The sequence below is a fragment of the Coenobita brevimanus genome, chromosome 44 (genome assembly GCF_032717465.1).
Source record: "Coenobita brevimanus isolate Jiangsu-jjx chromosome 44, ASM3271746v2, whole genome shotgun sequence".
NCBI lineage: Eukaryota > Metazoa > Arthropoda > Malacostraca > Decapoda > Coenobitidae > Coenobita > Coenobita brevimanus.
The window spans coordinates 48,567,272-48,706,523 of NC_136997.1; the positions used below are offsets into that span (position 1 = coordinate 48,567,272).

The following is a 139,252-nucleotide window of genomic DNA, read 5'->3' on the forward strand; positions in this document are numbered from 1 at the left end:
TAGCACAGTCACAGGGTTTAACACTGGAAACCCTTGAAATATGTCAACCAACCTCCAAACTTTTAGGAAAATACTCCTACCCCCACCCCCCTGAAGATTTCCCCTCAGGTCATCCCATAATTAAGCTCTGCCACTCCTTTGCCACCCTTTTTAAAAATCGTATCTACACTTCCGCAAAGAGGGTCTGTAGCAATAACAGTAGTCGTAACCCCAGGCTCATCTGAAACAAACCTACTGGACTGCAGGTGGAAAATGCCCTTCTGCACTCCACATCTTCCTGGGGGGGGATAGGGAAGTAGCTGAAGGACATTTGTATAACCAAACAGTCAGGCCACCCAGTTATATCAGTGCCACCACAATAAAGTGTCCTATCCAGCATCTGAGAGAGGTCTATGAAAGTTGAAGTAACATCCCTGGTTCAAAGTTTCTCCTTAAACGAATAATTGTCTAGAGACAGCAAAAATAAATACATAACACATCATCAGAGTGAAGTGGCTAACTCCTTGGCCCTGACGACACCCTACTTACTTTGTTCAAGCTGACGTTAGTGTTTCGTTCAGGCAAGGAATTCTGCCCCTCCATGCTTGAGGTGAAAGGATTTTCTTGGATGATGTGACTTTTTCATTTTATTTTTGCTATCTCCAGACCATTTCATTCAACTCTGAGGAGACTTTTTTACAGTAGATATAGCCTTAGCAAACCCCTTTAGTAGTACTGATATTTCCTATGTTGAATAAAATCATCTGGTATTAGTAAACAAACTAATACAATGTCCCTAGGCTGAAAGGGTTAACTATTTCACTATGAGGATCTTTTTCTTACTTTATTCATGTTACTTTCCAAGACTTTTGCTCAGCTCTGGAGACTTTCAACTGGAGGAGTCAGCTATAGCCTTCATTAACCCATTCATCCCCTATGATCTTTATGGGGCAGAAATGGATTAAATGATTGATGGATGGATGAGCTCCTTCACTACTAGAGGCCCCTCCGAGTTGAATAAAAATCATCTGGTATTACACAAATAAAATAAATTGCACAAATAAATAAATAATACGTCATCTCAATTCATCGAGATAATGAAGGTTCTGGAGGGGTCAAATAATCTTCATTATCCCTTTAACAGATGAAATTAAGACTGACATTTGAGACTGGAGGGTTCACATATAGCCTTCACTATCCCTCTGACTAGGAGAGGTGTTTCCAAAGCTGAATAAAACCATCTGGTGATAGCAAGAATAAAAGATGTACATCATTGGACTGAATGGATTTACAGATACTATAGTGGTGCAAATGCTGCAAACTTAGGTTCAAAATGTAGTTTTTGTATAACTAAGAGTTACTGATGGGGGCATTACAAACACGGAATAGACTAGAAATAAATTCTTCCACTAAATTTAGTCTGGCTAGCCTTCTTCATGGGACTGTGACTATGAATGATGATGATGATGATGATGATGATGATGATGATGATGATGATGAAGATGAAGATGAAGATGAAGATGATGACGATGATGACAACGGCGACAATGAGGATTACGATGCAATGTCGCATCCAGTTTACACACACCCAACGTGGTGAATGACTAGTCCATACAGCATGTCCTTGTTATATGCCATAACTTTATTTCATACAAATGTTACTGTAAATCTGGGGAAGCTGGCAAATCAGATATATGGTGTACTGGTGATGTGTATCAAAATACCGCAACTTTTTCCTTAAATCTTGTGCTGCAAATCTGGGGAAAAGGCCGAGCAGCTTTATAGGTACCAATAAAACTTTATGTGGCAGTATTTCTGTATTTTACTGAGGAATAAGCAGCAAAAATGAACAGCAAGAAGTAGCTGCTGCTGCAACCCCAGGGTCTTCTGGAGGTGAACCCAGTGGACTGCAGGCTGAAGTAGCCCTCGTCATGCAGTCCATCCTCCTCCTATGGGGAAGGACTTCAGGGATGTTTGTATAACCAGGCAGCAGAGCCACCCAGTTATATTGGTGTCACCACATGAAGGTCTCCCTCTAAAAACATACAACAAGGACTTCCTGTAAACATTCACACTGTTCTTTACAGGTCAAGGAGGACAACTGATGCATACATTACAAAACTGGACAATCATAAGGTTTTGATTGCACTTATACAACAAGTTTTATATATAAGGTAATAAAACATTAATAAAATTAACCCCTTGAACCCAGTTATATATTTATTTTATTAGTTAATTCTTACTACCTCCTGATTACATTTATTCAACCTTGGAGAAACCATGTATAGTGAAGGGTGAATACGGCTATATCTAACCCCTCCAGCTGAAAAAGACTAAGCTTAATAAATCTACCAGGAGGTAGCATGAATACACTAAAATAAGACATCCTCAGGCTGATGGGATTGCAAGACCATACAGTTACTGCTACAAAAGTGCCTGTAGTATATGCAGAAATAAATCTTTTATACACAGCCTAAAAAAAGAAAAGAAAAAAAAGGTGGACCATATAGACAGATACAAGCCATAGCTTCTGTTCTCCCTCTACCCCTGCCCCTAGCTGACAAGCCATAAACGGTACTTCACTCCAAAGACCTATTGTTGATGGCTGAGGGCTCTTTCTGGACTGCTTGAGTAACAGTACCATCATAACTTGTTCCTCACCCAATCTAGGGAAGCTTCAAACCACCACCCTGACACTGGTAAACAGGTCTTCGTTCAGTGTGGAATCCTGGTTAGCAACTTCATCCATCCAGGGACAGAATTAAGAGCTAAGAAAAAACTATGGCTCACCACTGTACCTGGTAGTAGTAGCAGCAGTTATAGCTCAAGGTTCATCTGTAACATGAACCCAGTGGACTACAGGCTGAAGCTGCCCTTATTCCACTGTCCACCATCCTCTTCAGGGACGGGGAGGGAACTGAGGGATGCTTGTGTAACACCAGGCTATATCGTTGCCACCATGGGAAGTCATCCCTCTACAACATCACTATACCAGGTAAACTATTCATTCAAAAACAGACAGCATTCACTCATGACCTCACTGCTCATTTACCATTCCAGTTGAAAAATATATTGTAAACTTGCACCTATCCTTAACATCTGCTTTGGTATAATTTTACTGACTCAGAATTCTGTTCCATTAGGTGTTGACATTTTGCACAGCTAAAAATTTAGTTATTAGCCAGCTGGGTATAGAGATGTCAGTTTTATTTTATTCTAGCCATCTCCTCACAACTTTATTCAATTTAGGTTACACTTTTTGAACAGAGGAGTTAGATCCAGCCTTAACAAACCCTTTCAATTAGAGATAACTTTACTAAGTAGAATAAAATTTCCTGATATCAGCAAGAACAAATCAAAAGGGACATTACCTAGATTAAGGGCCTTGAAAAAGAAATATTTGTCAACAAGTTATGGCTTCACCTCATGACATTATCACAGAAAATGCAGGAGCTGATAATTTCTTGTAAGCTGCTAAGTATTTGGTTATTTTACAAAATTTCTAAACACTGGTGTGTGTGTGTGTGTGTGTAGAAGGCCCTGTTTTTCATATTAACCCCTTCAACCCTAGGATGGCATTTTTACACTATTCTTGCTACACCAGATGATATTTCACTTAAAGGGGACTTCTAGATGTGGCAGAGTAAATGAAGGCTATATCTAAACCCTCCAGTCTGAAAAGTCTCTCGTAAGCTGAATAGGTTTGGATATAGCAAGAAAAAGACAAATCATACATCACCAGACTGATGGGGCTACAAGTAAATAAGGCTCTTTACAATTTACGAACTATCACAATCAGAGGTTTGTCAGTCATTCCCTGCCAGGATTGTGTTCTGCTTTCCTTGTTTCTCAGTCCTCCCTGAATATCAGAGAGTACAGAGAGTCCTCGTTCCATCAGGGATGTGTTCCAAAATCATACAGCTTTTTCCACAGATCTGGTACAGTAAATTTAGGAAATTGGAAAATTAGCTTTTTTGTTGCAATGGAGATTTTAAGTGGCAATTTCTGTTCTTTACAGAGGAATTCACTGCATACAAGAAAACAAAAATGGCAACATATAATCAGCATTTGCCTTATTCTTCCGTCTTATACTCTTGTGTGGTGTGCTCCATACTGCTGATAAATATTTCATGAAACACCATCCACTGAAACTGCCAGTCTGGAAGTGCTGACAAATTTTTTATTGTGAGAGCACATTATAGGATATTTCATACCCAAAGCCTTACTATGTAAAAGGTTTACTTCACTCAATATGAGCAAATAAATGCTTAATTGGCCCACAGTGATGTCAAATGACAATCCATTAATCTGAAGACAGTGATATATCTGTAACAGGTATTCACATATAAAACTCAACAGCCATGAAAGCCTAGGGGAGGAAGTCATATACATATTTACCATCAACTCCAGGTCATAACCATAATTTGCTTTAGCAGGAAGGACAAGGAGAATGCAAAATCTCCTCGTATCTCCTGTCCTTCATGCATAAAAAAACAGGAAGAAAATATAGGAGAAATGAAGAATCTTGCCATGTATCTACTCATTTCTGAAAAACAAATATTAGTAATGGCTGGGAAATGACGGAAAATATATTCATGAATTCCATACCAAAATGTGGGATGATCAAAACAAACCCATGACCAAGAACTATTTGGAGTACAGTAAAGTCCTCATTATTACTCATTCTTTAAGTTCTTTTTTACCTTTAAATCCACAGTAAATCAGAAAAAGCCTGCTAATTAACTTTCTCATGTCTAGGTCAACTCTACTGCTGCATAGTTTTATTCTGCTGAGTTAGTCATGGGAGCCTGAGTGTTGATACAGGAACCATTAACCCTCTCATGGTAGGGACAATTCTACTGTTCTACTCCAGATGATGCTAGACAATTTCATTCATCTGAGTCACAGGAGACATATGGTTCCACTGTTACCTCTCCAGCTGATTTGCCTGTACCTCCCAAACTTACAGCACCAGTTGTATAGGTAGGTTGTTTAGTTCTCCTGTCTTGTCTTCTTTTTCCTTGTCCTCTGAACCCTGCCTCACCCCATTCTTTGGTGGGGAAAAAAGGTGAGGATGATTATGAGTTGCACAGAAGTACCAGGTGTTGGAGCAGGGCATCTTCACAGAATGGTAACAATATAACCTGGCCAGTTTTGCAAGTGTCCCTCAGCTCCCCTCTATCCCCCCAAAATCAGGACGGTATATAGCAGAAGGGCATCTTCTGCCACCAAATGAGCCTCGGGCCACAACAACAACAACAAGGAATAAGTTGTGATATTCTGACTTACAATGAGGACTAACTGTATCCACCAAAATCTCAGGGGAAAGTGAGGCTGGTCACCCTTGCTTCAAATACCGAGACTGAACAGCCCCGCCCTGGGCCCCCAACATTTCTGATGGGGAAGGGGAACAGATGCTAGATGGATGAATAATTGTAACCCCTTGTAAATGATGCTGCACTTAACATTTTATTTTCTTTGTCTTTGTACAATTATTCAGCTTTAGAGAGACTTCCTAAACTGGATGGAATCAATACAACCGTTATTGAGTCCTTCAGTACAATAACATCCTTTTACAGTTATTCTCACTCCCACCACTTTACAATATTCAGCTTACATAGGATCTCTCGTACTGAACAGGTTAATGATGGCCGTACTTAACTCCTCTAGTTTAGAAAGCTCCTCCTGAGCTAAATACAATCATCTATAGGTAGCAAAACTATAATGAGAAGTACATTACCAGACTAATGCAGTTATTCTCTCATCGTCATCATCTAATCCTGCGTTGCCCCATGATGAGTGAAGGAACCCCGGGCCAGGCAAGATGGTCCTGACGTTTAAGATGAGAGTGACCAGCCTCACTCATCCCTGGGTGACATTATGTGAGCAATAAACCCCAACCACCCCTTGGATATAAACCGAGACAGGCTCAATCTGGTTGGAGTGCCTTAATTACTCACTAAACCACCAGGCACAAGAGTTTCGTTATATGGCTACTCCACTCCAAAAAAATCTAATACAATAATAAAAACTGTCAGGTAGCAGCACGAGTAAAATGTATACAGTATTATGTACTGCACTTGGGTTGAAGGAGTTAAGTAATGACTGCAATGCTGAAATCAACATATCAAAACAAGAAACTACTAAGAAAGTGTAATTACAGAATAATAATACATTAAAAAAAGAAATCAGAAGCTCATCATAGAAACTTGATAAAAATGTATACCTCCAAAAGTGCCCATTTTTCAAACTGAATAGAAAGATGAGTATGAGATTTTTAAAAAGTCATATTAGCCCCTTCAGTTCTGTGACACTTCATTCTTGCTCTCTTCAGGCAGTTTCATTCATCTTGAGACTGACTTCTGAACAGGAGGGGGTCAGATACAGCCTTCATTAACTTCTCCATTAGGGGACTCTCCTAAACTACATCAAGTCATCTGGCAGCAGCAACAGTAAATGAAAAAAGACATTACTAAATAGAAAGGGATCAGGAATGCCTCTGACCATAAATTTACAGCATATTTATTTCACAAGTTTAACCCCTTGATTCACATGACGTCCCTTTCATTTTGCTTTTGCCATCACTAAACGAGTTTATTCAGCATTTGGACAAACAGAATTTGGTTGTATTCTGAAGGGTAGGTTGGTTAGTATGGAGATTATGTGAACCCTGTGTTAATGTGTTTGACTGCTAACACTCATATGGATGTGAAGCCTGGTCAGCAGTGACAGAACTTTTTATAGTACAAGTTAAAATTACCTTTTCAGAAGAGCTGTAAGCACAGGCACAATGGATGGTGTATGAGAAAAAAAAAAAAAAAAGTGAAAGGAATGAAACATGAATTAGTGACTGAATAAAATGAAGTACAATGAGATGATATGGACATAAACATAGAATGCAAACTGATATGATGCCAGAGAATGTCTTTGAATGTGAGATTAAAGGAATGTTGGAAGATGCAAACTGTATGTCATATGGCAAAGAGGAGGAGTAGTATAAAGGTGAGCGAGAAGGAAGTGGAGGAGGAATGTTTGAGAAGGGGAGAGTAAACATAAACAATGTAGCTTGGAAGTGATTCTGTCATATTCATCTCTTGTCAGGAGGTTCCCAGGGAAGAGCAAGGCGTGAAAGATGACGATGACAATTAATGGCTGACAACTGATGATAACGATGACAAGACTTAAAACTGGTGAAGTTGGATACAGCCCTCATTTATCCCTTCAGTTCAAGAAAGAAAAAAGAAAACGGTAGCAGCAAGAGCAAATGGAAATTGATGTCCTCGTGCTGAGGGACTTAATGATCTCATGGTAAATTAAAAGAAAGGCTCACAGAAATACTCTCCATACTGAAACCAAAAGGGAGTACTGCAACAAGAGAAAAACGGCCTTTGACGTATAGGGACTCCAAGGCCAGGCAACCACAGTGCAGTATATTCAACCCCTCCAGTACACTTGAAATCCTTTATAAATATTTCTTAGTGTTTCCAGATGACTTTTGTACTGAAGGGGTTTATTAAGGCTTTAAGTATCCCCTACAGTTAGGAAGTCCCACTGGTGTTGAATAAAACTGTCAGGAAATACCAAGAATAATATACAAACTATGTCATAATGTTGAAGGAGTAATAAGTAGATGACCAGCCTTCCCCAGTGGTAGTATTACAGGACTGAAAAACTTAAACAAGGCAGCCACTGACTGGGACGACCTGACCATCAGACCATTAGGTGTTCATTTAAAGACAGTAAACTTCATGCCAATAATTCGTTCTTGCTAACTCCAGATGATTTTATTCAGTTTTAGAAAAGCATCGCACACTGAAGGGGTTAAAGAAAGCTATATTGAATTGCAACACTTCAGAAAGTCTGTAGACAGAATAAAACTAGATAATTTTATTTAGCAACGTTGGGTCTGGTTAGTACTTGGATGGGTGACCGCCTGGGAACACTAGATGCTGTTGGCATAACGTTCTCCCTACGTGTCAAGTGGGGTTGGTGGGGGATTAGTGCCCCTCCCTGTAAAACAATTAACTCTAAGCCCTCGGCCACCCCGTTTGGGATACATGGCGTCTGGCAATGAATGAAAAAAAATTATCTCATGTAGTGGAGGGTTAATGAAGGCTGTACCTAACCCCTCTAGTTCAAATACCTCAAACTCAATAAAACCAGATGATTTTACCCCGCATGACAGATGTCTTTGATGGTGGAAGTTTAATGATGGCGAAATCTAACCCTTAGTTCAAAATGTCTCTTTTTAAACAGAATAAAATTGTCTGAAGGTAAAAAAAAAAAAAAAGAGAGAGAGAGAGAGGTCTACGGTTGAAAGGATTAAAAAACTACCTGACTTTCCTTCTAAACATGTAAAGTGATATGAAAAATATTGCTTCATCAAAAAAGTAGCAATGATGGCCGATACAAAGACACTACAATGAACTATCAAATCTACACAAAAGGAGTACAAACTAATATTTTCCTAATAATGCCAATAATAAATCAAAGCTAAACCTTCATGGACACATAAGAGCTGCATTCTTGGGGGCATAGTAGGATTCTTAACACCTCTTCCTTAGCAATTTGTTTTGCATATTACACCTTAATGTCTCGTGTAATAGCATTTATACTAATCTAATACGAGATGGAGGAATGGAATACAGACATAGGAGGGAGGGGGAGAAGAGCTGGAGGAAGGGCAACCAAATGACAGAGGACAGAGCGATGCTGGGACTATCTGTTTGTAGTTAACTCATGGAATTAAAATGTCAGGCAATACATAAATAGTATGGATAGAGCTTGCATCAATAAAATAAAAGACAATGAGGTGTAGTGCATGGAATAAATCACGAAGAAAAAGGTGTTACAAAACCTCCCAAGCCACTCAGAATATGACCTTAAGTTAGTTTACTCTGGCTACCAACAGACAATTTTATTCAGCTCAGGAATTTCAGTGGTCAAAGGGTTTCAGGCATATCAATTAACCCCTCCAATCCAGTGACTTGCTTTTATACTTTCACGATCCCCAGATAACTTATGGGGAGAGGGATGCCAAGGAATATACGGAAACAGCGTGGAGAGGTATATGGGAGAGGGAGGATGTGAGTTAAAAGAGAGGGCAGCCAGATGGCAAAAGGATGTGGTGACAGAGGCAATTTGTTTGCAGCCACCCCTTATGGGATTATGGCATCTGGCGGTATATAGACTCATAGAGACAGACCTCTACTAACGAAAGAGTAACTGAATGTCTTATCTAACCCCTCTGGTTCTAAAGAATCATTTCTAAGCAGAATAAACTGATATGGTGACAGCTAAGCATAAAACGAAAAAAATACGACAATTGGACAAAAGAGATTAACTTTTAGACAGCTAGAAATTCCCACAGCTAAATAAAGTAGTCTGGATTTAGCTTGAGTAATATACCCAAATGCATCCATGGTGGTTATGGGTTAAACAGAGGATGGACCAAACCAAGTCTTGCTTCAGCACCACGAGAAAAACGGACTCTTCTCCTGGAATGACTGTGTGAATGTGTCGCTGAAAGAACGGAAGCGTGCCGTCGTACCAACACGACCCTTGGATCTGAAAATGGACAAATGCTAAGGAGAGTAATAATAATAATAATATAAAAAAAAACTTTTAACACCTGTCGATATGTAACTCTTTTCTCAAACATGGATGGCGTGAGGTTGGGTCCAGAGGGCAGAAAACAAAAAAATGAAAACTACTAACAGCATGCCACACTCTCAGTCACTCAAAATTAATGTCTCCAGAATCCTGAATCCATCTCACACATCATCCTGAGCTTTTTTCCCACTTATGGATGGGGTGAGGTGGGGCCCACAAAACATGAAAGGGAAACATGCAAGCGGGAGACCAATCATCACTACAAACGAATGCGGGCCCCTAGTGTCCTCTAATATGCTTCACTGATACGCTGATGGACTGATTTTACTTGCGTAATGACTTGTACACTACAAAAATCCCAACACCTCTTGCACCACGGATGTCACGTTTGGCTGGCATGCTGTAGCCAAGGAGTTAATGGCTTGAAAAATAACGTGTAGCCCACTGAACCAAGCATGGAGTTAATTTCCCTATTTTAATGTTTTCCTGCTTCTGTTAATCTATCCTAACCACCTTAATTTACATTTTCAGGGTTAGTAAGTTTTTTGGATAGTATTGATGTGAATTTTCAGTGACAACTTCCAGTAATTTTTTTTTTTTTTTTCTACTTATTACAAGCAGGCTTCTACCAGGTAAATAAATAAATCATCATCATCTATGATACCCTGCTTTCCCAAAAAACCTAACAATGCACAGCTGTTAAGTGGAAAACTTCTTTGGCATATCTTACATGAAGAGACTGCAGCAGGAAATCAAATACTTGAATGTGAAAAGGGGAAAATACTAGTTTACACTGTCCACTTTAACTTGGACTAATATTATACATCTCTCCATCTTCAAAGCTCAGCTGTAACAAGAGCAACATTAATAAATGCTAAAAGTTGTTTCATATTAGATGCTGATGAAACACCTTTTTATCAATTACAGCTGCTTATGGATAATTCATTATAAAGTTGTGTTGGAATAGCCCTTCCCCTCCCATCATGAACTAGAAGCACGTCTCACATTAAGTTGTTCTGCATGAAGCAGCATTTTGACTGAACACACCCTAGACTAGGCGAGGAATGATTGCATATACATCTATCTATATACCATTTAATCCTTTCCTGTCAGGAGCATGGCAGGGGTCTGGGACTAGGCCCCTTACTCCAGAATTTTAAGATAAGAGAATGACCAATAACTCATCTCAATGCCATTATACAAGCAATAAACCCTAACTACCATTGAAATGTAAACACTAATGAGCCACATCCAGCTGGAATACCTTACTTGCTAGACTTCCAGGTATCCATATGGTTTTAAGGTACCAGGTAACTAATTAACATGTATAAAACAATATTAGCTCTCTAAAGGTCAGGACAACACTGATAAGCAGTACGGGCATACCCTGCTACACAATCCGCAATACGATACCCCGCCATAACGATGTAAGAAAATTAACAACCTTCCCCACCTATTGATGGTCAGTCCCCGGTTATCTGATTCCCCCCCCCCCGTTCCTTTTTTAAACAATTTTGATGATATTTCAGAGTTAAATTTTGTGTTTAGGTTGATTTATGAACTGTTTTTTACACTTAGATTAATGTGTTTTAGTCATAGGTGGGGTGAACACTGTCATTTTGGGGTAAAGTTTACTAAGTAAGATTTTTTTCCAGACTTACTTTTGATGATTTTCAGATTATTTTTGGGTTTAGGTGGATTATGAACTGATTTCAGGCTTAGTTTAGCTTGTTTTAAAGCTATTCTGGGGTTTAGGAGAACTAGAAACTAGTTTTTGGATTCATTTGGGTGGGTTTTGGACTTGGTTGAGGGGGGTCTCCCAAGGCTCTCCAACGCATCCCTATACATTCTATGTTATAGTGTCCCCGATTAATGATACCCCAGCTCAATGATGGGTTTTCTCATAGCATCCCACCATTACAATTAGGATGGCCTGTACATGGACATGTACCTCTCAACAATAACAGCAGGCATCTGGACGAGCTGCACGGGACTCTTGCCATCCCTCAGTGCCTGGGTTAAGTTCAGTATCTGGCCTCGCATCACAGACATCTGACGTTCAAAGATGTGACGGTCAAAACCTTTATCTGTCTGTAGGCAAGAAGAAAAAACACAGAGTGTTATACATATCAAGGTGATAAAACAGTTTAACCAATCCCACTTTAGCTCCTTCAAAATGTAGAGGTAGGAGGCTAGGTTACTATACATCAGTCCAATAAATTTAAGGGTAGACGACCAACATACTTCTCTCGTTGGAATCACAAGATCAAAATGCATTCAGCCACCTATCTAGGATCATACCTACAACATCCATCCATCCATCCATCATCCAATCCTAACGTTGCCCCACTAGCAGCATTGAAGCCCGAGGCAAGGCAAGTTGGTCCTGACAGTAAGATTAGAGTGAAAACCTACAACAAATTTACTATACATTTCATCTGTCCATACCCAACAACAGAAAAACACTCAGCAAATCAATGAACTGTGAGAACTTGCTGTAAATTTCTTCCTACCTGAAAAAGATTATACATATCATCACAGAGTTCTTGGACAAAATTCATGTCAGAGAGCAGAGGCAGAACGAGGTCCCTGGTCTCCGTACTGAAGGGTGTCTTGGCCCAGGGTAACCAAGCCCAGTGGTAAGGGTAAGCGCGCCACGAGTCGGGGTGCTTGAACGGGAATGCCAAACCATTGTCGATGGCCGCTACTCTCACCTCCGGGGGCTTTACCAGTGACCAGTCCTGAGAAATAGAGATGTTAATGTATTAGGGTTTATTTTCTGTTAATATCTAGAGTTCATTATTAACATTATCTGTCTTTGGGTGTATTGTCACCATCATCACTGCCACTGTATCACTGTCTTCCTCCTCCTCCTCCAATCATCATCAGTGTTAGGATTCACTATTATTGTCATGCTTCTCCCTCTCTCTCTCTAACCAGCCCCACCTCTCCACCCTCGCCATCATCTGCCAGTTCAGGTTTGTCGTATTTGATGAGCCAGTTGTCGTTGCCTCGGTCAGTGTTGCGGATGATGTAGTCGAGGATTACCAGACGTTCAAACTGGAGCTGAAACTGCCGTCCAGTGGTTTCCCCAAGTGGTTCCGCTTCAAATCTCCGCAGCCAGTAGTCTGCATCCTTGTAGCCCTGGGAGAAAACGGCAGATATACTCTTTTCACATTACTTGACCAACAACTGCCTTATAATTTAATGTTCAGCTGTAACATTAAAAAAAAAAAGAAAAACAAAATTACCACCTAAAGATGGCGTGAAGCAGAATCCTGAAAAAAAAGGCTTACGAAAATATGAAACTGAGGAAGTGAATCATCAGTAACATATCCAGTTAAATGGGTCACACAATCATCCACATGGTCATTCAACGCCCTGAGTCCTAGCTCCTCCTCACTCTAACTCATATATTGCAAATTTAAAAAAAACTTGGGTCTGATATCATCGCTGCTGAATATGATCTTTGAGCCACGTGTGCTTATACAGTAAAGCCAAAGAGAAAAAAATTATATTGGTAAGGTTGTGAAGGGGTAAATATGAGTATAGGCCATAAGGAAGTGACAGGAGGTGTAGTAAGCCTCAAAGATATAAAAAATAAGTGAGACTGACTAGGAGAGTATATGAGTGAGGTGGAGGAGGGGAGAGGGTGGGGGAGGCCGAGGATGAGATGGTGGGATCGAGTGGAGAGGTATATGAGAGTCGGGGGTGTAGGCTGGGAGCAGGGCAGTGAAATGCCGGGGGACAGGGCAACATGGAGGCGATTTGTTTTTGGACATCTCTAACGGGATTAAGGCATCTGACAATAGATACACAGAATATGTAAGTGCAGTACAGAAGTTAAGAAAGCTATGGAATTGAAAAGGGATAAAAGCAGATGGCTAAATATGTAAAGAAAAGGGTATTAAAAAAGTGTGACACACCTTTTCTGGCTTGGGAGTTGACAGAATGACTCCAGCTGACAGATATATGGTATGTAAAGTGGAGAGAGAGAGAGAGAAAAAAAAAAGGGGGGGGGGGAGGAAGGGGGGAGGAGGCAGCTGATGGTCCTGCTTCTTTGGCCGAGCAACAATTCTAAAAGCTTGAATGATGCTTGAATGACTGTGTGTTGGCAACCCATCCGACATCCTCCCACTTATTTGCCTTCTCCATTTGTTTGTTTCCTACATCCTTCCTCACCCTATCTTTCAGGTGAGAATTAGGTATGGACTGAGGATGATACGTTGTTATCACCATCATCATCATCATCGTCCATACCTCTTCTCCCACCTTATGATGGAAAAAGACAACAACAATATAAGAATAAGAAATAACCAAAAGTCTGCCCCTTAACTGAAAGGGCAACTCCCTCATTCTCACACCATTCATGGCCCCAGTCATGACTCCACCTCACTGGCATGAATAAATTATAGGGAAAAAAGTTACATGGTACATTATAAAAAATAGTTACAGTAGTTTTTTTTTTTTTTTTTTTAACCTCTTGCCATCTTACCTCTACAAATACTTGAAAAGATCCTACTTTAGGAGGGAGTCCAATCCTGTGAAAATGTCGCCCCACCTTTGGGAACCTCTCAGACACCATCTTCTTGGCACGCGATTTTTCTCTGTCTATTCGCGTGTAATTGAAAGTTTCACTAGCTAACTTCACTACCTGAAAAGCAATAGAGAAAACAGTAATATTACAGGGGCTCTGTCAAATTCCATACAAAACTCATACATTATAGAAGAAATTATTTACCTTTAGTACACTCCAAATAATTAATCAAAGACTAATAAATGAACAAAAAATATCCTGCTTATGAAACTAACAGGCAGAACAATAGTAGCATGCAGCCATTATCTGATATCTCACTATCTGATATAGCTACCCCCAAATCTTACAAAATAAAATTTCAGCAGATTCATTTTTCTCACATATGTATTTACAAAATCAGCCATCCTCACACAAAAGTACTTGCCATATTCTAAATTAGGAATTATATTTTTGCTAAATTTTCCTGTACCGTATTCTTTGTTCTTTTAACTGCAGTGCAGTGACCACTTCAGTTTTGACACATTCAATACAGTGGTCAACATATTATTATAAATACCCATTATTATCATCATCATTACCACAATTTTATTCAGCTCAGGAGAAACTTTTCAAACTGGAGGGCTTAGATACAGACTTCATTTCTTAACAACATTACCAAGGTCCCATCTTAAGCAGCTAAATCATTTGGTGACATAAAAATAACCATGTGCCATCGCAATGAAGGGGAAGAGATGTTATGAAGTCTCCAAAGCCACTCAGAATGCAACCCAGTGACTCAGAAACTTACCCTAGTCTTAGGAACTACATTGAGCTGGAGTTTCTGGTCTACAAGGGAGGCCCCTGCTTCAGAGAGGTAACCCTGGTTGGGCACAAGGCAGGACCGGCCAAAGCAGCACGGGCAGCAGACTTTATGTAGCCATTTGGTCCACTTGGGGTTTAGCCGCCCATATGGCTCCTCGTCCTTTGGTTTGAATACTGCCACCACTTGCTACAGGAAAAATTAAATAAACAGGTGGCTACACAAATAAATAAAGAGTCCAGAACTTTTTACAATCTCTGGCTCCTATGTACATGGATAAAAACAGTAAAGTATACCAGTACACATTGTAGTTTCACTGATTCTAACACTCTACCATTATTACTACCTTACATCCCTCAATAATTATTACCTTACACTCGCATCTTTTGTGAACTACTATCATGTACCGGTACTGCAAAGATGTGGAGTAAGGATGTTTGTTGTTAGCTGGGTAGAAAGGTGAACGCTTAGATGGTATATATGTTCATATGAAGACTCTGGATACAGTATACAAGTCTTTGCTCTGTCACTTCATTCTACATACTCTTCTGATATGGTATGGTATTATTCCCACAGCAAACTACAGAAATATTACCTATTAAAGTTCCATTGCTATAGCTATCTATCTATCTATCTATTGCCAGACACCTCAATCCCGTTCGGGGTGGCCACAAACAAATCGCCTCCACGTCGCCCTGTTCCCCACCATTTCACTGCCCCGCTCCCAACTCCTGGCAAATTTACCATATCTCCAACTTGATTGCTAAGTTGTAATAACAGGTCAATGCTACAATTTGATGTTCATCGAAAGAAGTGCCATAGAATGGTAGTACAATGGTACTATAGTCTTTTTCTGCCACCTAGCTTCTTGAAATAAGATGCAAAAGGACGAAAATCTAGTTTCAGATGAAAGAGGTATACTGAACCAATAAAACACTTCTGCTAGTTTTCCTTAATTTACAGTATCAATTGTATGGAAAAAGGTGACAGTTTGGAACAAATATCTGACTTACAATGAGGGATCCCTTTACAAGATAAGATTAAGAATAAGGAAATATGTTGATAGCCTGGTAGACAATTGTACACTTACATGATGTGATAATATGGAGAAAAAGGATGAGATACAGTGATTAAGCAGATACAAGAGATTGGTGGTCTGAGGAAGTATGGTAGGTCAAGAAGGTGGAAGGATATGGTAAATGAATGTGTGAGTGAGTGAGGTTTGTGTGGTATAGAAGCTGATGAAACTTGTAAAATGACAGAATTAAGATGACTGGATTTGTACAAGCAGCACAAGACAAGGGTGTCACACCTGGTTTTAACTTGACAGCAGAGCTAATGCAAGTATGTTCTGATTACATGTAGCAGTATTGTTTGACCATGTGGAGAGAATGGAAAAGGATACTGACAAGGATAGTGTGAGTGAAGTGGAAAGGAAGAGGGAAGGGGAAGACAGAGGATAAAATACAGGAATGTGGTGGAGAGGTATACGTGTGAGTGTGGTGCAAGTTCGAAAGATGGCAGCCTGATGGCAGTGGACAGGCCAACATGAAGGCAATTGGTTTGTGGCCTGCCCTTCTGGGATTAAGGCATCTGACAACAAACATAGATAAATAGTTATATAGACAGACATTTAGACTAATATATTATTCTTGAAAATATACTGTTTATCTACAGGTTACAAAACTCTCATCCTTACCGCATTACTATTTTTAACAAAGTAGCTTCCACTGGATCCTTGGTATATTCTCTCAGGGTAGATGCCACTCTCTATGGAAGTCTCAGCTTGTCTAACCAGATCTGTGAAGTGTGGGTCATCTGAAAAGAAAAGTATATACCGTATTAAAAACTGCAAAACTGTATGGTATTAGCTGAAAACTTTCCAAACCAGGTTTTAAGTTAATATCTATCTATCTATCTATAGCCCGACACCCTAATCCCGAAAAGGGTGGCTGCAGACAAAACGCCTCCAAGTCGCTCTGTCACCCACCATTTGACTACCCTCCCCCCAACTCACCCCCCCCCTCCCTCATATACCTCTCAACTCCATCCCTCCACCTCAACCTCAGTCTACCCCTCCCTCTCCCTTCCTCCACCTCACCTACATACACCCTCTTAGTCAGTCTTTCATTCTCCATTCTCTCCACATGTCCAAACCACCTCAGTGGTTCATGAAATACTATTAAAAAAAATAATAATAATAATAATAATTACTATTACTATTATTATAAATCATTCTGTCTATAAAGCATAAAAAGGTACTTGTCTAAAGGTACTTGTCTACTTTTTTCATTTACTGTACAGTACCTACAAGTATTTGAGTTTTCTGCAAAATGAAACTATAGAAGATTACCTGCATTAAGGCCACTGTATACAATATTTCTGGTAAACTGCTCATTGCATAATTAAAAATTTCAATGCTATCTATAAATCTCATTTACTACCAAACTTTCCTGATGGGGTATGCCATCAGAACATGCATCTGTCTCAAGGATGCCAAAAGTCCCTACCCTGTCTAACACCTTGGGAGAGGTGTAGCACCTGTTTGACCATCAAAAATAGTATGTGAATGGTTACCACCGTTCCAGGAGGTGCTACCATGCAAGTGACGTGGATTCAAGGCCTGACATCAGATGTACAAAGTTTCTCCGAGCAGAAAGTTCTCCTTCACCCGAGCGTGCATATGCAAACAGTTTGTGCAAGTGCAGTAACTGCTGCCAGTGCATTGGTACATACAATAAAATTCTCCTACAGGCAACCTAATGATCAGGAAAAAGCTAAACTAACCTAACCTAGTTTTTCCTAACTGGAGGCTTTACCCCCCCACAATCCCCATTCTGATTTTAACCACCTAAGAGAACTTTCTGCACAGAACTTCGTGCATATATCATCGGCACCTAACCTTAAAAACACTTCCAGGCAGGGTACTCAACCATATTAACCAAGCAGTCAAAGTCCAGGCTGAGATTACTTATACATATCTCCTATACACAGCTCATCCTCTCGGTAGCATTCTCCTTTTCCCTGCATCTCACCATGTGGAAGGACCCTGTTTCAATTCTGGGGATGTGCTGGCTGCCACAGGAAGGCAGCTTCTTGCCTAGCCTATGTTCAATGGGTCTGCTCAGCCAGGGAGAGTAGGGTAGAGCAACAACTACTTTCCTTACTGAAAGCCATACCAGCTGTATAAAATGGTTGTGATATTTCATACTGCTTCTCTGACTTACAATGGAGACTGTAACATATAAACAAAACTTGAGGGACTGATCAATCTGATTCTGAAACTGACAAACAAAAGTATCTTCTAATCAAAAGAACAGGGATGCTAGCATTTTTTTGCTACCATGGTCTTTGCCTGCCTCATGCACCCTTTAAACAGTATTGTTATGAAAATTTGTTAAGTAGGGCATTTTGCAATTATGGTATCTGGCTATAATTATAAGTTATTCTTTCACTGTTTGGACTCTACCTTGCCCATCCTTAGGTGGGGTGAGGTTGGTCATGATTAGGCGTGTGAAATTTTGCATTTCCATTTCCCACTACAGGAACTTATCCAATTGGAAGAATTATACCCACGTAAAGTTTGTCTTCGCTATTGGGAATTTCTGTAAGTTACTGAAATTTTGTTTACTGTGAAGGCTAAGTTATTGCACCTGGCCAATGGTTGAAATCGTCAGCCTCGTGTCTAGCGCCTAGGAGGGGCTGGCTCTCCCTGTTGCTCCTGGGTGAGCCCATGCTCGTGTGTGTGCCTGGTCCAAAGGTTACGTCGGGCAATAACGCCGTGGCAGAATCCTCAGAGGCCTCAGACGCAGTAGACAAGGAGCGAATTCTGTCGTCCACTACTGCGGCAGCTGTCTCGGCCGCGACTGGGCTTATTTCTTCGGTATCTGACGTCATTTAGCACATTTATCCCACTTTACTTATGTCCTTCCTCCCACTAGCAAGGATTATTCCATGAGAGTTAATTCATAGTTTACACTGAGTCAGCTGACGCGCCACCAAAACATTGTACCCTCAGTCGCCATGATACTCTGCTGTTTACGTCACTCAAGTTCAGGGTTACCAATTGAGCTGTCACATGAGAGGTCGCTAATGAGCATTGATGAGCAAGAAAAACCTTTAAATCCATGGAAATAATATTAAGAGCTCTTCAATATCATTAAAATATGGATGAAATCGATGATGGCTGTCACAACTAAGCGCACTGAATCAAAAACGCTAAATTGGCATATTTGGTTATCAATTAAAAATTCGCCAATATTCTTTTCAGTTAAGGCTAGAACATCGTTCACTGCAGAAAAGCTCCAAAAAGTGGCCAGAAGAGTTTATAATTCTCCAGAATACCTTCGAACCTTTATAAATAACACTAAGCTAGCTCTACCAGACGCTAAATACAAGAAAGTCTAAAACGTCGCAAGAAACTCGCTAAAACTTTATAGAAAACTCAAGAATACAATCAATCAATCAATAAATATCAAAAAGTTTCTAGGTGGTATATGACAAAAATTGTGGTTAACTGGAAGTAAACATTAAATCTAGCAGAGAAAAACGCTAAGCTGATAATCCTGCTTCATATCGAAACAAGAGACGAAAGCTCGGGCGAACACCATTTCATTATATTAAATACTGTTAGCTTCCACTTGCGTACTTTTTCTTTTCTTGACTCTCAATTTTGCCTCATCCTATCCTTAGGTGGGAAAAGGGGTCAGGGAGGAGATGATGTGTTAGTTATCAAGCGCCGTTTCCTAAGTGACTATTTTGCGTATTACACTTTGATATTCTCTAGTTATTCAGACTGTTTTTAACATCGACTTGCTTAAGAGAAAATACAATAGCATATCACACCGTAAGCAGAAATATACAGGGCTCTTATTACAGCACCCGGAAAATATTACTCAAGATATATCAATGCAAATTTACTGTAGGTTTATCATCAAACTGCACATATAATATTGCAAAAAGTCTCCCGCTCTGAAACACTAGCTGGCATGAATAATGATAGGATGGCTACTCTTCAACAAAAGGAATGAGGCGTGACCAGGCTGGGCGCTTGTCATACTCACACGATCAAAGAGGGATCATGTGATAGTGATGTAACGTTAGGGTTATGGGCCGATAACTTGCCTGGGAGACCGTAGCACCTTTTCCTCAGCTATTTACTTTGCCTGTTTACACTTTAATATTCTCTAGTATGATGCTAAACAGTCGTTATTAAAATGATATGAAATTCAGTTTATGAGTCACGAATGCGTCTCCTTGGTTTCTAGTCAAATGAACCCTCTATTCTGGCTAACACTACAATGCAAAAAGCTTTTCATAACCATAATATAATTTGAGAAAAAAAAATCGTCCCATCGTGGTCATGAGGAAATACCATAGTGATTGAGAGAGAGAGAGAGAGAGAGAGAGAGTGTGAGCCTTTTTCCATGTCCATCCTATAAAAAAAAAATAACGACCGTCATTTAATCATGTTCGCTTATGCATTTCAATCCCACAAACTTATTATCAAACCTCCCTCGTGAGTTTATTTTTTATTCATTTTTTTTTTTTTTTCAGGAAGAAAAAAGATATAGGAAGATTCTGCTCATCCTCTTCCTGACTGTTCTTGCAATTAAAAAACAAAAAAATCACAGTACAAGAATGAATAGCACATTTACAGTCATCACGTAATATATTTTTTTCCCCATGATGAACAAGAAAACTTGGAAAATTCTTCTTACAGTACTATTTTCTTTCCCTTCCTAAACAAACAAATCAATTACCTAACACCTCTTCCTTAGCGATTTATTTTTTGGATATACTCTGGTTACTATCATTCTTTGGGTTATGAGTACGGCGATACTGGAAGGATTTACGTAACGGAAGGAGACAGTAAGGTGTAATAAACAAAATAAACCGCTTAAGAAAAAATGTTAGGGAGCATCCTTAACCGATGAGAACTCGGGCCATGGGAAGTTTCTGTGATAATAAGCAAAATAAATCGCTTGGAGACAGGTGTTTGGGAGCTTCCATAACCGAAGAGAATGCGGGCTACGGTAATTTTTTGTGGCGATTAGCAAAATAAATCGCTTAGGGAGAGGTGTTAGGGATCTCCCATAACCTACAAGAATGAGGGCCATGGTTTTTCTGTGCCCTACCTTCCTTGTTTTCCCTACACAATCATCGTTACATCAAGGTCCCTAAATTCGTTCCGTGTAGTGGTGATTCATCCTTGACTCAGCGGATCACTTTCACTTCTCCTCACTTTCCGGGGAACTTTCGGGCCTCCGTAACACCTCTTCCTTAGCGATTTATTCTGCACATTGATTTCTGGGTAATTTCGGTAATTTTAGCAAAGTGTATAATATAGTCCCTTGGCTCCTTGTTTGCCGTATCTCTATGGGCACGGGTTCGATTCCCGGCTGGGGCAGGGAGCAGTTTAAAGGATTTGAATTTCGCTTAATTATACTTACCTACCATACAGAGAGAGAGAGAGAGAGAGAGAGAGAGAGAGGGAGGGAGGGAGGGAGAGAGAGAGAGAGAGAGAGAGAGAGAGAGAGAGAAAATGACACAGTATCGAAAAAGTGGAGCTACAATAATCTGGGAATATGTAGTAAAAATACCTCTGATAATACCACTACACCAGTCCTGGATGAAAAAGCCCTAGCATGTATTCAGTATGGACGGTGGGTGTTAGCGCCGAAGTGGTGACATGTGGAGGTGTGTGGCACGTAGGAGGAATGACAGACCTCAGGAAACGGGACATTTAAGTCTATGTTCAGAATCGGACACATGAAAAATGACTACTAACATCCTATCCATGTAAAGTCTTCGTGTCTGGCACCCTATTCTAGTGTTAATCTAAAGTTACAGCCAAATATTCAAGACAGATGATACGCCAAGATAAAGTGAACAGAGTAGAGAAAAAAAATAAATATAAGAACAGCATTAAAGATATAAATAGAGATGAGTGACTGAAAGATTTATTTTTATCGAAGTTTACAAAATACTCTCTCTTTTTTCTACAGTCATTTCATCTTAACTTGGCCCAGGTTTTCGTCCTTTTGCAGGTTATTTTGCGTAGATCAGCGGCAGAATAAGATTATACTAAGGCGATATATTCCTTACACAGCACTTCCTCGTGACTAGCTTCATATTCTAGCGTTAATCTCTTGCAACTCTGTATACAAGATGGCGAGATGGTCATTTTTGGCCAAGTTAGAGGAAAAGGGGTATAGTGTGTGTGTGTGTGTGTGTGTGTGTGTGTGTGTGTGTGTGTGTGTGTGTGTGTGTGTAATAATTAGGTCAGTCCATCAATTAATAAAAAAAAAAAACTTACATTCCAATTTTCTTTATCAGTACTTGCATTAACATCAATATTCACGATTAATGATGCTATACTCCTTTTACATTAACTTGACCCAGACTTTCGTAATTTTGGAGCTTATTTCACACAGCTCAGTGGCAGGAAAAGAAAATACTAAGGCTCTACATCCCTCCACAGCACTTATTCGTGACTAGCATCCTAGTTTAGTGCCAATCTATTGCTACAACTCAGCAGTCATGATGGAGAGATGGTAGTTTTTGGCCATGTTAGAGTAAAAAGGGTGTGGAACCAACACACACACCCACACCCACACCCACACACACACACACACACACACACCAAATGACATCGTGTAGTGAAGAAAATAACACACACACACACACACACACACACACACACACACACACACACACACACACACGACATCCTTATAGTGAAGAGAATAATACCAGGTTTATGTGAGTCGTTCTGGCTATCTTCCGTTTATCAGATAAGTTCTTGGATTAAGTTTATAGCGCTTGAGAGAGAGAGAGAGAGAGAGAGAGAGAGAGAGAGAGAGAGAGAGAGAGAGAGAGAGAGAAAGAGAGAGAGAGAGAGAGAGAGAGAGAGAGAAAGAGAGAGAGAGAGAGAGAGAGAGAGAGAGAGAGAGAGAGAGAGAGAGAGAGAGACGCCTTCACGTGGTGGCACTGATATAACTGGGTAGCTCCACTGCCTGATTATACAAACTTCTCTATTCTCTCCCTATCCCCCAAAGAGGTGATCAATTTAAGCCTTCAGTCCACAGGGATCACGTTTCAAATGAACCTGGAGCTACAAACACCGTACTACATTAGTTTTCTTATTAAGTTTTAGTGCTAGAGGAACGCCTTCATGTGGTGGCATCAATGTTACGAGGCGGGAATGCTGACCGGTTATACAAACGTCCCTCAACTCCCTCCCTATCCCCCAAAAGGAGAACGGTGGCCTACAGAAGGGTAACTAGGGCCATAACTAGCCTTGATGATGCCTACGTAGCCCCAGACAACCCAAGAGAGCCCTATATAGTCCTAGATAGCCCAAAATAACCCTAAATAGCCATAGATAGCATGGCTGAATTTAGCGACTCCCTCCCTTTACGGCCTGACTTCCACAGACTTATCATTCTTCCCATTTTTTTCCCCTAATTTAACCTATCCTAACTTAACCTAATAGATTAACATAACAAACTAACCTAACCTGATACTAAATAAACCTAACCTAACGTAGCCTTGCCTGGATCAGAAAAAGTTGAAAAAGTGTACGCCAAGCGGAAATCAGCAGCCGGGTATGCCAATGGAAGATGTCACGTAAGTTAGACTATTTATGTGTGATGGTAATAATGACGTACACATCAAAGCAGAGGAGGAAGGAAGTGTGGAGGGGGGGGGGGGATGAGGAATATGAAAGGCAATATGATGGAGGTAAAGGTATGAGAAGGAAAAATGCTCTGTTGATTGGGGCGGGAGAAGAAACGGCTATGGATGACATGATGAAACGCAAAAACAGTGAGAATTTTGGTTACCATGCTACACATAAGTAAGATTTTGTGTGATCGTGCTACACGGAAATACAAAGACTCTAAAAATATTCTCCAAACATCTGTGAAGTGTTCGGCATGGTACGACTCGATCTCTAGCAATTACGGGCCATAAAGAACAGATAAGTGGGTGCAAATAACTACAGATTCGTGAGTTTTTGACACGTGGCCGACACGGGGAAGAAGGAGGGTGAATCATCAAGTAGTTAAAACCATCAAGTAATTTCTGGTTAATGAAGAAGTTAATGAGGGTAATTAGGGAAGCCTCTGCCTTAGGGGTGGCCACGAATAGATCCCCTCCATTAATCCTGCCCAGGGAAAGACACAATGGTAAAATAGAGACTGACAAGGAGAGTTCATGTGAGATGGAGACTGCCCGATGAGAGACTGACATGGAGTTTTTGTGAGGTGGAGGTATGATCGAAGGTAATATATTATGTGGGTGACGTGGAGATGACTCAAGGGTACAGAATGAGAGACTGACTAGGAGAGTTTACGTGAGGTGGAGAGACAATCGGAGGGTAAAATACAGAATGAAAGACTGACTACGAGTGTGAGTATCGTGGAGGGGAAGATGGGGAGAGGGAGACCAAGGATGAGATGTAGGGATGGACTGGTGATACAAAGGATAGGAGGTGTGAGCTGGAAGAAGGGCACCCAAATGACGGAGGACAGGGAGACATGGAGATGAGTTTGTGGCCTCCCCTTGCAGGATTAATGCGTCTGGCAATAGATAGACAGACAGACAGATAGACAGATAGATAAATATAGATAGACAATAGTTACCTTTCTTACTATCGCCTACGTAGAGCCAACTGCGGGAGTTAGTGAAGGTTAAAATCTTGCCAACTTCAATTCGGTAAGTTAATAAATATCTTTAACCTAATTAATACTCCAGGTAGCCTAATTTCAATCACACCTCTGGTAGTGAAGGTGTTAATTAAGGCTATACCTGACTCCTCCAGTGTGAAAAGTCTCCAGGTATGAAATCCTGGGAGGAAAGCAAGAACAAAATCGACTGAACAAGAAAAATAGTCACCTTTCGTGTTATTACTTGTGCTCAGGTAGCGGAGTAGCGGTTTGAAAGCGGGAGGGAAAGCCTGACATTACCGCTACTTTCTATCTAAACTAATAACAAACACCCAAAAAGCATCACAGTGGAAAACCAAAAGCATACACATACACCCAATAACATATACAAATGCTCCAGTGTATTTAGATATGAGTATTGATGTGAAAATGCAAAAATCGATGAAGGCAAAGGACGTGAATTACAAAACACGACCTCTGGCAACTCCCACTCTCTCTGCCTCCTCACGTGCCAAATGTGTGAGTGTCTGCATCTCGCCTTATAAAACGCCGGTGTGTGTTCGTAATCTTGTTCAACGGGGTATCCTGCTCTGCATATGCACATTTCGGTGAGTTAACCCTTCAGTCTGTCTGCTATGGGATCGGTGTAGCGCTAAGGAGAGGATTGGCGAGGGGAAGACCGTAGTGTTGTGATTTCAGGGTCAATGTTTCTGTCTATGGTTGTCTAAAATTTAATTGTTATATAGCTTCTCTGTTTTCGTGGAGGGAGGATATGAAGAGGGGAACGCCGCGTCGTTAACGGGTCAATGTCGTGTCTCCAGTCTGTGCTTATCCTCAAATTCAGTCAATAGTTACGGATTTCCCAGTGAGGTATATATAATGCATCAAACAATATTGGACATCCTGACTATATGTAACTATAAATACTTCAATCAGTCTATATTTGCTGAAGGTGTGTGGCAAGATACCCCTTCCCCATTTTTTTATTATATTTTTGCAACAATACATATTTCTATCGTGTTTATGCAGTATATGTAAACATCTGATATTGGAATGTTTATAGCTGTGAAAATATAGAGTACTAAAGGTGGTGATGGGGCTTGCCACATACTTCCAAATTCCTCTTCCCCAAACCATAAACATGTTACGTATTTCTTGTCATGGTGGTAGGTGGTGGCAACCTTCATCCACACACCTGACGAAGTGCTGCGTACGCCTTCCTTCACCTTTATCACTTTTTTTATATCTTCCCTCCTGTCTTCCTATTTCTCCCATCTTTCCTGTCACTTTTTATTACTCTTCATTCCTTTCCAGGTGGCTTTACACTGCGTGACAAGCCTAATGGTTTCCTGTAAGCTAGGAAACCATTTACAACGCTGGGTGGTAACCATATAACCAACCCACACGTGTTCCCTACGTGTCAACAAGCAGGTTGGCGGGTTAGTGCCCCTCCTCGTAAAACCACTAACAAAAACAAACGGCCACCCCTTATGGGATTATGGCGTCTAGCTAGAGATAACAGCAAGATTTCCTGTCACGTGAAAACACCGTAATTCTTTCTTTCTTTTTTTTTTTTAAACCTATATGCAGTTACCTTTCCCTATAATTTGTATTTTTCCCTTTTTTTTTTTTTTTTTTTTTTGCCTTCAGTGTCTGAAGCACCCCTTCTTCACAGTATTTCAAATGTCCACTAATATTTTAAATGTCCACTTATATTTAATGTCCACTAATAAAATGTCCACTTATATTAAATGTCCACATATTAAATGATCACTTATAAAATGTAGTTATATTAAATGTCCACTGATAAAATGTCCACTTATTTTAAATGTCCACTTATAAAATATCCACTTACAAATGAAGTTAAGATGATGCAGTAGTCTTTAAAGTACGACCGAATGAGCCGCTATCCTTAATTTGAAATCATATCAGTACCAACGAAATCGCACTCCAGTTTCTACATGTAAACTTGGCCTAGATTTTCGCCCTCTTGTAGCTTATGTTACGCGGACAGCGGCAGAAAAAGACAATGCTACTCCACTAATGCTTGTCACGGCGCTTCTTCATGACTAGTACATATTCCAATGCTATTCGATTGTAATAACACAGCAATCAAGCTAGAGAGATGGTAAATTTAAGCCAGGTTAGCGCAGAAAGAGTATAGCAATAATCAGCGAAATCAGACAGTTTGAAATTTATTAATGAACTGAAATGTTTTCTGTTGTAAATGAATACGGTATATAATAACTACGAGTATATAGCAAAAGGTGGTAATGAGTCTTGACACACACCTTCAACAAACAGCTACATACTTAACCTCTTTCTTAAAACTAATCCTTCTGGTTATTCTTACAACTAATCCTTCTGCTTACTCCAGTAATCTTTTCTCTCCGTTCGACTCCTCCAATCACAACCTTATCTTAACCTGTCCTGTCACTCCAGTAAGGCCTGAGGACCCTCCCAGGAAGCGTCGGCTGTGGCAATTTGGAGCTGCTGACTGGGAGGCCCTCAGGCAGTACCGGTACTCCTTTGAGTTTCCCTAAAATGATTATTGCATCCATGGCCCAGTTATCTGAGAGCGCACCGAGCATTACAGACATAATTTTCTCGGGCATGTCGACTTGTAACTTTCCCTCTTGCTGGAAGTTTACTCTCATTCAGCCTGTCTCGAAGACGGGTGACAATTCCCAGCCCTCCAGCTATCGCCCAATTGCTTCAACATCCTGTTTCTAAAGTTTTTGAATCTATTCTGAAAAAAAAAAAAAAAAAAAAATCACAACCATTCCGATCATCAGTGTGGGTTCACCCAGGGACGCTCCACTGGCAATCTTCTCATATTCCTTTCAGACTCCTGGTCATCCTTCTTTAGGGATTTTGGCGAAAGCTTTGCCACTGCATTTGACATCTCAAAGGCTTTCGATCGAGTCTGGCATAAATCTTTAATGTCCAAACTGCCCTCCTACAGTTTCTATCCTGTCTATGCCTTTATCGCCAGCTTCTTTTCTGCTCGTTCTGTAGCTGCTGTTGCAGACTGCCACTGTTCTTCTCCTAGATCTATCAGTAATGGTGTTCCTCAGGGCTCTGTCCTATCACCAACTCTCTTTCTTTATTCATCAATGACCTTCTAAGCTGTACATCTAACCCTATCCACTCATACGCTGAGGATTCCACCCTTCACCTTTCCATTCGGTATCCGCAGCGTCCATCTCAGCAGTTACTTCAACAAACAGAGGATTAGGCTATGGCACACCTATTATCTGACTTGGCTTATATTTCTGATTGGGGTAAAAGTGATCTTTTGTTTTTAATGCATCAAAAACTCAGTTCTTACATCTTTCGGCCCGTCTAAATCATCCTCAGGAGTATCCTTTAATTTTCAGCAATATCCAAATAATCCTGCATCATCTTTGAACATACCTGAGGCTTCATTCTCCCGGGATTTATCTTGGAAAGGTCATTTTACCTCCCGTAAAATCTGTTTCCAAGAGATTAATTGCGCTAAGCCGACCCCGTGTCTTCTTGACCCCTGCACAGTTGTTGACTTTATACAGGGGTTTTATTCGCCCCTGTGCAGAGTACAACACTCACGTGCCAAGAAGCTCCCACATAAAGCTCTTTTCAACAAGGTGGAGTCAAAGGCATCTCGTGTCATTAACTTTCCCCCTCTTACTGGCTCCCTTCAACCTCTTGGCAGAACTGTTGCACCTTTATCTCTTTTCTATCGCTACAACAAGCGACTGGCCCTCCTCTGAACTGTCTGCTTGCATCCCTCCACCACTATGGCGGGCACACAGCACGCGTCTGGCAACAAACTTTCATCCTTTTCTGTCCAGGTCTCTAATGCAAAAGTTTACTGTTATTCCCAGTCCTTCATGTATGCAACAGGTCAACTCTGGAACTGCCTTCCTCTGTCTGTATTTCTTACTGCCTATGACCTCTAGTCTTTAAAAGGCAGTGTGTCCAGGCATCTCCATACGAACGGACCTTGAATTTAGCTTTCTGTTATATTGTTTTTACTCTTTCTTGGAGGGAACGATTGTTGTGGGCCTCTGACAGTTGGTTCCTTCTTCCTTGTACAAAAAAAAAAAAATAAATAAATAAAATACAACAAAAGGAGGTGGTGATTCTTGCCAAACACTCCCTTCAGCAAAGACAGAAATACCGACAAACGTAATTAATACGGTACAGCTTTACTGAGAATATAATTAACACGCTATTTAACAATAAGTAATTTTTGGATACGTGCAATCATACGGGTAATGAATATATATACGGCTGTCTAGAATCTTGGTGCAAATTCAGGATATTCACGAAGCATATCATTTTTTCATTAATTAACCACGAAATTTCATCAGTCAGCGTACTATGTTATGGATTCCTGTATTTAGGGAAAAAAAAAAAGGGGGGGGGACAGTTCTATAATATAATGTGATTATGTTTGTGATGATGGCGCCCTCAAAACTCCTAATCTGTGTGGGACTCGAATCCACCTCAGCACTGCAGGTCTAAAAGATGTGGGAACGTAAGAGAGAGAGTGAGAGAGAGAGAGAGAGAATTACCTGACAATTCAACCTGTCGTTTATACAGATACATTAATATTCATAACCAAGTCTCACTCTCATAATAAGCTTTTAAAAAATCCATCTCTTTGACCATAAGTTTACCTGAGTATTAAGACATTGATATATTAAAAAAAAAAAAAAAAAGTAATTTCTCTCTCTATACATATTTTTTAGTACAATATGACTTTCTGCCCATCAATGAAGTTGCAAGAGATGACATGAATAGTTTAATTACATGTACACGTAACTGCTGTACTAATTACGTTTCTCAGTACATATTTTATCTGTATTTTGGTGTAACAGAAATAGCCACTGACGAATTCACTTAGGCTACTTAATTCAGCTACTCAAGGCACGGTAAGAATAGGCACCAGAAAGAATTTGCGAGAAGGTGAAAGAGACCGGAGTGAAAAGGAGGTGAAGGTGTGCAGGTCAGGTGTGTAGGGCAGGTGTGTAGGGCTGGTGTGTAGGGCAGGTGTGTGGGTCAGGTGTTCGGGGCAGGTGTGTGGGGCAGGTGTGTAAGGCAGGTGTGAAGGGCAGGTGTGTAAGGCAGGTGTGAAGGGCAGGTGTGTAAGGCGGGTGTGTAGGGCAGGTGTGTAGGGCAGGTGTGTTCGTACTCCTATACCGTACTTCAATGATATTCTATTGCTCATTACTATATAAGTGAAATGTGGATCCCTTACCATTTTGTAATATATGTACTTTGTGCTAAATGTACAGTATGTTTGCTACTACATCTACACATGCTGCGAGTACATGACAACACCCACCACCATTTGTAGTACCGTACTGTAGGCACTCTGTAGTCAATGATCGAATGTAACTACAGTATATATATTTGGAGTGTGTGTAGCAAGACCCACTACCTTTTGTTGTATATGTAGCCTACTCTATGCATTTTTACAGCATTCAACATTTCAATAAATCTTTCGTACACACACACACACACACACACACACACACACACACACACACACACACAAAATTGATCAATGGAATGCACTACCGAATGAAACTGTGTGTGCCAAAACAATTCACAAATTTAAGGATATGTACGATAAATATGGTTTAAGACGCGGGACAGTGCGAGCTGGACTTTCCTGTAAAGATACAATTAGGTAAGAACAATTAGGTAAGAACACACACACACACATGAAAATATTAACGCAAATGTAGTCAATACCTCTACAAAAACCAAGCTATAATTTTTTTTGTTTTTCCACTCACCATTGAAGCTGTTAGCGATGATGTAGTGATCTTGTAGTACGTCTTGATCCAACAAACCGCTCGCTAAATCCGCCGTCATTTTCATCACCAGCGAAATCGGACACAGACTTGCTCCAGACGCCTGTGTCCGTTGGCCTGCCTGATCTCACACACACACCAAGTTCGTAGTTTTGTTTCCTTTATTCCTAGACGGATGACGCCATGCTTGCGTTATGCTTTTCATACGCTTATTTCCATGCTAATCTTTGCTCATTCAGTGTTCTATGCATCTGTAAACAACGCTGATGAAAACAAAAAACGTTTAAAAATTAGGGTACACTTAATGATATTTTGGTACTGGATATCACGTATACGTATAAATTTTCCTACGCTTACTTCCATATATATATTTTTTCCAGTCATTGGCCTATGCGTCTGTAGTGAAGGCTAATGGAAGAAAATGTATATCGCTACCAATGTATCTGTTTTGCATATTAACTGGTAGAAATCATGCTTCCTCTATACTCATTTCACCTTAACTTGGGCCAGATTTTCGTCCTTTTGCATCTTATTTCACGTAGCTTAGTGAAAAGGACAATAGCTACGGTTCTACAGCCTTTCCACAGCACTTCTTCGTGACTGGTATCAATCTAACCCTAATGTTTTGTTACAACTCAGCTTTCAAGATATACATTATTGCAATTTTAGGCCAATATTGCAATTTTAGGCCAAGTCAGAGTAAAAGGAGTATAGCTGCCTTTGTGATAATATAGCTAAGTTATTTTCACGTTAGTTTAGGCTATTTATTTACTATGCATCTATAAGGAACGGTGACCCCCCAAAATCGAAATTTGATTATTTTTATCAATAATTCGGCATTTTAATGGGTATATATATATTACTTTTTCTGGTTCCCCACGTGTATGTCCTCCTGTTTTTTTTTTTCTTTTTTTTTCATGTCGCTCTGTTGTCATTCACTCTTTTATGCATCTCTGTTGAATGGTAATGAAAGGGGAATGTATTATGGTTCTTCGATTCAGTGTATTCATGGGTATTCTTGGCTGTGTGTGTGTGTGTGTGTGTGTGTGTGTGTGTGTGTGTGTGTGTGTGTGTGTGTGTGTGTGTGTGTGTGTGTGAATCCTACAGTTGTGTGTGAGAGAACGGATGTCTGGCTCGTATTCACATAATTAATGATGATATGGACAACATGATCCTACGTCGAAACCTGTATACTAAAACAAAACACACACACACACACACACACACACACACACACACACACAGGCAGCCAAACAAGTGTTCCCGGGAAATGGAGTTATAATGACGACTATAAATAACCCACATACATGCAACCCAAAAAAAAAAAAAAAAAATCAAGAACTTTCGTTTATTCCAATTTAAGGGGTTAAATGGCACTCTAACCCCTACATGAGGAGGATGTAGTCTTGTCAATTTTATCACAGTATAGGGGACACTGAAAAAAAATCGTCCCTTGCAATTCAGCCTAAAACAGTTATGCAATAGGAGTGTTGGGTTCATGTTGCAATGAGATGGTGTGGGTTTATGTTGCAATGAGATGTTGTGGGTTTATGTTGCAATGAGATGTTGTGGGTTTATGTTGCAGTGAGATGTTGTGGGTTTATGTTGCAGTGAGATGTTGTGGGTTTATGTTGCAGTGAGATGTTGTGGGTTTATGTTGCAATGAGATGTGGGTTTATGTTGCAATGAGATGATGTGGGTTTATGTTGCAATGAGATGATGTGGGTTTATGTTGCAGTGAGATGTTGTGGGTTTATGTTGCAATGAGATGTTGTGGGTTTATGTTGCAGTGAGATGTTGTGGGTTTATATTGCAATGAGATGAGTTTATGTTGCAGTGAGATGTTGTGGGTTTATGTTGCAGTGAGATGTTGTGGGTTTATGTTGCAATGAGATGATGTGGGTTTATGTTGCAGTGAGATGTTGTGGGTTTATGTTGCAATGAGATGATGTGGGTTTATGTTGCAGTGAGATGTTGTGGGTCTATGTTGCAATGAGATGATGTGGGTTATTATCGTGGGGTGTTTGTTGCAGAGAATTACTATCTTTATAATATTTAAATGAATATGGTAAAAATCTCATATATTTCTATCTCTATCTTTTGCCAGACGCCTTACGCCAGCGAGGGGTGGCCACAAACAAATCGCCTCCATGTCCCCATGTCCCCTGCTATTTCGCTGCCCTTCCCCCAGCTCACACCCCTCTTTCATATGCCTCTACACTCCATCCCTCCATCTCATATATATTTAAACCCGTAAATTCCCACTGAACATAAACAGTCCCGTACAATATAAACATTCTCAACATCCACTCAATACAGTATATTTATTTATTTATTTATTTTATTTATATATGGCTTTGATATTGCCAACTTAATCTCTTGATTCTGATGGCTTATTCTCTCTCTTCTTGTCCTACCAGACGATTTTATTCAGCTTTAGAGAGGTTTACTGAACTGGAGGGGTTTCATAGAGCCTTCATTACGTCTTTCCTACTTCATACATGCTATCTCCAGACGATTTTACTCAGCTTGGGGTATTATTTTCGACTGGAGGGGTTAGAGACAGCCTTCATCAACCCCCCTTCACAACAAGAGCTGAAGGAAATCGTCTGTGGGAGCAAGAAGGAAGGGTTTTTGCTCCCCGTCCCCCACTTCCTCTGCTTGGCTTTGACGTGATATGTTTTTGTGGGTTGTTGATTCTCTCTCTCTCTCTCTCTCTCTCTCTCTCTCTCTCTCTCTCATTATCTAGTTGTCTTTGAATATGCCTCAGATCTGCTACCCTTTCTTTACCTAATTAAATCTCTCTCTCTCTCTCTCTCTCTCTCTCTCTCTCTCTCTCTCTCCTAATGTATTTCCTCTGCAACATACTCCTGAGTACCTATCTCACCCATATCTACCTACATCTATCTACCTACATCTATCTATCTATCTATCTATCGTCCTGTTTATATGCCCTCCTTTCTGTTCCACCCAATTATAAATAAATAAAATAAATATATATACAGTATACAGATTTATCTATCTCGTACTCCTCCATCAATCTATCGTTCTATCTATCTGTCTTTCTATCTATCTAGGTATCTATCTATCTATGCTATAATATTCTGAATTATCTACAGCTACAGTATATGGTACCGTAATGTATTGCCTCTCCAACATACATACCTGATATATAACTACCCGCTGTCTCTCTCTCTCTCTCTCTCAGATTTGCTCCATGCACCCAAAAGCCAAGTTCAAGCCACAGTTCCCCCCACTAACAAGTTCTCTCTCTCCCCCTCTCTCTCTCTCTCTCTCTAATTACTCCAAAAGCCAAGTCTCCGCACTAACAACCACACAAACATCGCCTCACAAATTATTACGCCATTGTGGACCACTTAGCAATGGCTCTCTCTCTCTCTCTCTCTCTCTCACACACACACACACACACACACACACACACACACACACACACACACACACACACCATCCTAATCGCAGTTTCTCACCATAACTCTCTCTCTCTCTCTCTGGAATGCTGAAACTGTAGCAATAGATGAACACTATGGTGCTAGTCACGAAGAAGTGCTATGGGAACGATACAAGGTGAAATGTTACCCTATCTCGCCCTGACATTCATGATAATATTTTAAAGTGATAACATTCCATCCCACACAGAATACTTTGCCTTTGAAAAAAAATACAAACTAAATCGCTAATGAAGAGGTGTTAGGATGCTTAATATATCACCTGTATGCGGTACTTTTAAATCCAGTACTATCTAGGCTGCCTTACTTACAAAATGGTGTAATATGTAAAATAGATCGCTGAGTAAAAGGTGTTAAGGGCCCCGAACCTAAGTCACAGCCGACCAAACGGACACTGATGCTGATTACCACACACACACACACACACACACACACACTAATGCATACACGAATAAACACACACACACACACACACACACACACACACAGAACAGAGAGAGAGAGAGAGATGTACAAAGTTTCTAGGGTATAATTGAGTGTGTGTGTGTGTGTGTGTGTGTGTGTGTGTGTGTGTGTGTGTGTGTGTGTGTGCAGGAGGACAGAGAGGTCAGTGAAGGGGAAAGGAAGGAGTGTTAGAATACAAAACTATCCAGGTTAATTTTTTTACCTGGTTTGTAACTTCATATCAAGCATATTTTTTTTTACCCTCTCATGATCGTGCCAACTCTACCATAATCCATCTACCCCCAGGGGAATTAATTCAGGAGTGGGTTATAGGAGCAAGAATTTATATATCCCTATGCTCTACGTGCCCTGAGCCTGAGAGTGTCAATAGTGGAACATTCTTTCACCCGTCCTCACCTATGTGTTGTGTGCTATCCTGCCTCTTATCTCTAGACGTGGGTGATAAGGCAGCTTTGTAATTCTAATCTCTTTCAGGATATTACACGGGAGCGAGCACACACACACACACACACACACACACACACACACACACACACACACACACACACACATTAGAAACTCCATGCACTAGTTTCTCTCTCTCTCTCTCTACTAAATTCATTGACTAATTTATACGTACCTGTTATAGTCCAAATCTGTGCATTAATTCTCAGTCTTTCAGCACAATGACTGTTCATCTTTTCACCCATTCAATAAGTATCTATTTATCTGTATTTTCACCCCCACGTACCCCTGCCCCATGCTATATCGCTGCCCTCCCTCCAACTCACACACCCATATATGTTTCTCCACTCCATTAGCCTACACATATATGATTACCTACATGCATATCCCCAATTTTATAAGGAGAGTGTTTGTCGTTCACTGTTTATTTATGCACTGTTTCTTCCACTTAAATCACAATACACAAGTGTCTAATAATGTGTGTGTGTGTGTGTGTGTGTGTGTGTGTGTGTGTGTGTGTGTGTTTAATCCACGTATATTCTTAATCTGCATTCATTTAGTCTTGTTTCTTTTTAATGTGACTACCGTATAAATCCCACGTAAATGTTAAACTGGTGCTGACGGAGGAACAGCTGTGTGTATACATGTGGGTAATTGTGTATGTATGTATCTTCGTATGTATGTGTTTGTATGTATGTATGTATGGATAGATGGATGGATAGATGGATAAATGTATATACTGTATGTAAGGGTGGTTGGATGGAAAGCTGTGTGTATATATGTGTATGCACGTATATGTATGTATGGATGGATTGATGGATGGATGTGTAGAGTGATGATGCGTATGGATCACGTATAATTTTTTAGTTCGTGCCCATTTTCCTCTGTATACATAACATTCTTTAAGCACATCAGTTTTCAATCCAACGTGAATAAAATATGATAAATACACACATTTTCCATCCAGTTCTTTTCGATTTATATTTCTGCCCGACAAGAATCGAATATTACGAAGAAAAATAATCACTGAAGGAAATACAAGCAGCAATTATATCCGTGACGTCACCTGAGACTCACAACACCTGCTAAGCCAACTGAGTCATTCGGAGCAGCTTACGACTCTCTCCGCATTTACAAAACTTACGATCTTTCCTCTGTCGTAAGTTAAGATTTTGACTTACAGGAAGAAGGAGGTTACATAGGAAGTTTTTGCACAGTTTCCTTGCCTATCCTGGAAAAGCAATTCACAGCTACGATAGAAATTGGTTTGCATTCCCGTATTCACAAGTTTACGAATTTTTTTTTCCAGGGTGGATTACTTTAGAGGCTTGACATTTTTCCTGCCTTGTAGTCTTCCTGCCAAAACACATCTTAGTTACGAGAGGCATATGGTCGTAAGTCTTTGTGAATCCCGTGGCAACGTTTCGCAAGTGTGGAGAAAGCGTGAGCAGAAAACTTAAGGATTCGTCTAGGTCACATCCAGTATGCATTATAATCTTAAATTTCTTGTATGTGGGCAATCAACTTGGCTTTTCGGTATGGGTTATGCACTCGTGAGTCACTTCATCATTAGGGAAATTCACGGAAACAGGTAACGAATGCATGACCAAAACATCATTGCCTGTTTGCTTCCAGCTGGCCTAAAACCACTTCAAGTTAGACACGCACCACAGCCACGACTGAGATCATCCGTGTTGGGGATTATAACAGAGAGATTATATTAAACTCTACACACACACACACATTAGCTTAGGACGGTTAATTTCCAACGCCAACCTTCCACGCGGCCAGTCAACGTCAACTGAGTGGAGACAGTGTGTGTGTGTGTGTGTGTGTGTAGCCCCCCTCCCCCGATACGGCCGCGTTGTGTTGGCGGAGGTTTGAATTTCGCGTTCTGTAAACCCTCCCACGTAATCCTCCCCGTTTAAAGAAGAACTGCATGGCTAATCCTCTACTTCATAGGTTTATATAGATATTTGGGATATTTTGAGGGGATTAGGGGTTAATGAGCGTATGGGTGCTAAATATAATAGTGGTAAATCTTACATTGATATCTTCTCACCTGCGATCCGAATCATGTGGAAGGGGATGAGGGAGGGATTGGGGGAGAGATGATAACATTTTCACATAATTCTCTTGTATCTTGTGACAGGAAATGGTTATAGCGTCGATAATCCCGCCTTTAGTTATACTCCACGTGAAGTTATATATGTGTACCTGTATCCTGAACCCCTAAAGAAGCTTGTGTAAGTGAGCGAAGTATTGTGGAAGACGGGTCCATGCTTTACGGAAACAAAAACGTTACTCTTCGCTCTCTTGTGACTCCCTCTCCCCCTGTACCTAACTTTACCTACACCACACGCACGTTTATGGCACGACAAATGTTCATTACAAATAACTACTGTAATTATAGAAAACAAGCGTCATATGTAAACAAACTTGCGCGTCTAAGAACAAGTAAAAAAAAGCGTCGGTGTAACAGAGGTCGAAAGTTCCGCTCACCTATCAGGCCCCGGAAGTGAGCGAAGCCTTGGGAGATATTCCGGAAGCCCCTTCATGCACGCGTCATTAGTAGTGAGGTCCTGCTCTATTCCTGCCAGTTTTAACATGACGTGCACTGTAATGGCGTGGCATGTTTACAAAGGACTGATATGACGTGTGTTGTGAAGGCGCAGGAGGCCACAGACCAAGATGATGTGCACGGTAGGAAATGAGCCACACTTGTGACGCTTGAGTTACTACCTTGAAGGTTACCGTACCCGGCAAGGATACATTCTTTATATCTACCTATATAGATAGATAGATTAATGTATTAAGTGGTGGATCATGTATTCGTGTGGGCCCAACCTACCAGCTCCACGACCCCGTCACCTGTCTGTGAATTCATTAACTTGTGCATTCGTCGTCACACGCTAAAGTGCTAATAAGCAGGACTTTAAAACTTCATGTCAAACTTGATATATATACGGCATATACATATAAATATACGGTAGATATATATATATAAGAAAAATGTACTGCCACAATCGACCTTACAGACATGTAGGTTAAGGTCAAGCAAGTTCGCTGACGGGCAGCTTCAAGATAGTGCCCAACTCTGTCTCTGGGTCAAAGCAGTTATGGTCGATGTGCGCGTGGCTGCCGGCTGGAATCTGATCCTTATGGCGGAACGGGTCGACGGGGAAGTGAATAATATAGAGGAAGTTGGGCTGGGGTGAGGGAGGAAGGAAGAGAGGGAGGATGAGGGAGGAAGGAAGACAGGGAGGACGAGGGAGGAAGGGAGACAGGGAGGAAGGGTGAGGTACGGAAAGGGAGGGAGGGAGGATGAATGGCAATAAACGAGGTAGGGTGAGGGAGTAAATTAAAGAGAGGGTGAAGAAGAGGAGCAGATGAAGGGAAGGAGGGAGGGAAGGGGAAGGGCATAGAAAGGGAGAAGGAAGGTGGGAGAAAAAAAGGGAGAAAGGAGGGCGAGAATGGTAAGGAAAGAGGGAGGGTAGGGAAATGAGGGAGTGAGAGTGAGGGAGGAAGGCAGGGAGGGAGGGAGGTAGGAAAACTGGGAGAGAGGGAGGAAAGGAGGAAGGGTGACGGAGGAAGAGTGACAGAGCGAGACTAATGGAGGATCGGAGAGGTAGAGTATGGGAGGAAAGGAGAAGGAGAGAGAGAGAGAGAGAGAGAGAGAATGAGTTTTTTTTTTTTAAAGCTTACCCAAGGCCTCAAAGTGAACAGGTAAAAAAAAAAAAAAATAGGGTCACAGAGAAGGTTCATTAACTCCTACTCACCTAAGACTATTTTTTCCACACAACATTAAAAAACTAAAAAAAAAATCATGGTGTCCCGTGAGATTTTTGAAAAACTTAGGGAGTTTTTTATAGGAGTAATTTTGAGCCTTTAAAAATTCTAAATGATTGTGGACCCAAATCTTAACCTTTTCGAAATTACATGTACTGATGAACTTATGGGCGAAATTAGAGTCCCTTATATTTTACCCATAAGGTTATCAATAATTATAGCTCCGTTTTGGTTAAAGTAGAGAAAGACATCACCAAAATAAATCAATTACGGGATGACGTTTCGTAATGGAAGGCGTTAGATATTGCCTTCATTAACCCCTTCACTCCAAAAGGTATGTTCTGAAATTAATAGAGTCTGTTGGTAGGAAGGATAAAAATAATGATAGTTACCATTGCACCGGGTTCAGGTGAAACGCGAACCGGGTGACCTAGTGCTCACCTGTGTGTTAATTATATGCGTGACATTTAACTGAGAGAGAGAGAGAGAGAGTTACAGCAGCCTGCGTCCTAATACGAGAGGCATTGAGTGTATATATATTTTCTTATACAAGGAAAAACAAACCAAAGGCCAGGAGTCTGCAAAACTGTTCCCTGAAAGAAAAATGAAAAACGCAATAACAGAGCCAAATTCAAGACCCGTTCATTTCGAGATGCCCGGACACACAATGACTGGAGATAATAGGCGGTGGGATATACAGACAGAGGGAGACAGTTCCAGAGTTGACCTCGTATGATTCAGGTGAGGGTGGATTATAGGAGCCAGTGTGTTGATATTATGAGTGTTGAATGAGACAGTAAAGGTGAGGAGAGAGACTGAAAGAACTTAGGGACCTAAAGGGGATGGAGGCCAGTGAGTGAGAAGGTGTGAATGAGAGAGAGAGAGAGAGAGAGAGAGAGAGAGAGAGAGAGAGAGAGAGAGAGAGAGAATGTGGGTGAGGGCAAAATTTAGTGAAATACAAAAGTGAATGACAGGATCAATGGCAGAAAAAGAGTAAGAAAATGAAAGTGAGAGGATGAAAATGAGAAAGAGCAAAACTGAGAAAAAAATAGAGAGAGAGTGAGTGGCATAAAAACAAAAAAGTGCGTGAGGATGAAAGAGACAGAACGAGAGAAAGCAAAATTCACTGAGAGAGAGAGAGAGAGAGAGAGAGAGAGAGAGAGAGAGAGAGAGAGAGAATGACAAAAAAATGATATAAAGTATGACTGAAGAAGGGACTGAGACTGACTGAAAGGAAGAAGGAGTGAAACTAAATATAGATAACACAGAGATGATATTTCCTCTGTATTTCGCCAACTGTAAATAATCTTCAGAAAACAATTACAGTCTCCCTAACTTTCGTCCTTTTGCAGCTTATTTCACGTAGCTCAGCGGCAGAAAAGTTACCTCCTTTGACAGCACTTCTTCGTGACTAGCATCATATCCAAGTGTAAATCTAGTGTTACATCTCTCCATTCACTGCTGGAGAGATGGCAATTTTAGACCAAGTTAGAGTGAAGAGAGCATTATAAGATAATTCTGTTCCACCGACTCTACCTATCGCGATACCGTTAGATAAGAGAGCTTCCTAACACCTTTTCCTAAGCGATTTATCTGGTTTATTTCACCTTACCTTTCTCTTTTCTTAAATAAATTCTTCCAGAATTGCCATACTCTGCACAGACAGCGTACAAAAGGATTTTTACCAGCCATATCCCAAAACAAATCGCTGAGGAGGAGGCATTAGGGAGCTTCCTTAACCGCTGAGAATACGAGTCTATGGCACGAGATGTAGGGCCGTGTTCTAGATGGCGTGGCAGGCCTCGTAGCGCTTCTTCCTTAGCGATTTATTTTGCATGTTATACCTTAACACTTACTCGCTATTTTTTTTTTTTTTTTTTTACGTCTCGACAAGTAGGCCTAGTGGAGAGGGGCGCCTTCACTCGGGGGCACTGATATATCCGGCCGGCTACGTTGCCCGGCTATACAAACGTCCTCCAGTTTCTTCTCTGTCCCCTGAAAGGATGATGGTAAATTGCAGAAGGGCACTTTTAGCCTGCAGTCTACCGGGTTCACGTTCAGATAAGCCCGGGACCAGAAGAGCAAATTTTACAACATTCAACCTTTCAATTTACAACATTCAACCTTTCAATCAACAACAGCAGATAGACACAGTTTACATTGAACAAGAGGATATCGAGGAGCAATGTGGAGAATAAATCGCTAAGGAAAAAGTGTTACGGCATCTCCAAAGCCAAATAACACACGATTCAAACAGGCGATACAGCTAGGAAGTCAAGGAATCGGACGAGTTTCACCACAATGACGCGGAAAATTCTCTTGACTATGATGCAAGCCGACGCCAGCTGTCACGCATCCTAAAGTGTGATGCTGGAGAGAGAGACGCCTTCGTGTGGTGACGCAGATATAACCACGCGGCTCCACTACCCTCCAACTCCCTCCCCATACCCCAAAAGGAGGATGGTGGACTGCGGGAGGAGGGTAACTTCAGCCTGCAGTCCACCGGGTTCACGTTTCATATGAACCTGGGACCACACCAACAGGGACAGCTACACTCAGGTATTAACTTTTTACCTGGTGTTAACTGGAATAAAATACTAGAGTTATCCCGGCCATGAGAGGGTTAAAAGTCTCCAAAGATGTCGATGAACAATAGAGAGTGAAAGTTCAATGGGTAAGGTGACCTCGGGACCTAGAAGTAAACACTGGATGGAGATGAAAAGGCCAATGGATGGGAGGGAAGGTAGGATGGAGCTTGATGAATGGAGAAAGAGATGGGAGGAAGAGAGGTGGAGGGAAGGAGGGAAGGAAGAAGGGAAAGGGATGGAGAAAAATGAGGGAGGGGGAGGGGTTGACAGAAGGGAGGAGGGAATGAGGGAAAGGGAGGGAGTGAAGAAAGGAGGGAGGAGGGGAAGATGAGTGGGAGGGAGGGAAACAGAGGAGAGAGAGGGATGGAAGGAAGAATAGGAGGGAAGGAAGGGGAGTAGGATGAAATCAAACTGAGGAGGAAGAATGATGGATGGAAGGAAGGAAATCGGAATAAGGGACTGCAAGGGAGAGAAAACAAAGAAGGAAGAGGATTGGAGGGAATGAAGGTGAAGAAAGAGAAGAAGACAAAGAGACGGGAGAGGAATGGAAGGCAGGAAGGAGGAAACACTATCTCAGACTGCCCTTACACAATACACAATACTTTCACTACTCTTACACACTTTATCAACACTACACACACTCGCTCACATCCCTGCACACTATTACTCATCCCATCAGAATTCTTTCATTTCCCGAACTGCACCTCTTTGGAAATCGCATCCCCTGATTAGTTTCCTCCCCACCTTCAACGATTACATATTCTTTTTATGAATGAAGGACACCTGTAATCTGGTAAATGGATTATTATTTTTTTTATTTGTTTCCCTTCCTCTGTTCATCTTCTGTATTAAAAAAAAAAACTGACACGTGCCTCAACATATATACTGTAATTACGGAAGTTTTCGGGGGATTATTTCTGTGTTAATCGCCCCCATTTGTGTGTGTGTGTGTGTGTGTGTGTGTGTGTGTGTGTGTGTGCGATTTAACTCACACAGTCGTAACCAGGATTCTGTGTGTGTGTGTGTGTGTGTGTGTGTGTGTGTGTGTGTGTGTGTGTGTGTGTGTGTGCGCGCGCGCGCGCCATACCTTTACATCCCTTCTCATTCTTGCGAAACAAAACAACTTACGCCATTATTCTCTCGTAACTAAGATTATTTTTAGCAAGAACAGCAAGACACATGGAAGATTCTGTACCTTCCTTGTCCTTCGCTCGAAAACTAATCAAAATTACGATTGAGAATCCTTAAATTTCTTTGTAAATCCGGAACATAAAACATAAGACACTTCATCGAGCAATTTTTTTTTTTTTCCAGGATTACCGTACTGATCTGACTGCCTAATCTAATTCACCTTCACTGCGACCTTCCTGTTAAAGTGTTCATCGGGACTTGTGTTCAGAGATCCGTTTTAGAACCACTCAGAAAATATCGATAAATTTTTTGTTTTCATTTAGCGTTCATCAATATAACTGACTATTCATCTATGGGTTTTCCTTTGTAAATTGGTACAGTGTTAAAAATCCGGAGACCTGGGGGGGGGGAGATTCGCCCCCTCCCAGTTAGACATCACTTGCGATAGGAAAGAATGCCGAAATCTCTCTCTCTCTCTCTCTCTCTCTCTCTCTCTCTCTCTCTCTCACACACACACACACACACACACACACACACACACACACACAAATGTATCGGAAAAGAACAAACTTTATTGTAAAAGCGACTGAGCGAACTTTTATATCGTTATCCAGAATTTGCTTGCCCCTTTCCTGTTATTTTTTGGAAATGCTGTTCGGGTTAGAGAGGGTTATACTGTAGCCTATATAACATTTATGAACACCTGTTTAACTGAAGTTTTACCTGAGTTTAGGGAAGTCGTCCTGATAACAAAAATAAGCTAAAGAAAAACGTTCTCCGGCCGATCAGGTATTTATCAAAGCACTTCATAAAAACAAATTACCTCACCTTGGCAATCTTCCTCTTCGCAGTACGTGAGATACATCCTTTTTCACGGCTTTTCCTCAGTAAACTGCACACGAAAAGCTTCACTGATATTCCACAACTGTACTTGCTTCTTTTCTAATGAGAGGCAAGAAGGGATAACCACAATATCCAGAAGATACAGTATGATGCTCTCCTTGTAAACAAACCACCTGAGAGGAGTGTTTTGCCTGGCAGCGTTCGAGTATAAATTAATCGTCTTTTTGATGTCACGGTTTTCATTTAACTACATTTATTTTTTATTTGTCAGAGGTGTAATTTAACCATATGTACTTTTTCTTATTTACATCTTTAATCACAACGATTAAAAACATCATCTTCATTCTAAAATCATCTTATGCTTTACACTTATTAACCCTCTGTCCAACTACATTAAATCAATTAAATAATAAATAATGATACTGAAATCTTCATATTGATTCTGAATAAACAAAGACGGTGGTAGTTAGGGAGGTCATACAAAGGGGTTATCCCTCAAAAAATCGTTTTCTCTGAGAAATGCATTCAAAGAAAATTTCAGGGATTTAGAATTTTGTGGTAACTATTATATTTCCATGTCAATAGTATTTCCTCTCTCTCTCTCTCTCTCTCTCTCTCTCTCTCTCTCTCTCTCTCTCTCTCTCTCTCTCTTTCTCTCTCTCTCTCTCGCACCCCACCCTAGGATGCGAAAGGAGGTCTGGATGAAAATGATGAATATTTATAAAGATTGTACAGTGATTGCGGAATCAGTATTGCCTAATATTCTTGTATTATCACGATGAGTTAAACACAAATATCTAAAGTATTCACTAATGCGCAGCTACATCTTTGCGAGAGCGAGATTTGATGGAGAGCGAGAGACTGACGAGGAGAGTGTATGTGAGTGAGGTGGAGGGGGGGAGAGGGAGGGAGAGGCCAAGGATGAGATGGAGGGATGGAATGGAGAAGTACTGTATATGAGAGAGGGGGGTGTGAGCTGGGAGCAGGGCAATGAAATGGCGGGGGACAGGGCGACATGGAGCCGATTTGTTTGTGGCCGCCCCTTACGGGATTAAGGCGTCTGGGAATGGGTAGATACATAGATATAACTTTGCAGCAACCCGGCTTTATCATCACCAAAAATTTTAAGCGCCCATATTTAAAGTTAGGTTACTATCTTTAATAACTCTACATCTGAAAAATGAAGGAATTTATAATCTAACTGTAGTTTTAAAAATGGACTGAGTGAAGGAAGGAATCGTGTATCAAGTGTCATAGATCAATGTCAGTGAGGCAAAAATGTGAGAAAAATATAAGAAAATAGTAAGAAAAAGAAAATATTCGTATACAATCACGTATCCATCCTACTAGCATTTCTAAACTGTAAAATCTTCACTAAAACAATCAGGATGACAGGATTAGTAATAAAGGTATGCAAGCAGTTCAAAGACAACACCTTTACACTTAAAAAAATGAAAAATAAATAAAAACTTTGGCTTCGATAACTTTGAAAACTGATCGAAAAAAAATATAACACGAAATTTTCAGTCATAGAGTGAAAAATAAGGTTTGCTTTACTTGATCCCTAAAAACGTCCAAAATTATAAACATCCACCCATCCAAATCCTACGTTGCCTCATGAGGAGCGTAGAAGCCCAGGGTTAGGCAAGTTGGTCCTGACATTTAATATGAGAGTGACCAGCCTCACTCATCCCCGAGTGGCATTACCTGAGCAATAAACTCCAGCCATCCCTTGGATATAAACCTTCACCGGCTCTGTCCGATTGGAGCGCCGTAATTACCCACTAAACCACCAGGCGCGAAAATTTGGCTATATGGTTACCATTCAGCGTAGTAAATGGTTTCCTTGTGTACAGGAAACCATTTGGCTTGTCACTCAGTGTAGAGTCACCCACAGGCAGAAGGAAAAAGAAAGAATGAAGGAACGAAAGACAGAAGAGGGAATGTAAAGTCACCCGTAGGCAGAAGGACGAGGAAAGAAGGAAGGAAAGACAGAGGAGGATGGAAGGGAAGAAGGATGGAGGAGAGGAAAGGGCAGACACCGGAGAGCAGCATTACATCGAGTGAGTGGATGGTGAGCGCCCCCACCTACCACAGCATTAGCATAAATTTTTCAGTCATATTGAGTGAAAAAATAGTTTGCTCTACGTCACCCCTTATTATTTCGAAGGTAAACACACAAACCTCCAATTTCTGGCGGTCATTTAAGGAGTAATTATGAGTGATTATGATTATTATCTTTCATCCCACATTACGTAGTGCAATCAGGAACGTTTTATCTTCATGTGTTTTGAAATTTATTAAAAAAATCGGGGTTTGGCTGTATCGCTCCGTCGATGTTGTTATTGATACGAATTTTGGGGGAAGTTCTTTATGTATGGTTAGAGGGGGACGTAAAGTGAGCAGGGGGGCTCTAGGCTGTCTTAAATTGGACGAGAGAGAGAGAGAGAGAGAGAGAGAGAGAGAGAGGGAGGGAGAGGGGGAGGAGCTCTGGAAAAACAGTGCATGTGCAGCAAGGAGAGAGGATGCGAGACCAAGGTGGAAAAAAAAAAATGCAAGTCAAGGAGAGGGGGAGGGGGAACAAAGGAAGAGCTGCAAGGAGAGAGAATGCAAGAACGTACGTCAAGGAGAGAGAGAGAGAGAGAAAGCGCCCTGGAGAGAAAGCCAGAGCGAGGAAGGAGACGGAGGTTACACAAACAATGCATGACTCATCGCTCCATTCTCCAGCCAGCCCCAAGCACACGTCACCAGCAGAAACTGCAATCCATATCAGCACCACTCGCTCGTCTAATCAAATTCTGTTGTCTTCTGGCCTTTGGTTCCTTCTTCCTTGCATTAAAAAAAAAAAAATCATCATCATCATCATCATCATCCGGACCTCCTTTCCCATCCTAGGGCAGAGTGAGTAGTAGCAATGTCCAGACAGCCCAAATTTGCCCAGCAATGTCCAGACAGCCCAAATTTGCCCAGTCCAATGGGCCACGCTTCCATTCACATCATTCAAGCCCCCGGAATCCTGGCTCCGTCGGATACGCCAAAAACATTCACCACGTTCTGTAGCTTCACAAAAACGTATCCGATAGTCAATCCGGACGCTGTCACGTTAAAAAGGGATGCTAAATCCCTGATCATGCACTTCTCACAACATTCATCCAGCCAGCTCGATCTCTTGTCAGGCCCCTAGCCTCACTGACTTCCAGACCTCTCTTCCTCACACACTCATCCACCATATCTCTCCACCTTCTCCTTGGCCTACCTCGCCTCCTCCCTCCTTCAGATTCGCTCAGATATACCTTTTTCACCACTCTATTGTTACCCATTCTCTCCACATGACCATGTCATCTCAGTAGACTCTCTTCGATTCTGGTGTCCACAGACTTCCTCACTCGACATCTTTCACGAATCACATTATTTCATATCCTATCCACCCTCTGTACTCCACATACATTCCTCAGCAGTCCCATCTCCACTGTTCTTACTCTTGACTTTTCATATTCATGCCACACCATAGTCTCACATCCATTTGTTGAAGTTGGCACTAACACTCCTTCATATAAGCCTCGTGCAGCTGCAACACTCAAGCCTCTGTTTCTTATCAAGGCCTTCATTGCACCAGCTACTTTTCTTCCTTGTGTCACTCTACTTTCCACTTCTTTTGCACATCATCCTCTCTTCTCTATCACATCTAACCTAACCTAACCTATCCTAACAATCTCTTAAATCCGATTACGTTTTTTTTATATATATTTTTTTGCTCCCTACTGAAGATGGTCCTTTCTTCCTTACATTTAAAAAAAAAAATCTAATTTACCCTAACAACGTCCTCAAAACTATAACTTTTTTTTTTTTTAACTCTTGCTCCCAACTTATGAATTTCGCGACTATGAGCCAGTAGGCGGAGGGCGGTACCTTAATAATTATCCTTCCATCAACACCCTATCCGTAGCAAGCCCTGGGAGTCAGTGATTTTTTACGCCTTAACATATTTTTGTGTGCTGTTTATTTCCTTTTAATATCGATAGTTTGCATCAGTGACACAGAGGATTTTAAGGTGCCATGTACAGAATAAATCGCTAAGGAAGAGGTGTCAAGAAATCGCCAGATCCATTTAGACTAGACCAGCGATTTCCTCTCAGTGTGACTAGAACTATTGACTCGTACATGGAGAGAGAGAGAGAGAGAGAGAGAGAGAGAGAATAATTATCTCTCAGCCAGTTGGGTCACGCTACACACCATTAATTCATTCAGCCAGAGGACCATTAATCTTATTAGGGGGAAAGAGGATGATGATGATGATGATGATGATGATGAGGAGGAGGAGAAGGAGGTATAGGAGGGGAAGAAGAAAGAGGAGATTGTGGTAGTGGTGGTGATGGTGGTGAAAATGATGATTATAAACAACGATTATTATTATTATTATTATTATTATTATTATTATTATTATTATTATTATTATTATCATCATTATTCACCGAGACAGCCTTTGACCTTATTGTGAAAGTTATGAAAAAGGTGATGATGATGATGATGATGACGACAATAATAATAATAATAATAATAATAATAATAATAATAATGATAAGCGTTTCCCGTGCACCCATAAGTAAAATTAGGGACCGGGCTGGTGCTCTGACGACTATGGGTGAGTGCTAGGAGAAGAATTAGACTTAGAAAAATTGCCTTAACCCTCTCACGATAAGGGCAACTTTAGTATTTATTCCTTATGTTAGACAATTTTGAGTCAGAAAACGGAGACAGCTACAAAAACACTTCTTCGTGACTAGCAAACCTTATCTCAATTGCCTGGGTGTAACTCTCGTATCTGCGGGCGTGAGATACAAAACAAAGGCTTAACAGTAGCTGATAACACTGATAAAGAGGCGTATTTCTCCCAAACAAGATTTCTTAGCGCATCCCATCTTTCGACTTATTTTGTATCTCACTGTTCAATATTCCCTCGTACGGAGTTCATATCTCTTAAATATCGACATACTCTGAGTTACTACTACTATTATTATTATTATTATTATTATTATTATTATTATTATTACTACTACTACTGCTACTATTACTACTATTATTATTATTATTATTATTATTATTATTAAATCGTAATACTCAAATAAGTCGTATGGTAATTTTAGAGCTTCTGAGGAAAATTAATAAACCGCTAAAATTATATAATATTTTCTGTCATTAAAATATGTAAAAAAATGAGTAGAGGTATGGGGCGTATTCAAAGCGGCCTTGTAGATTTCGCAACACCCCTTCCGTAGCGATTTGTCCTTCAATATTTCCTTGCATGCTATTACTGGAACGTATGACGATATTTGAGCTACATAAATAACATCTAAGAGAATAGTAAGTGTAATATACGAAATAAATCGCTAAATAAGAGGTGCGACGAAGCTTCCTGTACCAGCAAAAAACGAGAATTAATACTGGCTAATTAAAAAAAAATCTATAAATTGCTAGAAATAATATAAAAAATACTAAGAATAAAAAGAAGAATTAAATTTATAGTAATCAGCACACAGAGGTAAGCATTTCTTCAGCTGATGACGAAGGCGTTCATTTGGCATCCTTTCAAAATAATTTAAACACACCTTACCTTTAATGCTTTCGTTCCAGGCTCCCTCATTTTCTATATCCTCCTCCAATACTTTAGGTTGTGGTTCTTGGGCTTCTGACATTATGCCGAGAATCGTGAGTAAGCGACCTTGATTTAAACTCCAAAGACAAAAACGGCAATTTCAGTCGTGCAGTTTTTGCATTCGTCGTCCAGTGTTATTTAAAATCACATCGTAACTATTAGATCACTTTTTAAAATTATCATTATTATTTCACTTGCTTTTCGTATGATTTGGGTCTGATAAAGCTTGAAGTTCTGTTTTTCTAGTAGCGTGTAGGTGTTTTTTTGCGACTGTAATTCCTCACGTACACAGAAAAATCGACGAACATATATTTAATTCCCAGTCGTAACTATGATCTGTTTTTGCCAGAGGGATGATGGAGGGAAAGTGAAGTCCTCCAGTGTCTCTTTCTCTTAGTTACGAGAGGAAAACCATCGTAGGGGTTAGGTTTTCGACAGGGTAAAAGAAAAGGAAAGGCAGGACAGAATCTTCCCGTCTCTAGCTCCTGCAAAACCAAATCTAACTTACGACAGGGAATTTATCGTAAGTGTGTTTGTGAATCCGGCCACAGATTGGTATATACGAGTCTTTTTTCCTTTTTTTCAAGGTGGTTCACGACCTTCACAGACTACACAGCCACGAAAAAAACATCAAAACAGCAAATCAAAACACAGCGAGTGGACGTAGCCAGCTCAACCCATGCACTGCTTAGATAATACTGTCATGCTCTGCTGCTACCTTCACGTTCGCAAGACTGAGCCCAGATATTCACGAAAAAACTTTACAATCGCTTCCATCTTGCAATTCAGATTTCTTTTTAACTTAGATTTCTTTAAACAGGATGAACAAGACATGTGTACCTGTATTTTCATTGGTTAAGGACCGTATCACCTCTTCCTTAGCGAGTTATTTTTGGATATTACTAGTTAATATCTTTTTGTGCGTTACTTTTGTAGAGTATGGCGATATTGAAAGGATTTATGTAACAGGACAGTGAGGTGTAATAAACAAAATAAATCGCTAAGGAAGAGGTGTTAGGGAGCCCTAGTGTAGTTCCATTACATCTCGAGACAGCAGGTAGGTTAAAATACGAGTGGGGTCAGGTAACTCTCTCTCTCTCTCTCTCTCTCTCTCTCTCTCTCTCTCTCTCTCTCTCTCTCTCTCTCACACACACACACACACACACACACACACACACACACACAGAAAGAGAGAGAGAGAGACTTTAATGCCTTCTTACTCTCTTCAAGGATTATGCTTCCATTTTCTTTGCTCAATAAATTGCACTTTATAAATCGTGCAAATTAACAAGGGGAAACATATACAAACTTCACAAACAGTCAAAACTCTAAATATAATACAATAGTTTCAAAATATTCTCTTCATGAATGGTAATAATTTTTTTTCTATCTTTTTTCTTTTTATAGGTCCATGATGAGTTGCTCAGTGCTACATCACGTTGAAATCTGCGTAAAGGAGGAGACAAAACTAATCACCAAACTAACGAAAGGCTTTGGGTTCCGTCCATTCGCTTGCCGCATCACTCCCCAGGCTTGTAGATGGGCATTAAGAAGCGGCCACTCTGTTTTTATCATTACCAGGAGAAATAATGAGGCCATTAATGAAAACTGCCTAAGTAAATGGGCTCGGAATGAAGACAGAGGCGACAAGACGCATGAAAGTTCTCAAATTACAAATGACGAGTCTTGTAAGATCAATAACAAAGGCTTAGATATTCCAAGTACTGAATCTTCTAAGGGTACTGACAAAGGTTCTGATATTGCATACACAAAGTCTTCCAAAAGTACTCCTTGTAATGGAAAGAACTGTAACATCATCCATGAGGAAAATGCCAGCTTATGCCAGAAATTATGTACAAAAACAGAAAGCGCTGTTTGTACAGGAAGTTCGCCTGGACAGCTTGAACGTGAACAAACTGAACTCGAACACTGGACCGTTTTTTGCTGCTGGAAGGAAGGTAGACACAATATTGACTCGGTATTCAACGTGGCTCTGGTGGTGAAGGATGTCGATGAGGTTACACGCAGAGTGAGATCCAGAGGCGGGACTGTGCTTAGAGAACCATCTGACATTAAAGACAGATTTGGAAAAGTGAGATATGCCATCGTAACCTCTTGTTGTGGAAATGTTGTCCATACTTTAATTGACAAAAGGCACTACAGGGGGGATTTTCTTCCTGGATATGAGGAGTACGCGGGAAATTTGAATGGTAGTGTAGGAGGAATTGAGTGCCATGTTGACATCGCTAAGAAAATGGAGAACAAGATAGAGCACATCGTCTCACCCTCAAAATCTGACTTCAAAACATCACCCCAAGGATCTGGATTATCAAATGGAGTGGCAGAACATATAATACCTACTCATAATCCCGATAAACCATGGATCACTGTAAATAATGAAGACTTGTGGCCCGAGGAAGCGCCGATTTCTACCTTCATGGATCACATAACGTACGTGTGTAACGAGGGAACATCGAAGGACGTGATTGACTGGTATGAGCACTGTTTGGGGATGAAGAGATTTAAGACTAACAGGTAAGCCAACACGATATACTGTATATAAAAACTGTACATGTGGAGCTTTACATCGGAGAAAATAATTTACCACTTAAAAACTATATAAGTGGACCTTGATATAAAGTAGCATTATTATAGCATGTCTGTTTATGTTTGAAGGAATTGAGTCTCACTTCTATTACTTAAATATCCTACCCTACCAGTTCTCAACCTTTTTATTTATTTATTCTTTTTTTTTGGGGGGGGGAGGGAGTTCGCCCCCCTTAGCCTTGGTTCACATATTCACGTCCCCCCAACCTTGGTCGAAATATCCTCCCTCCACCCCCACTTCCTGCCACCCTCTAACTTAAAAATTTATCCCAGAATTATTAATATTTTTGCGGCAGGTTCAAATGCACGTTGATTCAGTTGCACGCAGGTTGCATTAGCCTTTCTGCAGTTCACTATTTCCCTTGTCGAGGCACAGAGGGGAAGGTGAAGGACGTGTATTATTGTATATTTTAACTGGCATGCGATCTGTCTTGCATCATCAAACTACTGCTCTCTTCTCTCTCTCTCTCTCTCTCTCTCTCTCTCTCTCTCTCTCTCTCTCTCTCTCTCTCTCTCTCGAAACGACCAGATTAAACAGACATGAAATACAGAAACCAACTTATTACAAGGTACAAAGAAAAATGTGCTTTGAAAACTGAAACAGAATACTGAATACAAATCAATGGTTCTTACACACACACACACACACGCACACACACCTTGGAAAGTGCTTACACCCCCCAGGTTGAGAACCACTGCAGTAACCAAAGTGGCAGTGAATGGATGGTGACGCAAATGAAGCATCTACAAAGGAACCAAGCCTTCAAGCTAATCCCCGTGCCTCGCTTTGGCAAGGGGCTGTCTGCCGCATGGAAACTTTAATTCACTGCAAGGCAATGTCCTGCAGGGGGTTGATAGGTCTGCCCATTCAGACAGACTGGGTGACACAACAAAAACAGCTGGTGATGGTAAACTGTATATATTATTTCCTAACCTGGATGAAATGTAACTGGTTAAGAGGAATTAACGAAAGAAGGACGTCACCAGAAATCAGGATGACAGCGAAGAAAACGATTTCATGACAGGAGGAACGTAGGCTTATATATCAGGGTACTTCTCTTATGCATTCTAACACATCCACAACACCGCCAGACTCCTTCACGTCCTCTTACATTACTTTTATATTTACAGAGATGACAGCGAAGAAGATGGTTTCGTGGTGGGGGGAAACGTCGGCATAAGACTGAAGGCGCTGGAGTACTGGCGCTGCGCTGAAGTGGGTCTGGTCGCGAATTCGTCTGATGCTGGAGACTGCTCTTTCAAGTTGGTCCTCGGCGAAGCTCTCCCCGGCGTTGGTGAGACAGACAGATAGATAGATGGATAGATAGATAGATGGATGGATGGATGGACATATAAATGGATAAATTGGGGCAGGGCTAAAGACACTTAAAGAAACGGGAAGGGAAGAGAAACATTTGAAAATGGAGAGAGAGAGAGAGAGAGAGAGAGAGAGAGAGAGAGAAACTGAAACTAGAAACTGTATAATGTCCAGTCTCATAAAATCACCTTCTTTCACCCTCAGATCAGAGCCAAATAATCTACCTCGAGCGGTCTAATGGGGGCTGGGCATTTAACACATAATCTCTAGAGTCATAATTAACATCTACACAGGCTCTGATTCCTTTCTTTTGCCCTCAGATCAAAGCCAAGTGAACCATTTCCTAAAAGCTCATGGGGGCCCAGGCGTTCAGCACATAGGCCTACACACCTCTACGATGGTCGCCACTGTACATTATATGGCACAGCGCGGGGTGGAATTCTGTCAGCCTCCTCCCGTCTATTATCACGAGGTCAGCTTGTGTCCTGTTTCTGCCTACAGGGAAGTTGAAAGTGGTAGAACGTGTGTGTGTGTGTGTGTGTGTGTGTGTGTGTGTGTGTGAACAAAATGACTAAAACTATTGACCTGATTTGGACGAAACATGGCGGAAGTGTTAAAGGTCGGCCAAGATGCTGTCCTGTCGTTTTTTAAATCAATATATCATTGGTCACAGGGCAAGGTCAACTTACAGTTGTTATCATATTTAGCCCATATTTTGTGAAAATCTCGGAAATAATACAAAATTTACAGGATTCAAGTTACATCAAGTCAAAAATCAAGGTTGCAGGACAAGTTAGTGGTTTAATCCAGTAATTTCGGTATGATTCAATCTCAAACAAACTGTGTGGAAGGAATGACGGTAGGCCAAGAATGACGTTAGATTCGATTCTGAGAACACTGCGTTAATAGTCAAGGTCAAAGGGCAACGTCAACTCAAATTCAATTAATTCTGACCATAGTAGTGTGGAAAGGTTGAGGGTTAGGCAGTTAACTCAAGAACAATCAAAGGGTAGGGCCATAGGGAAAAGTCAAATGTTCACATCAGTGCTAAGGCACGTGTACTGAGAAAGGTCTGGAAACAGCGATCTCGGAAGAGTGATGGGAACCAGTATAATAAGATAATTTGGTCATGTTAAGAGGAGAGAAAAGAGTAACTAATTGAGGAAAGTCGCTGGTAAGAATATGGAGGGAGGAATGCCCTGAAGCAAAGTGAAGGGGATGTGCAATTAAATTAACTTAGGGATTTCATTTTGCTGGTAATTCTCTACACAAGGTTGTTTTTTCAGGGCATCAAACTGGAGGAAATTCAAGAGGCTGGGCATGGATCTGAAGTGGAGAAATTCCAGGAGCTGGGGATCTTACTTGATACTGAAGCGGATGTTTTTACGGATGTCCAGGATCCCAACGACAGCAAGAGGTCAGTGATAATTCTAGAATATTTATATGATACACTGAAAAAATTGAAACATTATATATTTCATGGTTTGTGTTGCCCAGGAAATAATTTACTATGTTGGGTAATATGTAAAGCATTAAATGAATGCCTGATGATCTATTAGATTGAAACTCCAAATGGATGTGGCTTTTCCCACGAGCTAGACCTGGATAGATTATATAGCCCTGCTAGGGTTACAGGAGAACGCTACCCCTCCCAGCAAATGTAGCTACCCAGGTGGGGCACAAACTCTCAACCTCGTGATCTCAAATCACATGCTGTACCACTGAGCCACCTCGCTCCCCACTGGATGTGTTCACTAAGGGTTTACATCCATGGAGTGGTTGGGGCTTATTACTCACATAATACCTCTCAGAGATGAACAACTGGCTACTGTCATCTTAAATGTCTGGATTAAGTAGCCTAAACCAAATTTAAGTCCTCACTGTGCCTTGAGAATAGGGTACACCCTCTCTTGGTGATGAACAGGTCAAAAGTCTAATAGGAGCAGCTATTAATTAAGCACTTTGTTTCTTCTAGGTATCTCATGCAAGTATTCACAACACCCATCTTTGCAAAGGATACGTTCTTCTTGGAGGTAATTCAGCGGTGTGGAGCTCGAGGTTTTGGTGCCGGTAATATTACTGCACTGGCCAAGTCCATCATACTATACAAACAGCAGTTGGAAAGAGGTACAATACTAGCTGACTGACCCCTCCAACCTGTGGAAGGGTACTAGACAGCTGTGGTTCTCAAACTTTTTGGCCTGTGATCCCCCGGCCTTCCCCCAGGCATTTCCACACACACGTACGCGTGCACACGTAAGTGCTGGCACTGCCTGCGTGCATATTTACGTAACTTTTTTTTTTTTTGAAGAAAAAGGTACAAGGAATATTGTACCACGACTCTTTATCAGGGAAACTGTATTTGGGGTTGTTTATCTATGGCTGGATGGCTATACATAAAAGTGTATACAGTTTTATAGAGGTTGCAACCCCCATAGAGGGGTTAGGGGGTTAGTACAGCTTTATCTGTCAAAACACACCATCTACAGGACCCTGGGTGAATTAAGATGGATAAATGGGGGGATTCCCATACACTACCTGAAAAATTTTTTATCTTAATACTGCACTGTATTTTGAAACATAACAAAGTGTTTAAAAGTACTGTAATCTGCAGTAACATTTCATGAATGTGTATGCATGCTCTCTTTATCACAACTGCATAAAGAATGAACTTATAATACATATAAAATACAGTATCAATTCAGAAATATCTGCCTTAAGAAGAAACATGAAGAGTAACAACACTCATCGTGAAACTATCGATCCCCTGATTTTACATACTTTTTAGAGCAAATATACAGTACACTGCATAATTCACTGATACCAATTATGTGTTAAACAGTATTAGAAGGGTTAGTGATATTTATTGATTCTGATAGGGTTAAGAAACACAGTAACATATTTATGAGAAGTAATTAATACATAATTTGGTTCTTTTCAAAGTATGATAATTATGATGTTCTTAAAATCATGCAATACATACAGTAAAAATACAGTATGGTATTATAGGCCTCCAAACTGAAATATCTAAATTCAGCACACTGATTACTGCTTATAAATATTCTTGTCGTGTCACCTTCAGATGATTCTACACTGTGTGACATGCCAAATAGTTCTTGTAGCCCAGAAAATGATTTACTGCATCAGATGGTAACTACTGTGTGGCAAAGTGGATGCCTGGTGGTCTAGTGGGCAAAGGCAGTCCGACTGAATGTGGCCCATAAGACTTTATGCAAGGGTAGTTGGGGTTCATTGCTCACATACTGCCACTCAAGGATCAGGAACTGGTCACTCACACTCTTTCGATAAATGTTAGGACTAAATCTGCCTAGCCCCAGACCTCTGTGCTGCAGTTGGAGCAATAAAAGATTGGATAATGTGCCTTGTTACTTGATTAAATTGTCTAGGCAGAACTGAAATGTGAATTGCATGATTTAGTGAACAGGTCTGGAAGTGTGTGTAAGGAACTAAATTAGAATGTGATTGTCACCAAGGAGGGATAACTCTTCATTATACTGGTTTTACTTTATCGATATAGTTATCCATAGCCAGATTCTATAATTCCATATGGGGTGGCTGTTTGTCTTTCAGTTAGTTGTATTAAGTGGAGGGGCACTAACCCTCTGCAACCCACTCGCTGACACGTAAGGAACACATAATGGGTTGGTTATATGGTTACCACCCAGCATTGTAAATGGTTTCCTGACTTACAGGAAACCATTAGACTTGTCACTCAATGTAAAGTCACCTGAAAAGGAAAGAAGAGTACTAGTTTGTGACAGGCACTTGGCCTAAAATTTCCATCTCTTCATTTTGAGTGCTGAGTTGTAAAAATAAATTTACACTAGTATATTTTGATAGTCACGAAGAAGTACTGTGCTGTGGAAAGGATGGTGACTTGACGAACTGACCATTTCTGCCACTGAGCTATGAGAACTAAACCACTAGAGAAGAAGACCAAGATGAATTAAAAACACTTAAGTCAGCAACAGGCCTCATAATCCTGTTCTCTTGTACCCAGTCATACTTGGTATAAGAACTGAAATAATTACCTTTTAACCATACAGAGGTGGAAAGAGTATATCTACATAATACTGTACAGTTGATGATACCTGAATACATAATTCAGTCTAAATAACTTGGCACACTGAAGCTGTACTCTGAATATTTCCTCTGACAAATTTCTGCATGTCTTCTGATATATACTGTTTGGTTCAGCTGTGGTTTACCTCAGTGATTTTTCATTATGTGGGCTGCAGGTATCACGTTATTATCTCACATGTTGTTACTAGTACAGCATTATTTCACACATGTTAATATAGTTTAACTTTTTACAATATTATTATTATTCTATCTATCTATCTATTGCCAGACGCCTCAATCCCGTTCGGGGTGGCCACACACAAATTGCCTCCACGTCGCCCTGTCCTCCGCCATTTCACTGCCCTGCTTCCAACTCACCCCCTCCTCTCTCATATACCTCTCCACCCCATCCCTCCATCTCATCCTCAGCCTCCCCCTCCCTCTTCCCCCCTCCACCTCACTCACATACACACTCTTCGTCAGTCTTTCACCCTCCATCCTCTCCACATGGCCAAACCACCTCAGTGTATTCCTCCTAACGCTTCCTATCACATCCACATCCATACCACAACGCTCCTTTATATTCTCATTTGTCAGCCTGTCCCTCCTCTTAAATAACTCATTACAGCACTATTATTATTTTGGGTAGGTGGGGGAGCTCATCATCCACTCACTTGATGTAATGCTGCTTTGGGTGTCTGCCCTTTCCTCTCATCCTTCCTTCCACTTCTGTCTTTCTTTCCTTCATTCTTTCCTCTTTCTTCTGCCCTCAGGTGATGTTACACTCCCTCTTCTGTCTTTCTTTCTTTCACTCTTTCCTCTTCCTTCTGCCAATGGGTGACTGTACACTGAGTGACAAACGAAATGGTTTCCTGTTCACCAGAAAACCATTTACTATGCTTGGTGGTAAGCATATACTGTAACCAATTATGGCGCCTAGTGGTTTAGTGGGTAGTTAAGGCGCTTCAGTCGGCTTGAGCCGGTGCAGGTTTATAATCAAGGGATGGTTGGGGTTTGTTGCTCATCTAATGCCACTCAGGGATGAGTGGGGTTGGTCACTCTCATCTTAAATGTCAAGAACAACTTGCCTAGCCCCGAGCTTCTACGCTCCTCATGGGGCAACATGAGATTGGATGATGGATGGATGGATTATTTTGGGCTACAGGTATCTGACACGTATTATTTCGCACAGTAATACATTACTTATATTATTATTATTATTATAGATTACATGTGTTATAGTATTAATTCAGACATTATTATTAATACAGTATTATTTCACATATATTATCACAGTATTACTTTTCATATCATCTTTACCCATGATTATTATTTTTAATAAAGTATACGTATAATTGTTATTAGTCATTTCTTTTCCATTTCGAAGGTTTTGTACATGATTTCATGTCTGCATTGTGCATTGTTCATCTGATCATGGCTGTCTATGCTATATGACCTTTGGTAGTATCTATATTTAATCCCTTATCACTGTTACCCAAATCATTGCTTTATAATCACTAAAACATGCTTGCATGCATCAGCCTTTGTTACCTAATGGTGACTTTCCATACTCCTTGATCTCCAGCAGCCTCTGTACAGCCCCTAAACCCTGAGGCCACCCACTATCACCTCATCCTCAGTCTTTTTCAGTCTGCCTCTCGCAATTCCATCCTAATATTCAAACCTCTCACTTTCCACACCCAGTTGTCATCCTCCATCCTCTCCCCATGCCAAAATCATCTCAATCTATCCTTTCTCATTGCAGCACTAATGCATTCAAGTCCCATCCTTCCTCTCCACTCTTCATTCACAATCCTAACCCCCCCCAGGTCTGCCATTCAAGGACGCACAACACATCCATTTCATTACTGTCATTTCTGTATGTCTGAGTCTATAAATATTCTCTTCCTTTACTGCCCAAGTCCCACTACAATTCAGCATTAAATATGTAACAAATGCTGCATACAAGGGCCACTTAGCAGGGAGGGAGAGGTCTCCCAATGGCAGGAGGGGCAGCAACTCACTACTCTTCTTCCAGCCACTTCTTGCCCTCACTGTTGAGTTAGCTCCAACTCAATCTCCAGCACATATCATGTCCCTCATAACAAACTCCACACACTCAAGAATCTCCAGCAAGCTTAATCGTTTCCTGCCTCTCTGCTTCTGTGTACTCTCCTTTACATACTGCACATTCATATCAGCATTATTTAGCAGCCTACCTCTAATACCACTGCATCTCTTAAACACCCACTTTTCACAAACACTGCATGAAATTATTATTAATAAAATCATTATTAACAGTAACAACCAGCTGCATACCCTCTTCAAGCATAGAGGGTCACAGTACTGAATGAGATGTGATTATTGCAAAGCTGGGTCCGGAATAAAGTTTTCTATGCTTAGTACTATAGTTATACGGTAGTTATTTGGCAAAAAGTGAATACAGAAGATTATATTATTGCAGGGGGAAAAGATAACAAGTATTATCTATCATTTGATTTATAGTGGCAATACACTTCAGTAAAAGAAAACTGTTTCATAAATTACAAGCCATGTATATATTTATCACTACTGTGCATTTGTCTTATCCTGATGAAGATCCCTAAATCCTTTGGGTTCAGTTGATGACTAAGTGTAGTCCAAGTGAAGGGCTGATCTCGGTTGATCTCAATACAGTAGTAACCAAAGACTCATTCCTACCTCATTACTAAGGCTCATCTAATTTCATACAACCACGACTCAGTATTCACATTGTGGTAGCAGCCCAACTTTGTCAGGTGAATATAAATGAAAAATAGCAGCTGTAATTTGCTGGCATTAGGAAGCCTACTAACATCTTTTCCTTCATATGGCATGTTTAATATTCTCATGTATGCTACTTTCACAACCTGTGCCAGATATCAAACAAGTAAAATAAAAGAGAAATTGGTGTAATGTGCAAAGTAAATCACTAAGGAAGAGGAACTAGAAAGCCTCCTACTCTTACAAGAACATGAAGAACTTCATGGAATAAAGCCAAACATGACAAAACTGAAACCAAGATAATGGAGGAAAGAATATATTAATTCTGGTCAAGTGGCACCTCCATGGACTGCCTCATTTTATTTTTATGATAATACTCTGTGGTGGAACTCCAATGGCAAAAAATCCAATTTAAACTCCATTTTCCTCAGAGTTTCAGTTATGGCTCATTCATTGCTAACCAAAGGAGAGTTTCATATGACCCTAGATATAAAATGAACTAAACTACATTACAGAGGAAAAACTTCATGTGGTGGCACCATTATAATCACGCACTGGATACCAACATCCCTCAACTCCCTTCTTATCCCCTGAAAGGATGCTGGTATACTGTGGAAGGGAAACTTAATCTGCAGTCCACCAGCTTCACATTTCAGGAGGGCCTAAGGCCACAGCAACTGCAACAAGCCCTCTATAAACAGATTAAGTTATTTTGCACAGGTTGCACATGACAATCTTTTTCAGCTGAAGGTAAGTCTAAAGCATGTTACTTAACTGACAGAGCCTTAACCCCCCCCAGCTTGGTTGGTGGCCAAGTGGACTTAGATTGGGGGGGCCAATTTAAATAAAAACTAGGGAGACTCATTCCTGTCTCCTACAGCTCATTGATTTCCATTTAACAACTTGGTAATGATGCTTTGACAGTGATTCAGTTACCTCAGACAATAAACAAACTGACCATAATAATTAAACTGCTGAAAATTACTTTGATCAGCCCCCTGAACTGCATGAAATTCTCTCAGCTGGATAAAAGTCTAGATTTAGCCTGATTAAAATGCCAAGTGATTCCAAGGCAGCTTCTGGTTGTTGACTTTGTGGTCCGAGCTTCTATGTGAACCTGGTGGACTGCAGGCGGACATCCCTTGTATTTTATTCTTCCTGTTATTAAACTATTTTATTCAACTTCAGAAGAGCCTGCAGTAGTGTGGGGAATAATGAAGGTTATATCTAATATCTCAAGTTTGAAAGACTCCTCCAAACCAAATAAAATCATCAGGAGGTAGCAAGAATAAAATGAAGAAGACGCCCCCACACTTCATGGATTAGGCTGTCATTCTTCTTCAGTCCATCATCCACTTCAGGGGATAGAGAAGTAGCTGGGCGATGATTGTATTACCAGGCAACTGAACTCCCTGGCTGTATCAGTGTCACCACATGAAGGCATCTCTTTCAACAAAAGGGTTGTCACACATAAAAGATGCAAAGATCATTAACAACTTATTTTTTAGGTGGATAAAATGTACCACATGAACCCTATACTTTATTTAAATATTTTGTACATGAAATTATGTGTCATGTCTGTATTTTATGTGGCTCTTGGGATTTCATAACACTTTTGCCTTCACATATATTTTGCATATCAGTTTAGTGGGTAATTACAGCGCTCCAATCAGACTGAGCCGGTGAAGGTTTATATCCAAGGGGTGGTAGGGGTTACTGCTCATGTAATACCACTCAGGGATGAGTGAGGCTGGTCACTCTCATCTTAAATGTCAGGACTAAACTCCCTAGCCCCAAGCTTCTACTTTCCTCATGGGGCAAAGTAGAATTGGATGATGGATGGATGGAGAATTTAATACCTGTACTGTCTTGTATGTTCTGAATGTAAATATATCAATACTGAAAAGATGTAATGTATAAGAGAATGTTAAGGTGTAATATGCAAAAACAAATCGCTAACGAAGAAGTGCTATGAAGCCTATGTCACCTAGAATACAACTTTACATCAGCACACAAAATTATCACAGTTACAGCTCATGTCAGGCTGGCCTCTGCTGCAGCCACCCATCAATGACAAAATTCTGAAAGTAATACATGTCCATTAATCAACTTAAATTTTTTATAATCATCCAATGACTCTACACTGAGTGACACACCAAATGGTTTCTTGTAATCCAGGAAACCATTTATGACACTGGGTGGTGATTACAGTATATAACCAAATGATACCTGGTGGTCTAGTGACTTAAGGCCCTCCAACCAGATGAGGCCCACTGAGGTTTACATCCATGGGTTGGCTGGGGTTTATTACTCTCATAATGCCACTCAGGGGTCACTGAGGCTGGTCACCCTTGCCTTAAATGTCAGGACTAAATAGCCTAGCCTCGGGTCCCTATGCTCTTGACTGGTGCAAAAGAGAACTGGATGGTGGATGGGGATAATGAGTAAATTCCTAATACCTTAAATCTGATGGGATAATTTTTTAGTTTACTCTTGCTACCTCTGCACTATTTCATTCAGCCTAGAGAAGACCACTTGCAGTGAAGGTATACATAAATGACAAACTCCTAAATGCATTATTTGTACATCAGTCACAACTCCCTACATCCTTAAACCTACAGTCAGACTGATTGATAGGTATGGTAGGAAGGTAGGAAGACAGATAGACAGAAAGACAGCTAAATAAACAGACAGACACAGGCAGACAGAAAAACTTCCTCACACTCACCTATTTGCTGTATATCATGCACATCACTTGGGCAGCTTCTTGACGTGCCTGAGTTCGTGTGTGAGCCAGATGGCGAAGGAGAGGGTGAGGAGAGAGCCAGACTGATGCATGGCTGCCAGGGCCGTGGGTACATACAGCAGCAGAGTTGAAATACCCAAGCCAACCTGAAACATTTTAATCCCATTAGTCTGAGGATTCTCTCTCTCTCTCTCTCGCTCTATTACCTGATGATTTATTTGACATTTAAAAGACCTGGCACTGAAGTTGTTATGGAAGGCCACTCCTCCAATTCAAACAGTCTCTCCTAGACTGAATAAAATCATGTAAATATACCAAGACTAAAATAAAAAATGTTATCAGACTGAAGGCGTAAAACTGCAACAAAAAATAAATTAATAACAAATAAATAAATAGAAGCCAATTCCATCTTTCACCCTCAAGGTAAAGGGGCCCAAAGTTAGGCTACTGCAGACTTGTACATTTTGGAGTATAAAACCTGATTACTTCCCTGGATGGCAGTATATGACCAAGAAATCTCCAATTACCCCTCAGGTAGCCAGTCTTATGCAGTAATAAGAAAATGTAATAGTCAGTCCAATACAGTAAGTCCCTGTCATAAGTTTCCTTTGTTTATGTTCTAATTCATAATGGTTTCTGCCTGAATGGCGGCTGGGGTTTACTGTTCACATAAACTGTTCACATAATGTCACTCAAGACAAGTATGGCTGGTCACCCTTGCCTTGAATATTAGGACTGAGTAGCCTAGCCCTGAACCCCTACGCTCCTCCATCCATCCATCATCCAATCCTATGTTACCCCATGAGATGTGCAGGAGCCTGGGGATAGGCAAGCTGGTCCTGGCATTTAAGATGAGAATGACCAGCCTCACTCATCCCAGAGTGGCATTATGTGAGCAATAAACCCTAATCACCCCTTGGATATACACTTACACAGGCTCAATCCAATTGAAGAAAAAAGGATTGAATGATGGATGGATGAATGGTGATAACAGTGTTGAGTTTACCTGTGTCCAGGCCATGGCCCCTAGAGCAGTGGCGGCGGTGTAGGCTCTGGGTGGCAGCTTTACACCGCGACGTGACCATACTGTCACAGCTGTTGCCATGCACAGTGCTACTGTACCCTGGGGGGGGGGGGAATCATCAATTCTTCTTCATCATCATCATCCAGACCACTATTCCCAATAAAGGAAGGGGTGAGCGAGGGTCCAGAGGGCATGGAGAATAACTTGATAGACTGAGACCTAACCAAAGTCTGCCCAGTTAAACTTTAAACTAAATAACAAAAACATGTAATTGGATTGCAGATGTTAAATATTATGCTTATGGTTCAATTACCTCAACTTGGTCTACATTTTTGTCCTTTTGCATCTTATTTCATGTGTAGCTCAATGGAAAAACAAGACAATGTTATGACTCTACATTCTTTCCACGGCACTTTTTCATGACTGGTACCATATTCCAGTGTTCATCTTTTACTTCAACTTTGCATTTAAGATGGAGAGATGGTACTTTTAGGGCAAGTTAAAGGGAAAGCTGCCAATGAATATATTTCTAAGAGTCAATCGTTTTCGTTTTCGTTTTTAAAGGCTCCAACATGCTTGCATGTGTCGGCCTTGGTCACCTAATGGCGGCTCTCCATGCTGCACGATCCATTGCAGCCTCCCTGTTCAGTCCCTTAACCCTAAGGTCACACTTAATGACCTCGTCCCATGTCTTTCTCGGTCTACCCCTCATAACCCCACCCCCAATATTAACACTTCTCACCTTCCTCACCCAACTATCATCCCCCATCCTCTCCACATGTCCAAACCACCTCAATCTACCTCTCCTCATCACAACACCAATACACTCCAGTCCCATCCTACCTCTCAACTCTTCCATTGTAAACCCAGCCCCTCCAGGCCTTTGACACAGGGACGCACTGCACATCCACCTAATCATTGTCATTTCTGTACGTCTGAGCCGGCGAATGTCTTCCTCCTTCACTGCCCAGGTCTCACTGCCATACAGCATTACACTCCTAACACACGCTGCATACAAAGACCCCTTAGCACGTAGGGAGAGCCCCCTCAATGTCAGGAGAGGCAAGAGCTCCCTGAACTTCTTCCAACCACTTCTCACCCTAGCCACAGAGCTAGCTCCAGCCCCACCTCCAGCACACAACATGTCTCCTAAATAACAAAACTCTTCCACACACTCAAGAGATTCACCAGCAAGTTCAATTCTTTCACGTCTGACGATCTCCACCTGCTCACCCCGGCACGCCGTACACATAAAATCAGCATTATCTCGCAGTCTACCTCTGATACCACTACATCTCTTATGCACCCATTTATCACACACACCGCACAAGATGGAATTACTTCCCACGCCCTTGTGGCAAACTGCACATGGCCACTTTCCCTCGTCTTTGACAGTACCGCCACCAACCCTAGATATCATCACTTTTGTTTTATCTGCATTTACCCTTAAACCCTTTTGCCCCATACCATCTCTCCACTTCCTAAACCTTTCCTCCGCCTCCCTTTCATTCTCTGCAATCAACACCAAATCATCAGCATACAACAACTCCCACGGGAGTCCGTTTCTAAAGTCACGTGAAAGGGCTTCAAGTACCATGATAAACAACATGGGACTCAAGACTGACCCCTGATGCACACCAACATTCACGGAAAACTCATCACTCAAATCTCCATTCACTCTCACCTGGGTGTGAGCACCCACATACATGGCCATAACCACCCTAACCAGCCACTCCTCCAAGCCAAGCTTTCTCATTGCCCACTTCACCACCTCTCTAGGGACTGTCAAAGGCCTTTTCCAAATCAACAAAAACAAAATAAAGATCCCTTCTCCTACCAATATATTTTTCCTGAAGCTGTCGAACAATGAATGTGGCATCAGTGGTCCCCCTACCTGGCATAAACCCAAACTGCATCTCATCAATATTCACTCTTTCTCTAATCATACCTTCTAAAACTCTCTCCATTACCTTCATTATCTGATCTAAAAGCTTTATACCTCTATAATTCCCTCTTTCCAGGGCATCACCCTTCCCTTTATACACATTTACAATTACACTCTTCAGCCAATCATCTGGGACAACACACTCATAAATAATCCTATTTATCAGGTCAGTGACTAAACTCACCCCTATATCGCCTGAGGCCTTCAACATTTCGGCAGTCAACCCAGACACACCTGCTGCCTTCCCCACCCTCATCCTGCCTATTGCCTCGCTCACAGTAGCAGTATCAATCAAAGGCCAAGGGCCAGACACTGGATCTGCTGGCTCCAAACCTTCCTGTCCCAGTCAAACTCCTCATTCAACAACCGGTTATAATGCTCTCTCCATGCATCTTTAATATCCTCACTGTTCACCACTACCCTTCCTTCATCATTCTTCACACACTGCTCACCTATGATATCCCGATTATCCCTCTTCACCTGACCTGCCACCCTAAATATATTTTTCCTTTCCCCATGATTTAGGTTATCAAGTAATTGTCTCTGTGACTCAGACTTTGCCCTGTATACCTCTCTCCTAGCCCTACGCTTGGCAGCCAAATATTCCTCTTTGCTACCACCCTTCTTCCATTCCCGGGAAAGCCTTCTTTTCTCCTTAATTGCAGCTTCTACACCCTCATCCCACCATGAAGTTACTTTATGTCTTGGTGGTCCTCTTGTCCAGCCGCATGTTACATCAGTAACTCTCAAGAAATTGTTCTTGAGGGCTCAGTACTGTTCATTAACGCCTCTGTCTACAGCTCCCTGTTCAGCCACCACTCTCCTCAACTCGCTATAGAAGGCATCCCTTACTACTTGGTTTTTCAGCTTCCATATTTTCCTCCTAGGTACATAAGTCCTCTTTTTCATCATTTGTTCTTTAAGCACCATATCACAAATCAGTAGTTTGTGCTGCTGCACACACTCCTCACTTCCTATAACTTTAACATCCCTCACTAACCTCCTATCGGCCCTCCTAACCAGAAAATAATCTATCTGACTGCTATTTCCCCCAGACTCATACATAATTAACCTACTGTCTCTTTTCCTAAAATATGTGTTGCACACAATCATGTCCGTTGCCTCCCCAAACTCGAGTATCCTTTCCCCTTCCGCATTCCTTAGACCATATGCACAGCCCCCATGCACTCCTTCATAACCTTGGGCTGCTTCACCTACATGACCATTTAAGTCCCCTCCCAAAATCACTATCTCATCATCCCGCATACCACCCACTACACGTATTAAATCATCCCAAAATCTATCTTTCTCTGATTCATCCAATCCTGCCTGTGGAGCATATGCCGATATAATCACAGCTATCTTTCTTCCCAACAGAATTTTCACAACCAATATCCTATAAACACTCTCAAAACATCCATAACATATTCCACCCATTTCTCCGCAACCATCACACCAACACCTCCATATCCATCTGTCCTCCCCTGCCAAAACAACTTATAGCAACAGTCCTTCCCAACAATCTTTCTGGCTGATCCACCCCTGTACCGGACTTCCTGCAAACACGCCACGTCCACCCACCTCCTACTGAATGCCTCAACGACTTCCCCTGCTCTTCCAATGCTATACCTATATATTTTTAATCTAGCCTGTGGGTTTGCATGTTACTTGTTACTCCTGCACAGAGTACCATATGTCTGCTGGACTATCAAACACAAAATGTTAACAGTAACAGCTAATACTACCCCCTTTTAAGGTGGGACTTACTTTTCCACATGCTTCACTATGAGGTAGAGCAAACAGATTCCCCCTTCACTCACCAAAATCCTGTGGTCAAATTGGACAGTGGTGGGGTTCTCTGTGAAGTTTCTGAGTGTGGGAGAGAATGCCAGGAGGTCGCTGGGGATCCATCGGTCTGCAAACTTGGGGAACGAGTTGTACACCAACCCTGCATCTAATCCAGCTACCAATGCACCTGTAAATACATATGGTTGAGTATATGATCAAGTCTAATGAAACTCATATTCAAAGCTTAATCATAAGCCCACAGTATATATAAACTAGTAATAAAATGTCTAATTTTACCTGTTTTTTTAATCACAATTTCTTGGAGAATTGATTATTCCTCATTATTATTTAATGAAAAGAAGTTGTAGACAAACTCTTTATGAAGAACATGGTATCAAGGAAATGTAAGTGGCTGATGCAGGACAGGACTGGAATTAACAACTCAAACACTTTCACCACTCCTACTCCCCCTACACCCCTACCCCCACAGGCCTCCCTAACCCATCACTTCTCTCCCCTTCACCATTTCTGTGGGGAAGGGAGTAGCTTGAGGGGGGTTGGGGCAGCAGTAGGCTAGACTTATATCAGTAAGACACCATACAGTACCTGACAGTGCAGTAATGAAGACCCAACCTTTGGTCATGTGGGCAAACTTGCGGAACTTTCGGGCCTGAGCAGTCACCTGTGAGAAACAAAAAGACTCTTAATGATACTTGTCCATCCATTCATCCATCATCCAATCCTACGTTGCCCCATGAGGAGCGTAGAAGCCCGGGGCTAGGCAGTTGGTCCTGACATTTAAGATGTAGGCCTACTTGTAATGCTAGCAAAAAAGACTTTATTACAAATAAGGGATGCATTTCAAATACTCATGACTTTTCTTTCCATACAAATAGGTAGTGTATATCAGGGGATTCACATGTACAATTGCAGTGGGACTTTAATATGCAGTTTTTCTGTAACTTACTCCTTCCACTTCAACTTGGCCCAGATTTTCATCCTTTAGCAGCTTGCTTCATGTAGCTCAATGGCAGAAAAAAAAATACCACAGCTCTGTCTTTCCCACAGCAGTTCTTCATGACTAGGACCATATTCTAGTGTTAATGTACCAGTACTTTTGCAACTCAGCTTCCAAGATGGGGAGGGCAACATCAAGCCAAGTTAGGGTTAAAAAGAGGATACAGGTAGCAATGAACTGGAGATGATTACTGCTGGATGTACCTGCTTTATACCCTGTGCTGGATATACAACCTCGAGGCCATTCCAAAGAAAGAGGCTATAAAGGACGAAAGCCATGCCGAGGTGTGATGCCAGGCGATACTGTGACACTCGAGGCACATCTGATGGCTCCTGGAATCTCTCCTTCTCTAGACCTGACTTCACCATATACCAACCCAGCAGACCCTGGAAAAAGGGAGTAATAAATGTTCAAAATGGAGTTACACTAAAAGAAAAAATAAAATACAAATAAAATAAAGGTGAATGAGGAGTAGAAACAGAGGATGAGGTGGAGGGATAGGGTGAGAGGTATTAGAGAGGGGATGTAAGCTGAAGAAAGGGCAATCATAAGACAGAGGACAGGGAAGCTTGGATGGGATTCATTTGTGTCTACCTCTTATGGGATTACAGTGTCTGGCAAGCCAGACATACAGATCACAGCCAAGAGACAATTTTATATAGCACAAAAGAGACTTTTCAAAACAAGTGGGTTATGGTAGATATATCCTACATTCACTGTCACCTCGGAACCGCCTGGAGAAAGCCAGCATGAATCATAAACAACATTACTGAACTGAGGATGTTAAGAGAGTTTCACCAGGCATCCAATCAATATCCCACACACCAAGACTCTGCTTGAGTGGCTGAGAGAACAGCCCTTGTATCAAAAACACATAAGATAGCCAAGCAGAAGAGACAGTAAAAATCTGATGACCACTCAAAACCCCACATGCAAGCATTCTTCTTGAGTGCCTGGGAGAACCTGTCCTTGTATCAGAATACATAACTGGGAGAAACCAATGGCAAAAAATTAATATAGAGTAAATAAATAAATAAAACACCATCAAACTGAAGGTATTAAGTGACTCACCTGGCATCCAATCAACAGCCCACATGCAATCACTCGCTTCTTGAGTGCCCGGGTGAACCAGCCCTTGTGCCAGAAGTAAGCAGCCGGCAGAAGAAAGCATGTCCCGATTGTGCGTCCCCACTGCCGATGGCCATACTCCATCCACCATATAAATTTAAAATCTTGTAAGCTTATGTCCTGGTTCTTCCTGTAAGTGTCAATGAATAAAAATGTAAGATAATTACAATATATAGACCATAGCATATTACTCTCTTAGAGGGGATGCCAGAAGGCAAGATACATCTGAACTCTTCTGAGCTCATGTCTGGGTTCTTCTTACAAGTGGAAGAGAGACAGAAAACCACAATAATGTACGAAAATAAATAAATAAATAAACAAACAAATACATTAAATCAAATAAAGATGGCATAATACTTTTTTAAAGCCATACAGATGAGTGATAAAAGGCAATATATATTTAAACTGGCATTAGGATTAGCCTTCTTTGTCTCCTCTCATTTATACTTATCTGATTAAAATAATCTGGCATCAGCTGGAACAGAACAACAGCGTTATTCTGATCATGAAAAGGTTAAAGTCCAAATAACATACCGGTATTAACTGGATGCACAAAACACAAGAACTACCCTGGTACAAGTCTGTTAGGAAATAAACACCAAGTTAGAAAAATGACATCTAAGGGGGGAAGAACAATGATCATGAGGCATACTGTAATATCATCTGCTCAGCAGGAAAAACTCAAATGACGTATGACAATGATTATGAAGATATCTAACCCCAATTGCACAATACTATTATCAGTGCACAGTTAACTAACGAAAATGAATACTAGCACTAGTACAACCCATATAAAAAAATCTGTTATGTATATGTCTCAGTATTATGCACAGTTATAAGAGAATATGCTCAAGCTTTACTCTCAGACTCAGATAATATGGCTTATAGCAAGGATTTTGGATAGACCTGGTAATATGCCACCTCTCATGCCCATAAAATCTCCCTTTTACGTTACAGTATTATGTGCAATTATCAAAGAACATGCTAGAACTCTTCTCTCAAACTATGGATAATATGGCTTAGACCTACATCAGAAACTTACAGTAGGCATAGTACTGTGCAACCTCCCATGCCCATAGCATCCCCCTTATATATATTACAGTATTATGTACAATTAGCACACAACAGGCTCAAACTTTACTCTTAAACCATGGATAAAATTGCTTACATCTGGAATTCCGGGTATGCCTTGTACTGTTCAAACTCTCTCTCCCAATCTGCCTGGGTGATTGGTGGACGCTTCCCAAACAAATGCCAGTCAGTCATGGATAACCCGGATTCTGTGAGGCGAGTCAGTCCACCTGGAATCATAGCCAGTTCCCTTGAAAGATGAATGATAAGAGTACATGAAATGAAGAAATAATGCGCATGACATCCATGAAACAGATTCATATTTATTTCTGAAATACAAAATGAACAAATAATACACATGAACACCCATACATATATGCAAGTACAGTACAAGAATAATAAGCTTTTGTGAATTTTTTGACAAGGAGAGAACATTGTTACAACAGTGAATTACTAACACATCGGAACACAAACTAAATCACTTGCTTAACCCCTTAACTCTATGACATCGTTTTCTTTTTTATTCTTGCTGCTGGCTGACTAGATTCAGTTTGAAGAGATTTTTTGCAAGGGGTTAATGAAGGCCATATATAATGTCTCGAATATGATGACACTCTTAAATTAAATTAAATCATCCAAAGGTAAGAACACAATAAAAATGACATCCTAAAGCTGAAAGAGTTAAACTTGGCTTCCACTACAGGTTTACTTTCATCCAACAGAACTGGGCTACTTTTACAACTTGAATACTAAGTCATGGTATACTACAAACTATGACTTGGTTATGAGGCAAGAAGAGTCTTCCTTGGTTATCAAGCAAACCAACCCTCTCTGACTACACCTGGTTATCAAATGAGGTAGATAACGTCAGGGTTCTCCGTCAAACTGAACATACTGTACTACAACACCTACCAATAACCACAGCCCCAAACACCATGCCGGAGCAGCCAAACAACCAGCGGCCCACCCATTTCTTTCCAACAGTGGGAATTTCATCAACTGCCACACGCTGGACATGTTCCTGTGCTAGAGTTGTAGTGGTTCTCCTTATATATGGCTGAATCTGGGTTAGCTGGAAAAAAGTGGAGTGCATCAACATATGTGGCTATATCTGTAACTCTGTGTGTGTGTGTGCGTGTGTGTGTGTGTCAATCATCTGATCAATACTGTTGTGTAATTACTTTCTCTTTCTAGAATAGTGGTGCTTCTTAAATATGAACTGAGTCTGTTTGAAAATATAAAGGGAAGAGTATCAATAAGTGTAGCTATTTAATACTCTGTAGGCCTACTCATCTGTAACTATGGCAATCTGGGTTACAATCTACCATATTTGACATTTTTTTTCTGAGAGCATAAAGTAAATTAATGATGGGTCAAACTTGCCCCACAAAGTTGCATTACAATATATTTTCTTCATGGGTAAAAACCAGGCAACTTTAATACTATGGGGAATAAGAATTACTAACAAAATCAAGCTTCTCCAAAATTCAAATGTCACCTCTGCATTTCCATCCGTTCATAATTCAGATTCTTTTAGTTAATGGTACTAAGTTCACAGTAGCAAACTAACAACACAACTTCAGATACCGTAACTACACTCATTAACTTATGGTTTAAGGCAAAATTTGATACCTACATTTCATAAATTAATTGGTGGTTCTGAAGTTCTTAATACCTTTCATCTATTTTTAATGAGGCTGTGAGTAAACCAGGTGAGTGAAAGGAAAATTCGATTTATCCATTATTTTTTCCACATCTGCACTGCCTTAATTTTCCCGTCAAAAGTGCCCCAACTGGTATGATTCTCCTGTCTCTATTACAACCTAATAACTTTGTCCAAGATTCCTCTCCTTCCAGGATATACATACAGTCAATAGAATCTCAGCCACTACTTAAGATTAGCTATTATAAATGAAGGAAACTGATTATCACCTTCAATCCTCTGCCCAGTGGAAAGCTTCGGCTCAGCTTGGAGATAAGGAAAACAGCACTCATTTCTCTAATATTTCCCTTCTAAATCTCACACTCGAACTCTGATGCTCCCCTTTTCTTCTGGGTATCTTGGCGTTCAGAAGTTAGATATACTGTACGTGACACTGGTCAGTTTCTTAGATTTCTAAGAACCCCTGCCTAAAAGTCTCCTCAACCTCTTGTGTAAGAATATTATTGCACTCCACAAGTTTGCAGAATAAGGAAGGTATTGTTAGCAAAATGTTCAATAAGTTTCTCATTTTGTCAGCTATCAAGGGGAAAATTAATAAGCGAGGTACATCATATATAATTAGTTTTATATACAGTACGTCGACTTTTATAACACTTTCAATACAAAAGTTTATCATGAGATTACAGTCTTAACTTTGTACAATCCCAATCAAAATAGAAATATTCATTTGTACCCCTTATTTCTAGTGCCTCTGTCCATGCTTTTTAATTTTCACTTGGGTAAAGCATATGGCCATGCGTTTGTTTGAAACTTTACATGCTTACGTAATTCTTAAAAAAATAATTATGAAACCGACGATGACTACATAACACAATTGTTTCTTGATGTAAGCGTTGTAAACATTACGATGTGTTGTGATTGATGTTGACGTGAGGTGTGGTAGTGTGCCCTTTAAATCTTGGCTGACAATTATTCACGAAGTTACTGCTACCCTTATTGCAGTATCTCATTAATTTCCATCAAATGACAATTGAGAGTGAATGTCCATGGTCTTATCTTTCAGCCGCGATACAAGTTTTCAATTTATGTATTTTTCTAAAACGATGGTGTCTGGTACAATATAGAATATTAAAACAAATCCAAGTTAATATTACTACGTAATAATCTTAGAATTCGTATTAGACTTGCTCTAGCTTACTATTACCAGCATTTACTCTGTAAAATGTCAAGCAGAGTTACCACATGTTGGAATTTTAGATTTTGTACCGGTACCGTATATATTTGGTGTACATTACTGTATGTTAATAAATAATAAATTTTGGTGAAAATCTAAGAGAGCCTCCTCATGAAAACAGTAACCCAGGTTACCCAATTATCAAAGTACCCCTGTACTGTGGCTGCTGGTAATAGGGTTAGTATGTTGTGGAAATGTGTAATATTGATGATAATTATTGAACCATTAGTTTTACACACAAACCCTACCTAATGATACCTGATGTAACCATGGAAACAGTATCCTTTAAACCTATCAATTTTTATCTATTTATAGCCAGATGCCATTATCCTGTAAAGGGTGGCCATTTGTCTTTGAGTTGTTTTATGGGGAGGGGCACTAGCCTAATGCTCCACCAACTCACTTGTTGACACAGGGAATATGGATAGGATGGTTATATGGTTACCACCCAGCATTGTAAATCATTTCCTGGCTTACAGGAAGGCATCAGGTGTGTCACTCAGTGTCTAGAATTTTTGCGTCATAAAGAAGCTAGCCTGCACTGTGATGAAAATCCGTTTCATAAACTTTGAATCTGTGTGAGAGAGAGGTCTCTTATATTTTAGTGTTAAATATGGACACATAGATTTGTGTCAGTATTGATATGAGGGTATGAGAGTTTCAGATTTTTTCCATTTCTTCAGGCAGAACTTAAGGATGTTTTTATCTCACCTGTGTTTAGTTTGGTCCCTTCAGCCAGAGGAGAGGATGTCTCTTATTTTTCATTCTTGTCTCCTGTTTGCAGGAGAAACATGCACTGGTATAGCCAACCATCTCAACTGCCTGCTTGTACAAACTTCACCTATCTACTTCTCATTCCCACAGAAGAAGGGTGGTGGACAATAGATGAGTGGCAGCTTATGCCTTTTTCCCAATTTATTGGGCTTACATTCAGATGAACCTGTGATCGCAGCTACACTAACTGCTACTTACCATCACTTGACAGTTATATTTGGCTTAGGAGAGGCTGAGAGGGTTATATATATATAGTCCACTTTAACCTTTTCACTAGTTACAAGACATACCACCATGATGAACAGATCTGTTGGATAGCAGCAGGAGTAAAGTTAAAAGTACACCATCACATTGAAGGGCTTAACCTCTGCTGTTGCCACCCACTACCTTTGTTGAATAATGGCTGAAATGGAACCTGAGATTGAGAAGTTTACCTATGTGGTCGTGGGTGGGGGCATTGCTGGTGTTTCCTGTGCCGAGAATGTAAGTTGTGCTTTTTTTTCTTTTTTTCTTTTTTTTAATGTATAGCTGAAAAGACACAGCAGTTGTTTCATATTGAGTTTTCTTTTTATGTTAGAGTATTGATTTCAGACTTTAAACAATACAGAGAGCCCTCTTTTACAGGTCTTTGATGTGTACTGGCAAAATAGTTCTTTAAGTGACTTACTGGTACTTTTAATTTATAACTGATATGTTAAACTACTCAGTAATATACAGAAAAGTTACCTGCTAAAATTCAGCTGATGTCTGTACAGCTAATTTGCCAGTCCTCGTAAGTTTTTTGGTCAGTTGTAGGAAAAAAGTTATGATAAGTTAGAACCAATCCACAACATATATGGTAATGAGGACTACCTTTGCATTAAACCTTTACATAAATACAGTTGTAGCATATTTGAAGTGTATCCATTAACAAAAATAGCAAAGAAAATGTACAGATGGTTATCCTTCCCCATCCTTAAGTGGGAAAATGAGATTAGAATGGTGATGATGATAATGAGGAGGAGGATGGTGAGGGTGATGAGGAGGTATTGGAGGAGGATGGTGATGGTGATGATGAGGAGGATGGTGATGGTGATGATGATAATGTGGAGGAGGATGGTGAGGGTGATGAGGAGGCGTTGGAGGAGGATGGTGACGGTGATGATGATGCTGTAACATATCCTGCGACACTGTCTTGTCTATTTCAACAGTTGTACATGTTACATCCCGAAGAAACAACTCTGGTCATCACCGCCTCACCGTTGATCAAGGCCGTCACAAATGTGCTGCCTGTTACCAAAATCCTGGAGTCCTTTGATGTGGAAGAACGGCCGGCAGAACAGCTACAGACCTCATGTCCAAACGTCACAGTGATTATTGATTCTGTCCTCCGCCTTGATACTGAGAAGCAGGTCAGAATTGAGGGAAAAAAATCTGTCAGGACCTTCCTATCTATCTACAGAATGTCTATATCTATCAACTGTACCTATCTGTCTATAGTCAGGTGCTTTAAATAGAGATTAGTTTTATGGTTTATTGAAAGTAACTTCACAGTGTCACCAAGAAGCAGGCTAGTAGTGTGGAAAAATTCAGATACAGTATTTTGTTTTCGAGTTTTGCTGGCACATATAATTGTGATGTTTTTCAAAATGCAGGATGAGGGACTGTAATGTATATACAGTACTGGTATATCTCTATGTTTGTGTTGCTATTATTAGTTTGATTGATTTAGGAACCATTTATGATTAAATTTATTTGATTTGATTGATGCATTTCATATCTCCAGTGCAATGTTATTCTGCATATGTAGCAGAATTAATATGTTTTTTTTCAGTGTGTCCGTACCTCAAGTGGCAAATGTTTCTCCTACCAAAAAATTTGTCTTTGCACTGGTGCCGCTCCTAAAGTCATTGCCCCAGATTGCCCTCACGTGGTAACAATCCGAGACACAGAGTCAGTACATCAGTTTCAGGAGAGAATTAAAGATGCTAGAAGAATACTTATTGTCGGCAATGGAGGCATCGCTACTGAAATGGTGTACGAAGTTACAGGTATAGTAACTTTTTAACATTATAGCTGGTAGCTGCTATAAGTCAAAAATTTGTTGATACTGTACTTCCATGTTGGCTGTGCAATCTAAGATGTTATATAAAAAATTTGTGTGAGATAAGTGGTAGTATAAAGCACATCAGGAGTAACAGCAGCAGTTGTAGTAATGGTAGTACAGTAGTAGCATGAAGTGCACAGCAGAAAAATTTCTTAGTAAGAGTTTGTTTTATTTTAGGTGTTGAGATACTATGGGCCATCAAAGATAACCACATGACAGCTCACTTTATTGACGCTGGCGCAGCCGAGTTCCTTCGGTCTGAACTTGGGCAGGAGAAAACACGGAAAACTGGCCCAGTCAAGAGGAGCAAATATACAGTTGACAACACACAGGTACGTACCTATTATTGGCAGTGAAAGTCCAGGCACTTCCTCTTCCCTCTCTCTCTAATTACTTTGATTATTGGCTAAAGTTTTGGTGTTAGGAGGTAGATTTGTCACATCCATGCCAATTGTGTGAAGTACATAATCTGAATCTGGGGGCCTATTGTATTTCACAGGGCATGTTCATTAGTTGTTCAGCTGTCATGTTTTCCTATTTTCTTGCTTTCTGGACTTTATGTCACCCTGCCCTTATGTGGGAAAAGAGGTCTGGGTGATGATGATGATGATGTGATGATGATATTGATGATGGTGATGTTAACTTGCTTCATCCTTCTATCCACCAATCAGAATTCCAAAGAGCCAATGTTAGGAGGTGCATTGGGCCCAGATTGGCATGCAGGCTTGGAGCTGAAGGGTAGCCATACACACCGATCTGTTGTATTGGAGACGCTGGTGGAGGTGGCAGCCATATTGGAGCCACACCAGGTTCGAGACCAAGGCAAAACAGTCACTTCATTACACGAGAATGAAGGTGAGAATTACCATAGTAGTAATACTTGTAGCCCTGGGTTCATTAGATATGTGAACCAATGGAGTGCAGGTTAAAGGTTCCCCTCTCCTGCCATCCACCATCCTTCCTTCAAAGGACAGGGAAGTAATTCAGGGAGGTTTGTATAATTGGGACAGTGAAGCCACTTGCTTATATCAGTGCCATAACATGAAAGCATCCCTCTGTAGCACCATAACTGTATTTTTTCCTATTTCTGGACTATACCTATCCTGTGCTTTAGTGAAATATAGAGTTAGGATGATGACAAAAAACTCTAATGACACAGTACCTTACTTTTTTACAGGAGAGTGGCCAGTGTATGTAGAACTTACTAATGGCAAAGTTTATGGCTGTAATTTTATAGTCTCAGCCACTGGAGTCACACCAAATACATCAAGTTTGACTAATGGTAAGTTACTAGAACGCATAATACAGTTAGTACTATAATAAATCCAAAAAGCTTTTTCTGGCATCTGGTATTGTATCTTACAAAATAGACACTTAAAGCTATGCTGCTACCTATAAAACTAATTTGCAAATTCTCCACAGTGTGAATGATTGTAAGGAAAATTATGTTATATATTTGGAACACCCAACTTTTAATAATGACTGCCCACATAACAATAAAGGTGGGGCCAAATGCCCTGAGGTGCTTTTTTGCTGTGTCATTTCTACAACCTAGGCCTTTTGAGCCTGTGGTGATTTTTTTCAGCCACTGCTATGGGATACAAGGCCACTGGATCATGCAGTTTACCACAGTTGGTATTATCCAAGCTATTGTGCTCATTTTACCAACCAGCTCACAAAGGATGGAAGGACACTCGAGTTGAATGGGGCACCAGTAGTCCACAAGATTTGAACCCTGGTGCCAACAGGGCAGTAGCTATGTAGCTAGCAACATTAATCAATTGCCCATTTCGGCAGTTGTTCTGTCAGTTACAGGTAACTCTCAATTATCTGGCGTAATTCAGCCAAGTCCTACGCTGGCCAAAGCAAAACGCCTGTTATTGCATAGTAACCCCCGTCGGGTTATTATTCGGCATCGAGCTGGATGTTGTGTTGCTGTCCGTCTCGAATCTCTATCCTAAAAACTTTTCCACGAGTAAAATATGATATAATAATGATACGTTACAGCATAAAATACAATATAATAATGATACGTTACAGTTATACAGTGCCGGTTGGCTGCCGTTTATGAGTTTTTTTTTTTTTTTTTTTTTTTATTTTTTATGTGTCCGACTCTGGGCATAGGCTTCACAGCCTGCTATCAAGGCCCAGCAGTCCTCCTACATACCATACACCTCTACATGTCACCACTTCGGCGCTAACACCCACCGTCCATATTGAATACATGCTAGGGCTGTCTCATACAGGACTGGTGTATTGGTATTAGCGGGGGTATTTTTACGACATGTCGGCGGGTCTTCTGGTAGATCAGTAAAGCCTGATTTAATGGAATTAAAATCCTTAAACTGTTCCCTGCCCCAGCCGGGATTCGAACCTGGGTCCGTCAGGACTGCAAGCCACCTCTCTACTGACTGAGCCACCGCCTCCCCCATATTACACCTAAGTGCTGGATATCGCATAGAACCGCCTGTTATGTCCCGTTCTGGCGCCAGATATTGCTTTAATAGAGCCGAGCAAGCAGTTCTGGATATTGTGTTGAGCTGGATTTTGCAACGACAGATAACTGAGAGTTTACTGTAGTATGGACTTACTCGCAGGGGGGGGGGAGGAAAAAAAATGTCAGAATACATAATGATGACTTTCCATACTGATCTCATTTGCATCTGCAGGTAATAACTTCACTCTGGGTGAAGATGGAGGACTGCTGGTAGACAAGCACATGAGGACCAGTGTGAAAAATGTGTTTGCAGCGGGGGATGTCTGTACACCTGGGTGGCAGATCGCTAAACACTGGTTTCAGGTTAGTGGTGGATACATGACACCTTGAAGTTTCCTGACCTTTACATGTGGTTTAGCATGTGTATAAATAATTGAAATCAGTGCTTGATGTTACAGTTTGTAGGGATTTTGGAGTGGCTTGTCTGACCATTAGTACTGATAATGGAAGTGCAAAGGCAGTGAGTGAACTTGGGTAGAAGACAAGATGAAGGAAATGTTGTAAATAGAGTAGATACAAGTTTTAGGAAGAAGAGGAAAAAAGTAGAATATAGGAGAGAAATGGAGAAACAACCGGGCAGATACAATTTGCAGCAGATGGAAGAAATTATCATCATCCGGACCTCCTTTCCCACTCTAGGGCATGATGAGGAGTAGCAGCTTCCAGACAGTAGGTGAAATGTGTAAATAAGGTGTTTGTAGAAGAAATGTGTAAAGTGTGAGGTGTTGTGCAGGGTTAGAAGAGGCTAAAGGGTGAAAGGAGGAGTGTGGTAGTGAGGAGGTAAAATGAGCTGTTAAAGACACACAGTGAATGGATGGGAATTATAGGGATGGAGTCTATAGAGTTTATGATGGTAAACACTGCAGTAAAGGAACTGAGAATACTAGTCTGTGATAACTTGTCTCGGGTCCCTACACCTTAGTGGGGGTAATATGGAACTGACTGTTACCATTTTTACTCCTTCCTGCCCATATACCTGTTTGTATATATATATAGTGGATTATGATAGCATAGCCATTAGCCTTACTCCTCATAGGGGATGAAATGGGGTTGACTGTTACCATATTTGTTTACCATTACGTTCTCCTGGCCAGATGCGATTGTGGACCCAAGCTCGTCAGATGGGCATGTACGTAGCTAAGTGCATGTGGGCAGAGGCAGTTGGGGAGGAGGTGTATCAGGACTTCTGCTTTGAGCTCTTCACACACTCCACCAAGTTCTTTGGACACAAGGTCATACTCTTGGGACTCTTCAATGGCCAGGGTCTTGAAGGCAAATACGAGATCTTGCTCAGAGTCACAAAAGGTATGGTGCCGGGATGTGCTTCTTGTATTTTGCAACTTCCAGACAATTTCATTCAATGTACAGATGACCTTTTGAAGAGGAGGGGTTGGATATAGTCTTCATTAATCCTTGCACTACTGCAGTACTCTCCATGCCTCACTAAAATAATCGTATAGTTGGGAAAGAGCAAAAAAAAAATCACTATGTAAGAGATTAATGTGTCATCATTCTTTTGAGGGTCCAGGGTCATCACATCATGAACCTGGTGGAATGCAGGGTAAATCTGCCCTTTTGCAGTCAGTCATCATTTTAGGGGGGGATAGGGAGGCAATTTGTGAAAGGGCTAATAATAAATGCTAACCTTTCTCTCACTTTCTCCTTGCAGGTGAGGAGTATGTAAAGTGCGTTATGGAGGATGGCCGTATGCAGGGGGCAGTCCTGGTGGGAGAGACAGACTTGGAAGAGACATTTGAAAACCTCATCCTGGACCAGTTAGACCTCACACACTATGGGGCTGATCTCCTTAATCCAAGTGTTGATATTGAGGACTACTTTGACTAGGCTGTCTAAGAACTGTACATAACATTAACCTGCCTTCAGAGTTTCATGAGTGATATTATTTATATTTATACATGTACTGTATATTTTTCCTGCTTGTCAGCTACCCTACCTATTGACCTGTTGTTTCCCCCTTCCTTCTTCTCTCTCCCTCACATGAATTTTACATGCTGTGTTACAGTGAACCAGGGGGTGTGGCTGAATGTCATGATTTTTAGTTACTAATAACATTTCTAATGACTGAATTTTAAAAAACTGTGATATTAAGATGTGGTCAAACCATTCGCTTTCATTACGAGCAGATATTTTTACATAATGAATGTAATCTACGTGTACATAAAGCATGTATATGTGTCCAAGTTGGATAGAAATTTGTATACTGGTCTCACAATAAACACTGATTCTGAAGTTTGGCTATTACTATAATAATTTACACTGAATTCAGTCTGTTTTCTCCCATTGATGTGAGTAGATAATTGAAGTGTTTCGTTTGTGTTTAGTATGTGTCAGTTGATTGCTAGATCGAGTAACAGATAATTTATCTATTAATTCAAATTCTGAGGTGCGGCAGACCATTGACTGATTGGTCATTCTATCATGTCACTTCTTTGAATAATACATCCATAGTTAGTTGTGATGCACTTCAGATATACAGCATATTCTTCAAATCTCTTTAACACAGTGATCTGAAAAATTACTAAGTACAGTACTGGTGAAGTTCAGACATCATTATCATGACCTTTTTTTCCATAAGTGGGAACAGTGGAAGCCCAGTAACAATATTCCTACATCCTGCCATACTAGTGGATTAAGAATGAAATGTGTGGTCAAAGAGTAGTCTCAAAATTTGTATTCACACTGACAACTTTGGTCATAGTGTTCGGCCTTGTAGATACACTAAAAAAGGTATGCCAGTGCCTGATGGGGGTTAAATGCTGCATTGTTCTATAAATTTACAAGTATTATCTTGGGGGGGGGGGGTTAGGCTTGTGAGACAGACAGGATTCTCAAGGTTTGATTAATATAGGAATGTTTGAGTGGTCCAATTTACTGCATATGCTGTTGACAGTTCTGCCACTTTTGTAATTCTATGTCCTTGTTTCTGGATCCAGCCTCACCCATCATTAGCTGGGAAAAAAAGGTCATGATGACAATTATTAATGATGATGCTGACAGTGTACCACCTTCATACTTTCCACCTGTTTCTGGATCATACATCACCCTTCTGTAGGTGAGAAGAAGGGACACGGTAATGAATATGTGAGTATGCTAACCATTTGCCTAAAGCAAGTCCTGCTGTGAATTTAAATCAAGAATAGTATAAATTATATATCTTTATTTCACATTCTCGCACCCCCACAACAAACTATCACACATCTGACAGCAGTAACAAGCATCAAGTTATATAGACAATCAGTGTTAACACCAAAACACCTGTGGAATGTAGCCTTCTCCATTCACAAAGGCTATATATATATGAAAAGAAAAAAAAAAAAAAAGAGGTTCATTCACAAATCCGGTAAATATTCTTGGGTAACTTAAAACACTATACCCAGAATAACTCACTAAGAAGCAAGCATTATAAACTACATGACTGTCATTTAATAAACGTACTCCCCATAACGATGAGGGCCAGCGTCATAAGTAGTTTTGGAAACATCATAGTAACTCTTCATTAGCAATATATTCTGCACATTACACCTCTGCATCCTCTCACGTTACTCATGGAAACTGGTGCTGGAAAGAGATGCCTTCCCTTTGTGGTACCAATATAACCAGGGGGATTCACTGCCTGGTTATACAAACATTCCTCATCTGTCTCCTTATCCCCCAAAAGAGGATGATGGACTGCTAGAGAAAGGCAACTTCAGCCTACAGTCCACTGGGTTCACATTAGAGTAAGAACCTGGGGCTACTACAGCTACTAATCAGAAAAATTGATTTTACAATATTTCAATAAAGGTACATGAGAAGTAAAGGTGTAATATGCAAAACAAATCACTGGGGACACAGTATCTTCTCATATGTTACTCGTGAAAATTCCAGTATGTCTATTTCAAAAAATATAAATAACATACATGAAAAAGTGAAAGTGTAATATGCAAAACAAATCACATTATAAGAGGTGCTATGTAGCCTCTTATGCTACCTAGAATATAGCCCTTAGTGAACGTCCTGTCCATGAAGACAAAATGTTATCCACCTAAGATATGTGAAACGGAGTATCTTTCCACTTTAACAGTTCATTCCATTCACAATTGCATTTTCTATTCACTATAAGAAATACCTTACGCTGTAGCAAGTTTCTAAATGAAAACATTTGAAATGCAAAATTACCACACAGAAAATAAGTAATTCCACATACTTTAAGTTTATTTCTCAAGTGAAAAAAAATTACCTTGAGACATAACCTAAATCAAATACTGTAAGTCAGATTTTCTGAGCACTTTAACCTCTTCAATCCAAGATGTCTTTTTGCTATTATTATTGATATCTCCAAACAAGTCTGTTCAACTTTGGAGACATGTTTCAACCTTGAGGGGTTAGAAAAAGCCTTCATTAACCCATTAAGGACTGTTGTTCTCTCCTAAACTGAACAGAATAATCTGAAAACAGTAAAAATACAAAAAAATATGCCATTACACTGAAGAGGTTAGACATATTATTAAACCCAAGAGTATGAAGACAAAGGCAAATCCCAACATTTTACACCATTACTGAAGTCATGACAAAATAAAGTAAGACCATTCTACCTCACTGCTAATTGTGTTATGTACAAATGAATGCACTCTAACCATTTCCTATCTTAGAAGTGTTTTAAAATGAACACAAATTAGGGGTTTGCCCATACCTTCCCATACTAAGTTTTTAATAATACAACCAGACATTCTCTTGGGTTGTATTCTCATCAGCTATAGAATCACCCTAGCACCTTTCTCTTAGTGACTTATTTGCCACACTACACAATAATTTTTCTCGTATACTATTCGTATCACTTCAACATTAATATGGTCTGCATGTAAGATACAAAATACTAACACTCAGTTTATATTAACCTGACCCAGATTTTTTTTCCTTTTCCAGCATACAGTATTTCACATAGCTCAGTGGCAGAAGAAAATATTATGGCTCTACATTCCATAGTCCTTGTTTGTGGCTAGTTATCATTTTCTAGTGTCAATCTATTGTTGCAGCTCAGCATTCACCATGGATAGATGGAAATTCTAGACCAAATTAGAGTAAAAGTATGATAATCAGTCATGTCTAGAAATTAGCCAGTAAGATAGAAGTGTTAGGGAGGTTCCTTAGCCAACAAGAATACAGGCCTTTGACTAAACCACTGGGTGTTGTAAGTTGTGCTGCAGCTTGAGACATAATGAAGGCAGTAATCTTGCTAATCCTTCACCTCACACTGAAAAAAGAAGTGGAATTTATATTAGTTAACAGTACCAAACTTACTTATTTCTACAGCATTTTATACAGCAGTACAGTATTAGTATTTACATGATGCCAGGGTGATGCCTTCATGTCACCAATCTGTGTTAGTTAGCAATACCAAACTTACTAATTTCTACAGTGATTTAATATCTACATGGTGCACGAGTGACACTTACACACCATGTCACTGATATAACTAGGTGGCTCCCTGCCTGATTATACAAACATGCCACGACAACCTCCCTATTCTTAAAAAGAAAGATGCTGGACCATAGGAGAACAGTGATTTCAGCTTGTAATCCACCAAGTTCACATTCAGATGAGCCTAGGGCCACAACAAAAACAGTATCTACACATACACTTTAGTCTTCAGTGTTAACTACTGCACTTTTTCAAGCTCCGTTACTAGACACACTACTTGACAGGTCTCCCACTTTCATACTTTTTTGCTGTCTGGATCCAACATTACCCCACACTGGCAAAAAGCGTCATGACGATGGTGATGATGATACATCAATTGCACATCTGTTTATCCACAAAGAACTATGCCAAACTCACCTACAACCAATGCTGACCCCTTTGGAAAGAGATTTTTAATAAACTAAACACTTCATGTAGTCTTCAGTATAAGTTGGATGTGTTCTAATAATCACTGCTTTATCCACACAAGTGGTATGTACTTTTGTTGGTGTTGCTGGTAAACCCTGGCCAGTCTGGCTGAGCAAACCCATTGACCTGATACAGAACAGTATAAGCAAATGCTTCTGAGGGGTCGTCATATGGGTACAGTACAGTACTGTACGGTACATACATCGTGTAAGGATTTGGCACCCACTTGCAGCACACAGCGTCTCACCAAAGTCAGGCCAGGGTCTTCACCAGTGGGATGCATGGAAATATGAGGAGGTTTGGCTCCCAGGTGGACCTGCTTAGCTCCACCAAAGGTACACAGTGCCACCAAGTGTGGGCTCCTGATCAGTGCCAGTGTATACTGTGACTTGGGAAACCAGCAAACTGGCTGAAGAAGTACAAGCACCCTGAGCTAATACATTCATAGTCACTCATTCCTCCATTCATTATTCAATGAGCCACTTCTCTCCTACATCCACATTTGCTGATGTCTGACCTTACATGTCCCATCATCCCAGTGGTAACAGACTTTACTCCCTCTCATTTTTATCACAGTCATGAAATCTTTCTTCTTTGAAAACAACAACAACAACAATAATAATAATATAAAAAATAATACAGTAATATATTAATCATTCAATCCTTTATGAGACATATGTAAGATAAACATATAGCCTACACTTCCATACGCCTTCAAAGGTAACTATTTTTTCTGCAATGATCAGGCAGCTAAAAACTAGCTCTAACTGCTATGTATATTATCAGATACTGTACAACATATACATGGTTTTCACTTGCAACACAACTGAATAACCACAAGGCAAAATGGCATGCACTCACATCATGGCCATTCCACAATCCCTACAAAGCTAAGTCTCAGTCATGCACTATTGTTCAAGAAACGAGGCAAGCAATACAAACAGTGAAAATATTATCACCTATCCTATCAGTCACTAAAAATCTGACAAATAACCTGTTTCACTAAAAACTATGGCAAATGAAAGAAGTAATTAAAAATCAAGACAAATAATTCACAACAAAGGAAGACAATCAAGTCAAACAAAACTGATCTAAAAATAATTAACAAGTTCATGTAAGATTATTTCCTGAATTATCACAAACCTCCAAACAATGACCAAGCTTTTAACAATTACCTCTTGAATTACTATAAACTACACTTTAATTGTTCTTTTTTTCAATTAGGCAGTTTTTTACATTATGTAAGTGTTAATCTACTCTGTGTGAGTGTTCTGTGCTGCCATGTTGTGGACTACTGCAGTGGACAACACATCTGTACTAAAAGTTGTTAGCAGCAATTACTTCATCACTCATTTGGCAAAAGACATGTAAAATGCTTCAAGGGAGATAGTCAGTGCCTGTGAGAGTGAGTGCTACACAGGATATGGTAAGAAAAAAAAAAATTTAACACATGAAACAAAAAAAAAAGGCAAAATATAATATATGGAAATAAATATGTAAGAATAAGATGGCTGTAAAATGGCAGGTTAAAATAAAACCCTCCATTTGCTGGCTTGAAGGTTTTAGTGCCAGAGTAGCCAAACATTTCCATAAAGCCTGAGTTCCATATTGAAATACTTAGCTACTCAGGCATTAAATCCTGGGACAGTAAATGCTAGCTGTTTACACTACACACTAGCATATGAAAAAATAAATACACTGGTATTGGTAGGCTTTATCTGCTGAATGCATTAATAAACAAGGTACACAACATATGCTGCTAATGCTTGTGGCCATATTCTTAACCCTTTCACCATGAGGGCATCTTATTTGTTTTATTCGAGCTAGGTGCTGGTGAGGGATGCCTTCATGTGGTGGCACTGAAATACCCAGCCAGCCCCAATGACTAGTTATACAAATATCCCTCATTTCCCTTACTAACCCCTGAAAGGAGGATGTTAGACTGCAAGAGGAAGACAATTTCAACCTAGGGCTACAAATACTACGACTACTAGCGTACTATTCGTCCTAATCTCCAGACAATTTTATCAAGCTCAGGGAAGATTTTTTGACCCGAACAAGTTAGCTGCAGTGTCTTGTTTGTCATTCTCACTATATCTTAATTTTTTACTCTGACCAGAAGACCTTCAAATTAAAAGGGCTCCAAACAGCTTATTTACCCTCTCATGGTTGTCTTTTTTAGTGCTTTATGTTAGCTTACATCTAAAAATTTTATTTGGCTGAGTGATCGTACAGCCACCATTAAACCGCTCATAAACTAGTAATTTTATTCCAGCAAACAAGAGGCAATTTTATTCAGGTGAAATTTAGAGGCTGATGGGCTATATCCAGTTGCAGTAATTTAACTCAATATATCACTGACCATATTAGTTATATGGTTACCACCCAAAGCAATGAATGGTTTCATGAGTTATGCAAAACTATTTTGGCTTCTCAATCAGTGTAGTCACCTGAAGGGCAGCACTAAATCGACTGAGTGGATGGTGTAGTACGTGAATAATCAGTCTTGTTTTCCAAAGGGATGACCATTACATTAAACAAAACTTAGCAAGCTGCATGTAAAAAAAGGACAAGAGCACTGAAACTTGCCCAAGAGCAATATTACTGTACTAAATATGTTGCAACGCTAACCCGGTTATTCAATGCAAATGAATACTGGTCCTCATTTCACTGACCATAAAAATGAATGAGGAGACAGAAATCATTAAATACTACTACAAGTATCTACAACTGGACATCAGTGTATATACAACACAAAAATAGCATGTACCTCACTGACTATGGCCATTGCTACTACTGTGGCCCCAGGCTCATCTGAACATAAACCTGATGGACCCAGAGGATAGACCTGTGCTCCTCCTGTCCATCATCCTCCTTTCAAGGGACAGGGAGGGTGTTGATGGATGTCTGTATGACCTCTGCCAAGTTAAAATGGTGACACTACATGAAGGCATCCCTCACCAGCACCAGCTCCCTCACCGATGGGATCAAGAGTACGGCCACAACAACTAAAACAACAAAAACGGCATGCAAGCGTGGATGATTTGAGAGCAAACAAGTACCTTCCACCAATTCCCCCCAAAAGAGTCTCCGGCGAGGCTTAGTTCTGCTTTTGCTGGTTAAATCTGTAAGACTTACTGTAGTACGGCCCATACACCATCTTCACCTCCTGCCTGTTGCCATATATAGAGAGGATGAGGGAGAGAGGGAGGCTACCTGTTACTCTCATTCCACAATAATAATAATAATAACAGTCCTCATTTAAAGTTGCTTCATTATTAACCACGTCCGTATGATGTCATTTTACTCACCTCAATTATGCTACCAAGAGATAATTTAATGCCATTTAGCAACACCCTGTGGTTGTCAATGTGTTAATAAGGGCTACAGCTAACTCCTCAGTTTGAAGTCTACCTTAAGCTGAGTAAAACAATATAGAAATGGAGCAGGTATCGTAAACAACATGTATCATAGTGAAAAGGTAAAACTGTCAAAAAATTAACACCTGTCCTTCACTCTTAATGTTGCTTATGACTCACTACGAAGCCATTTTGAAGTCAGAAATGAATACTTTATTTTTAACCCCAACCAGCAGCATTTGTCACTTAAAGTAGTATTTTGCCTAAACATGTTAAGAGACTTTAAGTGAGGACTGACTGTACTGCAATAATAACACCATATATAATAAATGAAACTCACACAAAATGAGAACATCTATTAATAATAAATAAAGTAAGAGCAACCTGTTACTCTCATTCCACAAGAGAATAAAAATATTAACTGAAATGTACGCAACATGAAAAACACAATAATAATATAGATGAAGGAGCAATGCCCATAAGCTGAAGGATAGAGAGAGAAAAATTACGATCACCTGAAACACATCACTTAAGAAATCCATGGATACTCATATACAGTACTGCTACATTGCATTTGTTCTAACATGACGAAGATCCATAATCCCTTTCAGCTCAGTTTATGGCCAAAAGTAGTCAGACTCGAGGATCAGTTGGACATGCAACCAGAGACTATTTCCCAACTCATAACTAAGGCTCATCAAATTTCAAGCAACCAAAACTCATTTAACTTGTATATGGTCCAATTCTATCAAGTGAAAACAAACTAACTACAATAACATACATTTCTATATTCTAAGTCCTTACTGAAAGTCACCTTGAAAATATTCATGTCAACTCCTAACCCTCTGACTGTGGTGAGATTCTATGAGCTAACTAAAATTGTTTGTTGAAAGCTGAAATCAAACATCTATATATGGCCAGATGCCTCAATCCCATTAGGGGTGGCCACGAACAAACCGCCTCCATGTTGCCCTGTCCCCTGCCATCATGCTGCCCTCCCCCTCACACACCCCTCTCTCATATACCTCTCCACCCCATCCCTTCATCTCATCCTTGGTCTCTCCCTCCCTCTCCCCCCCTCCACCTCACATACATTAAAACATGCAGCTCTTTATTCTAATCCAAAATATTCATTGTGGTAGTTTTTTATAATTCTGGTGACCAGGGTTTCTGCTTAAAACCATCTGTCGTTAGTTGAAATAAAAAGCAAAATGGGTACAGTACAAGTATCAGGACATACAATCCTATTTTTAAGCCAAGAATCTTTCTTAAAGTCTCAAAACACATTCAATACACCTGGTACTGCAAGTTATGGGAATGCATTATTGTCCTGACACTCCTGATATACACTGCCAAGTATACTACAGATACTGTATGATATACCGTACAAGCCTGAAACTGCTGAATCAGCTGTAAAGACAGCAAACAGAACATCAACCCTTTCCATATAGCGACATTTCTATTTTATATTCTTGCTGACATATGAAATTTGAAAGGATTAAATGAAGGCTGTGTCTTACTCTAGTTTACAAAAATAATAATAAAAATGATGATGATGATGATGATGATGATCAATAAAAATTGGATAAACTGAATGAAAATGTGTCGAGATGACAAGACTAAAATGGAAATACAGCACTGGGCTGAATGTCACTTAAATGATGGAATTAACAGGCCATTCTTTCTTATTTAGTGTGGACTTTACAGCCACAAATAAACGAGCTGGGCATTTACGCAAACACACACACACACACACACACACACACACACACACACACACACAAATACACACACACACACACACACACAAACTACAATAACACAAGTAAACTAGTTCTGAGCATACTCCTTTCTCTTGGCTGAGATGAATGATGACACTGAATTACCAAAGAATAACATCACCACATGTAAAGATATAAAATAAACACTTAAATACACACAAAAATCCATAATAAAACAGGCTGACTCTGTATATACGTTCTCTTGCTATGATGAATGAAGGGGATAAAATAAGAAAATTCTGCAATAACATAACAAAAACAAACAGGCTCTATACATACTCCTTTCTCTTTGCTGCGATATTTGACAGCATTGAATTTCCACAGAAGAATGTCACCACACCAATCATGAAGAGGTAGCGCAGTGTGGTGAACATGTCTAGCTGGAGCCAGAAGAGGCAGAACAGACCTAGGATACCTGGTACAGGAAAAGGGGAAAGGGATTAATGAAGAACACATGCTGTAAAATACAAATCAATAAGGACAAGGTGATGGAGATTAGGTAAATCAATGGGAAGATACTGAAGCAGAATGTAAATCAATCATGTCAATAAGTTATTAAATACTGTATTTATGTCTGCAATAAGTGAATCAATACTGATGTCTGCAACTATACTGGAAAAGCCAAACCTGCCTCACCTCCTAGGCCAACATGGAACATGACGGCACTGATGGTAATGGGGAAGTTGGAGATATTGACTCCCAGTCTGGCCCACTGGAACACAAGAATTAAGAGAGGTTACTCATTGTCAAGTTTTGCATCTCAATTCTCCCTTACTCTATAAATCATCGCCATCATGGCCTCTTTCCTACCAAAGGATAACATGAGGTAGGATCTAGAAACAAAGAGAATGTATTAAACTGGGAGAACTGTAAACACCATACTCACTGAAATGGACCAAACAATCATTTACACATCATTCACGCCCTCAGAAAACTGGCTCCACCTCACAAGCCTGTTCATCCTAACGTATAGAATATATACTGTATATACCATATTTTTATTTACAGATGCACTTCACATTTACCTCCAAGATAAACTCAATCCATCATCTATCAAGTGAAAAAGGGGTAGCTATCATACCCATGTCATGTACTACGGTCAGCCCGTGTCAAGATAAATGTCTTGTCAACTTCCAAACCATACTTTCTTATTCACTTGCTCTTCATATCTATCTACCTTCTTGACCTGGCACACATCTTCCCACCTTCAACACTCACTTGCATATCTTGCATATACCCGTTGCACCATCCTACTTGCATCCATTCTCTCCATGGCCATATCATCTAAGCACATACTTCTCATCTTTATTCCCCACAGACTTCCTTAGGTCACATCTTTCAAGAAATCACACTGTTTGTCATCCTACCCTCTCTACACCTCTACAGTCATTACTCAGCAACCCTATTTTCACTGCTTTGCTCTTTATTTGTCATTCTCATGCCAAACCACAGTCCCACACCCACACATTAATGTGGGTGCTAAAACACACTCATGCTAAAAAATAAAAACATCAACTCACAAGAAAGAGAAGGATGAACAGTGGGAGAATGCAGAGGACAGTAAAGGTGGTTGACACGACGTTGGACGGACGAGGATCAGGGTTACGGAACAGGTGCTGGATCTCGGGACGAACCTGCACACACAAAGCAACAAAGTCAGCCTATGTCATGGAATGTCTACCAATAATTATAAACCTCTTGACCATGAGAGTATCTTATGTTACTCATGCTACTTCCAGATGATTAAATGCATTCTGTGGGAGACCTCTTTTACTTTCTGGGTAAGTGACAGTTACTGTATATCTGCCCTCTCCACTTTCAAAGCTCTCTTAAATTGGCTAAACTCTGGCGGTACAAAGAATACTGCATACCATATAAAAGGTGCCACTGTACTAGCCTAAACAAAGTCTGCATTCTCTCTCTCTTTTGATGAACACACTTGAACATTACTGGCCTTATAAGTGTACTGGTGTGGTGCTGATGGAGGTGATGTGGGGGTCTCAGGGAAGGTAAGGGCAAGATCAGCCAGGTGCCACAGTGTTGGGTTGCTGATACATGCATCACCCACCACTAATTCCACTGAGTAAACTCCACTCACTCCACCAAACTCCTTCATGCTGCTACTCACGTCCTGCAAGGTAAAGATAAATATAAGCAAGGAAAATACCATTCAGAGATACGGTAGTTTGGTTTAAATGATCAAATTCTGGCCTCTCCATGACATTCCTGGTATATAATGTACGAATATTGGTAACTACTGTATTCAGTGTTCTTTAAAAAATTGAAGCTCCATCAAATAAGATGTCTTAAATACCTTGTACTATATAAGACCTTAATCAAAAACATTTTTCTCTCTCTCTTTTTCAGGAAAATGAAAAAGCATATTTCTTTAGTAATTAAATCATCTTCACCATCATAACTATCATGAATCATCCCAACAACAACTTCTACCTAAGACACAGAATATGGCAGGACCCAGGATACAAAACAAAGCAGAAAAGCAGAAGAAATGGCCTGACAGTAAGTTCAAAGACAAGAGTGCTGATACGTGTCGATCACAGTGAAAAAGGCTAATCTTGCAATAGAAAACTAAATTAAATTAGGCTCAGAAAATCTTAAAACCTCCCAAAAATTAAGATAAACATGCTGAAGGGAAAATATTTTCAATAACCGTACCCCCCAATTTAATGACATTTTTCATTTTATTCTAAATCATTCCAGATTATTTTATTTATTGATACTTTAAGAGAGACCACTTGTACTGTATGGGTAAATGAAGCCTGTAACTAACCCCTATAGTTTTAATTCCTCTATCTCAACATAACAACCAGAAGCAGCACAATTAAAATAACGGCACACCAACTTAATGTAAGGGTAAAATTTCTTCATACTCACAATATCAAACTTATAAAGGTCATTGGAATCAGCCTCAGCAACGAAGATGATCTCACGCGCAGAGTCAACATGCGTGATCTTGACAAATGCCTGATGGACGCGAGTGGGGCGACCGGATGCCGAGTCCCGCACCAGGAAACGCAGCATTACACGTTGGTGCTGGTCTGCTGACAAAATTTCACCCAGCGTGTTTGGATATGTCACCCTGTCAAATAGCAAAATCATCATTACTATCATTAGGCTGTAGTTATAACCATCATCAGTACCATCATCTCAATTAGACCTACCATATATCAAAAACAATCATCATCAATTCTTCATCATCATTCTGATCTTTTTTCCCACCTAAGAATGAGGTGTGGTAGGATACAGAATCAAGGAAAGAAGTATGGACTATGACTAAAATCATGACCCAAGCACATTCACCTCTGAAATGGGTCCTATTCTTTCTCAAGTGATAGTGTGGTGGCTTTAAATATAACTAATCAAAATACAAACAAACTTTAAATATATCTAACTAAAATACAGACTCTGAATATAGCTGACTAAAATACCAACTGACTTTTGTAAGCTGGGAGCAGTAGACTGATCCGAGTCTGCAGTACCAATCTCAACATTTTGGATGCTGACAGCCGTGAGGACCTTAAAGGTGAGGGTGGCGGCAGTGTGTCCCACCAGCCGTGCATCTTTGGCATCAACGCTCACCACAAGGCGATAGAACCCTCGCGCTGGCCCACGTGACATTACATCAAGCTCATACACACCCCTGTTAATACACACCTATTTTGTGATCTTCAAACACTGGACACTGGCTTTGTATCTTCAAGACACAGGACATGGCAAAGCTAACTTACTGAAAATAGTTCACATTTATGCATGGATATGAGTGCAAACAAACATCTATAAACATATTAGTATAGATTTGGTGGCTCCATAACTGTTACCTTCACAAAATACTATTCAGTCTGATAATATTTTACATACTATACTGTACACAGTGCATTAATAAGTTCTACAACTTTTATTAATATGCAAAGTTTTATGCTACTAAAGGTTTTTAAAAAATTAAAGTGTCTCTTAAACAAATACTGTTAATAAAATAATTTACAAAGGCACTCACTCAGAGGTGGATAGTTGTGCAAGCTTCTCCTTGGATATAATAACCACCTCATCAGACTCCCGTGTGGCCGAGTCAGCGGTCACCTTAAGGGCTCCCAAACTGTTGCCCTTAAGATCCGTCACACGTACCTGGTAGCAAATCATTATACAGTACAGTACAGTAATTCATCACACATTAGCACATAAGTTCTCTGAAAAACTACTGTATTGTGTGAAACTCTATAATCATGTTATATGCCAATTACTTGGTGTGGGCTGTGTTTCAGTAATCCAGATTATCTAGTCAAATACAGTATTTAAGCCTTATCAACACAATTATGACATTCTGACTGGGAATATACATGTGCATTATGCTGACATCCATAAGCTAAGCCTTCACTGCACACCTTGGCTCCTTGACAATAAATGAAGGTGTGCCATGTGAAAAGCTTTCCTGTGTTAAGTCTTATACTGAAAACCATTTTAAGTGAAAGTGTGTTAATCATGTAATTGTTATATTAGTAATAAAAACCAATCACTCTGCAATGTATACCTGTCATTAACCTATACTCTCCTCAGTTTAACCTGACCTAAGCTTCCAGTCTCTCCACCCTGAATACTGAGCTGGAACAAGGGATTAACACAAGAACTGGGCACTAGTAATAAAATCTATGAAAATACTGTAGAACCACAGCATTTTATTTTGCCACTGAGCTATAGGGAGGGATATGAAATAACAGCAAATATATAATGACACTATTCCCACCCAAGGATGGAGAGAGGTGCGATCCATGAAAAAGGAAGGAAAACGTACAAAAACAGGACAAATATCAACGGCATGCTCACTGAAAATGTCCACATCATCAATCACACACCATTCAAGTAGCACCGATAACCAAGGCCAGAGAAGGCAGAAGCAACTACCATAATACAAAAGAGCCATCCACCTAACAAACGTTAATCACCAACCTGAACAGTAGGAGCGTCAGCACTGATGGCTACATTGCTTGCAAGAGTGATGGCCACAGGAACATGGAACCTGAGAACAAACACAAACTGCTGTCATCATCATTCTCCTGACCTCTATTCCCAACTAAGGATGCGGTAAAATAAGGTTCAGAAAACAAGGAAAGTGAAAGTAAAATCTAAGGAAACCTGTCATCCTCATCATCCTGACTCCTTTTCCCCACAAAGGCTGGGGTAAAGTAGGGGGGGGGAAAAAAAAAAAAAAAAAAAAAAAAAAGTCAGTAATATCCATCCATCCATCATCCAATCCTACGCTGCCCCATGAGGAGCGTAGGAGCCCTGGGCTAGGCAGTTGGTTCTGATATTTAAGATGAGAGTGAAAAAAAGTCAATAATATGTCCAGTAAAATGAATCACACACTCAATCACACACAACAGCAAAACTAATCTACTTATCAACAACATAATTAACTAGCTATCTCTAAAAGGTAAATCTGACTTACTTGTTATTGGTAAACATTGACACAGCTTCCAGAAGATAGTACACTCCTTTGGCCATCTGAACGGACTTCCTGGACATGAGGTAGTTGGCAAATTTCACTGCCTGGTCGGGTTTGATGGGAGGAGCCTTGTTGGAGCTTTCAGCTAGTTTGTAAGCCCCACTCAGTACCAGCGCTGTCAAGTAGAAGGGACAGTGGTGACATATACAAGGAATGTGGCATGTAGGGCTGCTGGGCCTCAAAGAACAAGCTATCATGTGGGAAAACCATTAACATCATACCCAGACAAATGGAACACACAAACATTCAGTGTTTAAGTCCCCCCCCCAAAAAAAAAAAAAAAAAAAAAAGCTAGGCAACAAAATTCCATTGCCTCACCAACTATGGAAAAAAAAAAAAAAAAAAAAAAAGTTTTATATGTTTTAAGTCCTTCAGCCTGAGAACATCATCTTTACTGTATTCTTGCTGCCCCCAGACAATCATACTTAGCTTTGGAGAGACTTTTCAAACTTGAAGTATTACATACAGCCTTGAATGACCCCTTCAATATTAAGGTACTCTCATATGCAGCATAAAATCACCTGATAGTATAAAAAAAAAAAAAAAAAAAAAAAAAAAAAAACATGTCCTCAAGGGGAAGAGGTATTAGTAGTAACAGTAGTAGCAGAGTAACCCCAGTCTGTCTGTTTGAGTAGAGCCATCAATTACTGGCATGCAACTCCCTCTGCAGGGTCATCCCATGCAGTGAACCAATGTTCCCTTATGATGAACCCATTCAATACATATGCTGTTGATTTACTTCTCCATCTATTGTGTTATCTCTTTCCTTGCTTTCTGAATCTGGCCTTGCCCTGTCTTTACGTGGGAAAAAGTGTTCAGGATGATGATTATAATGATGCTGAAGATGGGGTGAGGTAAGATCCGGAATCAGGTAAGAGAAGGCATGAAAGTGGTTTAACTATCACCATCCTCCCTAGTGAGATTTAGTGAGATGGACCAAACAAGCATTTGCAAATCACTGAAGCCCCCAGAATAGATAGTTTTAAAAATTCAACCGCCACACCTGTTATGGACAATCCTCCTTCAAACTGCAGCATGCGGCCATCCACTTCATCTGCCTGCACCACAGCATCCTCAATTCGCTCAAAGATGCTGCCCACGTCCCCCTTCAGCTGAGCTCCAACGTGGAATGCATACCCCAGGCTACAGACCAAGGAACACTATCAATATGCCAATCATGACAAAATGCTGAGAAAAGATGTGAAATATAGAAGTCCAATGGTACATCACAATGAAAAACTAAACTACCGGTACTATAATAATTACCAGTGCTTGTGAGAATCTCCCTTTATTTACATCCTATTACAGCTGCAGGACAATTAAATAACAAAATGGTACAAATACTATAAGAAATACATGGCTAAGACCAATTACAGGAGTTGCAGGGTTGTCCAAATACAGTACAGTTTACTGATAGCCACATAGTACCATGTATACTCGGTTGTTGAGTAAGAGGGCCCAAAGGCTGTAAAAACAAACTAGCAAAACAAGTCACTATGATTCTAATGTCAGACTTCCAAGAAGCCTCATTTACCCCTTGCTGATATTCTGATTACCTGAGCACACTGTCATCCTTCTTGAGTGCCAGCTGTGTGGCACGAAGGACCTTTGCTGTGTCCAGTGTCACACCCAGGTTGGTGGCGGCAGTGACAGCGTGGTACAGCTCCTGGGACGAGGCTCCTTCACGTATTGCCTCACTCACAGCCTAATGTAGTACATAACACAATCAAATTTAAGTTTTACCTCCGATGATGCTCCTTCACACCGTCTCACTCTGCCAAAAGCAATATATACTGTAACATCACATAAATTATGTTTTACCTTCCACGATGCTCCTTCATGTACCATTTCATCCCCAGCCTGAACCAACACATAACACCACCTAAATTAAGTTTTATCTCTACGACGAGACTCCTTCACATACACTGTCTCACTCAAACCCAAGTTCAGTTATATTTTATCTCAACTGAGTTTGCCATTAATTCATGGATATCCTTGAGAGTTTATGGACACACAATCATTATAATAACTACGGTACTTACTGTCAACTTAACAGCTGAAATAATGTCAGAAAAAAGAACAACACATATACTGGTCTATCATATCCACAGCATCTGAATCATACTCTGCTGACATTAACTTGGTCTAAAACTGTCAACTCCACCTTGAATGCTGAACTGTAAGAATAAAACTTAGAATATGATGCTACTCACAATGCAGTCCTTTGGAAAGGTTGTAAGGCAGAGTAGCATTCCCCCCCTCCCCCCCAGAACTAAAGCAAACAGGACACAAAAGGGAAAAAACCTTTACCAAATTATGGTTGATTAACTATAATAAAAACTGACCTGCACAGCAGCAGCAGAAGCCTCTATAGGGCAGCCCAGAGCTTTCCCTGCTGAGGATGCCAGGAAAAGTGTCTCTACAGTAGCCCCATCCCCAGCAGAACTCTTGATAAAGTTACAAACACCCTGAATACAAACAGCAAAATTAATGATTTCAGACAACAGACCTCCATTTTTATTCACTCACCAAAATCTTTATAATCTTTATTATGACATTATCACCATTAACACTGTGACCCTTATTCCCACCTTAAGAGGAAGTAAAATAAATATATTAATTAATTAACATCAACATACAATACAGTATATACACTAGGTAGACTGAAGCATTGGTATACCTGTACATTGGGTATCTGCTGTCCGAGGTGCTTATAACCAGCGGAGGCATAGAGGACCTGTGCCAAGTCTGAGAGTGACCATGCTGGCTCCAGCACCAGCTTGAGGCGCTCCTGGTCCCCTGGGGTAAGGTATGTGGAGGGGGAGAGGGCCGAGCTTACACCCAGCAAGGCCACCAACAACACTGCACCTGATAATAGTAATACCGGGTATTATTTTACACTACCATTTGTAAAACTTACAGCCTTTTACCAATAGATAATAGTCCGACATTAGCCACAGACAGCTGAGTACCATCTTAGTACACCATTTTGGCATTATATCATCTATGCTATTGTTACAGGCAGATTGTCTTCATACCTCAAAATATTTCTTTGCATCTAGCCTATGCTGCCTCTGAATTAGTCCAAAGGTAAGTGAGATTTAATTTAAAATCTGAGAGGGGGTCCCACATGTCCATAAATTATCCCTCAAAAGATCATTCTTGGTAAAGGGTAAAAATTTCCTTACTTTTTGTCACTCTGAAAAAACCAACACTACAACAATTCACCTAAAGCCTTATATTAGCAAAGACTGTAAAATGCATGATCAAACTCCTAATGTCATGAGAAAAACCATAGTAAATCACATTATTTTGGCATGCATCACATTATCCCTACAGCTATGCCTGATCTAACTCCAAATGTCATTGTAAAAAGCACAGTTCATCACTTAACACTGATGACCATAAGTTACAGACTCTCTCTCTAATTTCAGTGTTGCAGTGCAGGACCTACAGTAAATTTTATGACTGTGGCTTCCAGTACCAATGTTGGGAGCCACAGTGAACAGATCAGTTGCAAAGACAGGTGACAGACATGGAATATTTTGTAGCAACTGATAAGGTCATCCTTGAATAGGCAATTCCTGACGGAACAAAAGCTTAGTCTGTGCTGTCCATGGTAGCCGACATTACTGAGGTGTGATATTTGCATGGTTCACTTCCTCAGTTACAACTCAACTGGGTAGATGTCAGTAAACCAATGTTAGTCACCCAATGACAGTAAGGCTGCATGTCCTTCTCTATTACTAATTTTAAGCCTACAACCAACATGTATTGCCTGATACCTTATAACTTCTGATGTCATGCAAACTACAGGGTAAATGACATTTTCTGAGGCGTAAGTACACCCATGCTGGCTGACCAATGAGAGCAGTGGTGACTGACTCTCTCAGTCAAGTCTTGGCATTACCAGGCTGTACCATGCCTGGCTGGGCTCCTTCAACATGAGAAGCCTACACTCCTAATGTCAGGATAAAACCAGAGGAAAATTTTGACCAACATACAGTGAGTAAACCAGGTGAGTAAACCAGGTATTCCCGTGCTTGTCACCTAACCACAACAATGTTCCGTGTCCCTCTCAACTATTACTGCTATTTCCTTCAAGTCTTCTACCTGCAGTGATTATAGGACACCTAATAACGTCCAATGTCATACGAACACCAGGGTAAATCACATTATTTTGGGGAGCATACGAGCACCATGGAGGCGTTGGACCAATCAGAGCGAGGTTGCGTGTCCCTCTCAGCCAATCACAGGCACGGTTGCCGGCGTTGGCGTAAACAAAACCTTCTGCAGGTTTATTTTACACCTTCATAATTAAGCTCTCAGCCCTTTAAACATGTCTATGAGAAGCTGATACGAACTGACACTGTTCTCTTTATACAAAATAATTACAATGATCCTAAATCTACTTAAAACTAATCGTTTTTACCTCGTCTCATGTCTGTCCTCCGTGATGGAAGTGTCAACAGACGGACTTGCAAGGGATGATGAAGATAATACACACAATATAATGAGCTATAATTTTGAGAATTGTTTATCATTTTATTCCGGAAAAATTTCATTACACCAAATATGCCATAATTCCATATTTACGAAGTGCTGGAAGGTTGTACTTGTATCCTCCATGTAAGGCCTTTTGAAATATTTTAAGTTCACTGTATGCACAAATGTAATGAATGATGCAGTAGCTAATTAAATTCCAGATTATTTCCTAAGCTCAATTGCATTACAAAGATGACAGTTTTCCACGAATGTACCATAGGCGACGTATACAGTAAACAACCCAAAACAGCCCAAGCAAGAAGAAGAAGAGTTGACCTACCTTTGTGTATTGGGTATTGATGTAATTGGGCAGGACACATTAGTATGGATTAAATATTCTTACCATGACTCATTCACTAGGGAATGCTTGTACTGAAGAAGAAAAAATTCGACATGTAATATGGTAAGTTACTTAGCTTTGGGTATAAACTTGAGACACTCCTTAGCTGAAAAGCTGAATGCTTTGCTCTTATTTATGATGCATATGTCATTTAAATAACACTGATTGTACTTTATCTTGTCAAGTCACAGAGAAGTAAAGTAATAAAAACTAAGTTCCCTACAATATTATCCACGAATATATACTATCCACCAAACCTTTTTTCTCTCGTAGTATGGTATCGGATTTCTTCTATCCCAACGTTGGAGGTGTGGAGGAACACATCTTTCAGTTGTCGCAGTGTCTCTTGCACCGTGGCCACAAGGTCATTGTCCTCACCCATGTTTATGGTGACAGACGTGGAATTCGCTATATGACCAATGGATTGAAGGTACACAGGTGTATTTAGATAAGTTTTGTAACTTATTTAGCTTCCTTCTTCTTACTGAAGGAAAAATGAGTTACTGACTTTGCAGAGATTAATTTTATTTATTTATTTATATACTGCATCATATATTTTTAAGCTGTTATGGTAGCTTAGCAAAGATGATAGATTGGGTGCTTTATATGGTGAAGTAAGGTTGGGGCCAGGATCATAAAGCTCTTAATCATGATGCTCATGTGCTTGTGGCAGATTCTTCACATACAGTCCTTGGGTGCAAGGCCACTTATCCTGGTTTCCTCTTGTACCATAAGTCTTACCAGCCCAAACAAGGTGGATAGCTACCGGAGTCAGTTGGCACCAGCTGCCATCACCAGGATGCAGTTGTCCCAGCACCATTGTAGTTGGCAACACTAACCACTCAGACATTAGTGTTTTATTAGTGTGCACATTTTTACTGATCCTATACAGAGTAGCCTTCAAACTGTTTTTTTTATAATGATTTTATGTGAACATTATGTACAGTTGTAGATAAAAAAATTTTGCCTAATATTTCACCTCTTCTACGTCTAAATTTCTAAATTTCTGTTGGCAAATATTCCTAACCTGAAAGAGGCTAGATTCAGTATATATATTTCTCTGCCCGTAGATGATTTTCATTGATATGATGCATCAGAAGAGAAATTGATGAATGTGCCGTATGTGTGAAGTAAGTAGTTGCAGTGGCATAGTTAGCAGGCTTTTTTCCTAACTCAACATCTTTTGTCATTATGTGACAAACTGGTATGGTCAACAGGTGTATTATCTGCCAATCCAGACGTTCTACAATCAGTCTGTGCTACCAACCTTCATGACTTGGCTGCCTCTGCTACGCAACATATTCCTGCGGGAGGCTGTCACTATTGTACACGGACATTCGGCCTTCTCCACCATGGCACATGAAGCCATGAACCTGGCCAGGGCCATGGGACTCAAGGTGGGCACCATCATTCTTATATGGTTAATTAGAAGGGCCATACTTTCCCATTGTTCCTGAACTGTGATAGATGATAACAATTTTGGTGTTAACTGTGAATCTAATTGCAAAATAGGGCACACATATTGGGAATAGACAATGACGGCTTAGTGTAGCCTATTGGAACACTGTATTGCCGTATAATGATGACTGACGGTAATGCATTTCAGAGTGTGTTCACGGATCACTCCTTGTTTGGGTTTGCGGACATGTCAGCCATCGTCACCAACAATTTCTTAACCCTCTCACTGGCTGATGTGAACCACTGTATCTGTGTGTCTTATGTTGGGTGAGTTGGAATTTTTGGCAGTAGGCATATTCATGTCCTTTTAACCATCAGCAGTAGCAAGAGTTTTCTAGTATAGTTGTGAAAAAAGAAAATTGGTCATGGGTATGCCTGTGAGGTAAAGCCAGGTTTCCAGGGGTTTGAATGGTAAATGAAGTGTCTGGATTGTTTTGCTAGGTATATATGCTCTTGATAGCACTCCCTCCTCCATTTTGCTTTTTCTTTCCATAGTTTCTGGACCCTACCTTGCCCCATTCTCAGTTAGGAAAAAGAAGTCATGATGATGACACTGTGAATTATCAGAAAGATCATTGTGTCTCATTATGATGATTAGATAATTATATTTATTTTGATGATGTTACTGTGCATTATCAGCAAGAAGAACACTTTGCATGATGGTGATGATAATGTTATTGTGCATTATTAGAAAGGAGAACACAGTGCTACGAGCCAACGTAGAACAGGAGAAGGTATCGGTGATCCCAAATGCTCTTGACTCTCAGATCTTCTGCCCTGATCCAGCGCAGAGACCGCCTGACAAAAGTGAGTAAAAAATGGTAACAGTCAGTCCCATATTGCAGGTTGTTTTCACATTTACATAGTTTCAGTTTATAAAAAACTCAGATAAAATATCGTTTTGTGTTTCCCTTGACTTTTCTTTGTGTATACCTGGTACAGTATTTAGATATTCGGTAGCTCAGGGTTGTTTTATAATGTTTTTCAAGTTTAAACATTTGGGGGGAGGGGGAATGTTGGAGTATCTTACATATATTAGCATAATTTTTCACAGTTGTTGGTCTGGTCTGCTTTATGAAAAACATTTTTTGCACAGTATTGACATATCTAGCCTTTATGTTAATAGTATATTACCATTACCTCCCTTTGAAGTCTGCGAGTCTGAAGCTTGGCTGTCTCTCAACTTAACTGTTTTGATCCAAAGCAAAGACCATCTGACAAAAGTAAATAAAAATGGTAGTAGCTAGTCCCATATCACCCCTTCCTTCTTCTACTTGTGGAGGCCTGGTGCTAGACTACTGTATTCCAGTGTGTTATAAGGTAGATCACCAGCTTATCTCCCTTGAAAGTATTTTGTGATTGAAAACTTACAGTCGCAATTACAGATAACTTTAAGTGAAGAAAGGTGCCAGTGGCAAGTCATGAGCCACTTAATAATGAAACAGCTTTAAATGGAGACTAATTATACCTAAGAACAGCATTCACTTTCTCCTGGCAGTTAATGTCATTGTGATGAGTCGGCTTCAGTACCGGAAGGGGGTGGATCTTCAGCCAGACATTATACGATACATTTGTAAACACTACCCTCAGGTATGTTATGCAGTAAGTCATTTTTGTTAGCCACCTTTATTTATGTTCATTAATATTATCAGGGTTACAGTACCTTATAAAATTATTACCTGTTAATGCAAAGCCTTCACTACAATGATATATTAGTTCAGTGTGTTGCTGTCACCTCCAGATGATTTTATTTACCCTTTAGACCTCTTTTATTGAGTCTAATGAAGGCAATATCTGTCTCGTACAATTCAAAAAGCCTTCATTAATCTCTTCGCCACAAGTCATCTGCCCCAAGTTAAGTAAAACCATGTGGAGGTAGCAAGAATAAAATGACAGTATACAACATTAGATAGGTTTGTTATCCTGAATTAGGTCATGGAGGCTGCATCAAACCCTTTTTTATGTTATATTCATGCTACCTTCAGTCAATTTTGTTTTGTTTATGGTCATTTTTTCAGAATAAAGAGGTTGGATAAAGCATTCATTTACCCTCTCACTATGATGGTGTTGTTTATATCTAGTCGTTACTATTTCCATGTGATTTTATTCTTGTTTAGGAGAGAGCTTTACTAAATCATTGAAGGTGACAACCCTAGGAGATGTGTGTTGGAAGAAGTGCATAGTGAGGTGGTTCAGTCTGATGGCAGTAACTGGGAGCATGCAGCTTCATATTGTTTACACTTTCAGGTAAACTTTATCATTGGGGGGGATGGACCAAAGAGGAGTGTGTTGGAAGAAGTGCGTGATGAGGTTGGTTCGGATCGAGTGCGTCTTTTAGGAGCTGTGGCACATGCCCAGGTTCACAGCATTCTTGTTACTGGGCACATCTTCCTCAACACATCACTCACTGAAGCATTTTGTATTGCCATCTGTGAAGCCGTGTGTTCAGGGTTAGTATTGACTGAAGATGATGACAATAATTTGGGCTTGCTCACTGGATAATATATATATATATAGCCTATATATGTTTTTTTTTATTCACTGGCTACTTTTTCCTCAATACATAACTTACTGGAGACATTTTGTAATGCAATAACTCTTTTTGTCCAGGTTTTGAATCTTCAACTAACTGCATCAATTCTTCAGACTACAGGTCGTGAGCACAAATGTTGGTGGCATTCCCGAGGTTCTCCCATCTCACCTCATCCACTTGGCTTACCCGACTGTCAAAAGTGAGGCTCCTTTGTCCCTTGTGCTCACACATTTACTTGTGATGGAGATGGATGCCTTCTGGTGATGGCATTGATAGAACCAGACTACTCCACTGCCAAATGATTCTTATTTCCCTCAGCTGCCTCCCTGTCCTCCAAAAGGAGAGTGGTAGACTGCATGAGAAGACAGCTTCAGCAGGCTACAGTCCACTAGGTTCACGTTCAGTGGAGCATAGGGAAAAAATTACGTGTAATTCTTTACAGTCAAATATGGCTTTTGAAATGGAGAAATATTCCATATAATAACAAATGTAATGTAAGACTAAACAGAGCCATTAAATACAGTTAGTCAGTCAATCAGTCAGCCAGTCAGTCCATCATCAGTCAAATAATGCCATAAGAAATTCCCCTTTTAAAGTTATGGTAGCTATGATGCAGCTGAAATTTTTCTGTGGCGTGAAAAACAATCCAGGTGATTTTACTGTTCAGTTTTGTAAAGAGGTTAGAAGATAAACACAGCCCATTTTGTTCTGTTTAGTAGAATGAATGAAAAACAGTGTTTCTTGTTTTTAGAGGCAAGAAGATAACTACAGTTTTTTGTTGTTGTCAAGTAATGAGTCTGAATAAAAATGTAGTGTTTTTTGTTTTTTTGTAAAGAGATAGAAAAAGAACATTGTAATTTTATGTTGTTTTTGTCCAGGCCTGACACAGAAACTGGAACTAGCCATACAGCTGGAGATAAGTGGAGAGAGAATAGCACCATGGGAAATGCACGAGGCAGCACGCAGCATCTACCTGTGGGGTGATGTGGTGCAGCGGACAGAACGTGTTTACCATTGGGTCTACCACCAGCATGCCAGTTCCGATCTTGCACACCGCATACCAAGGTAAGACAAGGTAGTTACGGTGTAGGAAGTAACTTGATACACTCTGTTCACTTTAACTTGGCCTAATATTTCCATGTTTTCAAGAATACCAAGCTGTACAGTAACAAGAGGTTACCAGTACCACAAGCATATGCTGCTTATACGCACTTTAATAAGGGTGAAGGAAGATTAAAAAATAAGGAAACCTGCAACGGTATGAACAGTGAAACTGGCTGCACAATTGTTCATACACTATTCAACCCCTTTGAAACCTGGCCCTTCCTCACAGTGCTAAAAGTGATCAATCAGTCAGGTTGCAGATTCAGTAGAAACAGATGAGGGTTTGATGAATGGTTAGGTGCATAATATGGGCTGTGCTTTTGGTTGGCATAGGAGGTTGTCTAACATCTCTTCCCTAATTATTTGTCTTGCACAGTACACCATATTGTCATGTGTACAGTTTATCATCATCATCATCATTATCACCATCAACATCATCATCCAAACCTTTTTATTCACCTGATATAAACAGGAGCATGTATAATCGTTTATCGATTTACATGAATAGTGTAAATATTTTATATACATACATACATTAGAAGAATATATTAATGTGCAGTACTGTCTGCAGAAGAAAATGGTTGGCAAAAGGTGTTACAGTACTTTTTTTTGTAATTTGATGAAGATCCATAACTTTTTTCAGCTCAGGTGATAGCCACTTGTAATCAGACTGGAGAATTAATTTGAATAGCAACCAAGGAGCTCATTCTTACATCATAATAAAGGATAACTGAATTTCATGCAGCCACAGCTTAGTATTCAAGTTATTGGAGTAGCCTAGTTCATTATAGAGAAACCAGCCAACTGTAGTAAGCTTTCAAAAGTATGAAAATAGTGCTTGTAATCTGAGGCCGGCTCACCATCTAAGTTTTTGTTCCAGGTACAAAAAGTGTGGTGTAGTGGCAGGGTGGTTCATGATGTTTCTGGTTACACTACAGTTTCTCCTTCTGAAGCTTTGTGATGTCTTGTGGCCGCCCAAGGTGAGCAGGATATTTTTTTGAGGTTTGATTTTGGGGATTTGTTAAATACTGTGCATGGAGAAAGTACCCTTACTTTCATAATACATCAGAGGTATCCAGCATCCCCTCTTCCCTTTTATGTACCTGAACTTAGACCCAGAAAAGTGCCAGAAAGCTACTCATGAATTTTTAAAAATCTCATAAATGGTGTAACATACTTTTTAATTTTCAGGATATTGACCTTGCACCTGACTATCCCACAAGCTCCTGGTCATGTGGGGGAGACAACACTATCAGAAATGTTGAGACTTGTGGAAACGGTACCACTCAGTCCCATAACACCACTCGGACTCGAAAGCGACTGTGACATTGGCTTGGAGATGTTGTTATTTAATGGAAGTTGTATGTGTAGTTTTCTGTGTAGATAAATATGTATGTGTTGTTTTCTGTGTGGGTGAAGAGGGTATAACTGGTTTGTTTTCATCTGGTGGAACTGGGCCTTTCCTGACATATAAACAGTAAGTGCTGCTTGCATAAAATTCTGTCAGCTTTAGTTATGAGGTAGGAGTGAGTCTCCTTCATTCCTAGTCAAATCAGCCCTCCAATCTAACTACATCTGGCCATTAGCTAAGCTGGAAAGGGATTAGGCCTATGGATTTTTGTCTGATGAAAACAAACAGAGACTCTAGTACACGTATTGTGCGGAGATATTCCTGTACAATAATTAAGGCTTTTCGTACAAGCCTTGTGTAAATAGATTTCTCAGGAAATGTGTAAGGTGATGTCTTATGTATGTTGTTTATGTTACTGGGTCTGGAATGTACTGTACCACGTTTTATATAAATATTTAAAGAATATATTAAGTACATGTACCAGAGGGAAAGGATGCACAGTCTTTTAGCTTCATGCACTACATCCCTTAACTTATAGCTGAGGGCTGCAGGACATATGAAGCACCATAATAAAGTTTTTAAATTATTTGGGTGCTGGAGAGGGATGCATTCACCTGACAGTGACATATTTGGATAGCTCTACTGCCTGACTGTCTGAACACTAGTCAATACTAATCCTATTCCCTGAGTGGGGGATAATGGACTGAAAGGACAGGGGAAGGGAACTTAGGCCTGCACCTCATTGGGTTCACATTTAAATGAACTGTGGGTTACAGCTACTATTACTATAATTCTTCAGATTCTTTACTTACATATATAACATACCAACATGTTTTTTAATGTAATATAGTAATTTTACTTACTAATTAATGAAGCAGTTAATTTTAAACTAACTCTGTTAAAATTTGTTTAGTTTAAATTTTACAAATTGAATGAAGGCATAGCCATAGGTAGATGACTTGCCTATTATTTCTGTACTTTTTCTTGATTGCATGTAATTACTTTATGTAGTGTTGGAGTGTTTCAAGCTGGAGAGGTGAGGTACGGCATTTACTTACCTGTTAACCCCTTCGCTTCTGGTGGTAGACTAAATGAAACAAAAAATGCATCATCATACTGAAAGGACCAGCAGTGACAATCTTGCTGCACAAAACCATCTCCTATTATAATGGAGAAAAGAAATTTACTCATTCTGGGTGGCAGGAAGGAGCTAAACAGTCATCCTTCTTTTTTTTGCAGTTTCCTCTGGGTTTGTTTCAGTAATTCACAGATGAGTAAACCATCACGAAATGTACCCGTTTAATGGGTATTTTAGGATGAGTTTGCAAAATTCATTGTTTGCCCCTCTGAAAATGCATGTCTGGTTATGTTTTAGGGAACTACAAAGCACTTACTTGTATAGGAAATCATGTTAAAGTATAGCTGTACGAGCCCCTTTGGTTTTGTGTTCATTATTCATGCATTTTCATTACTTGGGGGTATGTCAATTCCCTAACACCCACAAAAAATGAGGGATGACTGTACCTGACTGCTAGATATAGAGCCAAGTAAGACATGTATAAACTAAACAGGTAATGCAGGACAATATTATGACTCACCTGACTAGCATAAACAGTAAAAAGTAAGGTGTTAAAGACTGCTAAATCACCACCTTTGGGGACGATGTTGGTTGAGTGGTAGAATGTTGATATGTTGACCAAAAAGATGGGGTTGATCTCATGATGGAGTTTGGATTTTTAGATTAATTAAAAGCGTTAAATGATCTTCCACAAGACCACAGTAGACAGTCAGTTCTCTCATGCTGTTACAGTATGCAGTAGTGCACTTTTACTTTATAGTGCTCTGTACATAATATTGATACAGCATTTGAGATAATCTGTAAGTGAAGACAGTGTTTAGTGGTACAAAGTGCAAACTCTTAAATCTGAAATGCTTGGGTCCAGATGTTTTTATGAAAATATTGGAATGAATCATAGTGACAACTATGAGAAAATTATATAACATGACAAACAGCATCATTACCAGCAAGCACAGTGAGGTAATTTTATTAGTAAATTATTATCTTTCCTTCTCTCAGTGAAAAGATTTTGATTGTACCTCTCCTTTGTTTTGTTTTTCCTGGACAGAATAACTTACAGACTTCCAGCCTTTGATTCCTTTTCTTGCATAAATGAGCCCATAAAAACATTGTTGTCAATTTTTGCATTGATTGTACTACTCCCAACTGAGTGAAACAATCTTTTGTATGGTTGATGTTCTTGGAAATCAGAGTTTTGGATTTGAGAGTTTGTACTGTACAGTATTAGTAATTGTAACTGGATATATTTTTGTAAATTAAAGAATTTATTAAAGATGTTAAGTACTAAATAAAATTATTTCTATTAATTGTTGTACATACTGTGGCTATAGAATAAAGTAGATGTGCATATCTGATATCAGGTGAATACTGCATGCCTGTTCTGTTAGATTTAGATATATTTAAGTGACTGTAGATAAAAACAGAGTAGCAGTTGTAGAATGATCCACACTGCCAAGTGTAACTGAATGAAGGAAGACTTGCAGTGTTGGAAGACTAACCACCTCAGTACAAATACTTTTTCCCATCCCAGATACTTTTACTGAGCTCAGGAGGGCCTCAGATGTTATATAGTGAGCATTCATCCTGCAAACTCAGTGGTAGCCAGTGACAGGCATTGTAATTCTCTTACATTTTCACACCCTCCCTTCTTCAGCCCTTTCTTTTTCAACAGAAAAATGATAAAAATATGCAATCTCAGTTATTAAAATATATTTCAGGGGATATGTCATAAAAGCAAGAGGAGTAACATCCTTAGAAATATTTATTTCAGTACATCATGAGCAATACACATCCCATTATGCATCTTTCATATTGTGAGGCCTTTCATTTCTCTCATTCTAGACCACAACCAAACACACACAAGAGCAGAACATTATGAATTTGCTATTCTAACTTAGCCAAAATATAAAATAACAATGCATGCCAAAACAACACTGAAAGTATGATATATTCTTCTACAGTACTCCATTTAGCCCGATTCATCACTGTCAAGTCTTTGTCCATTCATAAATGTTTATTGTATATAATTTTTTTTTTCTAGTCATATTTTAAAGTCATATTTTAACCCCTTCCATCCAAGTACACCATTCATATTCATGTTACTATCAGAGCATTTTATTTAAGTGTGGGGAGACCTTTCATAAAGAGGAAGATCAGTGGAGGTTGTGTGTTACCCCTTCACTGCAAGATGTTTAAGTGAAGCTTATTAATTGTCTGAAAGCAGCAGGAATAATAATAAAGTATAACTGGATTGAAGAGGTTAAGATCTATTCACACTGAGGTTAGAATTTGAAATATTCTGAAGCTAATTGTCTGATTGTGTAGGTCATGATAAAAATTGGAAGAACACTGGTTTACTGGGTCACATGTTGGACAAGCTATTTCCCACTGCCAGCTATAACATAGGTGACAATGAGAAACAGCCTGTCCAAAATGTAACCCTGTGATGTGGTGTGTTCTTCCAATTTTCATTGAGAAATAATGACAGGACAAAACTGGGTTGTATTCTAAGTGACTTTAGAGATATCACAGCACCTTTTCCTCAGTGACGTATTTTATGTTTTATAATGCTATGTAATCCTCTTGTATGTTGATGATACAAAGTATCTGTACCTCGATTGTAAAAAACATAAATAACATTGAAGAGAATACTGTATAAGGGTGTAGGTTGCAATATGAAATGCCTTGGAAGAATCAGTGCAGAGTCTCCAGTACCAGTGAGAATAAGACTCTTTGGCCTCTATTCTAGGTGGTATAGGAGACTTTGCAGCAATTCTTCCTTAGCCATATACGTTGCATAATTCACCTTTGTCATGTATTTTATATAATTTCAGTATTAACACAGTCTGCATCCATACTACAAAAGATGATATTAAGGCATAATGTGCAGGATAAAGTGCTAAGGAAGAGGTTTTACAGAATCTTCTAGGCCATTTAGAATACAACCCAATGTCCAGTTCATGTCTCAGTGTGGAGATGCTCTTGCTGTTTCAGAGTTCAGCCTGAGAGCTTGCAGGGAATCTGTGAGTAGGACAAGTGGAAGCCTCGGTTCATGTAGTCCGCATCCAGACTGAATTCATCCGCATCCGTCACCACACGAACGGTGAAGGGTTTGGAGTAGCCTGCAAGGGGGAAGATGGTAAGTTAGTCTTTAGTGCCTGGTTTTATTCCTAATACCAGGAGCTCATATAATACATATCCCAATTCTTGTGTGGTGTGGGTATAGCTCAGTCAGTACTTCCCGTGTCTACTCTGCATTATTTTCTACTTCCCATAACATTTTTCATGCTGTATAGTATTTGCTTCTTGATGTTCATTGCTAATTTCATGATGCAGCCTAAATGTATGCACTCACACCAGCAGGCAGTCATTCCTGCAGCACACAAGATTGGTGAGCACAATTTATGGATCAGTCTGTTGTTGTTGAGTAACCCTGGACTCTTTGGTCAAACAGACCAATCAACTGCAGGCAAACAACTGCCCCTGCAGGGTCTTTCCATGCAGTGAACTGGTGTTTCCTTTCAGCAAACAGTGCCTCACTGTGATAAGGCACTGTGCCACACAGACCATCCTCTAGAACTGAATGTGCAAAAGTATTAACTTGCCCTTAATTTGCAATGATTAATGAAATGGCAGTAATTATTATATGTGATCAGCCTGCATCCCACATTAAAGAGCACAGTCTGCATATTCAGAAAAGTCAGACATGTTTATCATCATCACATGCTTGAGATATTATCATCTGCAGTAGGAAGCTTGTCCACCTCTTTCACCTTGTAGTTTTAATAATGCAGCTGTAAGTCCTTTTATCTGTTACTGTTTTGCCATTTTATGCAGTCTAGTCCACAGAATATTACAAGAAGACTGCCTAATAAAGTGCCAGGGCTGTCAGTAGAATACATTTTCAAATATCCCCAACTTTATGGTACCAGTTGTGTGAAAAAATCTGATATTATGGAACACTTCCAAGACACATAATGTGGACTTTATGTATTGATTGTAGTTTAGTGAAAGTGAGTGTTACTGGTGGGTACTTGAGTTGTTTGAGGTATGATGAATATAGTGAAACTGCAGAAGTAATAATAGTGGATAATGCATAGTAATAGGTACTGTGATACAGCACTTAATATTAAGGCTGTTTCTAATCTCAATGGTTTAGTTATCCCATTTGTTAGCAAGTGGTATTAATTGATTTTTATACAGGTTTATAAACTGTCCTTTATAGCTTCTGTATTTGAACTGGAGAGTCAGAGGGACAACCATTCCACTCCTGTGTTGTACTGTAGTGTCATTACACCTAGAAAAATTGTTGTTGCTGTTTAAAGAGAACATTATTACTGACAGCATAACTATTCTTACATTCATTAAGATGATTTGAACTGAATCTTTACAGTGATATGAGTGTATATTAGTGCTGACTCACTAGTAACAGTGCCCCACTTCCTAGCAGTCCCCAGCTTGGTGCCACAAAATCTCTCATATGTCTCAGTCCCGTGGTCATTCTCAGCCCCAGGCACCCACAGGTAGTCAGACATACAACCAGCATCAGCAACCTTAAAGAGAAAAAGACATTGTTAAGAACAAGGCCCATTATACCTCCTTCAAGGTATAGTCAGACACACCCAGCTTCTTCAACAGTGTGAACATAGATTAAATGTGTTTAAATGCATAACCAAAGGAACTAGCACTATGACCAACCACCTCACCCCACCTCCAACCCCATGATTTGTTGGAGATGCAGTAGAATTGTTATTAAAAGTTACTCTGTTGGAGAATGAGAGCCCAGTCCCTCCCTATCCCGTCCCCATCTACCCCCTACTACCAGTCACTGCCTCCTAGTCCCCTTCCCTTGTCTATTTCTCTTGTCCCTTACCTCTGTAATTTTCCCTTCTCTCATTCCCCACTGCCTTCTTTTCTACCTCAGCCCCTTCTTTCCTGTACACTTGTATATATCCCTCCCTCTGCTATTTTCTCTTGCTGTCAGCTCCTCATCCTGTACCCCTGTCACAATCCTTTACCTCCTCTCTTCTGCCCTTGTATATTTTCTATTTTTAGCCCCTCCCATGTAAATTTTCCTTCTCAGCTCCTTTCCTGTACTCCCTGTGACTTTTGCAGTCTATTTCCCTTCCTCAGACACTTCCAGCTCCTTCCTCTGTAAATTTCCCTTCTGTCCCTTCCCCCTCCCCACTTTTCCTACCCCTACCCTAACCATTCCCCCCTCCCTACTACCCTCTAGTCCCTACCCCTTCCCCCTTCTCCCTCCCTCCTACGCCTTCCCCACAATCTTTCCACGTTTTACCTGTGGATGTGACACAGTGGAGTTGTCACCAAAACAGATGATGTTGGAGAGGATGGACCTGGCCCCTTCCTATCCCCTTTCCCCTTCACCTTACCTCCACTCAGTACATATATCCTTTCCTATGCCCTTGTTCCTAACCTCCTTCTTTACCTCCCTTCCTTCCCTACCCTAGCCCCTCCTTGATGCCTCCCCCTCTCCCTTCCCCTTCCACTTGTATATTTCCCTGCCCCAAACCCCTCACCACTACTCTTAACCCCATTACCAGTGGGTGTGATGCGGTGGGGTTATCGCCAAATGTGGTTATGTTGGAGAGAGAGAACCCAGCGCCACCCATCTGCTGGTACTGTACCCCACAAAACCCGGATTCAGGCTCCACACATATGCTGTAGTCCAGGTTGTTGTAGTGACCTGGGGGGTAGGTTAGATTACGTTGGGTTTGGCTTGGTTTGCTTTTCATTACGTTAGGTTAAGTTAATGTCCTGTATATTTATGACTAGGCAGAGATCAAGCCACTTCAGGGTTAAGACATGGTTACAGCTAGTCTTAAATGTGTATCATATCAAATCAGTTATGTTTATGGTTTGTCCTATATCAGTTCAAGTGAAAATTACGTATGTTCATTGCTAGTCCTCGATTAAGTCAGATCATAGTTATATTTATGGCTGGGCATAGATCAAGTAGAATAAGATTTGAATTATGCCTGCACCTATATCATCAGACTGAAGCTTTTGGGATGCATTATTTAAAAATCTAAAAAGTGTACTAATTCAGCCAACACAGATATCAGTCAGAAACATGGGCGATGGCGTTGTAGGTAGATATGCTGATTATGTACGTGTTAAAGCGTCAGGGAAGAGAGACGCAAAGGCAGTTAGATAGACAGATAGATTGACAGACAGATGCACACAGAGAGAAAGAAGAAAAGACAAACAGACAGATAGAAGTAGACAGACTGCGTACCGGTATACCCAACACGTATATCGCAGTCTGATACATGAGTGATGGCGCGGAAGTCACACCAGCGGTCCTCAGAATAACACCCAATTCCTTCGAAGTTGAAGCTCTTTATTTCCCCTGTGAGGCCCCTGTGGTACTGGAGACAACCCACTGGTGCTGGAGGAAAGAAGGAGGGATGAGGGAAAGATGAGAACACCGTAGTATTGCTTAAAACGTCATATTGCTGAAATTGATAAAGGTGTTGGTGTAGACATCCTCTCCTCAGCATATAAAAGAATACGAACACACCCTTAGCATGCCAGGAATAGATAGATGGATAGATAGATAGATAGATAGATAGATGGATAGATAAATAGATGGATAGGTAGACAGATAGATCGATGGATAGGTAGGTAGAGCGATAGACAGATATACAGACATATAGTTAGATAAATTAACAGAGACACACACACTAATAGGCAGATAGATAGATTAACAGAGAGAGAGAAAGGAAGAAAAAGAGTGAGAAAGAGAGAGAGAGAGAGAGAGAGAGAGAGAGAGAGAGAGAGAGAGAGAGAGAAATGCCACTGTATAATATCCATAATCAATCGCTAAGAAAAAGGTGCTACAGTCTCCAGTCTTACCTACGATACGATCCTAAGAAAAAATCCTCACCTTTTGGCACGCGAACTTTTGGACAGTCACAGGGTATCTGGGTGACTCTTATGTTCCAGGCCCTTCTGGTGGGGAAACTTATTAGCGGGGAATCTCTGGAGGAAGGAGAGGAGCATTATTATTATTATTATTATTATTATTATTATTATTATTATCATCGTCATCATCACCATCATCATCCAGACCTCCTTTCCCACCTTAGGGCAGGATGAGGAGTAGCAATGTCCAGACAGCCCAAATTTGTCCAGTCCAGTGGGTCACGCTTCCATTCACTCATCATTCAAGCTCCCGGAATCCTGGCTCTATTGGATACGCCAAAAACATGCACCACATTCTGTAGCTTCACATAAACGTATCCGATAGAGTCAGTCCGGAAGCTGTCCCGTTAAAAAAGGGTGCCAAATCCCTGATCATGTGCTTCTCCTCACAATATTCATCCAGCCAGCTCGATCTCTTGTCAGTTCCCTAGTCTCACTGACTTCCAAACCTCTCTTCCTCACACTCTCATCCACCATATCCCTCCGCCTTCTTGGCCTACCTCGCCTCCTCCCTCCTTAAAATTCGCTCAGATATACCTTTTTCACCACTCTATTGTTAGGCTACCCATTCTTTCCACATGACCATATCATCTCAGTACACTCTCTTCGATTCTGGTGTCCACAGACTTCCTCACTCCGCATCTTTCACGAGTCACATTATTTCGTATCCTATCCACCCTCTGTGCTCCACAAACATTCCTCAGCAGTCCCATCTCCACTGCTCTTACTCTTGACTTTTCATTTTCATGCCACACCATAGTCTCACATCCATATGTTAAAGTTGGCACTAATACTCCTTCATGTAAGCCTCGTGCAGCTGCAACACTCAAGCCTCTGTTTCTTATCAAGGCCTTCATTGCACCAGCTACTTTTCTTCCTTGTGTCACTCTACTTCCACTTCTTTTGCACATTTTCCTCTCTTTTCTATCACTGTACCCAGGTATTTGAACTCTCTCACCAATTCCAGTCTCTCTCCATTCACTGTTACATAGCACTGGGAGTCACCATCTCTCTCAACAACTATCTCTTTAATCTTTTCTACATTTACTTTCAAAGCACGACGCTCACAGACATCAGCAAAACTCTGCACTAGTCTACCAAGTTCTTGTCCGGTATTTGCAAGTAATCTTGCATCATCAGCATACAACAAATTTGAGATATTCCATCCATCACCATTCATTACCAACTCCATCCCCCTCTCCATTACTCGTGTTTTTACTTCTCTCATCACCCCATCCCTCTCTCTCTCTCTCTCTCTCTCTCTCTCTCTCTCTCTCTCTCAATTGAATAACTATGGGGACATCACACAACCTTGTCGTACACTCACACCGATCATGAACTATTCACTTACATGCCCATTAACCCTTACACATGCTTTACTATGATCATGAAACTCTTGACGGCATCTAGCAGCAACATTTTTTATTATTATTATTATTATTATTATTATTATTGTTATTATTATTATTTATCCCCATCCTCATCGTCGTCGTCGTCGTCGTCATTATCATCATCATCATTATCATTATTATCATCATTTTTGTTAACCTTACTATCAACTTGTCATCATTAACATATGAACCTCATCTTGACAACCCCATTACTGACATTCATACAAATATCATCCAGCCACAATTAGATATTCAAGTTTTCGTCAGGCAAAAACAGACCAACTTCGTAACCAAGGAGATTCATTCCAACCTCATAAATAATATCAGAATTCATGCCATCACCCCTTAGTACAGTATTTAAATTATTGGTAGTGATCCAGTCCCGTTAGATGAAAACAGTCTACAGGTAACGCACTTGTAGTTGTAGAGTGCCACTGTAACGTCTGCTTCTGTAGTAGGGGCTTGGGTGGTGGTGTTGGGGGAGGGCGTGGTCGTGGGCGCGGGCGTGGGTGCGGGCGTGGGCGCGGGTGTGGTAGCCTTAAAAGAGACGGAAAAAAAAGTACCAAGGGTGATAATTTAAGGAAGTGAAGACAGTGGAGAGACATGAGTGTGGATGTGGGTATATGTGTGGATGTGGATGTGGATATAGGCTATGTGTGGGTGTGGATGTAGGTATATGTGTGGGTGTGGATGTAGGTATATGTGTGGGTGGGAGACTGTGGGTGTGGGATTGTGGGTGTGAATAAAGTAAGAGAGAACACAAGAATTTTACAAGCAGAGTCATGCAGGTGTAAACAGACGCCAAGGATAAGCGTAACTCGGGAGATAAAAATATATCTTGTAAAATATTCAGTCATTTCATTCCTTCAACTCAGTTACGTGTTTCTCTATTATATACTTATATTCATGTTATTGTATTCATCACGGGAGAGTGCTTACAATAATGAAGGAGTTAATCAAACACAAATATTCTCTCATAAACTGAATAGAATAGTTTAGAGACAGCAAATTAAAAAAAATGAAATTGTAAGCTGGTCGAGTAATTGCTAACTGGGAGGATGCAATATTTATCATAGGCTGAGGCAGGGAACAGTTTGCCTACGTGATTTTCGTTTTTAATTAATCACCGACTTTCCATAAAAACATCTCTGCTACCATCACAGCGTTGGGCCTGAGGGAATGGAGTGCTTAGTCTACACCAAGAGGCGAATATATGGAAAAAAGATCTTGAGGCTTCCACGCAAAACAAAAGTATTATTTCCAACCGCTAAACAGACTGACGGACGCTAACCTGACGAGGGAGACGGAAGATGTTTTGCCTCTCCCTCCCTTCCTCTTCCTCCTCCTCTACCTCCACGTTCCTCTTCCTCCTGACGTGCCCTGGTCCCTCCTCCTTCCCCTCCTCTTCCTCCTCCTCCTCCTTCCCTCTCGTCCCATAGATGTCGTAGCAGTTATAGAGGTAATATTCTAGGTCACGTAGCATAAATGTAAGGTCAGTCTTCTTGCGGCCCTCGACATTGATGTACACTGTTGATGGAATAATAATAATAATAATAATAATAATAATAATAATAATAACAATAATAATAATAATAATAGTAGTAGCAGTAGTAGTAGTAGTAGTAGTAGAAGTAGTAGTAGTAGTAGTAGTAGTAATAATAATGATGATAATAATAATAATAATAATAATAATAATAATAATAATGAGGTTTGAATTAACACATATTATCTGCACAAGGGGCAACTCAGCTACTTAATTTCCTACCTACCAATCTACTTACATTCCTACCTACTTTTCTACTTACATCCTTCCTACCTACATACATACATCCTGCTCATCTACCTACTTATATTTCTACCCACTTAATCTGTTCACCTACCTATATACTCAAAGTTCTGCATGTCCAATTTCCAACTTACATCCTACCGGTACTGATTATCCTACTAACCTACCTACCTACCTACCTACTTACCTGATATCACTCTCCTATCCACCTACCTACCTACCTCCCTACTCACTCTCCTATCCACCTACCTACCTACCTACCTACCTACTTACCTGATATCACTCTCCTATCCACCTCTACCAACCACCTTCTACTTACATCCAGTCTGTATGCATTTCTACCTACCTACCTACCTACCTACCTACCTATCTATCTATCTATCTATCTATCTATCTACTTCCCATTCTCATATCCACCTACCTACCTACACACTGTCCTTCCTACCTACCTTTCTACTTACCATTCTCATATCCACCTACCTACCTACACACTGTCCTTCCTACCTACGTATCTACTAACCATTTTCATATCCACCTACCCACTGTCCTTCCTACCTACGTCTCTACTTACGCCCTACTTACATACTTACTGTGAGTGGCGTTGTTGGAGCCACAGAGGAAGGGCAGGGGCGTGGAACTCTCTGCATAGAATCTATCGTATGCACATTCTCCCCAAAATGGCGGCTGGAGCTCAAATTCATCAAAATCGAGTCTAAGGGAAGAAGAAAAAAAAAAAAAGAGGAGGAGGCGTGAAGCAAGAAAGACCATAAGTATAACATTTCTATCTATCTATCTATCTATCTGTCTGTCTACCTGTCTGTCTATCTATCTACAGCCAGACGCCATAATTCTGTAAGGGGCGGCCGTTTGTCTTTGAGTTAGTTGTTTTACGGGGAGGGGCACTAACCCTCCTCCAACCCACTTGTTGATGCGTAGGGAACACGTATGAGTTGGATATATGGTTACCACCCAGCGTTGTACATGGTTTCCTGGCTTACAGGAGACCATTAGACTTGTCACTCAATGTAAAGCCACCTGAAAAGGAAAGAAAAGCAATAAAAAGAGACAGGAAAGATGGGAGAAACAGGAAGTGTGGAGGGTAGACACAGAAAAAGAGGCGAAGGAAGAAGTAGACAGCACTACATCAAGTGAGTGGATGATGGTCTCCACCACGATTTAAAATATACAAATATACTAACGTCTCCAATGCTGAACTTAATCAACATGAAAGTGATAAATACGCCACATAAATGAGTATGAGGAGAGAAAAAATCGCCATGAAAGCATATTAAGTATTGTCTTGCGTAAGTTTGGGGGTGGGCAGCGAAATGGCAGGGGACAGGGGGACATGGAGGCGATTTGTTTGTGGCCACCCCTCACGGGATTAAGGCGTCTGGCTATAGAAAGATAAATAAATGGATAGAAAATATGTACAGTTCAAACAAGCTCACTATGTTGATTTGTTTGCAGAGAATTAAATATTTTAGACGAGAATATTCAATTATATAAAAATCAATGATAAGTTGTTGAGCCTGTAAACTTTGGCTGGTTACTTATAAATTTAGGATTGCAAATGAAGTGTTGGGAGGAAGGATGGGACTTGATCGAGATGGTTTAGGCATGTGGAGAGGACAGAGGATGACAGCTGGGTGCGGAGGGTGAGAGGTGTGAATGTTTAGGGTAGAGTTACGAGAGGCAGACTGAAATAAGTCTTGGAACGAGGTCATACACTGTGACCTCAGGGATAAGTGACTGGATAAGGAGGCTGCTAGAGATCGAGTCGAGTGGAGCGGTGCCATTAGGTGACGAAGGCCGAAACATGCAAGCAGGTTGGAGTCATTATAAACCTAATATAACTTTATCTCACATCGTAATTTAACTTTGTCTAATTGCTTGTCCTCCCATATTGCAGTGACCTCGTTTCTGATGACCCCACCGTGCTGCTCGTGACCTGACCTTAGCTGACATATAGGAGACTCGCATCCATGGTCAACGGTGACGGAGCACTGAAGGGAGGTGTTGGATAGGCTCTCTGGATAGCCCGGGGAAGTGAAAGTGAACTCTTGTGCAGATGTAGTGGTGCCGCAGGTGACTCGTTCTGGGGGGGGATAGATGGAAATAGATGAGTGATTGGATAGATAGATGGATAGACAGATAGACAGAGAAGAAGATAGACAAACAGAGAAATCCACCCACCTTCCTTGATAACATAAGTAGCATTGAATCCCCTACACGATCCCTTTGCATTGGAGGCGAATTTGATCACCAACGAATCCCCTTTTGAAGTGACGAGTCCAGGATTTTTCGAACCGCAAAATCTCGCCTCCGCCTCTCCCTCCTCTTCCCCCTCTTCTCTCCTCCACGTCTTCCTCCCTCTTATATCTTCCTCTTCCTCCTCTTCCCTCTTCTCTAGGCCTCCGATGCTTACGTAGTCGCCGGAACAATCGTCTGAGCTGGTTACGTCAAAGTCCCAGAAAACAAGTTGGATTTTTTCATTTAGTGGAGCCTGTGGGGAAAAGAAAGTTTTGGGATTAGTGGCTGTCGACTCCACAAGGATTACTATAATTTTAAGGTGGGTTAATAAGCTGAGTAAAATCGTCTGGTGATATCAAGAATATTATATTAAAAAAAAAATTGACGAGAGGAAACTGAGATGAAAGTGTTTTTTACTGTTTACACTGACGAGGTGTAAAATTGCCATCTCTCCATCGTAACCCTGAACTATAAGAGGAGATTAACACTAGAATATGGTGCTAGTCACGAAGAGGTGCCATGAAAAGGATGTAGGGTCGTCGTATTGTCTTATTCTGCCACTGCGCTACGGGAAATAGGATGCACAAGTAGGGAAATAGCCAAGTTTAGATGAACAGAGTATAGTTACTTGTAAATTTTAAACACAGGTAAGATCTGGAGAGTCATTTGGCGGTAACAAGACTAAAATGAGAGTTTAAAGTAACATATGTATTTAAAATGAAGGGAAATGAAAAATATAATGAAAAAAATATAATGTTTACTTTGCTATATATTTCAAAACACAAATAAAAGTGAATGGATGGTAGCAAAAATAAAATGGGTGTTTATTTGCGTATACAGTATAAGTATTCCAAACACAATCAAGTGAGTGGATGGTACCAAGAGTTTAAAGAGAGTATTAATATTCCAAACATAAGCATGTGAGTGGATGGTAGCTAGATTAAAGATATAAGCCCATATTCTCTTCGGTTGAGGAAGCTCCCAAACACCTTTTTCTAAGCGACTTATTCTGTTTAATACACCTTACTGTCCTCATCTGTGTTACATAAATCCTTCCAATATCGCCATACTCAGCAGAAATAACGAAGAAAAGGATATTAACCAGCCATATCCAAAAATAAATCGCTAAAGAAGAGGTGTTAAGGAGTAGCGTGTCTTTTACCTGTATATTCCAAACACAGGTAAGATCTTCCGGGTAGTGATCAGGATAGCCAGGTGAGGTGATGAATCCACTTCCTGCTGATCCCGCCCTCACCACACCCCCACACCCTGGAGGTCGAAGGAAGGGGGAAAGGAGAGAATTAGCATCTTAAATTGTTGAAAAGTCTTCCCTATTTGCTTGTCTATCTGTCATCCAGAGAGAGAGAGAGAGAGAGAGAGAGACAGACAGAGAAAGAGAGAGAGAGAGAGAGAGAGAGAGAGAGAGAGAGAGAGAGAGACAGACAGACAGACAGACAGAGACAAAGACAGAGACAGAGAGCGTCATGGCAGTCAGTAAATGAGAGAGAGAGAGAGAGAGAGAGAGAGAGAGAGAGAGAGAGAGAGAGAGAGAGAGAGAGAGAGAGAGCGTCATGGCACTCAGTAAATCAGTAACTCACTCGCTCTGACCTCATTTTACTCACTTTGGCCTTGGGCAGGGATGAGGAGGTGAAGCAGAGAGAGGACGAGAGCGAGGAGTGTACGTGGCATGATATAGGTGGGTATGTAGGTGGGTGAGGGGGACAAGGAGTGGGCGAGGAGGGGTGAGAGGGAGGTAGAAAGTGGGTGGGGAAGGAGCAAGTGGGGAAGGAAGTGAGTGAGATGAGTGGCGGGGTAGGTGGGTGGATATGTGAGCGACGGTAAGTGTAGGTGGGTGGGTGGAAGCTAGAATTAAGTGGGTGTATCCGGGAGAGAGGTGGGTAGGTGGGTGGGTGAGATGTGGGTGGGAAAGGTGAGTGGGAGAGTGGATGGGAAAGACAGGTAGGTGGGTGAGGTGTGGATGCAGGTATGTGACAGCACTCTCCCCTCTACTACCATCACCCACCTACACTCCCTCACTATATATACCCACCCCTACACCTACACTAGTTCAAATTCAGAAAGACTCTTAATCAGTATCTAAAATTAACGCGTCTGATTAGTTTTTATTTTTTTCTTCAGAAGTCATATAGTTTTTCGTCTTTTTCACGTTTTAATTCACTCTAGTTTGATTTGAAAATGTTTGTTTCGTTTGTTATTTATTGTATTTTTTTTTTTTTAATGCAAGGAAGAAGGAACCAAAGGGCAAGATTGTTTGTTCCCTTCAAGAAAAACAAAACAAGATAACGGTTTGGTTCAAAGCCTTTCGATAGTTCATTCACCTTAACTTGGCCCGGATTTTCGGCGTTTTGCAGCTTATTTCACGTAGCTCAATGGCAGAATAGGACAACTTTTTCACCGCACTCTCCTTCGTGACTAGCATTATATTCTACTGTTAATCTCCTGCAAAACCTCAGCATTTAAGGTGGAGAGGTGGCAATTTCAGGCCAGGTTAGAGTGAAAACGGTATAGTTGAAAATATCAGAGAGAATATAAACCAACGCAACTCAGATTCAAAACAGTTTATGAATTTGGACCCTGGACCCACACCTGCCTCCCAAAACAGGTGTCTAATTAATCACTGACACAAGGTAATCAACGGCCTACCTCATACTACCTACTCAGAGGCGTAGGGTCCCTAGGCTAGGCTACGAAGTCCAATATATTAAAGGGTACATGATCAGGCTACTCTTGTTGGTGGCACTGCGTGTTGAAAATCCTCCAATCACTTTTAGATGATCCTTTGCAAGGGTGTCACTCCGATTGGGGCGTTCTGACCACTAAACCACCAGGCGATGATTATGTCTATCTATCTATTGCCAGACGCCTTAATCCCTAATACGGGGTGGCCACAAACAAATCGCCTCCACTTCACCCTGTCCTCCTCCATTTCACTGCCCTGCTCCCCATTCACACCCCCCTCTCTCTCATATACCTCTCCACTCCATCCCTCCATCCCATCCTTGGCCTTTCCCTCCCTCTCTTCCCCTCCACCTCACTCACATACACTCTCCTCGTCAGTCTCTCACTCTCCATCCTCTCCACATAGCCAAACCACCTCAGTGCGATGATTAGTTGTGCAAATTATGACAGTTCAAAATATTAGGGAAATGGAAAACACTGAGTAAAAATAACATGATATAAGTTAAAAAAAAAAAAAAAACTATAAGGTGATGATCCGGAATTTTTGGATGGTAAAAACTAGAGAGAGAGAGAGAGAGAGAGAGAGAAAGTTAATTACATGAGGTTACCGACACACACGGTATAATTGACAACTTCCGCCTACCCTCAAATAACATAATTAGGTCCAATCACGTATCACCAATGGCTATGGCTTCCTCGTGTATGATTTCTTTATTTATTTATCTATTCATTTATCTCTCTGTCTATCTATGTATCTGTCTAAACATCTACCGGTACTGTATCTATCTATCTATCTATCTATCTATCTATCTATTTCCAGAGTTTTTTTAATTAGCTCAGGTAGGCTTTTCGAACTAGAGGTGTTAAAATTCTCATTAACCCCTTCACTGCTAAACGTCTTTCTGATTTTAAGTAAATAAAAACATCTGGAGGTAGCAAGAGGAGTAGTAGTAGCAGTAGTAGTAGTAGTAGTAGTAGTAGTAGTAATTGCAATCCCAGGCTTATGTGAAACGTGAACCCTGTGGACTGCAGGCTGAAGTCGCCATTCTCCTACAGTCCACTAGGCTTCTCTCGGGGATAGGGAAGTAGCTGAAGGACGTTTGTATAACCAGGCAGAGGAGCCGCCCAGTTATGACCGTGCCACCACATGAAGGCGCCCTCCTGCTTCAACCCTTACAGCAGGAAATCGATCGTGAAAAACGTTCGAGAATCCCATCCATCCTGTTCGAAACGTTTGAATCCTTATCCCTCCTCCACCTCAGTCACCCTCTGTCTATCGAAGGGAAGGTACGTGTGTGATTTTGCTCCCCATTGTGAGTGGCATAGGAAGCTTCGTAGCACAGTTTCCTTTGCGATTTATTCCGTGCATTGCACCCAGTTTTTATCCTATATGTTACTTGTGCAGATTATGTCGATAGGCGCTGACAGGGAGCCTTCACGTGGTGGCACTGTGTACGTTGGGTGGAGCCAAGCAGCTGCGGTGTCCACCCAGCCACAAAACCTCCTATTTCCCCCCACCTCCCCGTGTGAATGACCCTGACTCGACCCTGGTGCTGTGGTGCTACAAGGGGGCGCCGATTCCTACACGGTGTATGCATAGAAGCAATTACTTACCTGTGGTCGATGGGGCTGTTCAGCGAGGGTTCATCATCATCATCATCATCATCGTCTTCTCTTACTACTATGAATCAAGAAAAGGGAACTACACAACTATGCCATTAATTTTATCATCAAAGTCTCCACCTATTGTAGTCACAGGCCCATTTGGACGTGAACCCTGTGGACTCCAGGCTTAATTTTTCCATTTCCTGCAGTCCACCATCATCCTTTCTGGGGATAGGGAGGGAGTTGAGGGACGTTTGTATAATCGGGCAATGGATCCGACAGGTCATATCAGTGCCACCACGTGAAGGCGCCTCTCTCCACCACCCAACTCTGAAAATAAATACTCGTTTGCATGGTGATGATGATGATGATGATGATTATTGAGGTGGTGATTATGATGATGACACTGATATTGGTGGTGAAGGTAATGTTAATAGGAATGATGATGATGATGATGATGATGATGATGATGATGATGATGATGATGATTGATGATGATTGATGATTGATGATGATGATGATGGTGGTGGTGGTGATTACGATGATGACACTGATGATGGTGGTGAAGGTAATGATAATAGGAATGATGATGATGATGATGATGGTGGTGGTGGTGGTGATCGTAATGATAATAGGAATGATGATGATTGATGATGATGATGATGGTGGTGGTGATTACGATGATGACACTGATGATGGTGGTGATGGTAATGATAAGGCCTGATAATAATGATGATGATGATGATGATGATGATGATGACGATAATAATAATAATAAAGTTTATGATGATGATGATGATGAATGATGATAATACTAATGATGATGATAATGATGATTTTTTTTCCCAACAGACGTATGGGCGTAGGTGACATAATTCCAGGCTCCTCCACCACGCCATCAAGCTGCCCTTCCTCCAGGTCTCCAGCACGCCAACAAGCTGCCCTCTCTCCATCACATCTCCACCAGCGTCTCCTCCATCGTGAGTTTCATCCCGTAGACTTTTTTTTGCTTGGCGTTGATTTTCGTCCTATTGTGGGGTATTGCATGTTAGAGGGGGAAGGTTTGGGGAGATAGATAGATAGATAGATGGATGGATAGGTAGATGGATGGATAGATAGATGGATAGGTGGATAGATAGAGGGATGGATGGACGGATAGATGGGTGGATAGATAGATAGATAGATAGACAGACAGATGGATGGACTGATGGATAGATAGATAGATGGGTGAATGGATGGATAGATAGATAGATGGATAGATAGATAGCTTCATACATACATAGATGGACAGACAGAGGGATGAATTTATAGACAGATAGATAGAGTGAAATAGGTAGATATATAGAAAGATAGATTTATAGATATATAGATAGATAAATAAATAAATAGATGGATGGACAAATAGATAGATAGATAGATAGATAGATAGGCAGGTAGATAGATAGATAGACAGATATACGTAGATAGATAGATAGATAGATAGCCGGATAGTTTAACAGATATTCAAGCAAAGAGAGATATACCTAGACAGAAATAGATAGATAGATAGACAGATAGACAGGTAGATAGATAGATAGATTAGATAGGTAGATTGATTAGATAGATAGTTAGACTGGATAAATAGATAGATAGACAGAGGAGATAATAGATTGGGGAAGGTGTTGTCAGAGAGAGAGAGAGAGAGAGAGAGAGAGAGAGAGAGAGAGAGTGAGAGGGAGGGAACGGGAGGAGAGAGAGATAGAAAGGCAGGGAGGGGGGGAGAGAGAGGGAGAAAGAGTGAGGTAAAGAGACAGAGGGAAGAGTGAAGTGGAGAGAGAGAGAGGAGGGGGGGGAAAGGAAGAGCGGTGAAGAAGGAGAGAGCGAAAGGGAGAGAGGGAGAAAGTGCGAGGCAGGAAGGTAAGGAAGAGGAAAAAGAACAGGAAGAAGAACAGGAAAAGAAGGAAGAGGAAGAAATGACGCAGTGTAGGCGACGATGACGCAGGAGAAGACGGTAAATATTCAAATTCAACTTCTTTTCCAATTCAACAGGACATTTTATTCCTCTAAGCTCAACTGACACACGAAATAAGTTTATCATTTATAAGTCTGCACAGTTTTAGATGTCACTGCAAAATATATGGTCTCGGTATTTTAAAAAGTGAGTGAAGTTAGCGAGATTTTTGTGTGTGAGTCGAGCGAAGGACGAGAATTAATGGATCACTGTTTTGAAAGTGAAGGCTGTCCAGATTTTAAAGTGAAATTCCCAGATTCGAAAGTTTTGATTTCCGTTAAGCAGAAAATATATTAAATTAGAAGTAAGAATTTCCCTGCCCTATCCTAATATATTTTTACCCTATCCTCTGCCCTATCCTACCCCCCATACCCTACCTAAATCTAACTTAGCCCTTTTTACCTTAGCCTAACCTATGTAGTCATTCCTACGCTTCCCTCTCTTACCCTAACCAAACCTAACTTTACCTAAATCAGCCTAACATACCCTACCCACCTTTACCTATCCTTACCTACCTTGCCTTACACTACCCTACCCTACCCTATCCTGACTCTGCTCTACCCTACCATTCTACCCTACCCTACCCTACCCTGCCTGTCTCTAACCTGCCCTATCTTACCTACCCTACCCTACCCTACTTTACTCTACCCTACCCTATCCCACCCTACCCTACCCTAACCTAACTTACTCTACCCTACCCTACCCTACCCCACCCTACCCTACCCCACCCTACCCTACCCTACACTACCCTACCCTACCCTACCATACCTTACACCACCCTACCCTACCCTACCATACCCTGCCCCGCCCCACCCCACCCCTCCCTACCCTACCTTACCCTACCCCGCCCCACCCCACCCCACCCCATCCTACCCTACCCTACCCTAATCTACCTCATGCCTAAAACTGCCCATCACTGCTTTCCTAACCCCTCCAAAACCTATACAAGTGATGAAGATTTTGACTCACGCTGTTTTTAGAGGTTTCAAGAAGTTTAGTGGCGAAAAAAAAATTGATATATAAGAATTTTGGAAGCTGGACAGATTTCATAAATAGATTTTTTTATTTTTATGTATGTGTGTATGTATGTATGTATGTATGTATGTGTGTATGTATGTATGTGTGTATGTGTGTATGTATGTATGTATGTATGTATGTATGTACTGTATGTATGTATGTAGACCTGACCTCACCCCATCCTTAGCTGGGAAAAGAGGTCACATTGATGATGATGATGATGATGATGATGACGATGGTGATGACAATAAGGATAATGATGATGATGATGATGATGATGATGACAATGATGATGATGATGATGATGATGATGATGATGATGATGATGACGATGGTGATGACAATGATGATGATGATGATGATGATGATGATGATGATGATGATGATGACGATGATGATGATGATGATGATGATGATGATGATGATGATGATGTATGTTTATTGTTGTGTGCATTACGAGGCGACATGGAATAAGCTACACACGAGCAATCCATAACTATAAATTTTTGATGAGTAGAAACCAAAATTAAAAGAGAGAGAGAGAGAGAGAGAGAGAGAGAGAGAGAGAGAGAGAGAGAGAGAGAGAGAGAGAGAGAGAGATGCACTAGCTCTCGAAACACGATTTTTTTTTTTCATTTTTTTACATCAACAAAAATTTTGACTTTATTCACATATATCTCAAACTTCATATATTAACGTGGCATCAGTATACTCTATAGCGTTATGGATATACTGTGAATATAACGTATAATGGGTATGCTAGGAATATACCCTGATAATTACTATATTTTTAAAGATAACTAGATGTATTCAAACTGTAGCCTGTCATCTCGTGTGTAGTTTATTCTTTGTAACCTTGTATTTTGTTTTGTATGTTTTGTACCGTATTCTAGATGGCGTAGGAGACATCGCAACACCTCTCCATCAGCGATTTATTTATATTACACCTTATCATTTCTTATTTATTTATATTACTCCTTATCTTTCTCTCGTCTGCAGTTATATTTGTTCATTTAATGTAATTATTTTGCATATTACTCCTTAGCGTTTTCCTCTGTGTTATATTCATTCGCGTATGTTAGTATAATTTTTGAATATCAACATAATATGCTTTGGTACCATAGATTATTTTGAGATGCCATATACGGAATAAATCGCTACGGGAGAGGTGTTGCGACATATCCAAAGCCACCTAGAGTGTCACCTACATCTGTACCCGGAGCGCTGACACACACGCGTTGAGAATCACAAACAGAACTTACGAAAATAACTTACGACAATTGTTTTTTCGTAAGTAAGATTTTTATCCTAAGAAGAACAAGAGATATGGAGAATATTACGTGTCCTATTTCCTTCCTCCCTCCTGTAAAAAGATTCTTCGCTCGCGTGTTTAGGTTTTCAATCGTAAAATAGGATGTATGCTCCCTTTCTTAGGCGATAATTCGAGAAGGAAGTGATCAGGTAGTGATAAGGAACAGGGAAGTGAACAAGGAAGTGATAAGGAAGTGATAAAGATGTGATAAGAAAACGATAAGGAAGTGATAAGGAACAGGGAAGTGAAGAAAATGTCGCTGCATGACAGTATTGTGATCCCCACCCTAACGTATGGAAGTGAAGCTTGGACTCTGTTGGAGGGACACAAGTCAAGAGTGAGAGAGCAGTGGAAGTGAGTCATATGAGAGGTGCATGTGGAGTTAGGTGGAGAGACAGACAGACAAATGTGGAACTGAAGGAGGTGCAGACAGACAGACAAATGTGGAACTGAAGGAGGTGCAGACAGACAGACAGACAAATGTGGAAGTGAAGGAGCGTTGTGGTGTTGATATGGACGTGATAGAAAGCATTATCTGTACCTTGAGATGGCGTGGCTATGTGGAGGGACTGGAAGAGTAGAGACTGACCAGGAGAGTTTGAGTGAGGTGAAGGGGGAGACCGAGGATAAGATGGAAGGATGGGGTGGAGAGGTATATGAGATACGGGGGTGTGAGTTGGAGAGAGGGTAGCTTGATGGAGGAAGACAGGGTGACATGGAGGCGATTAATTTGTGGCCACCCCAACTGGGATTACGACGTCTGGGTGTAAATAGATAGATAGACAGATAGATAGACAGACAGACAGATAGATAGATAGATACAGACAGACAGAGAGGTAGATCGCATTTACCCTAACACGACAAAGATCCGTATCCCCTTTCAGCTCAGTTAATGGCCAGGTGTAGTCAGACTGGACGGTTAATTTGACTAGTAACCAAGGAGACTCATTCCCAAAGTCTTATCGACCTTCACGCAACCACAACATAGCATACAAGTTATGAGAGTGACCCAGTTCCCTCAAATGAAAAAAAAAAACGCTGTAGTTCCATAAATAATCGTTCGGAATGAAGGGAAGCACCGTAACACCCATTCTGTAGCGATTTATTCTGCTTATTTCACCTCAGATACCTTATTGATGAAAACTATGGATATTAAAAGGAAGATACCTGAGAATTTAAGGTGTAATAAGGTTGTTTAATAAGGTGTAATAAGCAGGATAAATCGCCTAGGAAGAGGTGCCACGAAGCTTCCAGTGCGACTTATAATACGGATCTTAACTCCCTCCAGCTGGTGACTTATTTTGCTTTCTTCTCGCTGCCTCCAGACGCCTTTATTCAGCTGTTATACTCTTTTCACTCTAACTTGGCCTAAGATTGTCACCTCTCCTTCTTAACGGCTGGGCTGTGACTGGAGACTAATGTTAGAATATGATGCTGGTCACGAAGAAGTGCCACGTAAAGAGTGTAAGGCCAAAGAGTTGTTATCCTGGCACGAGATTAACACTAGAGTATGATGCTAGTCACGAAGAAGTGCCATGGAAAGAACGTAGAGCCATAGAGCAGCCTAGTAATATCGGTGCCACCACGTGAAGGCGTCTCTCTCGAATTGTGGGGTTAATGAAGGCTAGGGTCCATATTTTTGTCTCCTTAACACCTTTTCCTAAGCGATTTGTTATGTGTATTTGCACTTTACCGTCCTCTTCTGTGTTATATAAATCCTTCCAATATCGCCATTCTCTGCAGAAATAACGTACAAAAGAATACTATAGTAGCCGCGGCGAGAAATGAACGCTGTGGTGGGGCAGCCGGTCATCCGGGGATTCCCCCACTGTAGCCATATCCACATGTCACCGACCATCGGCCACCGCTGCAGCCCCGCTCCATGATCCTTACCCTGTGTCTCTGGCTTTCTCTTTCTCTCTCGGTTTTTATATAAACTGGTGTATTTCCGAAACTAATTATGAAATTATTATGACTTTTGTTCCACACCACCTTTGAGGTAAAAATCAAGGAGAGTTTTCTGTATAAAGGTTTCCCCCCCCTCCTAAATGTGGCATATGAGCGGGGGAGTGCGGCCTTGCCGATACCTCCGCCTGACCTATAATTATACACTCGCCAGAACTGACCTGCCCTCAGACAAGGGGGGGGAAACCTTTATACAGAAAACTCTCCTTGATTTTTACCTCAGTGGTGGTGTGGAACAAAAGTCATAATAATTTCATAATTAGTTTCGGAAATACAGCAGTTTATATAGAAACTGAGAGAGAAAGAGAAAGCCAGAGACACAGGGTAAGGATCATGGAGCGGGGCTGCAGCGGTGGCCGGTGGTCGGTGACATCCTACCTCTATGGTCGGTGACCTGTAGATATGGCTACAGTGGGGGAATCCCCGGATGACCGGCTGCCCCACCACAGCGTTCATTTCTCGCTGCGGCTACTATAACCAACCATATCCAGAAATAAATCGCCAAGGAAGAGGTGTTGGGGAACGGACCATAGCCAGAGATAATCCCCGAGTTGAATAAAAATCGTCTGGAGCCGGCAGGAGTAAAACAGATAAGTAAATCAATGGTTAGAAGGAGTTAAGCACGCGTCGCATTGTTATCGTAGAGTTTTGTTTGTGATTCAACGTCCATTTCGACAACAGACACACTCGGCTTTTTTCGTTATATTTAGTACAAGCCAGCATTGATTATTTTGGTATGGAGATTATATGAAGCTTTATTTATTTATTTATTGTATGTTTTTTATTCCTTTATTCGATTATTTATTATTAACTGCCGAATATTGAAGCTCTTCCATCCGCTACTTGACATATCAATTTTTCTAAAGCTATTATTTTCTCCTTAAAGCGGCGAAATATTGGAACCCGTGTCTGTTACTTGACATATATATAAATTGCCTAATATTCTGTGTATTTTTAAAAGTGCCGAGATAATGGAAGTTTTTCATGCATTACTAAAAAATAAAAATAAAATAGACGAAAGCGATAGTTTCTGATTTAGTGGATATTTTCAGAACGGATCATATATATATATTTTTTTTATTCTCGAAAATTTGCCAGTCTACTCTTTCCTTGTTATATATGGATCTTACCATTTCAGTCATTTTTTAAGTACATATATTTGTTCACAATGTTAAACAGATTGGTAACTCAGCGCCATATTTAACTGTCGAATTATCACTAAGTCCAAAAAACGATTCATTAATTAAGTAACTGGCAATTCGAACTTGTAATTATTTTGTATCTATTTCAAAATTATTCGAAGTCCAAAAATTCTCCTATAAATTGACTAACTGGCAACTCAAGCACCTCGAAAATAATAGTCCCAAAAGTCGCCTCTTAATTGACTAACTGGCAACTCAAGCACCTCGAAAATAATACTAAGTCCAAAAATTCGTTAATAATAATACTAGCTGGCAACTCGTGTATCAAAAAAAATACTAAGTCCAAAAATTCGCCTATAAACTGACTAACTGGCAACTCAGGTACCTCGAAAATAAGACTAAGTCCAATAATTCGTTCATAATAATACTAGCTGGCATCTCGAAAATCCAATATGGCCGACCGTGTGTGTGTGGTTCTGTCAGCTCTCTTAGTACAGTCTGCGGGAAGAAAGGTTCACTCAATATTTCTCATCCTCTGCCTCCCTCTCCTTCGCTGGCTAATATTCCTAGAGAGGCTTGTGTTCCTCTGTTCTTGAGTGTTCTTTAATAACTCTTGTGTGAAGCAGAGGAGGGGAAATAGTACTTGAACATTTTTGCCCTCGATAACTCTTCCCTCACAGGCCTCCCCCACCTCCGTTTCCCCTCCCCCCTCCTCCCCCACCTCCGTTTCCCCTCCCCCCTCCTCCCCACTAGAGCTTTTGTGGGTGGGGAGGGGGGAGGGGAAACGGGGGTGGAGGAAATTTAAAATGGGGCCTATTGTACTAACACCCTTTTCTCGTTTCAGATTGCCTCCGGACGCTCTTCTAATTACAGAGTTAAAACGCGGAACCTGGTCACCTTAAACTCTGCAATAGACTTAGTATATATATTTTTTGGCGCTCAAAATCTCCAATTTCGTGGTTTTTCGCAATTTTTTCATTTTTCGCTGCCAAAATGTCATTTTTTAAATTAAAATAAAAATTTAAAATATTGATTTCATTTCTTAAATTACAATTTAAAAAAAAAATAATAAAAACAATAATTTAAATATTTGATTTTTATTCTTTGATTAAGTTTCAGCTTAAGTCTTTTCCAAGATAAAACAGTACATCAACAGGCATAGTTCAGTATAAAACAACCCCTGATAACGACAATAAAAGATAAAGAAACAAAGCCGAACATTTCATTATTTATTTTGTAAATATTAACATCCACAGAAAAATTACAATATGAAATAACGTAGGACATTTGATAAAATCCACAGAAGGGGAGGCAGCAGCACCACACTTGAAAGGGTCCATCACCGAAGGGGAGGCAGCGCCACACTTGGTAGGGTACACTATAACAATGGCGATAGCACTTGACAGGGTTCATCAGGAGAGCAGCACAACACTTCACATGGTCCAACACAGAAGGGGAGCAGCACCACACTCACAGGAAACAGCAGAAGGGGCAGCACAGCACTTCAGGAGACATCGCAGATCAGCCGAAGACCAAAACCTGTCGAGAACAAATGTTTTAGTTCAAATTCAGTACCTTCTGTTATAAAACTAATAATTCAATGCTTTAATATAATTTACAATTAAACTGAATTATTTCAGTTAATGTATACTCTATGATCAGAAACAAACCTTAAGCCTCTGCTTATATAAGTCGAAGTAATTAAATGCTATACTTAAAGTGACCATTTTCTATAGACTGGCATAGTAAAGAAATTCAACCAAACGAGGATTAAATGTTAACATTGGAGGGCCGGTGTGATTAGTAACCAAGGACATTCAATCCTACCTCAGAACTAAACCATTCATGTAACCAATAGTTCAAGTTGAGAGGAGCTGTTCCGTCATGCAAGAAACTATTAAACCACCAAGATGAACGACAACCCTTTCAATCAGTCTACCTTTAATATTTTTTCAATCGCCAAGCAATTTAATTCACAAATAGATTTAGCAATTACCCTCACTACACAAAAAAAAAAAAACAATTTCTTAGTGTGTCCCGATTAACAAGATTTCATTCCATCTCCAGACTTTTCCTTTAAGATTTAGAATTAAAGAGGGTAGATACTGATAAACTTTTTCCAGTATTAGAGACCTTAATATTTGCAACCATTAAGATAAATGGTCTGGAAGCAGCAAGACAAAATGCAAAAAAATCACAGGTAAAAGGTAGAGCCAAAAATACATAAAGCTAATTCAACCAGTAGCTAAACAGTAATTTACCTGACAATAGATGCAATTATTAGGACGAGACGAAAAGGTACAGGTGCAGTGAACAGATGCCTAGCTGTGGCTTATCTGGAACACTGGACTGCTGACTGAAGATTACGTGCAGTCCCATCCTCCTTTCGGCTGTTGGGGAGTGAAGGTATTCTCGTTCTACCAGGCAGCTCCTCCCGCCGAGTATCCACGTGAAGACTTCCAATACCATATGCTATGTGCCACACCTAAAAGCACAGGTAATTAGAGTTATGCGAAGAAATAGTAAAATATATGAATTCAAAGTTATACGCAGTCATCAGCCATACGTGTTTCTAGTTCAAAGCTGCTCTACAACTAGTTAAAAGAAAATAAAGACTAGGAAAACGAATCTTATTACTATGCGGTATTCAATAAAAAAAATCTTAGAAAATTTATGCAAAAGACCCATTATGATAGTTACTATAATTATGGAACTAATAAAATTTCGTAATCAGCAAAAACATATGGGAACATCCTGGAGTTTTATGAAGATTGAAGACGCTCAAAAACTGCAAAGAAATTCACAGCAATATAAACTAAACTGCTGTTCTAGGTATGCTGTCAGTAGAGTTATTTTATATAGTTAAACCACAGTATTTTCGGTTCAGCCCACAATGGATCAAATTTTACGAAGTATTTTAGAATCTGATCACTAACTCAAATCTTATATGAAAATCCCCTGGGACAAAAAAATTCAGTATTTAACCTAGCCATTTGGGGGCCAGAACCACCAAATTAAGTTCACCGGGACAATCACCTGCCCAGTGTCTGCATGGGAAGTCCTTTTCGCCAGGTATTTTTTTTTTCCCCTCCCTGAAGGCCAATAGCGAAGGTAAAATTGGAACTGGCTTTGGTTACGACTGAGTATGTGGCGTTAGGGTGGGTTGATGCCTGAAGTGGCTTGTATTTCACTTCAGGGGGGAGGAGGCCATAAACCATTTCCAACGGAACTGAAAGTAAAAAGGGAAATAAGAAACCATAGACTCATTGTCAAATAGGGTATGGGCTGAAACTAGAAAATTACCTCAAAATTATTAAGAAGTTCATAATCTTTCAGGCTATACTCTTCACTAAGACAGCCTGCATAAACCTAAGAGGACTCACTTCACTAAACCTGTTGCTTGCCTGCTCGTCTTCACAACATTTGCAGTTGTCACCAGGCTCACAGCTGACATATCTCTTTCTGGCAGCCACCACCTACAACCATCACATCAGACACCTGTAAAAAAAAAATAAATTAATTAATACAATAAATAAAAGACACTAAACACTACATCTAATTGCTGCAAAATCTCAGGACATCTTTCAGCCGTGCCACCACCCCCCTCCCCTCCAGGGACTTGGAATTTTTTGTTCATGAAAATTTTCCCAGGCAAAAACTTGTGATCTAGTACCTTTGAAACGAATCATGGTTAAATCCTTTTAAATTATCGCCTTATCAAGAAGGCATGTTAAACAGGCGATTGTGAACACATTTTATTCATTTAATAGAACTTTGTCCTTACCAAAAAAAAAAATTAACATGAAATCAAACATGTTACGTATTAAAATGTATACCCATTCGTATACTATGCACAGACTAACAATAGCATGAAGAACAAGGAACTTACAAGCATTTTCAAGGCAAGCAACTTCCTCCCCTCCCCGACGAAATTCCCTCCCATACACTTATACTCGGAACCAATAAAATACAAGAGACAAATCAACAACAATCACTTACCTTCAAAAATAAGCCGAGCAAAGGAGTTCACAAAATACATGCTCACTGGCCAACGAGAAGACGAAAACTGGAGGCCCTTCTACCCCCCCTACCGTCATCACCTCGGCCTGCCCACACCAGCGCCACCTCGCACCAACCCACACAACTACTACAATCGATAACTTCAACCATTCTCCTTTTCCTGGTACTTTTCAAACAGAGATCCTTACCCCACCATATCATTATTTATTTTTCATTACTTTTTTTATCATCTTTTCGCTTTCTACAGACGTATAATAATAATTAGGCTTCCACGAGACGATGTGCTTCATATGAGGAGAGTTCTAGTACTCGAAACGTTCAAACTGTCTCACTGAACCTTTTGAGTGCTCGAATTTTCCTCGCCTAAAAAGCATAGTAGTCGAAACCCAAGGCTCTTCTGACCGTGAACCCCGTGGACTGCAGGCTTAAATTGTCCTCAGTCCACCATCCTCCTTTTGGGGATAGGGAGAGAACTGAGGGACGTTTGTATAATCAGGTAGCTCGTTTCATGTCAGTGCCACCACGTGAAGGCGTCCCTCTCCAAGACTCGAACCTGTCTCAGTGGGGATGAGGTTCGAAGTGGCATCTGACACTTCGTAACACCTTTTTCTAGGCGATTCATTTTTTGCGTACAGTACTTCAGCATTTATTTGGACGCTTTTTTGTATCAGTACCATAAAACAATATGCTGAGGTGTAACATGCAGAATAAATCGCTGCGGAAAAGGCGTTGCGAAATCGGAAACTTTTGAACCAATGGCCTATGCTGGTATTCTCGTCGGTTCAGAAAGCTCCCTAACACCTTTTCCTAAGCTATTTATTACTTATCACATCTTACTACCCTCTCCGTGTTCCCAAATTCCTTCCAGTATCGCCTTACTCTGCATAAATAGCGGACAAAAGAATATTAATCAGCCATATCCAAAAAAATGAATCGCTCATGGAGAGGTGTTAGGGAGCATTCTCAACCAGCGAAGATACGAGTCCCATTTACAGACACTCGCCCATTAACTCGACCCTTTGAATAGAAAAATAAGAGCCTGAGAGTGTTAATACTGCCCCCATTAACCCATTCATGCTTGGGTTAACTCTAGCATTTTATTCCAGCTGACTGCAGATGATTTTATTCAGGTGATGAGCCTGAGAGAGAGAGAGAGAGAGAGAGAGAGAGAGAGATCACCTTTATAAAGCTCTATAATTTCTCAAGGTGAATAGAGAGACTTCAAAAGGACAGTAAATAAAGATCCAAAGCAGGCCTAGAGAGAGAGAGAGAGAGAGAGAGAGAGAGAGAGAGAGAGAGAGATCACCTTTATAAAGATGTCTCTATGATTGCCGTGAATAGAGAGAGTTCAAAAGGACAGTAAATAATGATCCAATGCAGGGCTCAGGAATTTCTCCCATAAGTCCCATGGAGAGATCTCGATAGGACAGTAAGTAGTGATCCTGTGTGGTATAATATTGTCTAGGGATTTTCTGCCGTAAGACCTGTACAGAGATCTCAATGGGGACAGTAAGTAATGATCCGGTAATAATCCTGTGTGTGTGTGTGTGTGTGTGTGTGTGTGTGTGTGTGTGTGTGAGAGAGAGAGAGAGAGAGAGAGAGAGAGGAGTGTAATATGGGAAATAAATCACTAAGAAAGAGGGGTTACGAAAGCTTTCTCTCTTATTCACCATTTTGACAAACCATACTTAGAGAGAGAGAGAGGAGAGAGAGAGAGAGAGAGAGAGAGAGAGAGAGAGAAAGTGTAATATGGAAGATAAATCACAAAAAAAGAGGGGTTACGAAAACTTTCTCTCTTATTCACCCATTTTAACAAACTATACTCCCTTCCCTCTAACCTGGCCTAAAACTTCCATCTCTCTAGCCTGAATAGCCACTAGTAACAATAGACTAACACTAGAATATCACGCTAGTCACGAAGAAGTGCTATGGAAAGGATGTAGAGCCGTAGTAACAATAGATTAACACTAGAATATGATGCTAGTCACGAAGAAGTGCTAGGGAAAGGATGTAGAGCCGTAGTAACAATAGATTAACACTACAATATGATGCTAGTCAAGAAGAAGTGCTATGGAAAGGATGTAGAGCCGTAGTAACAATAGATTAACACTACAATATGATGCTAGTCACGAAGAAGTGCTAGGGAAAGGATGTAGAGCCGTAGTAACAATAGATTAACACTAGAATATGATGCTAGTCACGAAGAAGTGCTAGGGAAAGGATGTAGAGCCGTAGTAACAATAGATTAACACTACAATATCACGCTAGTCACGAAGAAGTGCTATGGAAAGGATGCAGAGCCGTAGCATTGTCTTTTTCTGCCACTGAGCTACGTGAAATAAGCTGCAAAAGGACGAAAATCTGGGCCAAGTTAAGGTGAAAGGAGTATAGTAGATTTCCAATTTTCAAAAACGCATTACTTTTTTTTTGGGGGGAAAAAATTGATTATTATACAAAAATTAAAATTATCTGTCCTAATTAATGTGTATAAAATATGTAAATGAATAAATGATGCTTGTTATATTAATCTTTTTTTTCCTTTACTGTGATGATATATGATTTGGGCTATATTCTTGAAAACGTACATACATACATACACACACACACACACACACACACACACACACACACACACACACACACACACACACACAACCTTTCCAATCCAAAAAGTCTCTCCAAAGATATAAAACTGAGGGAGAGAGAGAGAGAGAGAGAGAGAGAGAGAGAGAGAGAGAGAGAGAGAGAGAGAGAGAGAGAGAGAAGGGCTATGCTAATGTTCATAATTGAAGTCTGGCGTGAAACTGCCGTAGACTAAATATTACATCTTCGTCTAAATCTGGAGTGCAAATCCCGTAGACTACTTTTAAACTACCCTACCAGACCAAAACCTCTCGCCTCTTATAAATTATACCCTCGCTCTGTCTGTCTATCTGTGTCTGTCTGTCTCTCCGTCTGTCCGTCTGTCTGTGTATCTACAATTAAACTTACAAATTACAGCAGCAGCAGCAAACAAGGCAACGAAAAATCCGAAAATAAATCGCTAAGGAAGAGGTGTTAGGGAGAGTACGAGCCTAAATCACCCACTCAGCCTTGTTAAGTCAGACCGGAAACTAATATATCATAACTCCCCCTCCTCGCCTCAACAGAAAACGAGAATTCTGTTTTTCCCCATTTTCTCCTAATCTATTTCTTTTTCCGCCGTGTTGTCAGTAGATTAAATTAGTTAATAATAATGTGCATATGTGGATTGTAAAATAATAATAATAATAATAATAATAATGATGATGATAATAGTAATAATAATAATAATAATAATAATAATAATAATAATGATGATGATGATGATGATGATGATAATAGTAATAATAATAATAATAATAATAATAATAATAATAATAATAATAATGATGATGATGATGATGATGATAATAGTAATAATAATAATAATAATAATAATAATAATAATAATAATAAAATAACAACAACAACAACAACAACAACAACAACAATAATAATAATAATAATAATAATAATAATAAAAATTATTATTATTATTATTATTATTATTCGTCTTCTTCATTTACGAGAAAAAATCAGTTTAAAAATTCGAAACGCCATTCAACGGACGGATTCTCAAACTTCTCGTCGATGGCGT

The 139,252-nt window shown here is 40.3% G+C and overlaps 7 protein-coding genes across 8 annotated transcripts; 3 read left to right on the plus strand and 4 right to left on the minus strand.

Moving 5' to 3' along the window:
* Positions 1 to 9,295: 9,295 nt before the first annotated feature.
* On the minus strand, positions 9,296 to 18,926 carry Pi4KIIalpha (phosphatidylinositol 4-kinase II alpha). The gene is made up of 8 exons (XM_080271103.1): positions 18,581 to 18,926; positions 16,627 to 16,745; positions 14,916 to 15,116; positions 14,087 to 14,245; positions 12,538 to 12,735; positions 12,105 to 12,332; positions 11,543 to 11,682; positions 9,296 to 9,546 (listed from the first exon to the last, which is right to left on the minus strand). The coding sequence occupies exons 1-8, from the start codon at positions 18,822 to 18,824 to the stop codon at positions 9,447 to 9,449; spliced, it is 1,389 nt and encodes a 462-aa protein (XP_080127229.1). The 5' UTR covers positions 18,825 to 18,926; the 3' UTR covers positions 9,296 to 9,446.
* A 32,023-nt stretch (positions 18,927 to 50,949) lies between these two features.
* On the plus strand, positions 50,950 to 54,897 carry LOC145398155 (4-hydroxyphenylpyruvate dioxygenase-like protein). The gene is made up of 5 exons (XM_080271104.1): positions 50,950 to 51,320; positions 52,524 to 52,687; positions 53,031 to 53,182; positions 53,997 to 54,127; positions 54,686 to 54,897. The coding sequence occupies exons 1-5, from the start codon at positions 51,040 to 51,042 to the stop codon at positions 54,855 to 54,857; spliced, it is 900 nt and encodes a 299-aa protein (XP_080127230.1). The 5' UTR covers positions 50,950 to 51,039; the 3' UTR covers positions 54,858 to 54,897.
* A 6,506-nt stretch (positions 54,898 to 61,403) lies between these two features.
* LOC145398187 (heme A synthase COX15) lies at positions 61,404 to 72,378 on the minus strand. 2 transcript variants are annotated; one of them, XM_080271141.1, is made up of 10 exons: positions 72,188 to 72,378; positions 71,168 to 71,327; positions 70,353 to 70,485; positions 69,128 to 69,314; positions 68,260 to 68,442; positions 67,645 to 67,720; positions 67,071 to 67,225; positions 63,288 to 63,404; positions 62,264 to 62,427; positions 61,404 to 61,616 (listed from the first exon to the last, which is right to left on the minus strand). In XM_080271141.1, exons 1-9 carry the CDS (start codon positions 72,248 to 72,250, stop codon positions 62,287 to 62,289), a joined length of 1,215 nt encoding a protein of 404 aa, XP_080127267.1. In that variant the 5' UTR covers positions 72,251 to 72,378; the 3' UTR covers positions 61,404 to 61,616; positions 62,264 to 62,286. The 2 variants fall into 2 exon arrangements, with proteins under 2 accessions (XP_080127267.1, XP_080127268.1); XM_080271142.1 differs by lacking the exons at positions 61,404 to 61,616; positions 62,264 to 62,427 and having other exon boundaries at positions 63,292 to 63,394.
* A 1,642-nt stretch (positions 72,379 to 74,020) lies between these two features.
* On the plus strand, positions 74,021 to 80,751 carry Pyroxd1 (pyridine nucleotide-disulfide oxidoreductase domain 1). Its single transcript, XM_080271140.1, has 9 exons — positions 74,021 to 74,409; positions 75,117 to 75,317; positions 75,740 to 75,956; positions 76,190 to 76,344; positions 76,684 to 76,867; positions 77,190 to 77,294; positions 78,682 to 78,812; positions 79,604 to 79,814; positions 80,179 to 80,751. The coding sequence occupies exons 1-9, from the start codon at positions 74,326 to 74,328 to the stop codon at positions 80,352 to 80,354; spliced, it is 1,464 nt and encodes a 487-aa protein (XP_080127266.1). The 5' UTR covers positions 74,021 to 74,325; the 3' UTR covers positions 80,355 to 80,751.
* Positions 80,752 to 81,672: 921 nt separating this feature from the next.
* OstDelta (oligosaccharide transferase delta subunit) lies at positions 81,673 to 99,520 on the minus strand. The gene is made up of 15 exons (XM_080271143.1): positions 99,489 to 99,520; positions 97,737 to 97,924; positions 97,402 to 97,524; positions 96,613 to 96,761; positions 96,060 to 96,199; positions 95,000 to 95,171; positions 94,501 to 94,570; positions 93,554 to 93,681; positions 92,996 to 93,199; positions 92,434 to 92,638; positions 91,493 to 91,669; positions 91,059 to 91,172; positions 90,175 to 90,250; positions 89,818 to 89,953; positions 81,673 to 83,763 (listed from the first exon to the last, which is right to left on the minus strand). Exons 1-15 carry the CDS (start codon positions 99,496 to 99,498, stop codon positions 83,754 to 83,756), a joined length of 1,902 nt encoding a protein of 633 aa, XP_080127269.1. The 5' UTR covers positions 99,499 to 99,520; the 3' UTR covers positions 81,673 to 83,753.
* A 436-nt stretch (positions 99,521 to 99,956) lies between these two features.
* On the plus strand, positions 99,957 to 106,464 carry PIG-A (phosphatidylinositol glycan anchor biosynthesis class A). The gene is made up of 11 exons (XM_080271105.1): positions 99,957 to 100,004; positions 100,215 to 100,371; positions 101,159 to 101,338; positions 101,548 to 101,666; positions 102,091 to 102,206; positions 102,898 to 102,989; positions 103,647 to 103,849; positions 104,046 to 104,131; positions 104,811 to 104,997; positions 105,917 to 106,016; positions 106,228 to 106,464. The coding sequence occupies exons 2-11, from the start codon at positions 100,216 to 100,218 to the stop codon at positions 106,360 to 106,362; spliced, it is 1,374 nt and encodes a 457-aa protein (XP_080127231.1). The 5' UTR covers positions 99,957 to 100,004; position 100,215; the 3' UTR covers positions 106,363 to 106,464.
* Positions 106,465 to 110,462: 3,998 nt separating this feature from the next.
* On the minus strand, positions 110,463 to 121,532 carry LOC145398105 (uncharacterized). Its single transcript, XM_080271059.1, has 12 exons — positions 121,466 to 121,532; positions 121,006 to 121,112; positions 119,787 to 120,096; positions 119,547 to 119,688; positions 118,181 to 118,302; positions 117,090 to 117,331; positions 116,220 to 116,341; positions 114,376 to 114,470; positions 113,725 to 113,877; positions 113,027 to 113,172; positions 111,889 to 112,018; positions 110,463 to 110,587 (listed from the first exon to the last, which is right to left on the minus strand). Exons 1-12 carry the CDS (start codon positions 121,530 to 121,532, stop codon positions 110,463 to 110,465), a joined length of 1,761 nt encoding a protein of 586 aa, XP_080127185.1.
* Positions 121,533 to 139,252: the final 17,720 nt, after the last annotated feature.

Bases quoted from the DNA above. Each gene is read 5' to 3' on its own strand.
- LOC145398155 (XM_080271104.1), top strand. From the start codon at position 51,040: ATGGAGAACAAGATAGAGCACATCGTCTCACCCTCAAAATCTGACTTC. The intron at 52,688-53,030 runs GTGAGACAGACA...TTTTGCCCTCAG, and splicing joins CGAAGCTCTCCCCGGCGTTG to ATCAAAGCCAAGTGAACCAT. The intron at 54,128-54,685 runs GTCAGTGATAAT...TGTTTCTTCTAG, and splicing joins GATCCCAACGACAGCAAGAG to GTATCTCATGCAAGTATTCA.
- Pyroxd1 (XM_080271140.1), top strand. From the start codon at position 74,326: ATGGCTGAAATGGAACCTGAGATTGAGAAGTTTACCTATGTGGTCGTG. The intron at 75,318-75,739 runs GTCAGAATTGAG...GTTTTTTTTCAG, and splicing joins GCCTTGATACTGAGAAGCAG to TGTGTCCGTACCTCAAGTGG. The intron at 76,345-76,683 runs GTACGTACCTAT...TCCACCAATCAG, and splicing joins ATACAGTTGACAACACACAG to AATTCCAAAGAGCCAATGTT.
- PIG-A (XM_080271105.1), top strand. From the start codon at position 100,216: ATGGTATCGGATTTCTTCTATCCCAACGTTGGAGGTGTGGAGGAACAC. The intron at 101,667-102,090 runs GTGAGTTGGAAT...GTGCATTATTAG, and splicing joins ATCTGTGTGTCTTATGTTGG to AAAGGAGAACACAGTGCTAC. The intron at 102,990-103,646 runs GTATGTTATGCA...TTACACTTTCAG, and splicing joins TTTGTAAACACTACCCTCAG to GTAAACTTTATCATTGGGGG.
- Pi4KIIalpha (XM_080271103.1), bottom strand. From the start codon at position 18,824: ATGACGTCAGATACCGAAGAAATAAGCCCAGTCGCGGCCGAGACAGCT. The intron at 12,333-12,537 runs GTGGGGCTGGTT...TCTATTTCTCAG, and splicing joins ATGATGGCGAGGGTGGAGAG to GACTGGTCACTGGTAAAGCC. The intron at 11,683-12,104 runs GTAGGAAGAAAT...TCTTGCCTACAG, and splicing joins ATATGTATAATCTTTTTCAG to ACAGATAAAGGTTTTGACCG.
- LOC145398187 (XM_080271141.1), bottom strand. From the start codon at position 72,250: ATGAGTGCTGTTTTCCTTATCTCCAAGCTGAGCCGAAGCTTTCCACTG. The intron at 69,315-70,352 runs GTAAGCAATTTT...TGACACTTACAG, and splicing joins GCATACCCGGAATTCCAGAT to GAAGAACCAGGACATAAGCT. The intron at 67,721-68,259 runs GTACATCCAGCA...TGTTTCTCACAG, and splicing joins CAGCACAGGGTATAAAGCAG to GTGACTGCTCAGGCCCGAAA.
- LOC145398105 (XM_080271059.1), bottom strand. From the start codon at position 121,532: ATGCCACGTACACTCCTCGCTCTCGTCCTCTCTCTGCTTCACCTCCTC. The intron at 119,689-119,786 runs GTGGGTGGATTT...ATCCCCCCCCAG, and splicing joins TACTTATGTTATCAAGGAAG to AACGAGTCACCTGCGGCACC. The intron at 110,588-111,888 runs GTGAGTCAGCAC...TCCCCCTTGCAG, and splicing joins GAAGTGGGGCACTGTTACTA to GCTACTCCAAACCCTTCACC.
- OstDelta (XM_080271143.1), bottom strand. The intron at 95,172-96,059 runs GTGTGGCGGTTG...TCTACTTGACAG, and splicing joins AGGAGGATTGTCCATAACAG to CGCTGGTACTGAGTGGGGCT. The intron at 91,670-92,433 runs GTGAGTATGAAG...TTTACCTTGCAG, and splicing joins ACCTTTATAAGTTTGATATT to GACGTGAGTAGCAGCATGAA.